The 144,179-nt window shown below is 42.3% G+C and overlaps 2 protein-coding genes across 3 annotated transcripts; one reads left to right on the top strand and one right to left on the bottom strand.

Annotated features, from left to right (window-relative positions):
• Nucleotides 1–36,795: 36,795 nt before the first annotated feature.
• LOC128699137 (serine/threonine-protein kinase stk11-like) lies at nucleotides 36,796–77,358 on the top strand. Of its 2 annotated transcripts, XM_070096561.1 has the most exons (9): nucleotides 36,796–37,134; nucleotides 49,806–50,045; nucleotides 53,265–53,356; nucleotides 58,467–58,599; nucleotides 62,727–62,863; nucleotides 68,034–68,219; nucleotides 71,196–71,347; nucleotides 72,664–72,852; nucleotides 74,305–77,358. In XM_070096561.1, exons 1-9 carry the CDS (start codon nucleotides 37,015–37,017, stop codon nucleotides 74,445–74,447), a joined length of 1,392 nt encoding a protein of 463 aa, XP_069952662.1. In that variant the 5' UTR covers nucleotides 36,796–37,014; the 3' UTR covers nucleotides 74,448–77,358. The 2 variants fall into 2 exon arrangements, with proteins under 2 accessions (XP_069952662.1, XP_053647654.1); XM_053791679.2 differs by lacking the exon at nucleotides 72,664–72,852 and having other exon boundaries at nucleotides 36,804–37,134.
• Nucleotides 77,359–99,586: 22,228 nt separating this feature from the next.
• On the bottom strand, nucleotides 99,587–131,132 carry LOC128699136 (uncharacterized). The gene is made up of 2 exons (XM_053791678.2): nucleotides 129,601–131,132; nucleotides 99,587–103,070 (listed from the first exon to the last, which is right to left on the bottom strand). Exons 1-2 carry the CDS (start codon nucleotides 130,593–130,595, stop codon nucleotides 102,824–102,826), a joined length of 1,242 nt encoding a protein of 413 aa, XP_053647653.2. The 5' UTR covers nucleotides 130,596–131,132; the 3' UTR covers nucleotides 99,587–102,823.
• Between the last annotated feature and the right edge of the window lie 13,047 nt (nucleotides 131,133–144,179).

Here is a 144,179-nt window from a genome sequence, read left to right as displayed (position 1 = left end):
CATTCATCTCCCGACTTTACCATCAAGTTCTTCCCACTCTCCACTCCCCACTCTCCACTCCCCACTCCCCACTCTCCACTCTCCACTCCCTACACACAACCACCCCAAAAAAGAAAGAACCCAGCCCCTTGACGTCATAGCAACGGCGGCTTGTGATTGGCTGGCGAGTGTCACCTCAGGGGGGCGTGTCCTGGCACGTAGTAGTGAATAACAGAGGAGAATAAGGAATAAGGGATGACGTGGGGGAATGAGGGAGGGGTAAGGGAAGAGGAATGGGGGGGGTGGAGGAATTAATGAGCCGTAGGGGCCAGCAAGTGACGCCAAGAATTGTTATTTGTATTCAACCAAGCTGGGTAAATCCGCACTTTGCGTCCCCCTCCCCCCTTCCCCCCTTCAACTTTACCTGGTCGTTACGTTATGGAAAACAAAAACTCCCCCCCTCCCCCCCGAAGAGATAAAGGGGGAGGAGGAAATGAAAGAGTAGGAGGGGGGAACAAGGGAAAGAATAGAGAAAGAGAGAGAGACAGATGTCACTCTATTGCCCGTCCCTTACTTCCTGGAAGGACCGCTGGGAAGAGGGACGGGGGGGATGAGAGGCAAACAGGTACAAGGTTAATTACAAGCATCACCTGATGCAAGCATGCACAGAGTGCCCCGTTACGCAAGATTACAGAAAATGAGAAGGGAGGGGGGGGGGTGAATTATGCAGATAGTGAGGGGTGTGGGTGGGGTTGAGGAGGTGGAGTGACAGTAAGAGGAAGAGAATGCGTCAGTGAAGGGAAGAGTGGAAATGATAATGAATGAGAGAACATAAGAACTCGAGAAAGAAAGAGCACTGCAGTAGGCCTGCTGGTCCATCCCAGCATACATAAGGAGGGTTACCAATAGACTCCTGGTTGTCCTCAAGAAGGCGCTGGATAGACACCTAAAGTCAGTACCTGACTAGCCTGGCTGTGGTTCTTACGTTGGTTTACGTGCGGCCAGCAGTAACAGACTGGCTGATCAGACCCTGATCCACCACGAGGCCTGGTCTCAGATTGGGAGGCGGGGGCGTTGACCCCCGAAACCCTCTCCATGTAAACTCCAGGGAGGGAAGGTATAGTGAAGGCAGGAAACCTGGCTCCTGGTCTAGGAGAAGCAAATATTGCGACCCCTGAACGGGTCACAATGTATATAATGTATATTACCTGTTCATACAATTTTATATTGCTTATATTTGCGATAATAGCTAAATCGTAAATATATTGCTTTATATTATTATTTGACTTAGTTATGTTGTTAGGTAGGATGTAACATATATATATCATTCAGTGCTCATAGTTCAAGTATTAAGTAGCTGACAGCATTGTCTAACTAATGTGTTTTCTCTCTGCTCGTTACGCTGCCGGCTTCTCGGTGTTGCTGGGCAGCAGCAGTCCACGGAGAGTCACGTGATCAGGGGGGGTGATTACACCTCGCCTGGAGTAATCTGCCTGACCTGCGCTGTTTATTGTCTGTGTGACGTTCTTCCAACAAGACGTGCCTCTAGCTCTCCCTTGCTGGCCCTTGTTAGAAGATCGTCTCTGTCGCTTTCTTGTTGTTGGTTCTGTGTAACTCTGTTCACAGAACATTGTCTAGACTTAGTGACTTTCTACGTTGTACTGAGGTTGTGTGCCGTTTAGACACTCTGAGAAACTCAGGTCCTGAGCTGTAGCTTCTGACCTATTTTGTACTGGAATCTGTGCACTGTCACAGACGGGGATTTTCTAATGCTGAACTTAAATTCAGTAGTATGGGAGTTTTGTGGAGGATCTGCAGATGGTCCCTACTTAGTGTCGTTATATTATATCCTTGATCCTGATTCTATGTCGCTGTTGCTTGTTATATTGCTGTTCGGCTTATCAGTCGCTTTATTGTTCAAGCAAGCTGTTCTGATTCCCAGGTTGGTCAAGAAGTTAGTTTATGTGAGGACTTTTAGTCAGTCACTGGGTAAGTCTAGTCGAGTCTTGAGACATAGTGAACTACTTAGAGCACTTATACACAAGAACACAAACTTACTTGTATATATATGTATTATGTTATTAAATGTTAACAATGTGCCAGACGATACTTAAAAGCCATGAAGATGTGATATGTGCCTTCAGCACAATACTACTGTACACGAGAGAAGTGTACCAACTTGTATCCTATATTATATTTAATTAATTTAATTTAATTTGACAATATACGCCTAGACAATTGTGTTATTAATAAACTTATTAAATTTTAATTTCTTTAGTTAGTAGCCTACCAGTTGTAATCCTGAAGCACTATTGAATCTTACTAAATTCTAATGGATAATTGGACAAGGATACTGACAACTTGTTACGAAAACCCAAAAACAGGCTGGATGCTAGAAGGACAGTCCTTTCTAGTATTACCTGGAGATCTCTATGCTTATTAGATATCACGTTTTTTGTAGCAGCAAATGGAACATCTTCCTGTAGAGGGACTACTGGAGGAGTGTTCTACTGGAGGAGTGTTCTACTAGAGTGTTCTACTGGAGGAGTGTACTACTGGAGGAGTGTTCTACTGGAGGAGTGTACTACTGGAGGAGTGTTCTACTGGAGGAGTGTTCTACTGGAGGAGTGTACTACTGGAGGAGTGTACTACTGGAGGAGTGTACCACTACAGGAGTGTACTGCTGGAGGAGTGTACTACTGGAGGAGTGTACTACTGGAGGAGTGTACTACTGGAGGAGTGTACTACTGGAGGAGTGTACTACTGGAGGAGTGTTCTACTGGAGGAGTGTACTACTGGAGGAGTGTTCTACTGGAGGAGTGTACCACTGCAGGAGTGTACTACTGGAGGAGTGTACTACTGGAGGAGTGTACCACTACAGGAGTGTACTGCTGGAGGAGTGTACTACTGGAGGAGTGTACTACTGGAGGAGTGTACTACTGGAGGAGTGTACTACTGGAGGAGTGTACCACTGCAGGAGTGTACTACTGGAGGAGTGTACTACTGGAGGAGTGTACCACTACAGGAGTGTACTGCTGGAGGAGTGTACTACTGGAGGAGTGTACTACTGGAGGAGTGTTCTACTGGAGGAGTGTACCACTGCAGGAGTGTACTACTGGAGGAGTGTACTACTGGAGGAGCGCTCTACTGGAGGAGTGTACCACTGCAGGAGTGTACTACTGGAGGAGTGTACTACTGGAGGAGTGTTCTACTGGAGGAGTGTACCACTGCAGGAGTGTACTACTGGAGGAGTGTACTACTGGAGGAGCGTTCTACTGGAGGAGTGTACCACTGCAGGAGTGTACTACTGGAGGAGTGTACTACTGGAGGAGTGTTCTACTGGAGGAGTGTACCACTGCAGGAGTGTACTACTGGAGGAGTGTACTACTGGAGGAGCGTTCTACTGGAGGAGTGTACCACTGCAGGAGTGTACTACTGGAGGAGTGTACTACTGGAGGAGTGTTCTACTGGAGGAGTGTACCACTGCAGGAGTGCACGACTGGAGGAGTGCACTACTGGAGGAGTGTTCTACTGGAGGAGTGTACTACTGGAGGAGTGTACTACTGGAGGAGTGTACTACTGGAGGAGTGTTCTACTGGAGGAGTGTACCACTGCAGGAGTGTACTACTGGAGGAGTGTACTACTGGAGGAGTGTATCACTACAGGAGTGTACTGCTGGAGGAGTGTACTACTGGAGGAGTGTACTACTGGAGGAGTTTACTACTGGAGGAGTGTACTACTGGAGGAGTGTACCACTGCAGGAGTGTACTACTGGAGGAGTGTACTACTGGAGGAGTGTTCTACTGGAGGAGTGTACCACTGCAGGAGTGTACTACTGGAGGAGTGTGCTACTGGAGGAGTGTTCTACTGGAGGAGTGTACCACTGCAGGAGTGTACTACTGGAGGAGTGTACTACTGGAGGAGTGTTCTACTGGAGGAGTGTACTACTGGAGGAGTGTACTACTGGAGGAGTGTTCTACTGGAGGAGTGTACTACTGGAGGAGTGTTCTACTGGAGGAGTGTACCACTGCAGGAGTGTACTACTGGAGGAGTGTACTACTGGAGGAGTGTACCACTACAGGAGTGTACTGCTGGAGGAGTGTACTACTGGAGGAGTGTACTACTGGAGGAGTGTACTACTGGAGGAGTGTACTACTGGAGGAGTGTACCACTGCAGGAGTGTACTACTGGAGGAGTGTACTACTGGAGGAGTGTACCACTACAGGAGTGTACTGCTGGAGGAGTGTACTACTGGAGGAGTGTACTACTGGAGGAGTGTTCTACTGGAGGAGTGTACCACTGCAGGAGTGTACTACTGGAGGAGTGTACTACTGGAGGAGCGCTCTACTGGAGGAGTGTACCACTGCAGGAGTGTACTACTGGAGGAGTGTACTACTGGAGGAGTGTTCTACTGGAGGAGTGTACCACTGCAGGAGTGTACTACTGGAGGAGTGTACTACTGGAGGAGCGTTCTACTGGAGGAGTGTACCACTGCAGGAGTGTACTACTGGAGGAGTGTACTACTGGAGGAGTGTTCTACTGGAGGAGTGTACCACTGCAGGAGTGTACTACTGGAGGAGTGTACTACTGGAGGAGCGTTCTACTGGAGGAGTGTACCACTGCAGGAGTGTACTACTGGAGGAGTGTACTACTGGAGGAGTGTTCTACTGGAGGAGTGTACCACTGCAGGAGTGCACGACTGGAGGAGTGCACTACTGGAGGAGTGTTCTACTGGAGGAGTGTACTACTGGAGGAGTGTACTACTGGAGGAGTGTACTACTGGAGGAGTGTTCTACTGGAGGAGTGTACCACTGCAGGAGTGTACTACTGGAGGAGTGTACTACTGGAGGAGTGTATCACTACAGGAGTGTACTGCTGGAGGAGTGTACTACTGGAGGAGTGTACTACTGGAGGAGTTTACTACTGGAGGAGTGTACTACTGGAGGAGTGTACCACTGCAGGAGTGTACTACTGGAGGAGTGTACTACTGGAGGAGTGTTCTACTGGAGGAGTGTACCACTGCAGGAGTGTACTACTGGAGGAGTGTGCTACTGGAGGAGTGTTCTACTGGAGGAGTGTACCACTGCAGGAGTGTACTACTGGAGGAGTGTACTACTGGAGGAGCGTTCTACTGGAGGAGTGTACCACTGCAGGAGTGTACTACTGGAGGAGTGTACTACTGGAGGAGTGTTCTACTGGAGAAGTGTACCACTGCAGGAGTGTACTACTGGAGGAGTGTACTACTGGAGGAGTGTACTACTGGAGGAGTGTACTACTGGAGGAGTGTACTACTGGAAAAGTGTACCACTGCAGGAGTGTACTACTGGAGAAGTGTACCAATGCAGGAGTGTACTACTGGAAAAGTGTACCACTGCAGGAGTGTACTACTGCAGGAGTGTACTACTGGAGGAGCGTACTACTGGAGGAGTGTACTACTGCAGGAGTGTACTACTGGAGGAGTGTACTACTGCAGGAGTGTACTACTGGAGGAGTGTACTACTGGAGAAGTGTACCACTGCAGGAGTGTACTACTGGAGGAGTGTACCACTGCAGGAGTGTACTACTGGAGAAGTGTACCACTGCAGGAGTGTACTACTTCAGGAGTGTACTACTGGAGGAGTGTACCACTGCAGGAGTGTACTACTGGAAAAGTGTACCACTGCAGGAGTGTACTACTGCAGGAGTGTACTACTGGAGGAGCGTACTACTGGAGGAGTGTACTACTGGAGGAGTGTACTACTGGAGGAGTGTACTACTGCAGGAGTATACTACTGCAGGAGTATACTACTGCAGGAGTGCACTACTGCAGGAGTGTACTACTGGAGGATAGTACCACTGCAGGAGTGTACTACTGGAGGAGTGTACTACTGGAGGAGTGAACTACTGGAGGAGTGTACCACTGCAGGAGTATACTACTGCAGGAGTATACTACTGCAGGAGTATACTACTGCAGGAGTGCACTACTGCAGGAGTATACTACTGCAGGAGTGCACTACTGCAGGAGTATACTACTGCAGGAGTGTACTACTGCAGGAGTGTACTACTGCAGGAGTGTACTACTGCAGGAGTGTACTACTGCAGGAGTATACTACTGCAGGAGTGCACTACTGCAGGAGTATACTACTGCAGGAGTATACTACTGCAGGAGTATACTACTGCAGGAGTATACTACTGCAGAAGAGTGCAGGAGTATACTACTGCAGGAGTGCACTACTGCAGGAGTGCACTACTGCAGGAGTGCACTACTGCAGGAGTATACTACTGCAGGAGTGCACTACTGCAGGAGTGTACTACTGCAGGAGTATACTACTGCAGGAGTGTACTACTGCAGGAGTATACTACTGCAGGAGTGCACTACTGCAGGAGTGTACTACTGCAGGAGTGCACTACTGCAGGAGTATACTACTGCAGGAGTGCACTACTGCAGGAGTGTACTACTGCAGGAGTATACTACTGCAGGAGTGCACTACTGCAGGAGCGCACTACTGCAGGAGTATACTACTGCAGGAGTGCACTACTGCAGGATTATACTACTGCAGGAGTGCATTACTGCAGGAGTATACTACTGCAGGAGTGCACTACTGCAGGAGCGCACTACTGCAGGAGTATACTACTGCAGGAGTGCACTACTGCAGGAGTATACTACTGCAGGAGTGCACTACTGCAGGATTGTACTACTGCAGGAGTATACTACTGCAGGAGTGCACTACTGCAGGAGTGTACTGCTGCAGGAATATACTACTGCAGGAGTATACTACTGCAGGAGTGCACTACTGCAGGAGTGTACTACTGCAGGAGTATACTACTGCAGAATTATACTACTGCAGGAGTGCACTACTGCACTACTGCAGGAGTATACTACTGCAGGAGTGCACTACTGCAGGATTATACTACTTCAGGAGTGTACTACTGCAGGAGTATACTACTGCAGGAGTGCACTACTGCAGGAGTATACTACTGCAGGAGTGTACTACTGCAGGAGTATACTACTGCAGGAGTATACTACTGCAGGAGTATACTACTGCAGGAGTGTACTACTGCAGGAGTGCACTACTGCAGGAGTGCACTACTGCAGGAGTGCACTACTGCAGGAGTATACTACTGCAGGAGTATACTACTGCAGGAGTGTACTACTGCAGGAGTGCACTACTGCAGGAGTATACTACTGCAGGAGTGTACTACTGCAGGAGTGTACTACTGCAGGAGTGCACTACTGCAGGAGTATACTACTGCAGGAGTGCACTACTGCAGGAGTATACTACTGCAGGAGTGTACTACTGCAGGAGTATACTACTGCAGGAGTATACTACTGCAGGAGTATACTACTGCAGGAGTGTACTACTGCAGGAGTGCACTACTGCAGGAGTGCACTACTGCAGGAGTATACTACTGCAGGAGTGCACTACTGCAGGAGTATACTACTGCAGGAGTATACTACTGCAGGAGTGTACTACTGCAGGAGTGCACTACTGCAGGAGTATACTACTGCAGGAGTGTACTACTGCAGGAGTGCACTACTGCAGGAGTGCACTACTGCAGGAGTATACTACTGCAGGAGTGCACTACTGCAGGAGTATACTACTGCAGGAGTGTACTACTGCAGGAGTGCACTACTGCAGGAGTATACTACTGCAGGAGTATACTACTGCAGGAGTGTACTACTGCAGGAGTGCACTACTGCAGGAGTGTACTACTGCAGGAGTGTACTACTGCAGGAGTGCACTACTGCAGGAGTGCACTACTGCAGGAGTATACTACTGCAGGAGTGCACTACTGCAGGAGTATACTACTGCAGGAGTATACTACTGCAGGAGTATACTACTGCAGGAGTATACTACTGCAGATTTAGATTTTGCCACCGAAGTGGCTAGTTTATTGTGCACCCCATATCCATCCTGTGGACGGTAGCGCGAGAGCATATGGATACACAAAAGGCCTAGGAACTAGGCCCCAAAGGGTTAACAGGAATACATATGGATTTATATCTACATATCTATAGTTCACTTATCTGTTACAAGCAAATTTAGGAAATTTGCTTAGTATATCTGGTATCTTATTTTCATTAATAAGATATCTTGACATGTCACATAGGTTATTATACTGTCTGTCTCTGTATTCCTCAATAAGTGGACAATTAAGCACATAGTGTTCAAGAGAGTGACCATATGCCTGATTACATAATTTACATTTAGTTTGATCATCATCTGTGTGTCTCCCAAACTGCCAGAAGTACTTGTAACCAAGCCTAAGCCTGGCCACTACAACATCAGTCAGTCTGTTCACATTGCAAGTTGCTCAATAAACATACTTATCTACGTTCATGTTATCATAGTGGGTTATAGATCTACTCAGGCTTCTAACTGCATTCCTATAACAATCATCTTCATTATTTACTTCTCTCCTAATATTATTCCTAATGCTAGACACAGTTATACCAAAATTATATTCTACGTTTTCCTTCTGGATACTCTTCTTGGCTAACATATCAACTTTATCATGAAGGAGTAATCCAATGTGTGATGGGATCCATAGCAATTGTACATTAATTCCTTTGTCCCTAATTTTTGAGTATCTATACCTGGCTTCCCCAATGAGCATGTTGTTGGAGTCATTATATGAGCCAAGAGCCTTCAATGATGACATAGAATCAGTAATGATGATAGAGTCAAGCTCAGTGTCATAGGTTAGCTTTAGCGCCATTAGGATTGCAAACAATTCAGTTTGCAGTGTAGACGCCCAGTTGTTAATTCTTATGCCTAACTCAACAAATTTATTATCGAGTTAGGCATAAGAATTAACAACTGGGCGTCTACACTGCAAACTGAATTGTTTGCAATCCTAATGGCGACTACTGCAGGATTGAACTACTGCAGGAGTATACTACTGCAGGAGTATACTACTGCAGAAGTATACTACTGCAAGAGTATACTACTGCAGAAGTATACTACTGCAGGAGTGTACTACTGGAGAAGTGTACTAATGGAGAAGGAAATGAGAGTAAGGAAGAGGGTATTGAAGGGGAGAAGTGGGTGATAGAAATTTGATACCTAACAGAGAGGGTTTATAAGGAAGCGGAAAACTTAAGTGAAGGATGTATTGAAGATGAGAGAGAGAGAGAGAGAGAGAGAGAGAGAGAGAGAGAGAGAGAGAGAGAGAGAGAGAGAGAGAGAGAGAGAGAGAGAGAGAGAGAGAGAGAGAGAGTGAGAGAGAGAGTAATTTTGAGATTTGAAAAGCATTTTGACTTGAGTAATCATGCAGCGATCTTGGCAATAAATAATAAAATAACACACATAAACAGTAAAAAACATATTGATATGAATGAGACACAACAAAAATAAATGGTGTCATAGGAAGCTAAAAATAACAGGCAAGAGTAATAAATATTCCATTACTTTGATAAAGTCTAAAGACGATCCTGAAAGATCCCCGAGGTCCATACAGGCACCCCAGTAATAACTAGATGTATATGAACCTGAAAGATCCTCGGGGACCATACAGGCACCCCAGTAATAACTAGATGTATATGAACCTGAAAGATCCCCGGGGACCATACAGGCACCCCAGTAATAACTAGATGTATATGAACCTGAAAGATCCCCGAGGTCCATACAGACACCCCAGTAATAACTAGATGTATATGAACCTGAAAGATCCTCGGGGACCATACAGGCACCCCAGTAATAACTAGATGTATATGAACCTGAAAGATCCCCGGGGACCATACAGGCACCCCAGTAATAACTAGATGTATATGAACCTGAAAGATCCTCGGGGACCATACAGGCACCCCAGTAATAACTAGATGTATATGAACCTGAAAGATCCCCGGGGACCATACAGGCACCCCAGTAATAACTAGATGTATATGAACCTGAAAGATCCTCGGGGACCATACAGGCACCCCAGTAATAACTAGATGTATATGAACCTGAAAGATCCCCGGGGACCATACAGGCACCCCAGTAATAACTAGATGTATATGAACCTGAAAGATCCCCGAGGTCCATACAGACACCCCAGTAATAACTAGATGTATATGAACCTGAAAGATCCCCGAGGTCCATACAGGCACCCCAGTAATAACTAGATGTATATGAACCTGAAAGATCCCCGAGGTCCATACAGACACCCCAGTAATAACTAGATGTATATGAACCTGAAAGATCCCCGAGGTCCATACAGGCACCCCAGTAATAACTAGATGTATATGAACCTGAAAGATCCCCGAGGTCCATACAGACACCCCAGTAATAACTAGATGTATATGAACCTGAAAGATCCCCGAGGTCCATACAGGCACCCCAGTAATAACTAGATGTATATGAACCTGAAAGATCCCCGAGGTCCATACAGGCACCCCAGTAATAACTAGATGTATATGAACCTGAAAGATCCTCGGGGACCATACAGGCACCCCAGTAATAACTAGATGTATATGAACCTGAAAGATCCTCGGGGACCATACAGGCACCCCAGTAATAACTAGATGTATATGAACCTGAAAGATCCTCGGGGTCCATACAGGCACCCCAGTAATAACTAGATGTATATGAACCTGAAAGATCCTCGGGGACCATACAGGCACCCCTGTAATAACTAGATGTATATGAACCTGAAAGATCCTCGGGGACCATACAGGCACCCCAGTAATAACTAGATGTATATGAACCTGAAAGATCCCCGGGGACCATACAGGCACCCCAGTAATAACTAGATGTATATGAACCTGAAAGATCCTCGGGGACCATACAGGCACCCCAGTAATAACTAGATGTATATGAACCTGAAAGATCCCCGAGGTCCATACAGGCACCCCAGTAATAACTAGATGTATATGAACCTGAAAGATCCCCGGGGACCATACAGGCACCCCAGTAATAACTAGATGTATATGAACCTGAAAGATCCCCGGGGACCATACAGGCACCCCAGTAATAACTAGATGTATATGAACCTGAAAGATCCCCGGGGACCATACAGGCACCCCAGTAATAACTAGATGTATATGAACCTGAAAGATCACCGGGGACCATACAGGCACCCCAGTAATAACTAGATGTATATTAACCTGAAAGATCCCCGGGGACCATACAGGCACCCCAGTAATAACTAGATGTATATGAACCTGAAAGATCCCCGGGGACCATACAGGCACCCCAGTAATAACTAGATGTATATGAACCTGAAAGATCATCGAGGTCTATACAGGCACCCCAGTAATAACTAGATGTATATGAACCTAAAAGATCCCCGAGGACCATACCCCACCTGAAAGATCCCCGAGGTCCATACAGGCACCCCAGTAATAACTAGATGTATATGAACCTGAAAGATCCCCGAGGTCCATACAGGCACCCCAGTAATAACTAGATGTATATGAACCTAAAAGATCCCCGAGGACCATACAGGCACCCCAGTAATAACTAGGTGTATATGAACCTGAAAGATCCCCGAGGACCATACCCCACCTGAAAGATCCCCGAGGTCCATACAGGCACCCCAGTAATAACTAGATGTATATGAACCTAAAAGATCCCCGAGGACCATACAGGCACCCCAGTAATAACTAGGAGTATATGAACCTGAAAGATCCCCGAGGACCATACCCCACCTGAAAGATCCCCGAGGTCCATACAGGCACCCCAGTAATAACTAGATGTATATGAACCTAAAAGATCCCCGAGGACCATACAGACACCCCAGTAATAACTAGATGTATATGAACCTGAAAGATCCCCGAGGTCCATACAGGCACCCCAGTAATAACTAGATGTATATCGATTTCTGCGTGATACCAGGAACCACCGATACTCGATGACTGAGGTGAGTGCGCTACCAACCGAGCAACGGGACACCCTTACTCCTCCTGTACTTCCGATTCACCAAGACTGAGGTTCTGAACACCTGCTCCTTGGATGAGGGACTGATTACCTCATATTAATTCTCTTCAGTCTACTGTGTTTGTCCTTTGTACTGGTAAAAATCATTCGTTGGTGAAACGTGTCGGCAAAAAAATACTAATTTGTTGCACATGCGTCCAATGCTTTATTATTATTATTATTATTATTATTATTATTATTATTATTATTATTATTATTATTATTATTATTATTATTATTATTATTATTATTATTATTATTATGATCATCATAGGACAGCTCCAAATCTTCGGGTTCGTTGTTTCTTTGTACACACTTGGCAGAGTGCCAGATATCTAAACCTGAAAGGGGCCAAACATTTACATTTGAGAAGGGCTGCTCATTTACACCTGACAGGACCATACATTTACACCTGTCAAGAGCCAGTCATTTACGCTTGGCAGAGACCAGCCATTTACACCCGACAAGAACCAATCAATCCTTTATACCTGAGAGACCAGCCATTTACACCAGACATTTGGATCAAGAGCCCTCCATCAGAATCAAGGAAAATCCTTGATGGCAGGATAACCACGAAATGATATTGATATATCAGGCTTCGTGATGAGACTTATAAATATTACTTATAAGATCATGTATTGATCGGTCACTTTTATAAGTAATTATGTATAAGTACATTCAATTTATAAGGAAGATTGTTGAACTATTCTCGAATTAAATCAATAAATCACAGTTACTTAAAATTCATTTAAAGTATGATATAAATATAAATATTAATATTTTTTTATTGACTGTGTTCCTGGATTTTGAAATTTTAATTATTAAATCGGAAGATATTGTTTTTTTTTTTTTGGGGGGGGGGGGGGCGGAATATGTGAAATTTAATTAGGATTATTGGAAAACCCAGCAATTGGTATGTAAATCTATCACCACCCATGGTTACTGCACACCCATCACCACCCATGCTTACTGCACACCCATCACCACCCATGGTTACTGCACACCCATCACCACCCATGGTTACTGCACACCCATCACCACCCATGGTTACTGCACACCCATCACCACCCATGGTTACTGCACACCCATCACCACCCATGGTTACTGCACACCCATCACCACCCATGGTTACTGCACACCCATCACCACCCATGGTTACTGCACACCCATCACCACCCATGGTTACTGCACACCCATCACCACCCATGGTTACTGCACACCCATCACCACCCATGGTTACTGCACACCCATCACCACCCATGGTTACTGCACACCCATCACCACCCATGCTTACTGCACACCCATCACCACCCATGCTTACTGCACACCCATCACCACCCATGCTTACTGCACACCCATCACCACCCATGCTTACTGCACACCCATCACCACCCATACTTACTGCACACCCATCACCACCCATGCTTACTGCACGCCCATCACCACCCATGCTTACTGCACATCCATCACCACCCATACTTACTGCACACCCATCACCACCCATGCTTACTGCACACCCATCACCACCCATGCTTACTGCACACCCATCACCACCCATGCTTACTGCACACCCATCACCACCCATGCTTACTGCACATCCATCACCACCCATGCTTACTGCACACCCATCACCACCCATGCTTACTGCACACCCATCACCACCCATGCTTACTGCACACCCATCACCACCCATGCTTACTGCACACCCATCACCACCCATGCTTACTGCACACCCATCACCACCCATGCTTACTGCACACCCATCACCACCCATGCTTACTGCACATCCATCACCACCCATGGTTACTGCACACCCATCACCACCCATGCTTACTGCACACCCATCACCACCCATGCTTACTGCACACCCATCACCACCCATGCTTACTGCACACCCATCACCACCCATGCTTACTGCACACCCATCACCACCCATGCTTACTGCACACCCATCACCACCCATGCTTACTGCACACCCATCACCACCCATGCTTACTGCACACCCATCACCACCCATGCTTACTGCACACCCATCACCACCCATGCTTACTGCACACCCATCACCACCCATGCTTACTGCACACCCATCACCACCCATGCTTACTGCACACCCATCACCACCCATGCTTACTGCACACCCATCACCACCCATGCTTACTGCACACCCATCACCACCCATGCTTACTGCACACCCATCACCACCCATGCTTACTGCACACCCATCACCACCCATGCTTACTGCACACCCATCACCACCCATGCTTACTGCACACCCATCACCACCCATGCTTACTGCACACCCATCACCACCCATGCTTACTGCACACCCATCACCACCCATGCTTACTGCACACCCATCACCACCCATGCTTACTGCACATGCTTACTACACACCCATCACCACCCATGCTTACTGCACCCATCACCACCCATGCTTACTGCACACCCATCAGCACTCATGCTTACTGCACACCCATCACCACCCATGCTTACTGCACACCCATCACCACCCATGCTTACTGCACACCCATCACCACCCATACTTACTGCACACCCATCACCACCCATGCTTATTGCACACCCATCACCACCCATGCTTACTGCACACCCATCACCACCCATGCTTACTGCACACCCATCGCCACCCATGCTTACTGCACCCATCACCACCCATGCCACCCATCACCACCCATGCTTACTGCACACCCATCACCACCCATGCTTACTGCACACCCATCACCACCCATGCTTACTGCACACCCATCACCACCCATGCTTACTGCACACCCATCACCACCCATGCTTACTGCACACCCATCACCACCCATGCTTACTGCAAATCCATCACTACCCATGCTTACTGCACACCCATCACCACCCATGCTTACTGCACACCCATCACCACCCATGCTTACTGCACACCCATCACCACCCATGCTTACTGCACACCCATCACCACCCATGCTTACTGCATGCTTACTGCACACCCATCACCACCCATGCTTACTGCACACCCATCACCACCCATGCTTACTGCACACCCATCACCACCCATGCTTACTGCACACCCATCACCACCCATGCTTACTGCACACCCATCAGCACTCATGCTTATTGCACACCCATACCCATGCTTACTGCACACCCATCACCACCCATGCTTACTGCACACCCATCAGCACCCATGCTTACTACACACCCATCACCACCCATGCTCACTGCACATCCATCACCACCCATGCTTACTGCACACCCATCACCACCCATGCTTACTGCACATCCATCACCACCCATGCTTACTGCACACCCATCACCACCCATGCTTACTGCACACCCATCACCACCCATGCTTACTGCACACCCATCACCACCCATGCTTACTGCACCCATGCTTACTGCAAATCCATCACACCCATGCTTACTGCACACCCATCACCACCCCACTGCACATCCATCACCACTCATACTTACTGCACACCCATCACCACCCATGCTTACTGCACACCCATCACCACCCACTTACTGCACCCATCACCACCCATGCTTACTGCACATCCATCACCACCCATACTTACTGCACACCCATCACCACCCATGCTTACTGCACACCCATCACCACCAATGCTTAATGCAAACCCATCACCACCCATGCTTACTGCACATCACCACCCCTTATCACATCACCCATGGTTACTGCACACCCATCACCACCCATACTTACTGCACACCCATCACCACCCATGCTTACTGCACACCCATCACCACCCATGCTTACTGCACATCCATCACCACCCATGCTTACTGAATACCCATCACCACCCATGCTTACTGCACACCCATTACCACCCATGCTTACTGCACACCCATCACCACCCATGCTTACTGCACACCCATCACCACCCATGCTTACTGCACACCCATCACCACCCATGCTTACTGAATACCCATCACCACCCATGCTTTCTGCACACCCATCACCACCCATGCTTACTGCACACCCATCACCACCCATGCTCACTGCACATCCATCACCACCCATGCTTACTGCACACCCATCACCACCCATGCTTACTGCACATCCATCACCACCCATATTTGCTGCACACCCATCACCACCCATGCTCACTGCACATCCATCACCACCCATGTTTGCTGCACACCCATCACCACCCATGCTTATGGACCACCCATCACCACCCATGCTTATGGCCCACCCATCACCACTCATGCTTGTGGCCCACCCATCACCACCCATGCTGGTGGCCCACCCATCACCACCCATGCTGGTGGCCCACCCATCACCACCCATGCTGGTGGCCCACCCATCACCACCCATGCTGGTGGCCCACCCATCACCACCCATGCTGGTGGCCCACCCATCACCACCCATGCTGGTGGCCCACCCATCACCACCCATGCTGGTGGCCCACCCATCACCACCCATGCTGGTGGCCCACCCATCACCACCCATGCTGGTGGCCCACCCATCACCACCCATGCTGGTGGCCCACCCATCACCACCCATGCTGGTGGCCCACCCATCACCACCCATGCTGGTGGCCCACCCATCACCACCCATGCTGGTGGCCCACCCATCACCACCCATGCTGGTGGCCCACCCATCACCACCCATGCTGGTGGCCCACCCATCACCACCCATGCTGGTGGCCCACCCATCACCACCCATGCTGGTGGCCCACCCATCACCACCCATGCTGGTGGCCCACCCATCACCACCCATGCTGGTGGCCCACCCATCACCACCCATGCTGGTGGCCCACCCATCACCACCCATGCTGGTGGCCCACCCATGCTGGTGGCCCACCCATCACCACCCATGGCCGCGTCGCTCTTGGCTCGCATAATCCAAGCTGAATTATTTATAATATTGTATCACCATTGTTGTCAGTATGTTATGTGAGTCAGCAACTTAAATGGTAGTCGTTCACACCCCTCACCTGCTACCTTCAGTGGTAGTCGTTCACACCCCTCACCTGCTACCTTCAGTGGTAGTCGTTCACACTCCTCACCTGCTACCTTCAGTGGTAGTCGTTCACACCCCTCACCTGCTACCTTCAGTGGTAGTCGTTCACACCCCTCACCTGCTACCTTCAGTGGTAGTCGTTCACACCCCTCACCTTCTACCTTCAGTGGTAGTCGTTCACACCCCTCACCTTCTACCTTCAGTGGTAGTCGTTCACACCCCTCACCTTCTACCTTCAGTGGTAGTCGTTCACACCACTCACCTGCTACCTTCAGTGGTAGTCGTTCACACTCCTCACCTGCTACCTTCAGTGGTAGTCGTTCACACCCCTCACCTGCTACCTTCAGTGGTAGTCGTTCACACCCCTCACCTGCTACCTTCAGTGGTAGTCGTTCACACCCCTCACCTTCTACCTTCAGTGGTAGTCGTTCACACCCCTCACCTTCTACCTTCAGTGGTAGTCGTTCACACCCCTCACCTGCTACCTTCAGTGGTAGTCGTTCACACCCCTCACCTGCTACCTTCAGTGGTAGTCGTTCACACCCCTCACGTGCTACCTTCAGTGGTAGTCGTTCACACCCCTCTCCTGCTACCTTCAGTGGTAGTCGTTCACACCCCTCACCTGCTACCTTCAGTGGTAGTCGTTCACACCCCTCACCTGCTACCTTCAGTGGTAGTCGTTCACACCCCTCACCTGCTACCTTCAGTGGTAGTCGTTCACACCCCTCACCTGCTACCTTCAGTGGTAGTCGTTCACACCCCTCACCTGCTACCTTCAGTGGTAGTCGTTCACACCCCTCACCTTCTACCTTCAGTGGTAGTCGTTCACACCCCTCACCTTCTACCTTCAGTGGTAGTCGTTCACACCCCTCACCTTCTACCTTCAGTGGTAGTCGTTCACACCACTCACCTGCTACCTTCAGTGGTAGTCGTTCACACCCCTCACCTTCTATCTTCAGTGGTAGTCGTTCACACCCCTCACCTGCTACCTTCAGTGGTAGTCGTTCACACCCCTCACCTTCTATCTTCACTGGTAGTCGTTCACACCCCTCACCTGCTACCTTCAGTGGTAGTCGTTCACACCCCTCACCTTCTACCTTCAGTGGTAGTCGTTCACACCCCTCACCTTCTACCTTCAGTGGTAGTCGTTCACACCCCTCACCTTCTACCTTCAGTGGTAGTCGTTCACACCCCTCACCTTCTACCTTCAGTGGTAGTCGTTCACACCCCTCACCTGCTACCTTCAGTGGTAGTCGTTCACACCCCTCACCTTCTATCTTCAGTGGTAGTCGTTCACACCCCTCACCTTCTATCTTCAGTGGTAGTCGTTCACACCCCACACCTGCTACCTTCAGTGGTAGTCGTTCACACCCCTCACCTTCTACCTTCAGTGGTAGTCGTTCACACCCCTCACCTGCTACCTTCAGTGGTAGTCGTTCACACCCCTCACCTGCTACCTTCAGTGGTAGTCGTTCACACCCCTCACCTTCTATCTTCAGTGGTAGTCGTTCACACCCCTCACCTTCTACCTTCAGTGGTAGTCGTTCACACCCCTCACCTTCTACCTTCGGTGGTAGTCGTCCACACCCCTCACCTTCTATCTTCAGTGGTAGTCGTTCACACCCCACACCTGCTACCTTCAGTGGTAGTCGTTCACACCCCTCACCTTCTACCTTCAGTGGTAGTCGTTCACACCCCTCACCTGCTACCTTCAGTGGTAGTCGTTCACACCCCTCACCTGCTACCTTCAGTGGTAGTCGTTCACACCCCTCACCTTCTATCTTCAGTGGTAGTCGTTCACACCCCTCACCTTCTACCTTCAGTGGTAGTCGTTCACACCCCTCACCTTCTACCTTCGGTGGTAGTCGTCCACACCCCTCACCTTCTACCTTCAATGGTAGTCGTTCACACCCCTCACCTGCTACCTTCAGTGGTAGTCGTTCACACCCCTCACCTTCTATCTTCAGTGGTAGTCGTTCATACCCCTCACCTGCTACCTTCAGTGGTAGTCGTTCACACCCCTCACCTTCTATCTTCAGTGGTAGTCGTTCACACCCCTCACCTGCTACCTTCGATGGTAGTCGTTCACACTCCTCACCTTCTATCTTCAGTGGTAGTCGTTCACACCCCTCACCTGCTACCTTCAGTGGTAGTTGTTCACATCTCTCACCTTCTACCTTCAGTGGTAATCATTCACACCCCTCACCTGCTACCTTCAGTGGTAGTCGTTCACACCCCTCACCTGCTACCTTCAGTAGTAGTCGTTCACACCCCTCACCTGCTACCTTCAGTGGTAATCGTTCACACCCCTCACCTGCTACCTTCAGTGGTAGTCGTTCACACCCCTCTCCTGCTACCTTCAGTGGTAGTCGTTCACACCCCTCGCCTGCTACCTTCAGTGATAGTCGTTCACACCCCTCACCTGCTACCTTCAGTGGTAGTCGTTCACACCCCTCACCTGCTACCTTCAGTGGTAGTCGTTCACACCCCTCACCTGCTACCTTCAGTGGTAATCGTTCACACCCCTCACCTGCTACCTTCAGTGGTAGTCGTTCACACCCCTCACCTGCTACCTTCAGTGGTAGTCGTTCACACCCCTCACCTGCTACCTTCAGTGGTAGTCGTTCACACCCCTCACCTGCTACCTTCAGTGGTAGTCGTTCACACCCCTCACCTGCTACCTTCAGTGGTAGTCGTTCACACCCCTCACCTACTACCTTCAGTGGTAGTCGTTTACACCCCTCACCTGCTACCTTCAGTGGTAGTCGTTCACACCCCTCACCTGCTACCTTCAGTGGTAGTCGTTCACACCCCTCACCTTCTACCTTCAGTGGTAGTCGTTCACACCCCTCACCTGCTACCTTCAGTGGTAGTCGTTCACACCCCTCAGCTTCTACCTTCAGTGGTAGTCGTTCACACTCCTCACCTTCTACCTTCAGTGGTAGTCGTTCACACCCCTCACCTTCTACCTTCAGTGGTAGTCGTTCACACCCCTCACCTTCTACCTTCAGTGGTAGTCGTTCACACCCCTCACCTTCTACCTTCAGTGGTAGTCGTTCACACCCCTCACCTTCTACCTTCAGTGGTAGTCGTTCACACCCCTCACCTTCTTCCTTCAGTGGTAGTCGTTCACACCCCTCACCTTCTACCTTCAGTTGTAGTCGTTCACACCCCTCATCTTCTACCTTCAGTGGTAGTCGTTCACACCCCTCACCTGCTATTTTTTTCCCTTTTAGTCGTGATGGAGATTTGCATTTTTAAAATCACTGTAGGAACGGCTGTCCTCCCCGTAGCTTCTTTTGTCTGCAATGCAGCAGTTTTTTTCAATGAGTGTGACACTGACATGACCGTCTTAAAGGAACTTAACGGTTCTCTGGTCACCCAGTCTCGTATACATCTTCCATTGGGTCATTGAACCCTCAGGGGCCTTTATCACATAAAGTTCAATATTCGAAGCATTGTTCTGAGGTGTTTATTCAGGTGATAATTACCGCACCGAATACAACATTTTCTGGTACTATCGTCTGCGGGATGGTTCAGTGCCCCTTGACGTGCAGCCCTGTGATGTGCAGCCCTGTGACGTACAGCCCTGTGACGTACAGCCCTGTGACGTGCAGCCCTGTGACGTGCAGTCCTATAACGTGCAGCCCTGTGACGTGCTGCCCTGTGAACCACTTGTGCATAAGATTTATGCTCCAGTGCTGTCAAGACGTCCCATGGACCCATCCTCTACTGTGCAGAATAGTACACTATTTTCTCTTCCACACAGCATGTGGGAAAGTTCTTCGAGGCCTGCTAGAATTGTTTATATTTATATAGGGGTAAGCCAAAGCCAGTTCCGCGGGTGAATTTAATTTTTCGTTTCTTGCACACTTGTGTTGTCAGGTCGAGATGACCTGAGGTGCGTGGCCGAGCATAATGTAGACAGTAGGTCTATCCAATTTTTTCATATACTCCCCGCCAGAGAGAGTTACTGGCCTAGGCCTAGCTTCTAAAGTTCCCACCAGATGTCAGGCATGGAGGTAGACCTACGCTGCCTTTCATCTCTCTCAAGCTGCACCTGCCTAACCTCCCGTCGACACCTAACCCCTGGACTGGCTTTTAATATGCTTGTGTACTCAATAAACGTTGCTAGTCTTTAGCCGTTTGTCTTCATCTTCCAGTCTATCCAACTACGTTACCAGACTCCAGAACACCATATTAAAACACTAGTTCACTTATTTCATAATGTAAATACATTCGCATAGACTTATAAACAATGAGAATTTTTTTGAGAATGATAAGCATTAATAAAAGCTTATATGTAAATGATACTTCAGTTGTAATGCCGTTCATCTCTATGGTGTGATGTATCATGGCATCATTCATTCCTGTATGTGACGTACTATGGCATCGTTCACCCAGCCAGCTCCTGTACGTAGTGTACCATGGCACTGTTCACCCAGCCAGCTCTTAGTTAGTTTAATATGTTTATTATGCACCCCATACCCATCCTGTGGGCGGTAGTCAAAAGATTACAGAGGTACATAATTGGTCCAGGGACTGGACTCCAAAGTTTTGATAGCTGAGCAAGTTACAGAGGTAATGAACTCACAATTTACAAAGGTAATGAACTCACAATTTACAAAGGTAATGAACTCACAATTTACAAAGGTAATGAACTCCAGGTAAGTCTGGTCACAATCATGACAAGTTACAAAGGTATTTACAGATTACAGAGGTACGTAATGGGTCCAGGGACTGGGCCCCCAAAGTTTTGATAGCTGAACTAGGTACAAAGGTAATGAGCTCACAAGTTACAAAGCTCTTCAACACTGAATGCCGTCCGCGCTCTTGTTGGCACTTCGTAGCCTCTCCTGTGAATGTTGAAGATATTGTCATTCAACTCTGAACTTGGAATCTTCTCTGCCAGGGTCGTACACAACAACTGAGGCATTGCGTACCCGTAGCTCTATCGCTAGCACAATCAACTCACACACTGATGTCCGTGGTTCGATCCTCGGTATGGGTGGATCATTAGGAAATTTTCCTTAAGATACCTGCTGTTCATGTTCACCTAGCAGTAAAATAGGTACCTGGGTGTTAGTCGACTGGCGTGGGTCGCATCCTGGGGATAAAACTGACCTAATTTGCCCGAAATGCTCTGCATAACTAGGAGCTTTCTATATTGCAGTGTCACTGATGTCAGCTATGTCTGTATACCTTGTACATATGTATTATCACATGTAGATCTAAAATTGACGCCGCCTGCTTATATCTAACAAATTCTTGTTCGGTCAGATGCCCTGTGTGATTAGTGACCATAATGCGACTTCGTGACATGTTTGCCCCTCACTTTATAGCTTTTGATAACAGTCGCTATTGAATGAAAATGGATTATTTGACTGACAAAATGGCAGACACATCTGCTAGCAAGACTGACAAAATGGCAGACACATCTGCTAGCAAGACTGACAAAATGGCAGACACATCTGCTAGCAAGAACAAAACAAACAAAACAAAGTTTTATTTCTTTGTGTAGTATACAAAATGTGGTTTGTATGTAATAATATAATGTTAAGCACAAGAAGTTTATTTAGGTATAGGAACACATAAATACAGCTACACAAATTATTATGCACAAGTAACATATGTATAAATTACCTGGGATAATCCCCCCCAAAAAGTCAGACGAAGTGACTTATTTCCAATGGGGTTACGTGTAAGTAAGTAAATTTATTCAACCATAGGTACGCATAAATAGTTACATAAATTATCGTACATAGCAGCATATGTGTAGATTACCTAGGATAACCCAAGAAAGTCAGCCAAAATGCCTTATTTCCACTGGGACGTGAATGCAAACTCTTCACGTAAGCTCATCCTGGCGGAGGACACAAGTTCTGTAAATCATAAGAAGCTCTCGTCATGATACTGACCTTATACATTCGGCACAGTACTCTGGTATGTTTTAGGTACGATTCACAAGTAAATAAGTAAGTTTATTCAGGTATACACAATACAGTTACATAGATTATCATCATACATGTGTAGAGAACCTAGGATAACCCAGAAAAGTCAGACAAAGTGACTTATTTCCATTTGGGCCTTTCGCTCCAAAGGAAATTTAATAAACTGAATTCAATAATCATGTGATAATATGAAATACAGAACAATAAACACTGGCACTTGATTCTTTTAAGGAGGTTCGCGTCGCAGCAACAGGGTCAAGAGAGTCTAAAACAAACATCACAGTGGAAGATCCTGAAGGAGAGCATGGATACCATTCCCCCTTCCCTCTCCTCTCCCATCTATCTCCCCACTTCCTGTCCCTCTGCCGATCCCCACTCCCCTCCCCATTCACAATATCTCCCGCTCCAGCCCTTCCCTCGCCCCCTACCCTGGTTCTTGGACTCTCTGACCTACTTGCTGTTTATCAGGAAAGAGAAGAAGAGGCGAGGAGATAGGTTGGATTATTCAACCTTCCTTATCCCTTGAGCACAACCCTTGTCTAAAGCCGTGAGCTTCGGATAAGATTTAACTAAAAGTTCCTTTGACGTTTCCAGCACTAGTCGTCGCTACTCTTCAGGACACGACTATGTCCTGTCAACAACTTTCTGATAGCTTCTCTTGTCAATTCCAGATTAGTGACTAACCAATAAATTTTGATATTTTACAAGTATACACACATACTACACACTGGGGCAATAGAAACAATGGGAAAACCAGAGTGAGCCCATGGTTTATCCAGAGGTGGAGAGAGACCAGAGCCAAGTGTGCTAGAGCATGGACTCACGAAAAGCTGAGCCAAAGAGCCAGAAACGAATATGCATGGATAAGGAGAGAGGTTCAGCGGCATTTCGAGAATGACATAGCATCGAAAGCAATCTGATCCAAAGTTTACATCATACATAAGGGGGATTACCAATAGACCCCTGGCTGTCTTCAAGCAGGCACTGGACAAGCACCTAAAGTCGGTACCTGACCAGCCGGGCTGTGGCTCGTACGTTGGATTGCGTGCAGCCAGCAGTAACAGCCTGGTTGATCAGGCTCTGATCCACCAGGAGGCCTGATCACAGACCGGGCCGCGGGGACGTTGACCCCCGGAACTCTCTTCAGGCAAACTCCAGGTAAACATTATGAGGAAAACAGTCAAGGACCAGGTAATCAGCTGAGGAAGGAAGGAGGGGAGCTTATAAGGAGCGACCAGGAAGTATGTGAAGAGCTCAACACGAGATTTAGGGAGGTATTCTCAGAGGGGACAGAAAAACTGATAGGACACAGAAACGGAAGAATACAACAGCAAGTGCTGAACATACTACACACAACCAGAGAGGAGGTGAAGAAACGGCTATATTAGTTAGATACCTCGAAGGTCGTGGCAGTAGGTAATATATCTTCATGGGTCCTGAGTGTGTGTGCTAACAAAAATTGTGTGCTAACAAAAATTTTCAATAAATCTTTCGAAATAAGGCAACTGCCGAGGTGTGGAAGACAGCAAATGTATTCCCAGTTTTTAAGAAAAGAGACAGACAGGAAACATTAAACCACAGACTAGTGTCACTGACATGTATAGTATGTAAAGATTATCAGAAGAAAAGTGATGGAGCCCCTAGAAAGGAATGGGCTCATACATGACAACTAGCATGGTTGCAGGAATAGGAAATCCTGTGTCACAAACCTACTGGAGTTCCACGACAAGTTAACAGAAGTAGACGGAAGAGGGATGGGTAGATTGCATTTTCTTGGACTCTAGGGCGACTTTTGACACAGTACCTCACAAGAGACCGGCATAAAAGCTCGAGGAGCGGGAAGAATAACAGGAAAATCACTGTAATACTTAATTACAAGTCAAAAGGTGACATCAAAGAGTGCCCTTCAGCCTGCGGCTTATATACTAAGAGAGTACAAACTGAATGCTCCTTTCATTGCATTATTGATCAACTGATTTTGCCGGGGAAGCGGCTAGTTTATTGTGCACTCCGTATCCATCCTGTGGACGGCAGTGCAAGAACATATGGATACGCAAAAGGCCTAGAAAGTAGGCCCCCAAAAGGGTACATCTGCATTTATATCTGCAGTTGACTTATCTGTTGAAAGCAAATTTAGGAAGTTTGTTTAATACATCTGGTATCTTATATTCATTAATAAGATATAACATATCACAGAGGTTATTATACTGTCTATCTCTATATCAGAGATTGCTAAAACTCCTTGTTTTCCTTCAGAAACCCTCGTGTTGCAATACATTTAACTCCGTTCAGGGGGATTGGATGCCTTGACGCAGGTGAAGATCTCTTGAAGGGAATTTGAACACCTATCCACTTCCAACTAATCCTGATCACTTGCTATTTCATACGTGCTTAGCGCTCCACCCCCCCCCCTCCCCCATCAATACACCGGATTGCCAAGCAGAATGCTCCTCTAGGCTCGTGAAACACGTTACTGGACTTCTTTCAGCACACTGAGTATGTCAGCAGAGTCCAGCGTAAAGGAAAAGTTGATAGGTATATTAAAAAAAAATTACATCAGCAAAAACGGCTCCACTGAGGATAACTAAAACCGTGAGAGGTATGGACGCCGATAGTTCTCAACCCCCGGTATAGAAAATACACATGGGGTATAGCAGTGTTTAAGAGTCTACAACACGGTTGTGTAGTCTAAACTATGCACTACACAGCAGTGGTACCCTGCAATGGCACCTCTTTGCTGACTCAAGAAATCGTAATGACACGATTGCAAACAAACCACGGTACGAGTGGGGAATGAACCAGCGGTGAGTATGGTTCACTCCTAGAGAATTGAAAAGGGGTAGGTGAACAACTGGTAAAGAATTTAGAGTGATACTGATGCTGCAGGTTGAGAAGTGGATATGTAATGTAGCTAAGGCAGTTTCCAGTATAATGATGTGGTAATATAGTTAAACATGGGTATCAGTATAGGATCAATTATATGAAACCTATAGGTAAGTACGTTAATTCAGGTATACACACATACAGTTACATAGATTATCATACATAGCAGCATATGTGTAGAGAACCTAGGATAACCCAAAAAAAAGTCAGCTTGGATGTACCATTCCTCCAACAGAAGCTGGAATATGTTTAAAGGAACGAGGCGGACAAGTTTAATTGAATTTTTCCACGAACCCCCAGAGAAGAAAGAAGAAGATGAGGCGGGGCATGCACAGGATCCTTGAATATATTCTAAGGAATTTTGGTCCAAGACTTGACACGCCTGGAGATAGAAACTGACAGAGACGCAGTTTCCCAGAAACTGACATTTAATGGTACACCACTCAAACTGTGTCTGTTGTTTCAAGAGGATCTCTTACCTGACTCAAACGAAAACCGACTCAAGAAATCCATTGTCCAGCAAAAAAGTTCTCCCGGAAATGTCAAACCCGAGGCCGGAATACATGAATGTGTTACTAAACCCAGGATTCCAAAGCTGAATACCAGATTTACTTGTCCTCTTACATCAGGATCCTGGCCACTTGCAGTAGTTATATTCTTAGTCAGCCACCAGTGCTACAGCAGTGACTACTAGTAACAGAATAGCAATAACTAGTGCTGGAGCAGCAATGACTAGTGCAGGAGCAGCAATGACTAGTGCAGGAGCAGCAACGACTAGTGCAGGAGCAGCAACGGCTAGTGCTGCGGAAGTAACGACTATCACCGAAGCGAATAGTTCTGGAGCAGCAACGAATAGTTTTGGAGAAGCAACAATTAATACTGGAAGAGCGATTACCGGTGCTACAGCAACCACGGAAGAGTAAAAATGACAACCAACTTACAGCTTCGCGGAATTACAGATTTCAATATGCTGTTTGTTTCAACCAGTGATAATAGAGAAAAGATATAAATAATTGAAAGGAGGGATGCTGGGTTGAGAGGAAAAGGCTGAAGATGAGAAGTGGAACACTGACAAAAACTCAAATCCTTATGCAAAATTTGTACTCAAAGCAGGGGTGCCACTAGCACGTTAAGAGATAACACAATAAATGTCAGGGGCCCAAGACTGTTCAACTGTCTCCCAGCATACATAATGGGGATTACCAATAGACCCCTGGTTGTCTTCAAGCAGGCACTGAACAAGCACCTAAAGTCGGTACCTGACCAGCCGGGCTGTGGTTCGTACGTTGGCTTGTGTGCAGCCAGCAGTAACAGCCTGGTTGATCAGGCCCTGATCCACCATGAGGCCTGGTCACATACCTGGCCGCGGGGGCGTTGACCCCCAGAACTCTCTCCAGGTAAACTCCAGGTAAAGGTTAAAGAGAGTTTGAGTAATCCCCTCTAACTAAATGGTTATAACTATGTTCATAATTTTTAAAAGGGTGAACCGGTAAGCCAGCGGAAGGCCTCGGTTAGATGACCAAAAGCTCCAACGGCGGGTCATCACATGACTAAGACCCGCGTCTTAGGTATATGACAAACCTGACAAACCTTATCTAACCTAACCTAACTCTCCGGCAAAATTTAGTGTTGCCTCACAGTCCAATATTTTTTGATACATTCTTATTTTATGTTACCCAACACCTGCACTAACATTTTCTGTTATTCGGCATTACTCCCATTTTCTGTTATTCAGAACTATAATGCCATTTTCTGTTACTAAGCATTACACTCCCATTTTCTGTTACTCAGCACCTACACTTCTATTTTCTGTTACTTAGCACATAAAGTTCCAACAGGTTTGCCAACAGTGATGAAAAGTCTTGATGACCAACTGCTCTATTTGGCCCTTGCCTCTTTCTCTCTCTCTCTTTCCCCCTCACAACACTCCCTTGCCCCTCACTACCTCACTTGTTTCTCTACTACCTTCCTTGCCCCTCATATCCATATCTTGCCTCTCACTTTCTCCCTTACCCCTGACTATCTTCCTTTCTTCTCATAATCCTTCCTTGCCCCTCACATCTTCCCATGTCCCTCACAGCACTCCCTTGTTCCTCATCGCCCTCTTTTGCCCCCACACTATCCTCCCTTGTCCCTCACCTCCGTCCCTTGCCCCTCACCTCTATACTCTGCCCCCTCACAAACCCTCCATGTTTCTCACTACCTCTCTTGAACTTCACTTTCTTGCCCTTCTCTGTATTCCCTTGCCCCTCACTAACTCTGGTTTCTCTACTACCCTTGCCCCTTCCTCCCTTGCCCTTCCCTACTTTCCTTTACCCTCATAATTCTAAATGGCTCCTCACTTCCCTTGGCCTTCACGATCTTCCTTGCCCTTTCACAACCCTCTCATTCCACCTCATCATCCTCCCTTTCCCCTCACCACCTCTCCTGCCCGTCTCCAACTTCTCTTGCCCCCTCACCACAATCCCTTGCCCCTTACACCCGCCGACTTTCTTCTCCTCATCCCGACTCTCTTGCCCCTGGCAATAGCTCTCTCCTTCCTCAACTCACATTGCCCTTATATTAAATTTAAGATAACTTATCACTGGCAGAACAGACGAGGTGCTGGAGAGTGGCAGGAGGTAGGACGCGGAAGAAGAGACGAGGGAAGGAGGAGGTAAGAAGAGGAGGAGGAGCAAGGGAGAGATAATGGAAGGGATAGGTAGGAAAAAAAGGGTATAAAGAGGATGCAGAAGGAGAAGCAAGGGAGAGAGTATGGAAAGAGGAGGTAGAAGGAAGGAAGAAGGGATCGGCAGATGGTTGTAACAGCATCTCTGATGTGGAAACAATGAAGCACTTGATGGTAGGAGCAAGGAAGTGTGGATTAAGTTCCCCCGTCTTCTAATAACATGTTTATTTTTTCCACTATACACTACAGCGTTGTTGTTTGACATATATAGGTTAGAAAGAGTTGAGAAATAGTCTGATTGCAAGAAAAAGACATGGTGCTCTGAGCTCTGTAATTATCTAATGAACTCTGGTACACTAGAGGATATCCTCATCCTCCACCCACTAAGCAGGTGTTGCTTCAGGAGGAGAGAGTGTCGGATAGCTTTACTACGCATCCGTATCCACCCTGTGAGCGGTAGACAAAAGATTACAAGAGATGTGTAATGGGTTCAAGGACATGGCCCCATCCAGAATGAGGGTGGTGTAAACTTAGACTGGTGCCACTAGGTCTAGCATTTGTTGCTGTGCTATGCACCTGCTCCTGTGCAGCACAGTGCAGCTGCTGTGATGACGCCTCGTTCGTTTCAACTGGCAAGACACGTGCAACAGTTAGGTAACTTTATTCCGAAACAGAAGCAGTAGAGATATAAAGACAATGTAATTAGTCCTTGAAGACGTAGTTTCGAGCTGGTCAGTCCCTCAGAGAGATGCACACTTCTCTATGTATTCCAATAGCATACTGCCGACAATAGTAAAAAACAAAGATACAATGCAGATCAATATTTTATTGGGACAGTTTTTCGCTCTGTTAAAGTTCCCTGACTTGATAAAGCTCTACACAGCGAAGCATTGTCCCAGTAACAACTTGTTCAACAACGCGCCTTGTCTTCACCCTTCGGTGTATATACACTTTGTCACATGATAGGTATATGTAGTGCATAATAAAATTATACGATTTTTTTTTGTAAATACATTGTGGAAAATTGCATTTATCTGTATGTAACTCATAATGTACATACCAGTAAATAACAAAGATAATTATTATTTATCAGAGTTACATAGACAGGTAGGAATTTGGGACACCTAGGTCACAAAAATGTCCCCCTTCGATACCTACCACTGTCATAACCACAAGTTGCTCTGGACCTATTAATTATAAATGAAATATACATCACCAGGAATGCTGGTAAATATATAAATTTGTGGACTGTATATTAAATTAATAAAGAATTATATATATACATTTATATAGCAGAAGGAGAATATGTCTTAATCATAACACTCACCAATTTGACTGGAGATTAATGTGTATCATACTCAGAAAACCTCACTGTCTATCTATGAAAATAACACTGGCCAGGTTACTACATAAGACTTATCTGAGGTTCCTGGACCTGTCTTGTCTAGTCGCCTGATATCTCAAGTTATGCAGGAATGCACATCCAACAATTTTGCCTCCTATTTGAGAGGTGTCAACCCAATTTTAACCTCTAGAGCACGAAAATTCTTCCTATTATACACTACCGTTAGTGTCCAATTCAAACAAAATGGCGAGTGTTGTCTGCGCAGGCGCAGGTCCAGTTTCTCATTTTCCATAATATAATTCTTTTAAGTACAGTATGGCCATCTATTTACATATAACTACTGTATTTCTGGAAAATATATACAGTATTTTCCACATACATGCTAAGGCGGTGTTGATCATTCAGCGCAAGGAACTGTTGAAGCTCTAACATCCGTTTGCTATTAGTAAAACAAGACTCACTACCATGCAGTACACTCTTATCTCTGCATGATTAATTTCTTATAGCTGTTCTTTGGTCTTTGACCTGATGAGGGAACAGGAGAGACCCACAGCTGTAGAGCTACTGTTGTAGAACTCTTGCACAACTGCAGTGAAGCTGCTGCACAGCTGTTGTAGAGCTGCTGGAATTACATAGCTAGATGCAAGTATTACCACGTCAGCAAAAGATGTACATTCGCCAGGATGACTTCCCAATGCCACGAATGCTAAGTGATCTACCAGGAGACATGGCGGACCAGATAACATCTGAACCAGTCTACGTACAAAATAGACGAATCCATCACTACGGTGACACCCACGGACACCCAAAGACATCAACGCCATGAAAACTATCGTATGCCCACCACCGAGCCAGCTGAACACACCGTGCTCAGCAAGTGTCAGGCAGTGACCAGCATGTGGGCCACCTTGTGGTGGCCTTCCACCACACGGAACTTTACAAAAAAAAAAAAAAGTATATATCCACACCTACCTGACGAGTATGCACGTCTGGTAGGTGTGCACAATAGTTAATTATAAAATAATGTGGACTGTATATGATTAGGCTTGCTGGGTACACAAAAGAAATTCGTATTACCATTTACCATTTAATTACTGTAGACGGATCACACCGCAACACCTGCCTGACCCCTAGACCCAACACTGGTCAGTTAGAGATCTAAATGAAAGGACTAATGGCACACCTCCCTGTGAGTGATGGTCGTATCCATTATCTTCTGCCATTGTTGCAACCCCTGAATGGGTTACAATGATTATTATGTATATATATAATGTATATTACCTTTTCATATAATTTTATATTGCTTATATTTGCGATAATAGCTAAATCGTAAATGTATTGCTTTATATTGTTATTTGATGTAGCTTATGTTGTGAGGTAGGATGTTACATATTATGTGCTCAGTTCAAGTCTTGATTGTCTAACTACTGTAATTATCGCTCTTTGCTTGTTATTCTGCCGGCCTCTGTTGCTGGGTAGTACTGTCCACGGAGCTATCACATGATCGAGGGGGGGTGTCCTCACCTTACCTGAAGTATTTAGTCTGCTCTAGACTCGCTTGGTGGTTGGACAGATTGTCTGTCTCATTATTCTTGTTAGTTCTGTAGAACTCTGTTCACAGAACATTGTATAGACTTAGTGATTTTCGACGTTGTACTGAGGTTGTGTGTCTCATAGACACTCTGAGCATCTCAGGTCCTGAACTATAGCTTATGACCTAATTTGTACTGGTATCTGTGTATTATCACAGTCAGGGATTTTCTTATGCTGAACTTAGATTCAGTAGTATGGGAGTTTTGTGACTTGTGGAGGATCTGCTGATGGTCCCTACTTAGTGTCGTTATATTATCTCCTTGTTCCTGATTCTGTGTCGCAGTTGCTTGTTATATTGCTATTGGGCTTAACATTCTTTTTATTGTTCAAGCAGACTGTTCTGGTTGCCAGTCGGTTAAGAAGTTAGTTTATCTGAGGACTTTGTCAGTCACTTGTTTAAGTCTAGTAGATTCTTGAGACATAGTGAACTACTTAGAGCACTTACACACATACACATAAACTTGTACATATTTGTAATATCTTATTAAATGTTAATGTACCAGACGGTACTTGAGAATTATAAATGTGATATGTGCTTTCAGCACAATAATACTGTACTCGAGAGAGATTGATATTATTTTGATTACTGTGATTAATTTAATTTAATTTAATTTGATAATATACCTCTAGACTTAATAAATTTATTAAATTTTAATTTCTCTAGTTAGTAGCCTACCAGTTGTAATCCTAAAGAACTATTGAATTATACTGAATTCTAATGGATAATTGGACAAGGATACTGACTACTTGTTACGAAAACCCAGTAACAGGCTGGATGCTAGAAGGGCAGTTCTTTCTAGTATTCACTGGAGATCTCTAAGCTTTTAGAATCGCGTTTTTTGTAACAGCCATCCACATGTAATTCTTGAGGTCCCGCAAATATCCTGTCCCATTTCTTCAGCAGGAACGTGTCAGCAGTTTCTAAATTACAGATTGAGGCCGAAATATACCAATTGACCTTTGAGAATGCCTGATTACAGTGCACAATTCGGTTCAGTGTTCACACATTAAATTCAATATGGCATCTTCCTTCCGGCATCACTCAGCAGCTGTTCTATACCCTCCTTCACTCGAAATTTCTCGAAAGAATCAAATCAGCATCATATTTTATTACACAATTATTGTATTATTAAAATTTACACATGCTGAATTTAGAAAAAATCAAAATTTTCCACAGCTGTCATATTTTGCGAACATTTACCTAACATTTCATGGCAACTTTTTTGCTCTCTCGGACCCTCTACTGTATTTACCCTTGATATAATCAATCAAGCGGTATCTCCTTCGACTGAATTAGACAATAATATACAATATCTTTATTTACTACAAGTACATGGTATACAGGCCTAGCTGACATAAATGACATAACCACTTAACCATACCCCCGGCCGGGATTGAACCCGCGGTCATAGAGACTCTATGACCGCGGGTTCAATCCCGGCCGGGGGTATGGTTTGTTTGCAATCGTGTCATTACGACGACATAACCACTTGTTATGCTGAGCATTTTGGGCAAATTAGGTAAGTTTTCTCCCAGGATGCGACCCACACCAGTCGACTAACACCCAGGTACCCATCTTAAACTGATGGGTTAAAAGGGACAGGGACAGCAGATGTCTTGTGGAAACACGTCTCTAATGTTTTCCAGCCGTACCAGAGGAGATTCGAAACCCTGCCCTTAATGTGCGAGCTGACTGTGTTAGCGATCGAGCTACGGGACACCATGCCTGTATAAGAGAGATTCACCTCATTCATTGCATACATATCATGTTTGCCATATGTTATCCCACCATTGTGTATAAGTTTTCCCAGTTGTCAATGAATGGATGGAATCCCAAGTTCCTTGTACTGGTAGCGCTTGTCTAACCAGTAATTTACCCAAATTGCCCTAGACATCCATTCACTGCCTGTTCCCCTTCTAGGCATAATGCTACATGATCAGGATCTCTTAAGGATTGAAGTATTCTTGTCTGGTGGTGGGAAGGTTCAAGTTCGTGAAGTCTTAATGACACTCGTGCAGTCGATAAGCTTTAGACTTCATTAACCTAACTGACAAGAGCGTGTTAGAGAAGCATTGGAAGCTGGTGAAGTTCAGTGTTGGCCAGGTGGGTATACCTGGAGGCCTGGAGTATACTTGGAGAGGGTTTCGGGGGTCAGTGCCCCCGCGGCTCGGTCTGACACCAGGCCTCGTGGTGGATCAGGGTCTGATCAACCAGGCTGTTACTGCTGGCCACACGCAAACTGACGTACGAACCACAGCCCAGCTGGTCAGGTACTCACTTTAGGTGTCTGTCCAGTGTTTTCTTGAAGACAGCCAAGAGTCTATTGGAAATTCCCCCTTATGTATGCTGGGAGGCAGTTGAACAGTCTTGGACCTTTGACAGTTACTGTGTTGTCTCTCAGTGTACTTGTGGCTCCCCTGCTTTTCAGCGGGGGAATGTTGCATCTCCTGTCGAGTCTTTTGCTTTCATAGGGAGTGATTTTCATGTGCAAGTTTAGTACTAATCCCCCTAGGATTTTCCAAGTGTATATTGTCATGTATCTCTATCGCCTGCATTCCAGGGATTACAAATCAAAGGACTTTAACATTTTCCAGTAATTTAGGTGCCTAATTGTACTTACTACGTGTGCCGTGAAAGAACACTCTCCAGGTCAGCGATTTCACCTGCCTTGAAGGGGCAGTTTACAGCAGTATTCCAGCCTAGAGAGAACAAGCGATTTGAAGAGAATCATGGGCATGGCATCCCTGTTTTGAAGGTTCTCATTATCCATCCTATCATTTTCTTAGCACATACTGTAGATACATTGTTGTGATCTTTGAAGACGAGACCCTCTGACATTATCACTCAAAGGTCCGTCACATTACTTTTTTGCTCTATTGTGTGGTTAGAAGCTGGTGAGAAGACCAGCTGTTTAGTGGCTTCATTTTCTGTGGTAATGATGATGGCCACCACGACAGTCACTGGAGGCAATATCCACTGTGGTAATGATGATGGCTACCACGACAGTCACTGGAGGCAATATCCACTGTGGTAATGATGATGGCCACTACGACCATCACTGGAAGCACCATTCTCTCTGGTGATGATGGCCACCACGACCGTCACTGGAGGCAACATTCTCTGTGGTGATGATGATGGCCACCACGACCGTCACTGGAGTCACCATTCTCTCTGGTGATGATGGCCATCATGACCGTCACTGGAGGTACCATTCTCTGTGGTGATGACGGCCACCACGACCGTGACTGGAGGCACCATTCTCTGTGGTGATGATGATGGTCAGCACGACCGTTACTGGAGGCACCATTGTCTGTGGTGATGATGGCCACTACGGCTGTCACTAGAGGCACCATTCTCTGTGGTGATGATGGCCACCACGACCATCACTGGAGGCACCATTCTCTGTGGTGATGATGGCCACTACAACTATCACTAAAGGCACCATTCTCTGTGGTGATGGTCACCACGACCATTACTGGAAGCACCATTCTCTGTGGTGATGATGGCCACCACGACCGTCACTGGAAGCACCATTCTCTGTGGTGATGATGGCCACCATGACCGTCACTGGAGGCACCATTCTCTGTGGTGATGATGGCCACCACGACCGTCACTTAAGGCACAATTCTCTGTGGTGATGATGATCTCCACCACGACCATCGCTGGAGGCACCATTCTTTGTGGTGATGATGGCCACCACGACCGTCACTGAGGCACCATTCTCTGTGGTGATGACGGCCACCATGACCGTCACTGAAGGCACCATTCTCTGTGGTAATGATGATGGCCACCATGACCGTCACTGGAGGCACCATTGTCTGTGGTGATGATGACCACCACGACCGTCACTTGGAGGCACCATTCTCTGTGGTGATGATGGCCACCACAACCGTCACTGGAGGCACTATTCTCTGTGGTATTTATAGCCACCATGACTCACTGGAGGCCCCATTCATTCAGGTGATGATGGCCACCACAACCGTGACTGGGGGCACCATTCTCTGTGGTAATGATGGCCACTATATCACTGGAGGCACCATTCTCTGTGGTGATGATGACCACCACGACAGTCACTGGAGGCACCATTCTCTGTGGTGATGATGGCCACCACAACCGTCACTGGAGGCACCATTCTCTGTAGTGATGATGGCCACCATGACCGTCACTGGAGGCACCATTCTCTGTGGTGATGATGGCTGCCACGACCGTCTCTTGGAGGCACCATTCTCTGTGGGGATGATGGCCACCACGACCGTCTCTTGGAGGCACCATTCTCTGTGGTGATGATGGCCACCACGACCGTCACTGGAGGCACCAATCTCTGTGGCGATGATGGCCACCACGACCGTCACTGGAGGCACAATTCTCTGTGGTGATGATGGCCACCACGACCATCACTGGAGGCACCATTCTCTGTAGTGATGATGGCCACCACGACCGTCACTGGAGGCACCATTCTCTGTGATGATGGCCACCACGACCGTCACTGGAGGCACCATTCTCTGTGGTGATGATGGCCACCACGACCGTCACTGGAGGCACCATTCTCTGTGGTGATGATGGCCACCACGACCGTCACTAGAGGCACCATTCTCTGTGGTGATGATGGCCACCACGACCGTCACTGGAGGCACCATTCTCTGCGGTGATGATGATGGCCACCACGACCGTCACTGGAGGCACCATTCTCTGTGGTGATGATGATGGCCACCACGACCATCACTGGAGGCACCATTCTCTGTGGTGATGATGGCCACCACGACCGTCACTGGAGGCACCATTCTCTGTGGTGATGATGATGGCCACCATGACCGTCACTGGAGGCACCATTCTCTGTGGTGATGATGATGGCTACCACGACCGTCACTGGAGGCACCATTCTCTGTGGTGATGATGATGGCCACCACGACCGTCACTGGAGGCACCATTCTCTGTGGTGATGATGGCCACCACGACCGTCACTGGAGGCACCATTCTCTGTGGTGATGATGGCCACCACGACCGTCACTGGAGGCACCATTCTCTGTGGTGATGATGATGGCCACCACGACCGTCACTGGAGGCACCATTCTCTGTGGTGATGATGGCCACCACGACCGTCACTGGAGGCACCATTCTCTGTGGTGATGATGATGGCCACCACGACCGTCACTGGAGGCACCATTCTCTGTGGTGATGATGATGGCTACCACGACCGTCACTGGAGGCACCATTCTCTGTGGTGATGATGATGGCCACCACGACCGTCACTGGAGGCACCATTCTCTGTGGTGATGATGGCCACCACAACCATCACTGGAGGCACCATTCTCTGTGGTGATGATGGCCACCACGACCGTCACTGGAGGCACCATTCTCTGTGGTGATGATGGCCACTACGACCATCACTGGAGGCACCATTCTCTGTGGTGATGATGGCCACCACGACCGTCACTGGAGGCACCATTCTCTGTGGTGATGATGGCCACCACGACCGTCACTGGAGGCACCATTCTCTGTGGTGATGATGGCCACCACGACCGTCACTGGAGGCACCATTCTCTGTGGTGATGATGGCCACCACGACCGTCACTTGTTTACATCAAGAAGATGAGTGGTGTAGGGGCGGTTGTTGTGGCTCTCTTGTTGACACTAGTGGCTGGGTGTTGTGGCTCTCCTGTTGACACTAGTGCCTCTCAAAGTTGTTGGCCAGGGCCACTAGTGATGGTGGTGCAGCAGGTGTGACCAAGCCATGGAGCGCCACCTGGCCACTGACAGGTTTATGGAGTTTGATGGTGACGATGATGCCTTACTCATCCAGAGGATCGACTCCAATGAGATCATCTACTGTCCTCCAAAACGAAAGTACAAGGTAAACTAGAGGAAGTAACGTAATTATCAACGATAGATTAGTGTAATTAAGCTATTACAAAACACCAACGGGACAGGTCGATGCATCTACGGAATCTTGGATACGTGATTTTTTTCCTTCAACTGGAATTTGCATGCATTACTGTGGCCCAGAGATAAGCAAGGTTAATACAGACCCTATCACTGCTTATCTATGTTAAGTTTTAATATATTTATCTTAGTTTTCACTTCTAGAGAGTGGCCTCAGGAGTCATGTCATGCCTGTAGAAATTTGCAGTTTTATTGAGATATTAATATATGTGGAAGACTGTATATAAATGAATAAAGATGCTTATACAGTGCCATGGAATTTCTGCAGTGCAGAAAATTATTTTGGATTGTGGTACTGTTGTCCGGGTAACAGGGACACATCAAGGACCTCAGTGCATTAAGTCACTTTTGGCTCTATGGGTTATTCTAGGTAATTTACATGTATGTTATTAGGTATGATAAATGCTCTTATGTGTACCTGTACCAGAATAAACTTACTTATATAATCTTTCTTACATCCACACCTCGCCAAAGTTTATTAAGCATTAAAATAAATTAAGCTACCCTAAGTTAATTCTAAAGTGTGTGTTGCCAGGTCCAAAATAAACTTACATCTACACTTCACTAAAGTTTATCAGCTATTACACTAGATTAAGTTCTAAACTGTGTGTTGCATGATGGTATATACAGTTGCTGGCACTGTGCAGTGCAAGTAGTCTAGACATAACAAATTTTATTTAAGATAATGAGAATTAAGGACCCCAGTGGAAATAAGTCATTTTGTCTGACCTTTTTTTTTTTTGGGGTTATCCTATGTAATTTATGCATATGTTACTGTGTATGATAATTGTACTTATGTGTACCTATACCTAAATAAACTTGCTAGGTTATGACTTAGGTAGCTTCTTGGTACTACCCTTGCTTACTGTTCCTTTTAACTTATGAAAATAGACAACTAAATGAGTATAAATAGGTACATCTGTTTCACACTCAGGAACTGGAGGATCAAGCCTCCACCATGTTTTGCACTGAATGACCCACATGGGTTTAGCACATAACATGAATTATTATTATTAACTTTTGATAATTTATTAGTCCAAGGCTCTGTATTGTATAGTCAAACTTCCCAGATTTATGGTTATTTTTCTCGAGGTTCCACTGCTTTAGAATTAGGAAATAATGCAAAATTATGCCTTCTTAATAAATTTTGTTTCAGATTGGAGCTCATTTTGTGTTTCAGAGGACCTGCCTCTTTAAGTATTCCACTCATAAGTTAATATTGACATTCATAAGAAAGAATATCTAGAAGGAAAAAAGTTTTGGGCATGAGAAATAAATTAAGAACATTTTGAACAAAATTCTATGGGTAGTTTTAAGGGGTTGTGCTTCAAATCATAAAAAAATAGCACTACTAAAAAAAAAAAATATTTCTGTTTGTGGGAGGCCCATAAGTAAAATGCTATGAAAGCAGTGGCTAGTCTCAAAAATAAAATACTATACATTACTCCATAAAACCTTTATGTGTACTTGGTTAGCATTACATGCAGCTGCAGTACTATTCTATAATAAAGTACATATTAGTATTAACAGCATAATACAGTTATGTCTTTGGGAAGGCATAACGTTTTGTCATATATTTTAGATCAAATTTGTTCCTTGAACCACGATCTTCCTTTCAGGTTGCCTCTTTTAACCCTCACACTGTCCAAACATAGATCTATGTTCACACGCATAGCACTCCAACCTTAATTTTCTCCATTTGAAAGCATGTAAAAAGAAATGTAGATCTACATTTGGAGCACTATGCATGTGAACATAGATCTACGTTTGGACAGTTTAAGGGTTAAAGTGGTATGTTTTAAGAAAATGTACATGTGATGTTAAACAAGGCTTGCTTACAACATTGCTCAAGGTTGTATAAAGTCACTTTCTGGTAAAACGCTGTAAATTTAGTGACCTGAAATGGCATAGTGGGCTTTCATATTGTACTCCTGATGAGTATACTTCAAGATTTGAAGTTTATTAAAAGTGAGTCGGGTGATAAAGTTGAAGCTTTCAACTAACCATAACCTAATATATGACAAAAGATATTCCATTAAAACGTATGTTAAGAAAGAAAGATAATTTCTTGGGCGAGCAATGTCATTGTTCATTGGAGTATCTTGTTCACTCATGTAAAGTCACTTGCCATATAATAAAGGAACTTTTCTGATAGACAATTTAAAGTTTAGGGCAGCTTCGATGGGAAAAGAACATACATTGTATATAATTTAATGAAGCAAAATTCCCAATAGAATTGCCAGTTATTGGCACTTCAGCAGTGACCTCTGGCTTACTGGTGCTAGACTTGAATGTTGTTACTGTATTCACCAAGTGATGAAACTTCTGTTTGTCTTTTTTATTAATGCCTGTAGTGTTCCTAAAGTCCATATTATTCCATACACTTTTTCTTTTTTAATGGCCTTAGCTGTATTTCTTCCAGCATACTCACACATTTTAGTTGATAAAGATACGAGCAGTGTTTAGCTTGCACGGCAGACTTATTCAAGTCTTGTTCAGACGCAACGTTGGCTTAAATAAAGTTTCTAATTACTGCTTTTGTCTTTATCATCTACAACTCGTCAGTATTCCCAATACAGTGGATCCCCGCCTTACGATCAGCTCCCAACTTGAACAATTATGTAAGTTTATTTTTTGTAAGTGCTTTTGTACGTGTATTTTTGGGGGTCTGAAACAGACTAATCTAATTTACAATATTCCTTATGGGAACAAATTCGTTTGGTAACAGCACCCGAACAGACTTCTGGAATGAATTAATATCTTAAGTTGGGGTCCACTGTACTTTCTTCCATTACATACACACAAGGGCTGAGGACTCAGTTCAGTGCACTTCTTTCACAAAATTTTCCTTTTCTGTGGACACTGAACCCTCATTTCTACTCAAAGCTTTGATATTGGTTACAGCCTTTAGTGGGAGAGAAGCAGTCATGTTAAGTTCCATTCTAGTTTGACTCAAAATCCAGTTTTTTCATTTATCACTTAAGAAAACAGCAGAATATTCTTTACTTTTTGGCAAGCTTTACTAGCCTTTATTATTTTAACCCTTAAACTGTCCAAACGTAGATTTACGTTCACATGCGTAGCACTCCGACCTTGATTTTCCCCATTTGAAAGCATGTAAAAAAAAAACGTAGATCTACGTTTGGAGCCCCCTTCACGTGGACGTAGATCTACATTTGGACAGTTTAAGGGTTAAAGCACTCTTTGAGTATTCATGGAGAATCCACAGTTTTAAATTAGCTAAATCATCATTCACAAAGCTTTGATGCACATTAAGTCAATAACCTAAATCTCAAGAGACAGTTTTCACATTTTCAATATTATTTCCAAATTAACCTCAGTTTTTGCCCTATATTGATGCTTGAGAGAATAGAGTCTATGTTATCTTATTAATAAGCTCTGTAACTGTAGCTTCTCTCAATTTTTTTCACGATTCATCATCTCGAGAAACAGCAGGAGTTGTTGCTCTCTTCTTTTGAGGTTTCATTATACCTTTTTTACCTGCTGCTCATAATTACAGTATAGTACTCTCTTTCTCTCGAGTAAATTTTGGAACTGAGCGTTTCAACATTTTATATATCAGCTAAACTGATAAGCTGTGGAATTCTTTGTTATATGCTGCTATCAGACTTTTTCAAGAAATGACCCAAAGTTTTTTGTCCTACAAACAAAATGAGATTGCTCAAGGAGGCACAGGTTTTGAAGTTATTGTGAGTGTTAACATTTATTTTACTGATTTTTTAATTGTGTTTAGATGTACTTATGTACTGGTGTTTTTAATGATGCAGAATATATTTTGGGCCCAAGGATCTGTATAGTCCACAAGTCGCTCCTAAAAGATGAATACGTATAAGTGTTTCTCTTCTAACCTGATGTTTGAGCTGTGACTGTTTTCATTTTCTTACAAAACCTTTCTATTCTCCACCTTGCTACTCTGCATTCATTTGTACTTTTATCCTTCACAGTACGTGCATTCTAATTTCATATTGTTACAATCCTTATTAAATGAATGATGCATTTTATTTGCTCATCCATAAGCTTCTGGTCCTAAACAATTCTTGTGTGCTTCATAATTTTCACTTAAAATTTTCTTTTTCAGAGTCGATAAAATGAAACAAATTTACTTGTATGTGGTAAGGTGCGAGAATAAATGCACTATATCAGGATTAGCGTGTGATTTATGCATTTATAAGTTTTTCTTTACTCAGTTTCATGCCACCCTGAATTAGAGTAGGTAGGAAGGATTTATTTATCTGATCTTATTTTAAGCACTATAAAGCATGACAGTTATATATAAATACAAAATACCTGAGCCTCCTTACAGTGTGCAAAGCTATCAAACCTTAAGTGTCATTCAACCTTATTGGTGAACAACTAACAAATTTAAATATTTTTTAATATTAGACCTTAGACTGTGGCAGTTGTCAGTTGTGCTTTGCTTGGTAAATGTTCTGAAGATAATTTTGGCAAGGCTGCAGCCTTCTTAAGCCTTAGAAATCAATTACAGAGTATAAGTGTTGTGCATGGCTGGCCATTTTTTTTTTTAATTCATTAAGGTATATAAGACTCATTTTAGAATGTATTGTAATGTATTTGTTTGTTACATTTTTAGTTAGCCATCTCTTTATATATTGTGCATTAAAACTTATGCAGTTTGCTTGTTTGTGCCTTGCTTAAATATTCAACTCAGAAATTTTATTATTTTCAGGTCTGCTGCATACAGAATGTTCTGTCAAGCTTATTCAAAATATATATGGTAATTTCTGTTTAAACAAATTTTACATTTATTTTTAATTTCCCATGCAGCTAGTTCGATGTTGATGATGCTGTATACAGAATACATGCTCTAATGACAGTTGATTATTTTATGTAACTGACTACATTTTAACTTTGAAGGTACCAAAGACTAGGCAATGCTCAGTTGTTATATTTATGATGATTTTAATCTGTAGCCGTAGGAAAATCCTGATCTGGCAACTATTGGCATGCTTTTTTTTATTCATATATTTACCTATTCATGTATTTACTTATTCATATATTTACCTGTGTGCCCCCAGTGGTGATTGGGTTCATGGATGTAAATCAGAGTGGATTCCATTTTAGAATAAACCCTTAATTTTATGGACTAACGGGGGAAGCAGGTGCCTGGTATTTGTTGTGATTGTGGTGGATAGGGATGAGACTGTTTTGCCATGATTACAATAACAATGGGCAGTTCTGTAACCAGTCCCACTTTGTTCCTTGTTTCTGAATTGATTGACTCTGCAAATTTTGCCCTGTATTTCAGAAGTGCATTCAAAATCCATTAATAGAGGGTTTTCTGTAATGATCAGATAGTGGAGGTGATAACATGGTGTGGGTTATTCCTTGGTAATAGCTTCTGTTCACTTTAAATAAATAGTATATCTTAGTGGTTTCTCATCTAGCCCTTCTTGATTGTATGTTGCAAAATGTCATAGTACTATACAGACTGCATACAGCCTCTCCTCACTTAGCGATGTACTTGTTTACTGACCGCTCGGAGTTACGACCAGCTCTCTGGCCAATATGGAGACCTTAGTAGTAACATATATTAGAGCTGAGTCCTCTATTTTATTTATTACAGTATACAGTACAATACTGTATAAACATTTAAAAATATAATTAAAATGTTATAAATGGTGCAAATGTGACATAAAAAAATATCTAAAGATGGTTGACACAAACCCACTACCAGAATGGTTTGCTCCTTGCTTAATGACCAGTTTGCTTACCAACCTACTCTTAGGAACAGAGCTCAGTCGTTAAGTTAGGAGGGACTGTATATTTTTTAAATTTGCTATTTAAAATGTTTCCAGCCAAACTATTAGAGCAGAATTATTCTCCATTTGCAATAATTCATTCAAATAATAGTGTGTCATTTACAGATCAGACTACCATATTTTTTAATTTGCCATTACAGTATAAAAATACAACTATAAACTCATTTCTGGTATTAAAAAAATGTATACAAGCAAACCCTGCTTTACAGTGCTTCAGCTTACAGTGTTTCGCTAATGCAGCTGTTTTCAATTGTACTCGTTATTCATTTATTCAGAGTTCTTACAATAAATATATTCACCACCCCAGTGGTGGAGGGCCCTGTTGTTTTTGGCAGTTAAGTTCCTGACCCCCTGATAAACAGAAATTGCTGAGAGTGGAAAATAGCATTCTTTCCACTATCGAACACATATAAAACACTTGCTAAAATGTTTACACTATCATATGTTAAGTGCTTCATGCGTCTAGGCCTAGAAAAACGATATGTAAGTAAATGAATATGCAGAACATACAATGCCCTTCCCTGACGGAGCTGTTGCATGTGTCAGGCCCTAAAAGGCGGAAAGGCAGAAAAAAGCACCAAACATAAACAATGGCTTAATTGATAACTGCTGAAATATCAGGACACTGACAAGAGGGATGCCAAAGTTCAGAGGCTTTCCTGTAAACAGTATGCAGTTTTTACATGTAATAAAAACTTTGTGGAAAATCCCCTGGTTACGCAGAGCTTTTCAGGCAGACTGAAACGATGACTTAAAACTACGTATTTGATGTTGTATGTATGTGCAGTGGAGTTAAAAGATAAAGAATCACACATGAAGTGGGAGTTGTCACAGTTGCTCTTTGCTGATGGCACTGTGTTCTTGGGAGATTCTGAAGAGAAGTTGCAGAGATTGGTGGATGAATTTGGTAGGGTGTGCAAAAGAAGAAAATTAAAAGTGAATAGAGGAAAGAGTAAGGTTATGAGGATAACAAAAAAGATTAGGTGATGAAAGATTGGATATCAGATTGGAGGGAGAGAGTGTGGAGGAGGTGAATGTATTCAGATATTTGGGAGTGGACATGTCAGCGGATGGGTCTATGAAAGATGAGGTGAATCATAGAATTGATGAGGGGAAAAGGGTGAGTGGTGCACTTAGGAGTCTGTGGAGACAAAGAACTTTGTCCTTGGAGGCAAAGAGGGGAATGTATGAAAGTATAGTTTTACCAACACTCTTATATGGGTGTGAAGCATGGGTGATGAATGTTGCAGCGAGGAGAAGGCTGGAGGCAGTGGAGATGTCATGTCTGAGGGCAATGTGTGGTGTGAATATAATGCAGAAAATTCGTAGTTTGGAAGTTAGGATGAGGTGCGGGATTACCAAAACTGTTGTCCAGAGGGCTGAGGAAGGGTTGTTGAGGTGGTTTGGACATGTAGAGAGAATGGAGCGAAACAGAGTGACTTCAAGAGTGTATCAGTCTGTAGTGGAAGGAAGGCGGGGTAGGGGTCGGCCTAGGAAAGGTTGGAGGGAGGGGGTAAAGGAGGTTTTGTGTTCGAGGGGCTTGGACTTCCAGCATGCATGCATGAGCGTGTTTGATAGGAGTGAATGGAGACAAATGGTTTTTAATACTTGACGTGCTGTTGGAGTGTGAGCAAAGTAACATTTATGAAGGGGTTCAGGGAAACCGGCAGGCCGGACTTGAGTCCTGGAGATGGGAAGTACAGTGCCTGCCCTCTGAAGGAGGGGTGTTAATGTTGCAGTTTAAAAACTGTAGTGTAAAGCACCCTTCTGGCAAGACAGTGATGGAGTGAATGATGGTGAAAGTTTTTCTTTTTCGGGCCACCCTGCCTTGGTGGGAATCGGCCAGTGTGATAAAAAAAAAAAAAATGTATATGCAGTAGCTGAAGGTTTGATTATTTGCTTGCTGGGTTTAATATACTGTAATATGTTGATGAGCAGAGATTGATACATAGATTGTTTGACAATTTTGGTTATAATCCTTGAAGAGGAAGGGTTTGAGTTAAAGTGGTGACAGTAATTGCATAAAGATACATGACAGCTATTTTGGGCTGGATAAGCAGGTTCCAATAGATGATAGATATACTATGCAGTCTGCTTTAAAATTTACATTAGATGCAGGAAGTGTATTTTAACAATATTTTGACAGCTAGGGAATGCTTTGCGTCTTCTTGTTGAGAGTTTCATATTTATGGAACTCTCCATTACTACACATACACCATGTTTTCTCCCTATCCAACACACTATAATACAACAAATAATTCAGTTTGTTATTTCCCTATCCCTCACAAACACCATCAGGGACACACTCCATTGCTAACACACTCCACTGCTCACATTCCATCACTCATTCTCCTTCGCTTGGACTCTTGGTTGCTTGCATTCTTTGTCATTTGCACCCTTGATCCCTTGGACTTTCAGTCGTTCATGCTCTGCATTGCTCTTGCTCTCTATCGCTCACACTTGCATAAACTAATGCTGCCTCACTTCAGGTTACTTGAGGTTTGCTGTTTAATACGAGACGGGTGAGCCAGTAGAATTGGTCCAATTGTAATGAGATCCTAGAATAAACGACTCTGGGTATGCATGTTCAACTGCAGTTTGCATTTACTGGGGGAGTCCCCTGACTCATCCTTTGCAAAGAAATAAAATCCTTAATCTTTAATCATTTTAATGATTTTCTAAGGATGCTGAACACTTATAGGAATTACATACAGTGAGCAACAGTTACCCAAGTTCAGCACCTTAAAGACCTGCAAAACACTTTGATGCTGTTGACACACTGCCACTCATAATCACTATGGACTCAGAGGGCACTGTTGCACATATTTCCAGTAATACTTAAATGAATGGCATGCAACCATTAATGATACCTCGTGTAGCACCTTACCATTGAACTTAGGTATCCCCTAAGATAGCATTCTGGGCCCTCTTCTTTGCCTCGTCTGTATCAATGACCTATCAAATGCCACCCAACATCTGAAATCATACACTTTGCTGATGACACTACCTTTAAGATGTGTAACTCAGACTCCTTGCAAACAAGCTCTGTAGCAAATGACAAACTAAAAAAATCAATGGATGGATGATTACCAACAAACTCACCCATGGTGCTGAAAAAAATTCTGTTTATCTTTGGGGGATAAACCATGTCCACAGTTGGACATTAGGATCAATGAGATTAAAAAAGAAGAGAAATTCAAAGGTCTAATACTAGTCAACAAACTGGAATTTAATGTTCATATCATTTAACCTTTTCAGGGTCCGTGCCGTAGATCTACGGCTTTACGTTCAGGGTCCAAACCGTAGATCTATGCCATGAGCTCAGCTCACTCTGATAAGCTGTGAGTGGTAAATTTGGGCCTAGCTATGAGAGAATGCATCTATGTGGTATGTGTGCACCACACAAAACAAATCCTGCAGCACACAGTGTATAATGAGAGAAAAAAAACTGAGACCGTGATTTTCGATTAAAACAGCGACTTTGCAGTATTTTTTTGTATGTTTTTTATAGTTGTATTTGCGATTTCTTGGTCTCATTTGATAGAATGGAAGATATATTACAGAAATAGAGATGATTTTGATTGGTTTTAGAACTGGAAATGGCTTGAAACTGAGCTCAAAGTAGCGGAAATGTTAAATTTTTGTCGATGTTCAAGAGTAAACAAACGACCTCACACGTCTAATACACGCCAGTTGGTGGGTCTATTATACGTTCACAAATGTGGTGATGATATTTATACAATTATTACAATATTGCATAACAGTAAATCTTCAATTTTTTTGGTTTGAATAAAAATTCATTATGTGAATAAAAAATCAAAATGGTATTCATTTGTAAAGCCTGAAAACATAACTAATGAACAGAGGAAATGTTAGTTTAGTGCCAGGAATGCCTGCATTGTTTATTCTGGACCCTATTTTGAAACTGGAATATTTTGAACTTTGCGTTAAATTGGCCAAGTTACCAATTTCCGATCACTTTATTTTGTAGTTGAAACAGTTGACTGGGCGATTAATTGTGTTCAATCGATAGAATAGAAGTAATACTAGTGAAATAGGTAAGAATTTGGTCGACTGGAATAATGTAATTGGCATAAAATGGGAGTCAAAGTTGGCAAAATCACCGATTCGTAAATATCGCTGACACATCAAAATTCGCAAGAGCATAATTTCGTCAATTTTCCATCAAATTTCATACTTTTTGTTTTATTACCTTCAGAAAAAGATTCTCTACCATTTAAAAAGAAAAAATAGCAAAATTTTTTTTTTTTAAATTCTTGGACCCTGATGCACTCTTTAAAATTTGGCCTCTGGACCCTGACAGGGTTAATGTTCATGTCATATAGAGAGAGGGAGTATGGAAGAAGTGAATGTTTTCAGATATTTGGGAGTTGCCGTGTCAGCGGATGGGTTTATGAAGGATGCGGTTAACCATAGAATTGATGCAGGAAAAAAGGTGAGTGGTGCATTGAGGTATATGTGGAGATAAAAAACGTTATCTATGGAGGCAAAGAAGGGAATGTATGAAAGTATAGTGGTACCAACTCTCTTATATGGGTGTGGAGCTTGGGTTGTAAATGCTGCAGTGAGGAGGCAGTTGGAGGCAGTGGAGATGTCCTGTCTAAGGGCAATGCACGGTGTAAATATTATGCAGAAAATTTGGAGTGTGGAAATTAGGAGAAGGTGTGGAGTTAATAAAAGTATTAGTCAGAGGGCTGAAGAGGGGTTGTTGAGGTGGTTTGGTCATTTAGAGAGAATGGATCAAAGTAGAAAGATATGGAGAGTGTATAAATCTGTAGGGGAAGGAAGGTGGGGTAGGGGTCGTCCTCGAATAAGTTGGAGGGAGGGGGTAAAGGAGGTTTTGTGAGTGAGGGGCTTGGACTCCCAGCAAGCGTGCGTGAGATTGTTAGATAGGAGTGAATGGAGACGAATGGTTTTTGGGACCTGACAATCTGTTGGAGTGTGAGCAGGGTAATATTTAGTGAAGGGATTCAGGGAAACTGGTTATTTTTATATAGCCAGACTTGAGTACTGGAAATGGGAAGTACAGTGCCTGCACTTTAAAGGAGGGGTTTTGGATATTGACAGTTTGGAGGGATATGTTATATATCTTTATACATATATGCTTCTAAACTGTTGTATCTGGGCGCCTCTGCAAAAACAGCGATTATGTATGAGGTGAAAGTGTTGAATGATGATGAAAGTATTTTCTTTTTGGGGATTTTCTTTCTTTTTGGGTCACCCTGCCTCTGTGGGATACAGCCGACTTGTTGAAAAAAAAAAAAATAAAATCCAATGCATATCAACAAAAATCTCTAAGACTAGAGATCTCTCCAAATTTTGCTATTATGTTCCACAGCCCTCATTACTCTACTTTTCACTCATTTACCCATGCCTTAAATATAGGATCTGTGCCTGGGGATTCACTTCAGCAACTTAACTCTAACCAATTACAGTGGACTCCCGGTTAACGATATTTTTTCATTCCAGAAGTATGTTCAGGTGCCAGTACTGACCGAATTTGTTCCCATAAGGAATATTGTGAAGTAGATTAGTCCATTTCAGACCCCCAAACATACATGTACAAACGCACTTACATAAATACACTTACATAATTGGTCGCATTGGGAGGTGATCGTTAAGCGGGGGTCCACTGTATATCCCAACAGAAGGCAGTTTTTGGAACAATCAGAAACTGTAATTATAGGCAACTCGCTATGTCCCCATTAAAATACATAAAACTACTAAATATAAATGTCATTTATGCATACTACTGTTTGCTTCACATGTTCTTAATGCTTCACTGTACTAATTGTGTTGCTGATTGAAGATAAGTCCTGGAAAATTGTAGCAGAACACACACACATCACACCAGAAATAAATGCCTTTCTGATATCCTTGTGTTCAGTTGAACATGTATAGAAATGTGATACAAATTAAAGGCCCAGAAATGTGGAATACTTTAATAGACAAACTAAAAAAATTGCAACACACTTTCTAAATTCAAAGTTAGGCCAAAACAAATACTGTGTATAATGTGTGCCTAATGCTGTTTTAATCTATCTTGCAGTAAATTTATTGAACATTATCTAATTGTAACTAACCTTTTTGCTATTTCATAAAGCACTATTCAATGTGCTAATTGCAGTTATATGTTAACTATTATAGATTTTTAACTTCCAGTCAATATTAGACTCATAATCATAACTTTACAATCATGTGGATCTTTAGTGTTAGTAATCTTAATCCTGGTCTAAATTTACAAAAAATGTCATGCTTACCATTGTTCTTTAGTTTATTGCATACATCTTTGTTGTAAGATTGAAATAAACTATTATTTTTATTATAGTTACAATGATTGACACTTAAAATATATCAAAATTAAATATTGAGAAAATTATTATGTAACTCAATTATGTAAATGTAGATCAGCAGTTATAAACATTTGAGTGGTACATAATTATCCTCTGTACCATTATTTTTTTTTTTATAGACCATTAGGTTCAGGGTTACATAGTACTCGTTTGTAAGTTGAAACATTGAGAATGCAACTCATTTGAAAGTTGGGAATTTCCTGTACTATTAGACGAGGGCTGGATACATAATAAGTTAAATGTATTTTCTCTATTGTTGCTCAAATATTTTTGTTTGTTAAAAGATCTCGCACTTAACTTCAGTTTTAGTTTTTAGGGAATTGTGTTGGTTTACTTTGTTAAAGAACCATTAAATTGTCATGTATAGAGTACAGTACTGTATATTTTCCTTCTTTTTCTCCCATCAGTTGGTTGGCAAGTATGTTATGGGTGACAAGTTGGGAGAGGGAAGCTACGGCAAGGTCAAAGAATGCCTGGATTCAGACACCCTCCAGCGAAGAGCAGTCAAGATTATGAAACGCAAAACTCTGAGGAGGATTCCGAATGGAGATCAGAATGTTCAGCGCGAGATAAGATTGCTACGAAGACTGAAACACCGCAATGTTATTAGTTTATTTCATGTATACCACAATGACGAAAAGGGCAAAGTAAGAAGTATGGAGTGATTCAGTGTACTGTATTTGCTTCAACTTTAACATTTATATTGTTGATATAGATCAAATGCCAGTTTGTGTCGGAGCTGAATGAGTGGAGAGATATTATGTAGTCTACTATCTCTCATTTCCTATTAACAAGAAGTACAAAGCATGGTACTGTATATGTCTTCATTTGGAATTAAAATTATTGTGTAAGTATGCAACTATTTATCAAACGTTGCCAAATTCACTACAATATCTCTGTTGTTCCTCCACCTTAGTTCAGGTTGCTTAACAATTACTTCTTTTTAAAATGTGGAGGTTTAACAGTTATTTTGCATACTGTGTTTGACACATCCATTGTGAGTTTCATATACATGTAGATAAAATATTTTCTGGTACTGTAACATGAAAGTTGTTTGTTACTGGGAAGTTGCATATTAATGTCCATGAAAATTTTTCAACATTTAAATTGCAATCCATCATGGAAACATGACCGTTGACTGCCTGTATGCGTGTACCTTCACAGACAATCAACATTTCAGAAAAATTAGATTGGGATGGGCTAGTTCTAATAGACTCTTGATTGTTTGTCAAGTTATACTTGTTTCATATAAAAAAGATCAAATCTAAATACTGCTGAGAAGTACTAGATGGGTTATATAAGTGTTGTGCTTAATTTTTTTTTTATGAGTTTTTTCAAAATTGTTAAAAATAGCTCAGATGACAGACTTTCTGATCAGGGATGAAGAAAATATCATAGATGGATTAATGAAAATGTCTATATTAACGCAAAACAAGACGTTTAATGTGCCTGAGAGAGATTATTATTATATACGCAGTGCATGTTACTATGGCGTCATAAGTAGAGAGACTCTTAGTGATTTTAATGTGTACCTGCATGCCAGCACAGTGTGTAAGTATATTTAGGTACAGGTACACATAAGCATAATTATCAGAGTACATATCTTTCTTTCTTTCAACACACCGGCCGTATCCCACTGAGGTGGGGTGGCCCAAAAGGAAAAACAAAAGTTTCTCCTTTCAAATTTAGTAATATATACAGGAGAAAGGGTTACCAGCCCCTTGCTCCCGGCATTTCAGTCGCCTCTTACGACACGCATGGCTTATGGAGGAAGAATTCTGTTCCACTTCCCCATGGAGATAAGAGGAAATAAACAAGAACTAGAAAGAAAATAGCAGAAAACCCAGAGGGGTGTGTATATATATATGCTTGTATATTATGTGTAGTGTGACCTAAGTGTAAGTAGAAGTAGCAAAATGTACCTAAAATCTTGCATGTTTATGAGACAGACAAAAGACACCAGCAATCCTACCATCATGTAAAACAATTACAGGCTTTCGTTTCACACTCACTTGGCAGAACGGTAGTACCTCCCTGGGCGGTTGCTGTCTACCAACCTACTACCTAGCAGAGTACATATAAAATACACAATAACTTTAAAACACTTGAAATTTGGAAAGTTTCCAGACATAACAGATGTGCTCACGGTGAATGTAAACAAACCGGGTGGGGTGCGCCATATTTGAAAGACTGTTTGCCATATAGCAAATTTTGGTCATAATTTGAAATTGCAGTATTAGCGGAACGCCGTTAGGCGGGGCCCTACTGTATAGGTGTCCCTATCTTAATGCAGTAGATATGTTCCAGGGTCATGGCAGCTATTGTAATCTCACTTGGGTAATCCTTGCCTACTTCTTCATTTTAGGAATTTTTTGAATCCCACTTTAAGCATAGGATAAATTTATATAGCACATAGGGAAATACTAGTATAATTTATTATTGTATGAAAATGAATTTATGTTCAGTGAACTCACATAAAGCAAGGGATTACTATGTATTTTATATATACATATCATAATTGTTGCCATTGTCACTGTTGTCTACAATAATATTGATATGTAGACAGTGCATCTCTGTCCCCTGACTGTCAAAATGAATCTAAATACAGTACATCTTTTTGCATCAGTGGAACTAAGTTTTTATTTTCTGGGTGGAAATAAATTTGCCAGATCTAGAGTAATATGTTCTGATGACATAAATTGAGTCATGTGGGGTCTAATTTGAACCTGAGTGTTGTGTAAATTTGTCATGCCCAATTCAGCGCTTGGGTGTAAGTTTGTGTAGGTACCGGTTTAAGAGTGTAATAACAGAGATGTCCATGAGCAACACTGGATGGCTGGTGTAGCTCAGCCAAGGTAAGTAGATAAGGGATTTATCTTTTTATTAAATGTATTTATTTGTTTGTTTTGGATGTGGTAGTTGGGTGTATGTGTGGTCTCTTGTTTTTTTCCTTTAAAAAATGAGTGAATATTTTTTTAGAAAGTTGATACTTATGAGATAACATCTTTCCCTTCTTTTTTTTTTTTACAAAATGTGTTTGTATTTCTGTACCTGTACAATACATGAAACATTGTGCATGTGTTGGGGTTTTATACTTACATGATAAAAATATGTAATGAATTGTGGATTTTTCATTTTACAAGTTGATGATTAAGATGGATTCAGTATTAAAAAATTTCTCAGTTTTTATAAAACAGATAAAATAAGCATAACAGGATTGTTAGTGACAAAATGTGAACAGGTATGTGTTCTCTTTATCTTGCTAATAAAATCAACTCTAATTTTATATTTGTTCTTCTCCCGTTCCTCCTTCCAAGTTTTTGGTTCTACTTTTATACCCTTTTACTCTTCAGGTTGAATAATCAGGATAGTAATTATTCTCATTGCTGTTAAATTTTACACCCCAACACATGAAGTGTATTCAGAAGCAAAATCAGTTTAGTAGCACTTTACCAAAGAATTTTGTTGTACAGGAGTGGTTCAAAATCATTGTTTCATTGTCTTTGAACAGTTGTATTGACTGTACCATATTAATTTCCCGAGTACAGTACATTTATTGTACAATGTAATGACCTAACATTATTAAAGTTCAGTCTGGTATTGGTATCTAGGTTGAACTTAAACTGTCTTTATTGGATTCAGGTTGATCCTAGATTGATGAATAAACAGCCTAAGTTTATTGTACTGCATATAATTAAGCCATAACAATAAATGCTGAAGTAATAAAAATTAAAGAACCTGAATCTGACTGTCTATGTGGTAGACAGTGAAAGGGTTAAAATAATTTTGCTGAAGCTAGCTTGTTTTATGATTAATATTTCTTTGAAATGCCGTTTGTTAAAGCTAACTCGGGTTTCTGCTTTCAGATATATATGGTCATGGAATTCTGTGTTACTGGGCTCCAAGAAATGCTGGATAGAGCCAAGGATAAAAAATTTCCAATCTGGCAAGCTCACATGTGAGTGTGGTAGGAAATGCATTTTACAACAATCACTTGAATATTCTTTTGTCTACATTGTTATACAACAATCACTTGAATATTCTTTTATCTACATTGTTACTTATTTTAACCTCTTGTATTGTCTTTTTATGTGATATTTTTTTTACTTAACAGTAAAACATTGTTTTCCATTGGTGTGAGTTCAGTTTAGTACTGATTGTTGGGTGTAGTTCTGTTGATTTGTGTATAGTTTGTTTTAATATGTAACAAACTAAACCTTTTTTGTTTAGTATTTTCTAAGTTGTGTGTGTTAGCAGTTTAGTGGGTTGATTCTGATTTATGGATCAAATACATTGTCCATTCATATACATCTTCTGTCTCAGTAGTTAGACTCTTTCTCAGTCAGTGTGCCTAGACTTCCTCAAGAGCTAGTGACTAGACTTTTTCTCAGAGCCAGAGTGACTAGACTCTTCCTCACCAGTATGGTTCATCGTGATTATCATCATGCACTCCACTCACCGAAGCTGAGTTAATGTGATGCCGGTCACCATTCACTCTCACCACCTCTCAAGATGTTGACACTGCATTATACAAATAACCCGCACATAGGAGTCTGAAACTGTGATGTTTTGGCCCAACTTGGACCATTTACTAGTCACACCTGTTTGCGGGTTATTTGTGTATTGTTCCAGTCATGGTATTGTGCCTTGTTATTCTTTGTTGTCACTTCCCTTTCTTGGATTAGGTTTGATTGTCTCCCATTTCCCAAGTGCTGTATGACAGCTATGATTTATTGCTTGCCCCATAAGTAAAGTGATTATTTTACTGCATGTGTTATACAGGCATTTTCTTACTGATATGTTCTGTAAATATAGTATTCCTTGTGGAAGAAATTACAGTGAAATGCGTGATTCCAAACATGTAAAAATACCACAGTGAAAATAGGGAATAAAACCTGAGCACTGTCATGTGCTTGCACACCTCCATCTTCAGAGCAATCATTCCTCTGAAGATCTGTGTGTACTTGCCTAATTGTGGTTGCAGGGGTCGAGACTCAGTTCCTGGCCCCGCCTCTTCACTGACCGCTACTGGGTTCTCCCTCTCCCTGCTCCATGAGCTTTATCATACCTTGTCCTAAAACTATGTATGGTTCCTGTCTCCACTACATCACTTGTCAGACTATTCCACTTCCTAACAACTCTGTGGCTGAAGAAATACTTCCTAACATCCCTTTGATGCATCTGAGTCTTCAGCTTCCAATTGTGACCCCTTGTTTCTGTGTCCCATCTCTGGAACATCCTGTCTCTGTCCACCTTGTCTATTCCACACAGTAATTTGTATGTCATTATCATGTCTCCCTGACTCTCCTGTCCTCCAGTATCATCAGGACGATTTTCATTAACCTCTCTTCGTAGGACATTTCCCTTAGCTCTGGTGTGTAAGCACATGAAAGCATTCTGGTTTTATATCCTATTTTCACCGTATTATTTTTTATGTAGCATTCTTTTTTGTTCATCACCTGTTTTGCCATCCATGCCTCTTTTCCTTGATGTGATCTGTGTCATTTCCGTATGCTTTGTATATCTTGATTACATATATTTTTGAACACACTGTTTAATGTCATACAGGGTGTTTCACTCGTGGGAGATCCCGAGTTGGTACTACTGTAGTTGCAATCATCTTATTTGTATACTATGTCTGTAGTAAACAATAACTTGGGGCCTCCTGCGAGTAGGAGTCCCCAAGTTATTGTTTATTACAGACATGTTATACAAACAAAACTGTTGCAACTATGGGAGTACCAACTTGGATGGAGCCCTCCTGTGAGTGAAACACCCTATATATATCACAAGGTCAAATATCTAAGCATACTGATCCATTTTACCACAACTGCCATTTCTCACCTAAGTAGATTGACCCCAAAAAAGGAAATGCTCGCCATCATTCATTCAACAGCAGTTATACCAGATGTATGCAGACGTCAGAACTCAAATACCCCTATAAACTGCAACATCCCCAACCCACTTGCAGAGTACAGGCACTGTACTTCCCACCACCAAGACTCAAGTCTAGCTAACTGATTTTCCTGAATGCCTTGTTCAGTCCTAAAAACCACTTACATTTCACTGACTCCAATTATATTTAATGTATGGTTATACAGTGGAACCTCGGTATGCGACCTTAATTCATTCCAGGAGACTGTTCGAGTGCCACTCCGTTTGAATATCGAACAAGTTCTTCCCAACCAATTTTCTGTTTGGTTGGCTGTTATCATTAATCTTTGTAGGCCCCATGGTGACTTATTTATACAATTAATATCAAAAAATGTGAAGAAACATGAAATGGTTTACTGCGAAGTTCTGGCAGGTTGTATTTGTTTGGCCGAGTGCCGAGATTTTTTCGAGTAGGGAGCTGGTCGTATACCAAGGTTCCACTGTACCTTGTAGTTTTTTCCTGATCAGTACCAAAAGATATTAGGTTCTCAACACTATATATGATAATTAGGATAAATATTTGATGAGGCAAACTCTTTGTAGGCTTTTTTTTTCTTGCCAATGCCCGCTCAATTTTGCTAACCCCACACTGCATTTTCTGTTTGCTGCCTCTCCACAACTCTGTTTCTTCCCCTTTCTCTTCAGCCACCACCACCTCATCTCCTCTTCTTCCTTCTTCTGTCTCCTCTACCTATACCTAATCATCATCCTCTACCTATATCAAATCCACCTCCACCTCATTCACCATCTCCACTTCCACCTCCACCTCCACCTCATCCACCATCTCCACCTCTGCCATCTTCACCTCCACCTCCACCATCTCCACCTCCATCTCATCACCTCTTCCTCCTCCTCCTCCATCACTTCCACCAAACTTAGATCACATAAGATCTACTAAAGAGAATCTTTGGGTCCAGACTCTACAGGCCAATCTCTGTTTTTAAATTTCCATCCATAGGGGATTTACCTCTTCATTGATCAGTGTTTATACCACACTGTCTACCTAGTAGGGTTATTGAAGCTAAAACCTTGGGTAGTTTCAAATTTAGGTTTTAGAAAACATGGGTGAGAGGGGTTGGATTTGAGTGGGACTTGCACATGAGTAAAAAGAATTATCAAAGCTTATTTCTTATGCAGCACTGAAAATTGGGTTGGGCAAATATTTTGTTAGTGGGATGGATTGTGAAGGACCTGCCTTGTATGGGCCAACAGGCCTGCTGCAGTGTTCCTCCTTTCTTATGTTCTTATGTTCAAAGCTTTTTTTTTTTTTAACAAGTCGGCCGTCTCCCACTGAGGCAGGGTGACCCAAAAAAGAAAGAAAATCCCCAAAAAGAAAATACTTTCATCATCATTCAACACTTTCACCTCACTCACACATAATCACTGTTTTTGCAGAGGTGCTCAGGACACAACAGTTTAGAAGCATTTTTTTTTTTTTTTTTTTTTTTTTCAACAAGTCGGCCGTCTCCCACCGAGGCAGGGTGACCCAAAAAAGAAAGAAAATCCCCAAAAAGAAAATACTTTCATCATCATTCAACACTTTCACCACACTCGCACATTATCACTGTTTTTGCAGAGGTGCTCAGAATAAAACAGTCTAGAAGCATATACGTATAAAAATACACAACATATCCCTCCAAACTGCTAATATCCCAAACCCCTCCTTTAGAGTGCAGGCACTGTACTTCCCATTTCCAGGACTCAAGTCCGGCTATATAAAAATAACCAGTTTCCCTGAATCCCTTCACTAAATATTACCCTGCTCACACTCCAACAGATCGTCAGGTCCCAAATACCATTCGTTTCCATTCACTCCTATCGAACACGCTCATGCATGCCTCCTGGAAGTCCAAGCCCCTCACCCACAAAACCTCCCTTACCCCTTCCTTCCAACCTTTTCGAGGACGACCCCTACCCCGCCTTCCTTCCCCTGCAGATTTATACGCTCTCCATGTCATTCTACTTTGATCCATTCTCTCTAAATGACCAAACCACCTCAACAACCCCTCTTCAGCCCTCTGACTAATACTTTTATTAACTCCACACCTTCTCCTAATTTCCACACTCCGAATTTTCTGCATAATATTTACACCACACATTGCCCTTAGACAGGACATCTCCACTGCCTCCAACCACCTCCTCGGCTGCATTCACAACCCAAGCTTCACACCCATATAAGAGTGTTGGTACTACTATACTTTCATACATTCCCTTCTTTGCCTCCATAGATAACGTTTTTTGACTCCACATATACCTCAACGCACCACTCACCTTTTTTCCCTCATCAATTCTATGATTAACCTCATCCTTCATAAATCCATCCGCTGACACGTCAACTCCCAAGTATCTGAAAACATTCACTACTTCCATACTCCTCCTCCCCAATTTGATATCCAATTTTTCTTTATCTAAATCATTTGATACCCTCATCACCTTACTGTTTTCTATGTTCACTTTCAACTTTCTACCTTTACACACACTCCCAAACTCATCCACTAACCTTTGCAATTTTTCTTTAGAATCTCCCATGAGCACAGTATCATCAGCAAAAAGCAACTGTGCCAATTCCCATTTTGTATTTGATTCCCCATAATTTAATCCCACCCCTCTCCCGAACACCCTAGCATTTACTTCTTTTACGACCCCATCTATAAATATATTAAACAACCATGGTGACATTACACATCCCTGTCTAAGACCTACTTTTACTGGGAAGTAGTCTCCCTCTTTTCTACACACCCTAACCTGAGCCTCACTATCCTCATAAAAACTCTTTACAGCATTTAGTAACTTACCACCTATTCCATATACTTGTTACATCTGCAACATTGCTCCCCTATCCACTCTATCATATGCCTTTTCTAAATCCATAAATGCAATAAAAACTTCCCTACCTTTAAATACTGTACACATATATGCTTCAATGTAAACACTTGCTCTACACATCCCCTACCCACTCTGAAACCTCCTTGCTCATCTGCAATCCTACATTCTGTCTTACCTCTAATTCTTTCAATTATAACCCTACCATGCACTTTTCCTGGTATACTCAGTAAACTTATTCCTCTATAATTTTTACAATCTATAGTCTATATATTTTGTGGAACTTAAGTAGAATGTGTGTTTTCTGGCAGGTACTTTGTGCAGCTTGTTGAGGGGCTGGAGTACCTACATAGTAGAGGTGTTGTACATAAAGACATCAAGCCTGGTAACCTTCTCCTCAGCACTGACAGCAGTCTCAAGATTTCAGATTTTGGTGTGGCTGAGGTGAGTGAGCCATAGCTTCAGCTTGCTTCAGTTATTTTTTTTAACCCACAGGCTCTTCCCCACCAATGTAGGGTGACCCAGAAAACAAGACACACTTTCACCACCACTTACTCCATCATTGTCTTGCCCATGGTGAGCCAACATTACAGCTCAGATGCTCCTCCAAATTGCAATATCCCCACCCCATTTTTTCTTTAAAAAGAGGTACAGGAGGGTCCCATTTGTATGGCTTCGAGGTTCTCGGCCGTGTACAGTAAGCAAAAATTGCTGGTGGTGGAAAAAGAGTGTTTTTTCATTAGAGTTGCATCTGAAATGCCTGATAACATGTTTACACTATCATTTATTAAGTGCTCATTACATAAACAAGTAAAATATACAGTACATGCAATACGTACCTTAAACAACTGTTGTACACAGGTGTTATACATAAATGGCAGAAAAGTGGTAAGAGCACTGGACATAATGAAGTGCCTCAGTCGAAAACCAACAAAAACATGGAACACCAACAAAGAGGGAGCTGTATATGCGGGGCCCTCCTTTACTTCCTTTACATGGGAAGTGTACTTACAATGATAGCAGGATATAAGAAAGATAGGCAGTAAGATGACACACTGACATTAAGCCTTTATTTAAAATGCTGTTTTGGTTAGCAAGAGCTTTATTACATTGCCATTGATAATAATATAGATGTAGCTCTCATTGAGAAAGGCTTACTCTGTCTATGTGTCTTTGATTTAAGATGTATGAAGTAAATTTATGGGCATGTGCTGAAGGGTTCCCACATATAGACAAAACAACAGCAGTTGTAGCCTTGCCCTGCTTTTAGTGTTTGCTACTTCACCCCACCATCACCACCACCTGAGGCTCTCAACAGCAGTATACTGTTGATGGGAGCTGAAATATTTAATTTCTTTTCAAATGGTATTTTCCTGTCTACATGTGGGATATTCTTCAACATCAGTAAGTGTTCATGACATTTTTTTCATTTTATGGGTATGTCTGGAGAGGCTTGCACAATTGCAAGAAACATTACAAAATGTGAACTTTTTTAAAAAATTTGATAAGTTGTTGCCAGTGTTAAGAAAGTGGAAAAGGAAATATTACAATTAATGTTGGCATCTTTGCCATTTTGTAATTTTTGGTATGAAATATTTTGTATGTGTGTACAAAGAGCATTAAAATGAGCAGCTTTATAGGTGATGGGTGATAATGCTATGCCTTTAGGCTAGTGCATATTATAATTATCAATAATATTGACAAAGTATCCATCTGGAAGAATTAATGGAAGAATCAGGTAAATGCTACTTAGTTTGTGTGAGTGTTTTAAACTATGTTTGGTGGCTTCTGTACTTCCATTGTATTCAGCTCCTAAGCTGACTACACTAGCCAGCCATATTTAACTTTTTACCCATTTCTGAAACCAGATTGTTGATTCCCTGTTCACAAATCTGAGTTTGTTTAGTTCCTTATATGGTATTATTGAAATCTCATGATCAATATTTTGGCTATTTAAGGTTGAAGAACCACATAATATATGTTACCTAACAATTATAGGCATTATGTTATGCATAGATATTAAGTGTGGTGCATACAGTAACAAAAACTAATCATTCTTAACATAAATTCACTGTATGTATTTGCAAAACAATATGTACTAACAAATTTCCATACAGTTGTACAAGCATACATTTTTTATTTCAACGAACCAGTAGTATCCCACTGAGGCAGGGTGACCTCAAAAGAAAAACAAAAGCTTTCCTTTTTAAATTTAGTAAATTTACACAGGAGAAGAGGTTACTAGCCCCTTACTCCTGGCATTTTAGTCGCCTCTTGCGACATGCACAGATATATTTACATTACATTTTTCAGGCATAGCCTTTCTCTCATGATCATAATAATGCAGTAATAATAATGAGAAGTTTTTACAAAGTAGAAGTAATGCAAGGAGGGAAGAGTATATGGAGAAAAAGAGAGAGGTTAAGAGAGTGGTGAAGCAATGTAAAAAGAGAGCAAATGAGAGAGTGGGTGAGATGTTATCAACAAATTTTGTTGAAAATAAGAAAAAGTTTTGGAGTGAGATTAACAAGTTAAGGAAGCATAGAGAACAAATGGATTTGTCAGTTAAAAATAGGAGAGAAGAGTTATTAAATGGAGAGTTATTGGAGAGGTATTGGGAAGATGGAGGGAATATTTTGAGGAATTGTTAAATGTTGATGAAGATAGGGAAGCTGTGATTTCGTGTATAGGGCAAGGAGGAATAACATCTTGTAGGAGTGAGGAAGAGCCAGTTGTGAGTGTGGGGGAAGTTTGTGAGGCAGTAGGTAAAATGAAAGGGGGTAAGGCAGCCGGGATTGATGGGATAAAGATAGAAATATTAAAAGCAGGTGGGGATATAGTTTTGGAGTGGTTGGTGCAATTATTTAATAAATGTATGGAAGAGGGTAAGGTACCTAGGGATTGGCAGAGAGCATGCATAGTTCCTTTGTATAAAGGCAAAGGGGACAAAAGAGAGTGCAAAAATTATAGGGGGATAAGTCTGTTGAGTATACCTGGTAAAGTGTATGGTAGAGTTATTATTGAAAGAATTAAGAGTAAGACGGAGAATAGGATAGCAGATGAACAAGGAGGCTTTAGGAAAGGTAGGGGGTGTGTGGACCAGGTGTTTACAGTGAAACATAAGTGAACAGTATTTAGATAAGGCTAAAGAGGTCTTTGTGGCATTTATGGATTTGGAAAAGGCGTATGACAGGGTGGATAGGGGGGCAATGTGGCAGATGTTGCAGGTGTATGGTGTAGGAGGTAGGTTACTGAAAGCAGTGAAGAGTTTTTACGAGGATAGTGAGGCTCAAGTTAGAGTATGTAGGAAAGAGGGAAATTATTTCCCAGTAAAAGTAGGCCTTAGACAAGGATGTGTGATGTCACCGTGGTTGTTTAATATATTTATAGATGGGGTTGTAAGAGAAGTAAATGCGAGGGTCTTGGCAAGAGGCGTGGAGTTAAAAGATAAAGAACCACACATAAAGTGGGAGTTGTCACAGTTGCTCTTTGCTGATGACACTGTGCTCTTGGGAGATTCTGAAGAGAAGTTGCAGAGATTGGTGGATGAATTTAGTAGGGTGTGCAAAAGAAGAAAATTAAAAGTGAATACAGGAAAGAGTAAGGTTATGAGGATAACAAAAAAGATTAGGTGATGAAAGATTGGATATCAGATTGGAGGGAGAGAGTATGGAGGAGGTGAATGTATTCAGATATTTGGGAGTGGACGTGTCAGCGGATGGGTCTGTGAAGGATGAGGTGAATCATAGAATTGATGAGGGGAAAAGGGTGAGTGGTGCACTTAGGAGTCTGTGGAGACAAAGAACTTTGTCCTTGGAGGCAAAGAGGGGAATGTATGAGAGTATAGTTTTACCAACGCTCTTATATGGGTGTGAAGCATGGGTGATGAATGTTGCAGTGAGGAGAAGGCTGGAGGCAGTGGAGATGTCGTGTCTGAGGGCAATGTGTGGTGTGAATATAATGCAGAGAATAGTTTGGAAGTTAGGAGGAGGTGCGGGATTACCAAAACTGTTGTCCAGAGGGCTGAGGAAGGGTTGTTGAGGTGGTTCGGACATGTAGAGAGAATGGAGCGAAACAGAGTGACTTCAAGAGTGTATCAGTCTGTAGTGGAAGGAAGGCGGGGTAGGGGTCGGCCTAGGAAAGGTTGGAGGGAGGGGGTAAAGGAGGTTTTGTGTGCGAGGGGCTTGGACTTCCAGCAGGCATGCGTGAGCGTGTTTGATAGGAGTGAATGGAGACAAATGGTTTTTAATACTTGACGTGCTGTTGGAGTGTGAGCAAAGTAACATTTATGAAGGAGTTCAGGGAAACCGGCAGGCTGGACTTGAGTCCTGGAGATGGGAAGTACAGTGCCTGCACTCTGAAGGAGGGGTGTTAATGTTGCAGTTTAAAAACTGTAGTGTAAAGCACCCTTCTGGCAAGACAGTGGTGGAGTGAATGATGGTGAAAGTTTTTCTTTTTCGGGCCACCCTGCCTTGGTGGGAATCGGCCAGTGTGATAATAAAAAATAAATAATAATGATAATAATAATAACAATAATAATAATCTAGAGAACCTTTCATTTTCCTTTGCAGCAACTGGATATAACAACAGGAAGTGATGAGATAACCACTAGTCAAGGTTCACCCCTTTTCCAGCCTCCAGAAGTAGCTGGTGGAACAAGAGTGTTTCCTGGGTTTAAGGTCGATGTCTGGAGTGCTGGCTGTACCCTGTAAGTCTTCAGTGAAGCATTTTTAGTTTTACTCTAGCTTTTATGTAAAGTGATGTACAGCCTCACCTCACTTAATGATGGAGTTCCGTTCCTAAGACCACATCGGCAAACGAATTCGTCACTAAGCAAGGAGCATACTATAAGGGTAGAAGATTTGTGTCATCCATCTTTGATATTGTTTTAATGTCACCTTTGCACCATTTGTAACATTTTTAGTATACTTTTAAATGTTTATACAGTAGTGTACTGTTTTTTTATTATTAGCACACTGGCCGATTCCCACCAAGGCAGGGTGGCCCGAAAAAGAAAAACTTCACCATCATTCACTCCATCACTGTCTTGCCAGAAGGGTGCTTTACACTACAGTTTTTAAATTGCAACATTAACACCCATCCTTCAGTGTACTGTATATTGTAATAAACAGAATAGAGGAAGTCAGTTGTAATATATATTACGTGTATTTAGGTATGCATACTGGTCAGAAAGCCCATTGCAAGCCCGAGTCGTTGGTAAATGAGTACACGGCTAAGTGAGGAGAGGCTGTATATAACTATTTTGAATGCAGTATGATCTAGGTACTCAATTGTGCTCCTAGTTTGCCTCCACTCACCAGGTGCTATTCATTTGTTGTGCTGCTGTTCAGTTCAACAGTAACTCAGGTGTACTGAGCATGTACACCTGACCAGGTCTAGTTATCAGTGAGAACATCACAGCTGGGGGAGGTGGAAATCCAGAGGCCCCTATTCTCTCTGACTCAGAAGCAAGTATCTTAGTATTCAAAACTCAGTTTTCATCTGTTGGACTCTAATGAAACCACAGTATGTAAAGGACCCCAAGAAATATATGAGGGCAATTTCAACAGACACCTGAAAAGTCACTGTTAACTCACAAATTTTTTTCCAGCAGTAATATTTACCTACTCATGAAAAGGGTTATGAAAGAATTAGTGTGAAAAGGAAATCTCTATATTTAGCCATGGGCAAAGCTTGCACCAGGATGCAGTAAGCCAATGCAGTGGCTTCCTCTTAGGCCAAGAATCCCTGCCGTTGCAAACTTACGCAAGTACCAGAAAAGAGCTGCCGAAAGAGCTTTTAAAAAAAATTTCTTTGCAGAGTGATAGATCACTGGATTGAGCTGCAAGAAGAATTGGCAAATGCTACAACCACAGGAATATTTAAACTTTACAATATACTATACTTCTTTACTTAACCCTTTGACTGTTTCGGTCATATATATACATCTTACGAGCCAGTGTGTTTGACCTGTATACAGTGGACCCTCTACTAACGCTATTAATCTGTTCCTGAGAGCTCATCGTTAGTCAAAATAATCGTTAGTCAAGTTAATTTTCCCCATAAGAAATAATGGAAATCAAATTAATCCGTGCAAGACACCCAAAAGTATTGAAATTTTTTTTTTTAACACATGAAATATTAATTTTAATACACACAAACTGAAGAAGACATGCACAGTTACATGACACTTACCTTTATTGAAGATCTGGTGATGATTGATGGGATGGGAAGAGGGGAGTGTGTTGATGGTCTTAGTGTTTAGAAGGGGAATCCCCTTCCATTAGGACTTGAGGTGGCAAGTCCTTTTTTGGGGTTACTTCCCTTCTTCTTTTAATGCCACTAGGACCAGCTTGAGAGTCACTGGACCTCTGTCGCACAACATATCTGCCCTTAGAGGCCTGTACCTCCCGTTCCTTTATGACATTCCTAAAGTGTTTCACAACATTGTCAGTGTCACCATTAAACACTTGTTCAGGTTTCAGTCCTTCACTGTCTATGTACTCCTTGAATTCCTGCACATATTTTTCAGCTGCTTTTTGGTCCAAACTGGCAGCCTCACCATGCCTTATCACACTATGTATGCCACTACGATTCTTAAATCTCTCAAACCAACCTTTGCTGGCCTTAAATTCACTCACATCACCACTAGTTGCTGGCATTTTTCTAATTAAATCGTCATGCAACTTCCTAGCCTTTTCACATATGATCGCTTGAGAGATGCTATCTCCTGCTATCTGTTTTTTGTTTATCCATACCAATAACAGTCTCTCAACATCTTCTATCACTTGCGATCTCAGTTTCGAAAACATAGTTGCACCTTTGGCAAGAACAGCTTCCTTGATTGCCGTTTTCTTGGCCACAATAGTAGCGATGGTTGATTGGGGTTTTGTGTACAGCCTGGCCAGCTTGGAGACATGCACTCCACTTTCATACTTAGCAATGATCTCTTTCTTCATATCCATAGTAATTCTCACCCTTTTTGCTGTAGGGTTGGCACTAGAAGCTTTCTTGGGGCCCATGGTGACTTATTTTGCAGGTGAAATCACTAAAAAGGCTGTGATGATATGAAATGTTCCGATTGTATGCTTGGAAGCGACCGCGGTGGCTGGCTGGCTTGTAAACACTGGCCAGAAGTGGACGCATCTCAGACGGAACGAATAGTGTTGGTCGAGTTTTCAGCGCTAAGTGAGGCAAAATTTTTGCGATAAAATGTATCGCTAGTCAGATTTATCGTTAATCGATGCCATCGCTGGTCGAGGGTCCACTGTATACTCAAAAATTCTAGCGGCTTCAAATCAAGCAGAAGAAAGCTGGTAGGCCCACATATGAGAGAATGGGTCTGTGTGGTCAGTGTGCACCATATAAAAAAATCCTGCAGCATGCAGTGTATAATGAGAAAAAAAAAAACTCCGACCGTGTTTTTGGATTAAAACACCGACTTTGAGGTGTATTTTTGTGTAGTTTTTATAGTTATATTCTCGTTTTCGTAGTCACATTTGATAGAATGAAAAACAATTTATAGAAATAGAGGTGATTTTGATTGGTTTTACTATGAAAAGGACCTTCAAATGGAGCTCAAAGTAGGGGAAATGTTTGATTTTTGCCAATGTTCAAGATTAAACAAATGATGTCATTGTCCAATAAATGTCCAACTAGCCATTTTAATATGCAGTCATGAATGGGTTGATGTTATTTATACAATTATTACAATATTGCAGTAGTCTGCATAACAGTAAATCTTCTATTTTTTGTTTAAATAAAAATTCAAAATAGAAAGCAAGAGTAATATCAGAGGGGCCTGGAGACGTGACTGATGAACAAAGAAAATGTTATTTTTGAGCCAGGAATGTCTGCATTGTTCATTCTGGACCCTATTTTGAAAATGCCTTAATTTTTAATTTGCGTGAAATTAGTCAAATTGCAAGTTGCTGACCACTTTATTGGGTAGTTGAAATTGGTTAATGGGCAGTTTCTTGTACTCAATTGATAGAACAGATGGAATTCTAAAGAAATAGTTGTGAGTTTGGTCGACTGGAACAATGGAATTAGCTGAAAATAGGGCTCAAAGTGGATGAAAGCGCCGATTCGTAAATATCGCCAAGGTTGCTAACTTCGCGAGAGCGTAATTCCGTAAGTTTTCCATCAAATTTCATACTTTTGGTGTCATTACCATAGGGAAAAGATTCTATCACTTCATAAGAAAAAAAATTATTTTTTTTTTTTTTTTCAAATATTTTGCGACACCAGGAGACACTTCAGGATTTGGGGTTGCGACAGTCAAAGGGTTAAAAACCATTACAGGCAGCAAAAAGCAGGGACTGATATATAATATCTTCATAAAAATTGAAAAATTGTGGAAATTAAGATACAAATGCAGCAATTAGGATTTTATTAGTAGTTCTATCCGCTGGGGCCTTATCATTCAAATCATTTGCTTGACAAAGCCCCCCAGTAGGCAAAAATATCTCCTAGTAAAATGAAGTAAATGTTGCAAACATATCTTTATTCTCACAGTAGGACCTACCAGTGACAGAGCTCAGTAATCGAGCTGACTTTTACAGGCATCCCTTGTCCATCCACACTGCAAGGCACTCTGAATGTATCAGAAGTAGGAGGCTAGCCTATTATGAAGCACAAAATAAATATGTAAATGAACCTTATATTGCCATGAAGTATAAAAAGGGGGTTCAGTAGAGCATCCCATCATTGGCAGAATAGATAGGAGTGAGTGGAGGCAAGTGGTTTTTATGATTTGACGTGCTGTCAGAGTGTGAACAGGGTATAACTTATGAAAGGATTTGGGAAAACCATTTAGCCAGATTACAGTGCTTGCTCTCTGAAAGAGGGTTGGGAATATTGTGATTGGAAGGGTCACCTGAACTGTGATGTCTGTATGCTTCTGGCAGGACATTGATTGAATGATGGTGAAAGTGTTTTCCTTCTTGTCAGATCTCTAATCTTTGTGGGAGATGGGCAGTGTATTAAAAAAATAATTTTTGAACTTGTGGATGACTTTGTGGAATGACCTACTTGAGTTAAGTAGACCTATACATTCTGTTTTAGTCCTATATGATTTATCTTGGATTCCCCTGCAGCTTTGGTTTCCTGTTCTCATTTTGCTTTACTTATATTTTTGACCTATTAATTTAAACATTTCTGTCTGTAAAGTGACCTTGTCTCTATGATGCCCATATAAATGATTGTTTTTTCTCTCCCTTCTGTTAGAGATCTAGTCTTCATTTTAATCATTTAGTATCAATTTGTCTGGTCTGATTTCTGTGTAGGAATATACAGTGTTGTTTGGGAAGCTTGTACAGTGGACCCCTGCATAACGATCACCTCCGAATGCGACCAATTATGTAAGTGTATTTATGTAAGTGCGTTTGTACGTGTATGTTTGGGGGTCTGAAATGGACTAATCTACTTCACAATATTCCTTATGGGAACAAATTCGGTCAGTACTGGCACCTGAACATACTTCTGGAGTGGAAAAATATCGTTAACGGGGGGTCCACTGTATTTTATTTTGGATTTTGTTTTTTAACACACTAGCCGTCTTCCATCGAGGCAGGGTGACCCGAAAGGCAAACTATTCCAGCATCATTCACACTATCACTGTCTTGCCAGAGGTGTGCAGATATGACAGTTTAGATGTCACTCTAAACAGCAAATATTCCAACCCCCTTCTTGAGAGTGCAGGCACTGTACTTCCCACCTCCAGGATTCAAGTCCGGATAACTGGTTTCCCTGAATCCCTTTACAAAATATTACCCTACTCACACTCCAATTGCTTGTCAAGTCCCAAAAACCATTTTGGAAAATATTGTAGGGTAACCGTATTTGTTACTTTGTAATACTGTTTTTTTTTCTTTCAGATTTAACTTAACCAGCGGAAAATATCCATTTGAAGGGGAAAACATGTTCCGTCTCTTTGAAAATATATGTGAGAAGCCTTTAGTTTTACCCGAAGAACTGGATCCTGTGCTTATTTCCTTGCTAGAAGGGATGCTTTTGAAGGATCCTTATCAGCGCATGTCATTGGATCAAGTCAAAGTTCATGAGTGAGTTCCATTGAATTACATTTACCTATTGTAGCTAGCTTCTGCTTTAGCTGCAAGAACCAAATATTGAATGCTGTGATGTGTATCATTTTCAGGGCTTGCTTATACCATAAATTATTGTATTAGAACATAAGAATAGAGAATAATTGCAGTAGGCCTACTAGCCCATGTTTGACAGATCTTACTCTTACTCAACTGCTTGCACTCATTTACCTGTCCAACCTATTTTTAAAGCTACCCAAAGTAGGAGTACTCACTTCAGTTACTCCGCTTTACAGTTTGTTCCACTCTACATACTTATTGCCAAGCCAATATGTTTCTGTATCCTTCCTAAATTTTAACCTGTCCAGGTTGAAGCTATTGTTTTGAGTCCTGTCTTTGTTAGGTATTTTCAGCACTTTATTTATATCCTCATTATTTATTCATGTTTTCTATATTTATTCCCATTTTCCATATTCTCTTTATTTAATCCTGTTTTCCATATCCTATTATTTATTCCTATTTTCCATATCCTATTATTTATTCCTGTTTTCTGTATTCTCTTTATTTATTCCTATTTTCCATATCCTCTTTTTTATCCCTGTTTTCCATATCCATTTTATTTATTGCCAAGCTTCTTGTGTTCATAAATAGTAATTTTGGTGTGCAGGTTTGGGACCAATCCCTCCAGTATCTTTCAAATGGAGTATGATGTGTCTTTTTCACTGACATCTTGATGAGTACAGTTCTAGGGACTTTAAGTTCTCCTGGTAATTTAGGTGCTTGACTGAGTTTATATAAGCTGTGAAGGTTCTCTGTACATTTTCCAGCTCAGCAATTTTGCCTGCCTTGAAGGGGGCCATTAGTACACAGCAATGTTCCAGCCTAGAGAGAGAGAACGAGTGACCTCAAGGGTATCATCATTTGCTTGGGTTTTGCATTGGTTAAGACCTCTAGGATATCATGTGATTCTAACCTGCATCTCCAAACAACACTGAAAAATCATTTAATAATACTACAGATCTTTATAAGTTATATAAGAAGGGTGGAGTATATGGAGAGTAAAAGAGATGTGAAGAGAATGGTGAAGGAATGCAAAAGGAGAGCAAATGACAGAGTGGATGAGGCATTGTCAACAAATTTTGCTGAGAATAAGAAAAAAAATTGGGGTGAGATAAATAGGTTAAGAAAGCCTAGGAAACAAATAGATTTGACAGTTAAAAGCAGAATAGGAGAGTTAGTAGACAGGGAGATGAAGTTTTTGGGAAGATGGTGGGAATACGTTTTTTAAGGAACTGTAAAATGTTGATGAAGAGAGGGAGGCAGTAATTTCATGCATTGGCCAGGTTTAACATCTTTTAGGAGTGAGAAAGAGCCAGATGTGAGTTTGGGGGAGGTACCTGAGGCTGTAGGTAGAATGAGAGAGGATGAAGCTGGGATTGATGGGATCAAGACAGAAATGTTAAAAGCAGGAGGGGATGTAGTTTTAGAATGGTTGGTGCTTTTATTTAATAAATGTATGAAAAAAGGGAGGTACATAGGAATTAGGAGAGAGCATCCATAGTTCCTTTGTATAAAGGCAGAGGGGACAAAAGAGAGAAAGTAAGAGTTGAGTATACCTGGTAAGCTGTGTGGTAGTTATTATTGAAAGAATTGAGAGTATAATGGGGAGAAGGATCGCACATGAACAAGGATGCTTTAGCAAGGGTAGGGGATGTGTAAACCAAGTGTTTACATTGGAGCATATAAATGAACAGTATTTAGATTTTTATGGATTTGGAAAATGCATTTGATAGGGTGGGTAGGGGAGTAATGCAGCAGATGTTGCAGGTGTATAGAATGGGTGGTAGGTTTTTACAGGGGTAGTGAGACTCAGGTTAGGGTATGTAGGAGAGAGGGAGATTATTTTCCAGTAAAAATAGTTCTTAGACAGGGATGTGTGATGTCACTATAGTTGTTCAATATATTTATAGATGGGGTTGTAGGAGAAATGTATGCTCAGGTACTGGCAAGAGGTGTGGGATTAAAAGGTAAGGAATTGAACACAAAGTGGAAGTTTTCACAGTTTCCCTTTTCTGATGGCACTGTGCTTTTGGGAGATTCTGAAGGGAAGTTCCGGAGGTTAGTGGATGAATTTGGGAGGGTATGTAAAAGAAGGAAATAAAAAGTGAATGTAGGAAAGAGCAAGGTGATGAGGATAACAAAAAATTTAGGAAACAAAAAATTGGAGATCAGATTAGAGGGAGGGAGTATGGAAGAAGTGAATGTGTTCAGATATTTGGGAGTTGATTTGTTAGGTTGTGAATATTGCAACAAGGAGAAGGCTGGAGGCAGTAGAGATGTCATGTCAAAAGGCAATGTGTAGTGTGAATATTATGCAGAGAATCCATAGCATGGAGATTAGAAGGTAAGGGGGGTTCTAAAAGTATTATCCAGAGGGCTGAATTGGGGTTGTTGAGGGGGTTTGGACATTTAGAGAGGATGGGACAAAATAGATCGAATTGGAGAGTATATAAATCTGCAGTGGTGGGAAGGCAGGGTAGGGGTCTTCCTAGGAAAGGTTGAAGGGAGGGGGTAAAGGAGGTTTTGTGTGTGAGGGGCTTAGACTTCCAGCCAGTATGTGTGAGTTTGTTAGACAGGAGTGAGTGTAGGCAAATGGTTTTTATGATTTGATGTGCTGTTGAACTGTGAGCAAGGTAACATTTACAAAGGGATTCAGGGAAACTGGTTAGCAGTACTCGAGTCATAGAGGTGGGAAGTAAAGTGCATGCACTCTGAAGGAGGGGTGAAAATATGCTGCAGTTTTTGAGCTGTAGTATTGGCATGCTTCTGGCAAGACAGTGATGGAGTGAGTGATGATGAAAGTGTTTCTTCATTTTTGGGTCACCCTGCCTTGGTGGGAAATGGTTGTTGTGTTAAAAAATAAAAAAGTTAATACTGTACATTAATTGTTCAGCACTTATCAGCATTTATTTACTTGTATGTTTCCTTCAACAGCTGGTGTTGCAAGAAGCATCCCCGCACAGAAGAAGAAGTGTCAGTGGGTGGTGATGATAGTCGTCACAGCATCACTATAGTCCCGTACTTGCGCTACCATTATTATGATTCAGAATCTGAGGATGAATTAATCACCGAGCATGAACTGAATGGTTTGTCTTTTTTTTTTATAATTTTTTTTTTTTTTTTTTAAATTTCAACTTCTTGGCTTTTTTTTTTAATTGAACCATGTATACTGTAATTACATTCAATATGAATGTCTCATTTACTCTCATTTCTTATAATTAATTCCTTCTCTATATTTTCTTTATTTTTCTGGTTTCTGCTTGTATATGGATTTTTGTGTGTGTTCAAAGTTGTATATTTTACACCTACAACCCTATTGCATTATATTCTGTGACCCTTCAAAGGAGAAGGTAGGTGCCTTGATGCCACTGAAAAGCTGTTGATCCTAGGAATTGATGCTACACTCTTCTTAGAATCAAATCTGATTGTCTCCCATTCTCCAGTCATTGTATACTCTCTATTGGTCTAGCTCTATCCTTTGAAAGTAATACTTACAAATATGTTCTATGATTGGATAAAAAGATATGGGAGAAAGTTTGGAATAAATCCAGTAAAGAGCAGAGAGGCCTTGAGTACAGAGAGCAATGTTTCAGCATTTGTATTCCAAGAGTCTTCATGTTACTACCAGTAGATATCAGAAATATTGCCAGAACAAAGATAGAAGGTTCCTGTAGAAGCCGGACAGCTTCCTTCCCTAAGTGCTGGACCAGCCAGGTTGTGATGTCTATGCTGCCCTGCAGGCTGCTAGCATAAACAGCCTGGTTGACCAGGCGGTCAACAGGGGAGCCGAACCTTGTGCTGAGTTGCAGGGGGTAGAAGAGCCCTCAAAACCAGTCACAGGTAGAATCTCAGGAAGCATACCCCATTGACTCTAGGTCTCCAGGAGAAGAAATGGGTACCAGTATATTCTACCCACACTCATAGCCTGGTTGATAAAGGAGACATTTTAGTTTTTGTCACCATCCATCACAGGTGCCTCTGTACTTGTCTAAGTTGTGTTTATTCTTGTGAACTAGCAGGTGTATCTGACTTCCTTTTACCTCCCTTGGATTGGGTTCTTAATTAGGCACTTTATTTTTTTATATGCTCTGCTAGCTTCCCAGCTCATTCTTCCTGGCAGTCTTATTGCCTATTCACCTTTATGGGATAGTGTTTGCTCTGTACCTCTTCATGAATAATGAGCTCCAGACATTTTAATGTTTCTTAGCCACTCCATGGGAGCAGATTGACAGTGCTCTGCCTGTATGCAACTGTCACTCCCCTTTCCATGCTGCATTTGCCTGGAGATTGTTTTTGCATTTGAATATTTCAAGCATCCCCTGTTGACAGTCTCTGTAGACACTGGTGAACTCTTGCTGGATCTCCATCATGAAAAGCTGAGTTTGCGCTACCTGTTTTTCAGGTACAGCACAGGGCTGGCACTCTGGCTTATGTTATGGTCTGTTCAACGAAGGTGGGGGGTTCCAGTCGAAAGAGAGACTTCTTGCCCTTCCATGTTTGGATGTGGGCTGCTCTCCTGGAGTGTGGCCTGGATGTGTGTGCTGTTGGGGAGGCCGGGTTCTTCCAATGCCCTCTGTGGAGAGTACTGGAGGTGAGTTTCACCTGACAGTGGATGGCTTCATGTTTGGATGCAGTGTTGTTGACCGAATGCATTGCAATCAGAGAAGGTGGTTTTCCCATGCCTTCCTCGTATAATACTGGAGTCTCAGTGATGTTCTTGGCTGTGTCCCTTGACCATGATTCTATTCATAGTGGGTGATTCAAGGTCTCCACTGACAGGTTGAAGAGTGAGGGTGAGGTGAACACTGTTGTGATCATTGGTGAGGACCCAGGTTATGTCCAGACACCAAGCAGTTGTTGGTATTTCTTGCAGAGCTTCCTACCACCCTTGCTGTTTTTGTACTCTTGGATGTTAAGGGTCCCAGTTCACACTGTACACTGACTCGTAGTATGCTTTTTTTTTTTTTTTTTTTCCCTGGCAGACCCTTCATCAACCTTGATTCAGGTGAAGAGCTCTTTATCCAAGGAATTTGAGCATCCCATCCTAACAATATGAATATTAGAATATTTAACATGTACAAGTTATTTAAACGTTTTTTGCCATCTTATTGTTTGGCTTTGCTTAATATTGACATTGATGAGAGAGAATGAGCATATTTTGAATGAAATCTTATAATTATTTTTAGTTTAGTTGTGTGGCAAATAAAATAAAAATGGACATTAAGAATAACTGAGTAATTGAAACTATATGCTGAGTATTCTTCAGTAAAAATGTATAATCAAACCATGTAAATTATGAAACAGACCTTTTGTGGTTCAACTGTAATGGCCATATAAGACTTGGACGTAGTAATGACACGTCTCTGCAACAGCTGTCAAGTCTTGTTGACAGTTCATCATTTTTTAATTGATTGTCCTGTTTAGCAACAAGTTTGTATAATTTGTTTCTGACCTTTTATTTTTTTTTTATATAATTTTTTCATGCCCTTGGCTGCCCTTCTCTGTAAACACACTATGATTTCTTTACCAAGACTGAATTATTTGGCCCATGAGTGAGATCATCCTTCACACTTATTTTTCCTTTACTTCATTATTCCCTTGACTGCAATATTCCTCTGCCTTGCAATTTTGTACCATTATTACAGGTTTAGTAAATTTTATATAAAAGTAATAATACTTCAGTTGCTAGTCAGCCTCTTTGAACTGAAAATATTTTGAGTTCAGGTTACTAATTGAATATCAGTCTATCTATTTGCTATAAAATTGATTAATGCTATAGTTTGATTTTTCAAAGCTTTGTCCATAATTTAATAAAATTACCTAATAACAATGCAAACTTTGCTTTCTGTGAATATACCAGAGGTTAAATCTTGAAGTCAGTTAGAAGAACCATTCTTCACTTATTGCATGGATTCGCACAATTAAAGGTTTTAGAAAGAAAATTTAATACACTGGTAAATTTGAAGTCTTTCCAATGAAATTAATGTAATTAGGACATAAAACCTCAGGAATTAAAAGTTGTTACTATTTTTATCTATAACAGAGTCAAGAATCCAGGCAGAAAATCGCCCCGATATGTCTCCCGCAGATCTCCAGGAGACTCGTGGTGCTCACAACAAAAGGAGAAGACGCAAACCAATCTCCTGCATTAGTGTCAAATCGATTGCTTCATGTAAGCAGTCTTGACACTACACATGCATACTATACTGATGTTGTTATCCGGCAAGTGTTCACCATGGACCCAGGGTAAAGGGGTAAGGAGGAGTGTTTGGAGACGGGTGTGGGCTGGGAGCAACTCTAGCTTTGTACAGTTTATTTTGTGCATAAATATTTCTGGTGCTTCATGAAATTCATTACAATTCATCGTCATGTATTGTCAACCTTCTCAGTGATTTTAGTTAAATAGTGAAGGTATATATTGGCATTTTGTTTACAATATATGAGGATGACAAGTATATGGCTTGAAAGAAAAAGCACATGCAAGTAAACTTTTAATTACACTTTCAGTGGTTTTTATGTATCTCCTTGAAGTTAACCTTTCTTCTGTGATGACTCAGGTGCCCTAAGCAATGACACATTTGGAAATGTGTGTGAGCTTTAGTAATGAAAATACTACAAAGCTACAGAGACAAACCCGAGTCAGTGAAGCTGAATAGTGATGGTTATTATGGCTGCGAACTCTGGTATGGTGATGGAGATATAAACACTTGCATGTTGGAAATTTGACACTGGTCTCGTATACCTCGTATACCTACTTACACACCACAGGAGGATGCCCAACTTACAAATGCCTAAAGTTACACACATCCACACTTACAAATGGGTCACTTAGGAACAAAATAAAATATTGCATCTGTTGAGTCACAGTATGAACATGTGTGAAACAGCCATTCTTTGTACTAGCATTTTCTATACAAATACATGTGTAAGTTGAAAAACTGGAGTGCAACTCGTTTGTAAGTTTGGAAACCCCTCTGTATTTCTTAATAAGAGCAAAATGAGGACTGAAGTATTTTACCTCATTATTTTGGCCATTGTGCGCATCACTCAGTTCAGTGTCGGAGATGCAGAAACTGTGCTCAAAACACATACCAAAGTATTTTGTATGAATGTTTAGCAGTTACATTCTGCTTTCACCATATGATATTTTAACTAGAATAGTATTTTTATATTGGTTGCACCTTGGACAGAGAGATCTATATTATAATTTAATTGTGGATATATTTGAAGTTTCATGGGCTATCATCAATAAAAGAGGATAAAACTTTATATTTCTGTGAAAAACATATTAGTGTTGCAATTAGAGCTTGAGCTATGATCTAAGAGTAGATGTTTATGCAGGTGATCTGGCAGTGTGCCATTGTGTACGTTGTAATCAAATAATCTGCCTGACATCTTTATTTGTATCTGAAAAGAGGGTATTATGATCAAAGGAAACTACAGGATTTATACATTTACTCACCTTTTAGTGTGATGGCAAAATCATTAAAGTATTGAATAAAAGTGAAATGACTGTTAATACTTTTGGCATATTATTCTGAAACTGTTCAGCTTAGAGCCATGCTTATCATGGTTTGTAATATATGCCTTAGCGCATATAATTGCAATATTCCATTCACGACTTGAGGACCAAATTTAACTGCATCTTAAATGATACATTAAGCAAAACCTTGAGCCAAATTTGAGGACTATTGAGACTTCTCTTTTATTTATTAGATGTGTGGCAAAAATATGTAGAGAGTCTCTACAAGGAAGTTATAGTCAAAGTAAATGCTCATCCAAGTCATTATGCCCTCTGAGCCTACTTAATAAAAATGTTTTATTCTTTTGTTATAGGCTTCTTTGGCTTTGTGACAAACTCATTCCGCCAGTATGCGAGGCATTTGGGATAATTCCTTGGACATATATTGCATTTTTTGGTGAATAGAATGCCTGTTTCTGAATATCCGGTAGGAAACAATCATGTTTTATGATGCTCCACATTTACTTTTTAAGGACTCAGGTCGACTATAGTCAAGTCGTGTCTCCATGGTGGCACTAGGACTTGTGATGTAACCACATTTGGTTCTACTGTATAAAACAGGAGGTGTACTCCGATTAGCTAACGTGACCTGTCACTCTCCTCCCGTCTCCCTGCCCTTGGCAGCTACACGATATGGACCTCACAGGTCTCTGTGCCAGATAACCTCTATTATGATGCATTTATGTCTGTGAATGATGTTATATGTTAATGGTAAGAACTTTGTTTACTGGTGAACTACACAATAACTGAGTAAGCCTGATGGCATACACATGTTTGCAATAATTGACATGTATGACATGTATCATAATGTCTATGACTAATATATACAGTGCATAGCAAGTTTTATGCTTGCTTTATTCCAAGATAGGATTTTACAGTTATGCCATGCAGATATAATTGTTGTATTATTTGTAATCAAGGATGAAGGTACCAGTACCTCATGTGTTTGTGTATATGTGTATATATAATCATAATAATAATTATAATAATAATAAATAAGTAAATTATATTTCACGTGACAGAATGTTTTATAAAGCAGAATAGCCGGTTAAGAAGCATTATTAAGTAATTGGTTAATGTAATTGTGCATAGTTAATCTGAATTATAAATATTAAGTCTTCTTGAATGTTCAGTTGTTGAATTCCTTAGTACATATATTTTACAAAATTCATCAGTACGTCAAGTTTTGCTTTTCAGCTTTTACAGAACAAAACTGAATTGCTTAGAGGAAGGCATCTGGTGTCCATTGATAATTACAATGGTTAAGTGTTTACATATACTCACTTGGCCAAGGTAATTGGCAACTGAGCTAGTTGGGGAGGAGTGAACTAGTGAGGTAGTACACATGTGAGTGATAATCAGTGTACATATCTGCTAAGGAACAGAGTAAACATCTTCTAAACTGCATTTATCTCTCTTGTTGGCATAATGGACATTGAAGACAAATGTGATGATTAAGGACAAACGAACTAATTGTAATTTGTACATGATCACACTGCCCCACTTAATGTAACTGTATCATCACCAGTGCCATATTACTCGTATGCTTTATTAATAAATATTGTATACAATTTAGTCTTAGACTGTATCATCCTATTTTTTTCCAAAGATAAAATGAATCAGGAATAATGGACACAAGTCATACCTAATTCCTTCAATATTTGTGATGCTTAACTCCTTTTTCTTTGATAATGGGTGTATCTCGTGAATCAGACCCCATTACCTCCCATTCACCAAGTACTACATGATACCTGTGGGCTTAGTGCAGCCCTGTGAATATAATATCTAACATACAAACTGTTAATGTCCAGGCTCCCTAGCACTCAAAACTACCTTTAGTCCCTCCCCTTTACCTTTTCTAGGATGACCCCTACCCTTTTATTCCTCCACCCCAGATTCTTAGTCATCCTGTTTTGCTCCATCCTCTCTAAATGTCCAGACTACCTCAGCAACCCATCCTGTCTTCAGAATAATACTTTTGGTTACCCCCCACTTTTTTATTTCCAAGCCCTGAATTCTCTGCATAATGTTTATGCTACACATTGCCCTCCAACACATCTCCACTACCTTCAACCTCCTCTTCGCTGCAACATTCAAAGTTCTTGATTTCACACCCATATAACAAAGTTAGTACCGTTATACTCTTTACATTCCCTTTTTTGGCTTCCATAGATAAAGTTTTTTGTCCCTACAGATGCCTCAATGCGCCACCCACCTTTTCCACCTCGTTAATTCTGTGGTTCACCTCATCTTTCATAAATCCATCTGCCAGCAGGTTCACTCCCAAATATTTGAATATGTTTACTTCCTCCGTACTCCTTCTCTTCCTTCAATCTGACATCCAGTTTTTCACTGCCTAGATTTTTTGTCATCACCTTGCTCTTTCTTATGTTCACTTTTAATTTTCTCTTATTTACTCTCCCAAATTTCTCCATCCTCTTTTGTTACTTTTCTTCAGAATTTCCCAAAAGATACATGTCGTTGGCAAAAAGCAACTGTGACAACTTCCACTGTGTATCAAATTTATTACCTTTCAACACAATCCCTCTCTCCAACACTTCTTTTACAAGCCCATCTATAAATATGTTGAATAAAACAATTGTTAATTCATATGAACAGGTAGTTATTTATAAGGACACCATTAACTTGGTTTCCCATATAAATTAGAATGCTTTAAATATTAAATACAGTGGAACCTCAGTGTTTGTACATATCAGACTCTGGACAACCCAGAGTCCAAACAATTTTGTTCAGAAAAAAATGACCCGGTCTTTGAACATTTTTCTGGAGTTCGAAAGTGCTCCAGTTGTAAAAAACTTTAAAGGAAAGCCCTGTTTTAAGAGAGCTTTGAAGTGACCTCTGACACTGACTTAACTATGATCTTTTGGAAGAATCGGTTCAACATCCTCCAGTGTGTGAGGCTGATAATTAAAGCCTGGGAAATACTGTTTCGGACTTTGAACTTTTTGCAGTTTGAACACCACCTAGGAACCAATTAAGTTCAAACACCAGGGTTCCACTGTATACACTATGTCTTGATTTGGTCAGTAATTAAGACAGTGACTGTCTTCCATGAAGGTAGGGTGACTTAAAAAAAAAGTAAGTGCTGTCACAGTTATTCATTCAAATCACTGTTTTGCCAGAAACATGCTGACATCACAGTTTAGATGACCCTCTCAGCTGCAACATCCCCACCCATAATTAATTTTTTTAAGTGTAAGTATATTTTCATTTGGTTTTCTTATCAGTTCAGTAGCATAATTTATTAGTTCCTTTTGGGCACAAAATTTCACTAAAGTGTTCCTCTTCTCTTCATGCTTCAGCTTTACTTTTTAAGATACTACTGTTATACTGATTATTATACTGATATATTTTTTTGTGTCTGATAACTTAAATTTGTCTTCATTCAATTTTAACCTCCCTTCAAGGAAGAGGTCATTTGACTTCTTGTCCCCATCCTCAGACTGAATCTAAATACTCACCCAGTTTTCCCACCTCTTTCCATTGGCCTCATTATTGGAAAAATTTCCCTCTTGTGAAATATAGCTCCTTGGCTGAAGGAAAAGGGATCATTGTCATGCCTTTTGTAAGGCACCCTTCTGTTTTAGTGCTTTTGTGAAATTGGAATTTTATTATTTTGGAATGTGCTGGCTGACCCCTCTGATGGCCAAAGGATTACTGGAAGTTTCCTATGGAAGCACGAGTGGCAGCTGGAGTTGTACGACTCCTTGCATTTCTGGTCATCCTCTCTCTTATTGATTGAATGTCAACTGCACATAAGTGTTCTAGTCTAATCAGGTACTTTTTGCTTGTCTAACTCAGCCAATTCTGGAGGTGCCATTCTGGCACATTAGATAGGGTACTAGGTGGTTTCCATGGAGTCTCAGCATTGCCTGCTATACTGAGGGTTATCATGGCTCAGGTGGGTATGTGGTTTCTTATCCTCAGTGCTGTTCCTGTTACTTTTTATTTAAATTATGAGCAGTTAGATTCATAGTGCTGTAGTCAAGTAACTACAGCACTCTTAATCAACCTGGCATGCCCATAGTCCCTCAGAATTGAGAATCACTTTCAGGCACTCTTTTGGTGTCTGACCCTAAAGCCAACCTTACTGACACTCTGTATTTCCATCCAGTGTACAAACCACTGCCACACTACAAACAAATACCTTAAGACTATTATTCCTCAACCTTTTCTACTTCAGTGACCATCCCAGCTCAAAATAAAGACAACACTTGCCATTGTTTCCTCTAACAGGTAAAAAAAAAACTATTTCTTGTTGCCAGTAAGGAGTTCTTCATCCATGGATGAGTTTAGCACTTAGTTATGATTACAATAATGCATAATAATCTTCATCATTGGAAAAAGAGCAATTTCCATTTCCATGAATCAAATCATACCTCTAATCTCCAAGAGATGTTTGACCCCTATGGATTTAGCTGTAATAATAATAATAATAATAATCCAAATTGCTCATTCGACATTACAGTTTTTTTTGGGGGGGGCTTTAATTCTCTCAAGCTCTACCATCTAATTTACCATTAGTGCATAAAGAGCTCTATGACCCATACAGTCCTAGAGCTTCAAAATTAATATTGTTAACAGTATATATTCATCATACTTTTATCCATAATATAATTAAAAAAAATGTGTGCCTTATATTGTGGGTTTAGCACCTAGTTTTGATTATAATAATGCATGCCTTATTATAGTAAATGCAAAATATCAATTAAACATAAACACATTTCATTAAAACAATATTCTGTCCATAACACTCAACTTAGGCTGATGTAGTTTTGCCAATCAGCTCAGTATATTTACTGTTGTTCCTGCAATCATATGGTCCTTGTCTGCGTTGAGGTTTGCCATGGTAACCACCATCGCAATTGTAGGGCTGTTGCTGGTAGTAATTATGATCGTAGGGCCATTTCTGGTAATAATTATTATGATCATAGGGCTTTTGCTGGTAGTAATTGTTACAGTTGTAGGACCATTGCCATTCATTGTAGGGTCATCGACATTGGTTGGAATTGCGCTTGTAGTGCTGTTGGTTAACATCACGATTGTAAAACCTTTGCCTCCTATAGAAATTATTGTGATCGCAAGATTTGGATTCAGATTTCTTATGAGTAATTAATGGTGCCTTGTCAACAGAAGTTAATGGTATTTTAACCATGGACACCGATGGTGATTGGTCCTGGGACATGAATGGTGCTCAGTCCACAGGTTCCTGATCCAACCTTACATCCTTGTTCATGATGGAGTCACTAATATCATGACTGCGAATCCTTTTAGTGCCAGTCTGTACTTGGTTCGTGGATTCCAAAGGTGTTTGGCTGATGGACTCAGATAATAGTGGGTTCACAGCTTCCTTATCCAACCTTGCACGCTTGTTCAAGACAGTCACTAACATCATGAGTGGAAACCCTCTTAGTGCCAGACCACTGCTACTGATCCCTGCTGCCATCTTTTTTTTTCTTAATCAAAGCTTAGCCTCTCATCCTCTTCTGGTCCATGGCTGTATTACCCTTGTGGGTTTAGTGCTTACTTATGATTATAACAATCATCCTTTTTTGTATTTTTTGTTACACAGCACTGGAGCTTCCTTAAGTGCATGTCTTAAAGTTGAATCTTAAGGCAGTCCATAGGTCTCATATTGAATTTTCGGCCAAAATCAATGTGAAATTGTTGAGGACAGATAGGTGGTCAATACCCATAGAAGTAGGGTTCATATTTGCCTGTTTGTGGGTTCAAAACCTCCTCTCCACAGAATGCAATACCACATTTGGGTATGTGACGCAGGCTATCGATATATTTTTTCAAGTTTTAGGAGCTTTGCGTAATATTTTCACCTCTCAACTAAGCTGAAAATTGTCCAGTTTATTGCAAATGAACTGAGCCTTAGCATTGAAAGGAACAGACACTGTTACTCCAGATCCCTTTAATGACAGATCTGATATGAATTCCACAAATGTTTCCAGCTCAATTATTTCCAGGGAGACCAAGTCCAAGTCTTTTGCAAGCCTGAATCCAAACATCTTGAACAATTTAACTTTTAGTTATAGATTAAAATTTGAGGATAATACTGATATAGCTTTTACTTAAGTATGCTATTTACTGAAAATTTAATAATAAAAGAAAGTGTGTGCAGTAGTGATAGTCTTGTGTTGGGTGTTGTGGTGATAGTGTATATTGTGTGCTCTGGTGATAGTTAAGTGTTGTAGTGATAATTTTGTGGTGTGTTATTGTGGTATGTTTGTGTTGTATATAGTGATGATAATTTTGTGATGTGTACAGTGGTGAAAGTTTTGTGTGTCATGTTATGGTGATAGTTTTGTGTTGTGTTTTGGTGATGGTTTTGTGTGTTGTGATAATTTTGTGTTGTGGTGTAGTGATAGTTGTGTGTTGTATATTGTGGTAATGAAACACATACATACTCCTCACTTAGCAATGTACTTGTTTACTGATGACTCGGACTTGCAATGGGCTCTCTGACCAGTATGCATACCTAAATAATGTATATTAGAGCTGATTTCCTCTATTCCTCTATTGGATATCAGATTGGAGGGAGAGAGTATGGAGGAGGTGAATGTATTCAGATATTTGGGAGTGGACGTGTCAGCGGATGGGTCTATGAAAGATGAGGTGAATCATAGAATTGATGAGGGGAAAAGGGTGAGCGGTGCACTTAGGAGTCTGTGGAGACAAAGAACTTTGTCCTTGGAGGCAAAGAGGGGAATGTATGAGAGTATAGTTTTACCGACGCTCTTATATGGGTGTGAAGCATGGGTGATGAATGTTGCAGCGAGGAGAAGGCTGGAGGCAGTGGAGATGTCATGTCTGAGGGCAATGTGTGGTGTGAATATAATGCAGAGAATTTGTAGTTTGGAAGTTAGGAGGAGGTGCGGGATTACCAAAACTGTTGTCTAGAGGGCTGAAGAAGGGTTGTTGAGGTGGTTCGGACATGTAGAGAGAATGGAGCGAAACAGAGTGACTTCAAGAGTGTATCAGTCTGTAGTGGAAGGAAGGCGGGGTAGGGGTCGGCCTAGGAAAGGTTGGAGGGAGGGGGTAAAGGAGGTTTTGTGTGCGAGGGGCTTGGACTTCCAGCAGGCATGCGTGAGCGTGTTTGATAGGAGTGAATGGAGACAAATGGTTTTTAATACTTGACGTGCTGTTGGAGTGTGAGCAAAGTAACATTTATGAAGGGGTTCAGGGAAACCGGCAGGCCGGACTTGAGTCCTGGAGATGGGAAGTACAGTGCCTGCACTCTGAAGGAGGGGTGTTAATGTTGCAGTTTAAAAACTGTAGTGTAAAGCACCCTTCTGGCAAGACAGTGATGGAGTGAATGATGGTGAAAGTTTTTCTTTTTCGGGCCACCCTGCCTTGGTGGGAATCGGCCAGTGTGATAAAAAAAAATACAATGCACTACTGTATAAGCATTTAAAAATACAGTAGACCCTTACACTGTAGTTACATTCCTGAAAATGCCATGTTAGATAAATCCATGTTATATAAACTGAAGAACTTGTGAGAAAAATAGGGTTATGTTCCTGGGACCCTTTAAAAAGCCAAACAACTTATTTTAGACATCCACATCTTACAAAAATAAAAATGATAATGTTGTTTTTGTTGCTTAAGACTACAAATGCAACAGAAATATTATTTACCTTAAATTGTGGTTGCTAGTGTATGTCAGTAATTGTGAGGAGAGTGGAGATGCATGGTGTGGCCCTACTGGGCTGAGGTGGATAGTTGTTGGTTGTCAGCAGAAGTGGATAGTTGAGGTTCTGTTACTGAAGTCGATGGTTGTATTGGAGTGTGCATAAATTCTGTAATGGATCTCTGGCTTCTTTAACCCTGCAGTATATTATACAGCTGATGGTAAGGCATCATCAGCTGCTCTAGACCTTGTTTCAAAGCATTGCTTCTAGATTTGTCAGGGTCCTCTTCAGTGAAAAAGTCTGCTAGTTTAGCAGCAACATGAAACTGCTCACGTAACTGCTGCAATGTTAACTGTTTTTCTTTAGGTTCTTCATCTTCTGTTATGTGGCTCCCTTGTATCTGTGCATCGTACTCTGCCAACATTTCCTTTGGTCTCCTGTCTTCATCATCATCTTCTAAGAGCTCATTCACATCTTCCTTCATATCTTCAAAGCCATCACCTGGTTATCTCCTTGCCAGCAGAACAATTTCCTAAATCTGACTCAAGCAAGGGAAAAAAACCAATGAAAGAATTAACTACAGAAGGCCATAACTATCCCCAGCCTTCATTTAATGTTGATTGGGGCACTTCATTCCATGCATCTCTAGCATAGCTAATGGCATCTGCAATGTTAAATTTATTCCAGTACTGCTAGGTTGGAGTCAGAGTCCATCTGAATTACTCCCACTCCTGCAAACTGAACTGTGTTAAGTTAATTTTACGAAGTATTGTATAAAAGTTTGCTTCAATTTTTCATTAATATAATAACCAAAATGTGCCAAATAAATCCGTGTAATATGAGGGTCTCCTGTATACTAAAAATGTTATAAATGGTGCAAAGGTGACATTAAAGTAATATCAAAGATGATTGACACAAACTCACTACCATTATGGTATGCTCCTCGTTTAGCAACGAATTCGATTACTGATGTGGTCTTAGGAACAGAACTCTGTCGTTAAGTGAGGAGAGGCTATATATATGTTGTGCTGAATAGGTAAAACTGATATATTTTCTTCATTTATGTTAATGTAAAAAGTAATAATTTTGTATCAAAAGAACCTTAGAAAACTTACTTAACTTTATTATAACAAGCACAATTTAATTTAGCCTAATCCAGCTAAATATATTTTAGATAAGTTTACAATAATTTAATAATAAACAAACAATGAAATACTGTATATTTTTTTCTTTAGGTTCAGAATGATTTTTGTGTAATTATTGCATACACAAATTCTCACTTGCCTTATTTGGCAAGAAGAGCATTGCTATTTAAGCCAAAATTGCAAGTTTTACCTATTCAGCATGACATATACAGTAGGGCCCCACTTTACAATGTTTCGCCTTACGGCATTCCACTAATACGGCGATGTCAAATTATGACCAAAACTTGCTATACGGCAAGCGGTCTTTCAAATATGGTGTGCCCCACCCGGTTTGTTTACATTCTCCATGACCACATCCATTATGTCTGGGAACTTTCCAAAATTTCAAGTGTTTTAAAGTTATTGCATATTTTATATGTACTCTGATAACTATACTTATTATACCTGTACCTAAATATGCTTACACACTGTGCTGGTGTGCAGGTACACATTAAAATCGCTAAATCTCTCTACTCACGACGCCAATACTACGTAATAATAATTGCTTTTGGGCACATTAAATGTCTTATTTTACATTAATATAGACATTTTCATTAATCCATCTATGATATTTTCCACAAAATTATATAAGAAACACTTTACATAGCATATAAACATGATACACTCGTAGAATAAAAATTGACGTAAATATGAGATTTGTTTACAAAGCAGCTGTATAGGTAGTGTTGGAAGAATTATGTTTTCTCTAGTCAAACGCTGGGGGATAACTGTAGAAAAATATTCCTTTCATATGCCTTCACTCTATATATAGCAATTCATGACCCTTGTGGGTTTAGCGCTTTTTTATTATGATAATAATAATATCATCTTCATTCACTCTGAAAATGGTGTGTTGCATGAGAATGGGAGTGTTGCTGTTTGTTTATTCTGTACTAACTTCTACACAATGTAAGAGTATTTGTATTGTGAGGTAATTATTATTATAATAAAAAAAATATTGTTAGGTAAAAGTTTTACAAACATATTAATACACATTAATTTTGCTTGACCAAGTGGTCGCCCACTATCTGTTCAGTTTGTGTTTTTACTTTGTCTGAACTCTGTATCTCGTTCTCTCTCTCGTTTACTCTTTCGTTGACTAATTGGTTCTCATTGACTATGGCGTCTAAGCTTAGCTGTGATTTTAGCTGTGATAAAAAGAGGAGTCATAAACTTCTTGGTTTAAGTGCCAAGTTAGAGGATGATGGTGTGCCATTCTGATTTTATTCAATAAACACCCTGCCACTCACCTCTCACACATAAATATTAATATTTTAAGGTAAATAATAAGTGTACTCTGTGTGCATCTTACCTTTTATTGTGTTTTTAATGCCTATTTCTATTGCTAACTTAATATAAGTTAGTGTAAACTTGTTGTCTGGCATTTATTGCATATTTTATGTGTGCTCTAATAATAATACTTTTAGACCTGTGTGGTAGCTGGGCAGAGGGACAACATTACATTTTCAGACGTGTATGAATCTGCATTTGGCCCAGCCACTCCACCACTCCGCTTTTGTTTACAATTTTCGGCATGAATTATTTGTTACTTCTCCCTTCATTTATGATGGCATCTAAAGATAGTTGTTAGAAATGATTAAATTCAGTGGACAAGGTATGCCGATGCTAATAATATGGCTCTGGGCCACAGTGTAGGTAGCCAGTAGGTGTAGCCCAGGCGGGCTACACCTACTGGCTACCTACACTGACTTCCTACAAATAAATACTACTCGCTTCTCTTCTTACATTAAGACTACACATATTTTAAGGTAAATAATGAGTGTACTGTATGTATATTTTAACTCTCTGGGCTGTTATAAATATCGTATATTAAGTATGAGACGGGGAGCCAGGGCTACCTACACCTGACTTCCGACAAATAAGTACTACTCACCTCTCGCCCTACATTGAGATTACAAATACTTTAAGATAAGTAATGAATATACTGTGTATGCATTTAACTTTTTGTGGTTTTTAATGCCAAGTTCTATTACTAACTTAGTATAATTTAGTGTAAATTTTTTTTTTTTTTTTTTTTCAAACAAGTCGGTCGTCTCCTACCGAGGCAGGGTGACCCAAAAAAGAAAGAAAATCCCCAAAAAGAAAATACTTTCATCATCATTCAACACTTTCACCACACTCACACATTATCACTGCTTTTGCAGAGGTGCCCAGAATACAACAGTTTAGAAGCATATACATATAAAGATACACAACATATCCCTCCAAACTGCCAATATCCCAAACCACTCCTTTAAAGTGCAGGCATTGTACTTCCCATTTCCAGGACTCAAGTCCGACTATATGAAAATAACCGGTTTCCCTGAATCCCTTCACTAAATATTACCCTGCTCACACTCCAACAGTCTGGTATTTATATGCATTTATAAATGGAAAAAATGGCATTCTGCTTTCTGGCGAGAGCCTGATATCTAACCCTCCATATAAGTGAGCGAGTGTGAGTGTACTCACCTATTTGTACTCACCTATTTGTGGTTGCAGGGGTCGAGTCACAGCTCCTGGCCCTGCCTCTTCGCTGATTGTGTGTGCGTGTGTGTGTGTGTGTGTGTGTGTGTGTGTGTGTGTGGTATATTTTTATTTTTTTTTTTTTTCAACAAGTCGGCCGTCTCCCACCGAGGCAGGGTGACCCAAAAAAGAAGGAAAATCCCCAAAAAGAAAATACTTTCATCATCATTCAACACTTTTATCATCATTCAAACATAATCACTGTTTTTGCAGAGGTGCTCAGAACACAACAGTTTAGAAGCATATACGTATAAAGATACACAACATATCCCTCCAAACTGCTAATATCCCGAAACCCCTCCTTTAGAGTGCAGGCACTGTACTTCCCATTTCCAGGACTCAAGTCCGGCTATATAAAAATAACCAGTTTCCCTGAATCCCTTCACTAAATATTACCCTGCTCACACTCCAACAGATTATCAGGTCCCAACTACCATTCGTCTCCATTCATTCCTATTGAACACGCTCATGCACGCCTGCTGGAAGTCCAAGCCCCTCGCTTATATATATATATATATATATATATATATATATATATATATATATATATATATATATATATATATATATTTTCATATAATCGGACTTGAGTCCTGGAAATGGGAAGTACAATGCCTGCACTTTAAAGGAGGGGTTTGGGATATTGGCAGTTTGGAGGGATATGTTGTGTATCTTTATACGTATATGCTTCTAAACTGTTGTATTCTGAGCACCTCTGCAAAAACAGTGATTATGTGTGAGTGTGGTGAAAGTGTTGAATGATGATGAAAGCATTTTCTTTTTGGGGATTTTCTTTCTTTTCTGAGTCACCCTGCCTCGGTGGGAGACGACCAACTTGTTGAGAGAGAGAAAAAATATATATATATATATATATATATATATATATATATATATATATATATATATATATATATATATATATATATATATATATATATATATTGTCCATGGGGAAGTGGAAAAGAATCTTTCCTCCGTAAGCCATGCGTGTCGTATGAGGCGACTAAAATGCCGGGAGCAATGGGCTAGTAACCCCTTCTCCTGTATACAATTACTAAAAAAGAGAAGAAGAAAAACTTTATAGAAAGTTTTTCTTTTTCGGGCCACCCTGCCTTGGTGGGAGTCGGCCGGTGTGATAATAAAAAAAATAAAAAAATATATATATATATATATATATATATATATATATATATATATATATATATTATATATATATTATATATATATATATATATATATTATATATATATATATATTGTAGTAGGTTGGTAGACAGCAACCGCCCAGGGAGGTACTACCGTCCTGCCAAGTGAGTGTAAAACGAAAGCCTGTAATTGTTTTACATGATGGTAGGATTGCTGGTGTCTTTTGTCTGTCTCATAAATATGCAAGATTACAGGTAAGTCTAGCTACTTCTGCTTACACTTAGGTCACACTACACATACATGTACAAGCATATATATACACACCCCTCTGGGTTTTCTTCTATTTTCTTTCTAATTCTTCTTCTTGTTTATTTCCTCTTATCTCCATGGGGAAGTGGAACAGAATTCTTCCTCTGTAAGCCATGCGTGTCGTAAGAGGCGACTAAAATGCCGGGAGCAAGGGGCTAGTAACCCCTTCTCCTGTATATATTACTAAATTTAAAAGGAGAAACTTCAGTTTTTTCTTTTGGGCCACCCCACCTCAGTGGGATATGGCTGGTACGTTGAAAGAAGAAAGATATAGTGTATATATATATATATATATATATATATATATATATATATATATATATATATATAAATATATATATACATATATATATAATATATATATACATACATACATTTTCATATAGTCGGACTTGAGTCCTGGAAATGGGAAGTACAATGCCTGCACTTTAAAGGAGGGGTTTGGGATATTGGCAGTTTGGAGGGATATGTTGTGTATCTTTATACGTATATGCTTCTAAACTGTTGTATTCTGAGCACCTCTGCAAAAACAGTGATTATGTGCGAGTGTGGTGAAAGTGTTGAATGATGATGAAAGTATTTTCTTTTTGGGGATTTTCTTTCTTTTCTGAGTCACCCTGCCTCGGTGGGAGACGACCAACTTGTTGAGAGAGAGAAAAATATATATATATATATATATATATATATATATATATATATATATATAATATATATATATATTATATATTGTAGTAGGTTGGTAGACAGCAACCACCCAGGGAGGTACTACCATCCTGCCAAGTGAGTGTAAAACGAAAACCTGTAATTGTTTTACATGATGGTAGGATTGCTGGTGTCGTTTGTCTGTCTCATAAATATGCAAGATTACAGGCATGTCTTGCTACTTCTACTTACACTTAGGTCACACTACACATACATGTACACGTTTATTTATACACACTCATCTGAGTTTTCTTTGATTTTATCTTAATAGTTCTTGGTCTTATTACTTTTCCTTTTATATCCATGGGGAAGTGGAATAAGAATCTTTCCTCCGTAAGCCATGCGTGTTGTAAAAGTCAACTAAAATGCCGGGAACAATGGGCTAGTAACCCCTTTTCCTGTAAAGATTACTAAAAAGAATAAGAAGAAGAAAATTGTCAAAGTGGGAAGACTGAATGTGCGTGGATGTTGTGCAAGTGTTCGCATCGCTATTGGGCCGTGCGGACGTGCTGCGCAGTAGCTCCTGATTGAGTTGGCATTTGCGCAGTGTTGACGTGTACTTGGCTCTGTGAAGACCTGTTTGCGCGCTCTCTAGAATTGAAGCAAGATGCCCTCCATCGAGCAACTTTACCAACAGCTTAAGGAAGAATTGAGGTTGGCGAATTTGGAAATTCGGCGATTGACCGAGGAGAACAAGAAGATTCGTAGTAGTCCTCCTGTTTTGAGTCCTCAGGTCAAGAAGGGAAACTGGTCAGTGGCTGGACAGCAGGGAAAGAAGTTGACGATCAAGAAGACGAATGGAAAGGTAGAAACGATGAAGAAGAAAGAGACTGCCGTGGAAACTGTTGTGGAAACATCCAATACATTCTCAGTGCTACAAGACGAATGTGAGTTGACTACTGGGAACGACACGACGAAAGACATTAAGGAAGGTAAGAATATTGTTGTTGTTGGGGATAGCCAAGTTAGGTATATGGATAGGGCGTTCTGCTTGAAGGACAGGAGTAGGAGACAGAGAGTTTGCTTTCCTGGGGCTGGGATGGAGGATATTGTTAGCCGTCTGGATGACATCATGAGAGGTAATGGGAGCAATCCTATTATCTGTCTCAGTGCTGGAGGCAACGATGTTGGCAGACGTAGGAGTGAGGACCTGATTAGCAGGTATAGGTCAGCAATAGAAATAATTAGAAGTAAGGGTGGGAACCCTCTCATATGTGGTATTTTGCCAAGGAGGGGAGTTGGAAGTGAATGGTTGTCCAGGGCAATTGGCGTCAATTGCTGGCTGGACAAATACTGTAAGGAAAATGCGGTAACATTCATTGACAACTGGGACCTCTTCTATGGCAGAAATGACATGTATGCTAGGGATGGGGTTCACTTATCTAGGTGTGGGGTGGGAGCACTGGCAACTGCAGTGGAGGGAGCAGTTAGGACTTTAAACTAGGAATAGTTAGTGGTATGGGTTTTGGCAGGAAAACAGTGAAGTCCCAGTGTAGTAATATTACGAGTTCTAGGGGAACTAGTAATAATAAGAACGAGATAGATATTGAAAAGCCAGGGACCTTGGGTGATAAAGACGGTAATAGGTTTAGTAGAAAAATAGAAATGAGCAGGAAGGGTAAAGAGAAAGGAGAGTCTTTCAATGTTTATTATGCTAATTGCCGTAGTGCTAGGAATAAGATGGACGAGTTGAGATTAGTTGCTAGTGTAGGTAACATTGATGTATTTGCCTTAACTGAGACGTGGTTTAATTCAAAAAGTCGGGACATGCCTGCGGAATGTCATATTCAGGGTTTTAAATTGTTCCAAGAAGATAGAAGTATTGGGAGGGGGGGTGGGGTGGCATTGTACGTCCGAGATCGCTTGAACTGTTGCATAAAAACGGGTATTAAGTCTGAAGTAACACATACAGAGTCTGTTTGGATAGAATTTTCAGAGGGGCATGAAAAACTGATTTTAGGAGTGATATACCGTCCCCCTAACTTAGATAGGGACCAAGGGAAACTACTATGGGAGGAAATTGTTAAGGCCACAAGGCACGATAATGTAGTAATTCTAGGAGACTTTAACTTTAGTCATGTTGATTGGAATTTCTTGACTGGGAATTTAGAATCGTACGACTTCTTAGAAGTATTTCAGGATTGTTTTTTGAAGCAGTTTGTGACAGAACCTACAAGGGGAAATAACCTGCTTGACTTAGTTATGGCAAACAATGAATCCCTTGTTAATAATTTAGAAATTTCAGAGGAACTGGGTGCTAGCGACCACAAATCAATTACATTTAGCATTGAATGGAAGTACGATAGTAGCGATAACTCAGTAACAGTCCCAGATTTTCGCTTAGCAGATTACGATGGGCTTAAAGAACACTTATCATCTGTTGACTGGGGTAACGAAGAGAGCTATCAATATGACAGTTTTCTGAACACTATACATGCTGCTCAAAGAGCGTTTATCCCATATAAAGAAATTAGATCAAATAGAAATGACCCAAAATGGATGAATAATAGGCTCAAATATCTACTAGGGCATAAGAAAGGAATTTATAGGCGTATCAAAAGAGGTGAGGGTCATCTTATGAATCAGTATATTGACATTAAGAGGGACATTAAAAAGGGGATAAGAAAAGCTAAAAGGGACTATGAAATTAAAGTTGCTAGGGATTCTAAAACTAACCCAAAAAGTTTTTTCCAGGTCTATAGAACAAAAGTTAGAGATAAGATAGGTCCCCTTAAAAATAACTATGGGCACCTTACTGACAATGAGAATGAAATGTGCTTGATTTTAAATAATTATTTTCTCTCAGTTTTTACACAGGAAGACACTAACAATATTCCAGTAATTAATTTTTACAGTGGGCTAGAAGAAGATAAATTATGTAACATCACAGTCACTAGTGAGATGGTTGTGAGGCAGATAGACAGACTGAAGCAAAATAAGTCGCCGGGTCCTGATGAGGTTTTTTCAAGGGTTCTTAAGGAATGCAAAATGGAACTCTGTGAACCATTAACTAATATTTTTAATTTATCTCTTCAAACAGGTGTAGTGTCTGATATGTGGAAGATGGCTAATGTAACTCCTATTTTTAAAACAGGGGACAAGTCGTTACCGTCAAATTACCGCCCAATAAGCCTGACCTCAATTGTAGGCAAATTACTAGAGTCAATTATAGCTGAGATTATAAGAAGCCATCTCGATAAGCATAGCTTGATTAATGATACTCAGCATGGATTCACAAGAGGCCGGTCTTGTCTAACTAATTTATTAACTTTCTTCAGTAAAGCTTTTGAGGCTGTTGACCACAATAAAGAATTTGATATTATTTACTTAGATTTTAGTAAGGCTTTTGATAGAGTTCCGCACCATAGACTGTTAAAGAAAGTGGCAGCCCATGGCATTGGGGGAAAAGTGCTCTCGTGGATCGAGTCATGGCTCACTGACAGGAAGCAGAGAGTGTCCATAAATGGGGTTAAATCCGAGTGGGGATCTGTAACAAGTGGCGTTCCACAGGGATCAGTCTTGGGCCCGTTGTTGTTTATAATATATATCAATGATCTTGATGAGGGAATTACTAGTGATATGAGCAAATTCGCCGATGACACAAAGATAGGTAGGATAATTGATTCAAACGTAGATGTTAGGGAACTTCAGGAGGACTTAAACAAACTCTATTCTTGGTCAGAAAAGTGGCAGATGCAGTTCAATGTAGATAAGTGCAAGGTTCTGAAGCTTGGGAGTGCCCATAACCCTAGTACTTATAAATTAAATGATGTAGAACTTAGCCATACAGATTGCGAAAAGGACTTGGGGGTTATGGTGAGCAGCAACCTTAAACCAAGACAGCAATGCCTAAGCGTACGTAATAAGGCAAATAGATTACTGGGATTTATATCAAGAAGTGTAAGCAACAGAAGTCCAGAGGTCATACTGCAGCTTTATACATCATTAGTAAGGCCTCACCTTGATTATGCAGCTCAGTTCTGGTCTCCGTATTACAAAATGGACATAAATTCGTTAGAAAACATTCAGCGTAGGATGACTAAATTAATACATAGCATCAGAAATCTTCCTTATGAAGAAAGATTGAAGACTCTTAAGTTACATTCACTTGTTAGACGAAGAATGAGGGGAGACCTGATCGAAGTGTATAAGTGGAAGATAGGTATTAATAAAGGGGATATTAATAAGGTCTTGAGGATGTCTCTCCAAGAGAGAACCCGCAGTAATGGATTTAAATTAGATAAGTTTAGATTTAGAAAGGACATAGGAAAGTATTGGTTTGGAAATAGGGTAGTTGATGAGTGGAACAGTCTACCTAGTTGGGTTATTGAGGCTAGGACTTTGGGTAGTTTCAAATCTAGGTTGGATAAGTACATGAGTGGGAAGGGTTGGATTTGAGTGGGACTTTCACATCAGAGCTTATTTCTTGGGTAGCATTGAAAATTGGGTTGGGTAAATGTTTTGTTAGTGGGATGAATTGTAAAGGACCTGCCTAGTATGGGCCAGCAGGCCTCCTGCAGTGTTCCTCCTTTCTTATGTTCTTATGTTCAAATGATAAGAAAGAGATGATTGTGGATGTTATGAATGAGAAGAAACTGGACGTTCTGTCTTTAAGTGAAACAAAGCTGAAGGGGGTGGGAGAGTTTCAATGGAGAGGAATAAATGGGATTAGGTCAGGGGTTTCAAATAGAGTTAGAGCTAAAGGAGTAGCAATAATGTTGAAGGATAAGCTATGGCAGGAAAAGAGGGACTACAAATGTATAAATTCAAGGATTATGTGGAGTAAAATAAAGATTGGATGTGAAAAGTGGGTTATAGTAAGCGTGTATGCACCTGGAGAAGAGAGAAGTGTAGAGGAGAGAGAGAGAGATTCTGGGAAATGTTGAGTGAATGCGTGGGGAGTTTTGAATCAAGTGTGAGAGTAATGGTGGTTGGGGATTTCAATGCTAAAGTGGGTAAAAATGTTATAGAGGGAGTAGTAGGTAAATTTGGGATGCCAGGGGTAAATGTAAATGGGGAGCCTTTAATTGAGCTATGTGTAGAAAGAAATTTGGTAATAAGTAATACATATTTTATAAAAAAGAGGATAAATAAATATACAAGGTATGATGTAGCACGTAATGAAAGTATTTTGTTAGATTATGTATTGGTGGATAAAAGGTTGATTGGTAGGCTCCAGGATGTACATGTTTATAGAGGGGCAACTGATATATCGGATCATTATTTAGTTGTAGCTACAGTTAGAGTAAGAGGTAGATGGGAAAAGAGAAAGGTGGCAACAACAAGTAAGAGGGAGGTGAAAGTGTATAAACTAAGGGAGGAGGAAGTTCGGGCGAGATATAAGCGACTGTTGGCAGAAAGGTGGGCTAGTGCAAAGATGAGTAGTGGGGGGGTTGAAGAGGGTTGGAATAGTTTTAAAAATGCAGTATTAGAATGTGGGGCAGAAGTTTGTGGTTATAGGAGGGTGGGGGCAGGAGGAAAGAGGAGTGATTGGTGGAATGATGAAGTAAAGGGTGTGATAAAAGAGAAAAAGTTAGCTTATGAGAGGTTTTTACAAAGCAGAAGTGTTATAATAAAAGCAGAATATATGGAGAGTAAAAGAAAGGTGAAGAGAGTGGTGAGAGAGTGCAAAAGGAGAGCAGATGATAGAGTGGGAGAGGCACTGTCAAGAAATTTTAATGAAAATAAGAAAAAAAATTTGGAGTGAGTTAAACAAGCTAAGAAAGCCTAGGGAAAGTATGGATTTGTCAGTTAAAAACAGAGTAGGGGAGTTAGTAGATGGGGAGAGGGAGGTATTAGGTAGATGGCGAGAATATTTTGAGGAACTTTTAAATGTTGAGGAAGAAAGGGAGGTGGTAATTTCATGCACTGGCCAGGGAGGTATACCATCTTTTAGGAGTGAAGAAGAGCAGAATGTAAGTGTGGTGGAGATATGTGAGGCATTACGTAGAATGAAAGGGGGTAAAGCAGCTGGAACTGATGGGATCATGACAGAAATGTTAAAAGCAGGGGGGGATATAGTGTTGGAGTGGTTGGTACTTTTGTTTAATAAATGTATGAAAGAGGGGAAGGTACCTAGGGATTGGCGGAGAGCATGTATAGTCCCTTTATATAAAGGGAAAGGGGACAAAAGAGATTGTAAAAATTATAGAGGAATAAGTTTACTGAGTATACCAGGAAAAGTATATGGTAGGGTTATAATTGAAAGAATTAGAGGTAAGACAGAATGTAGGATTGCGGATGAGCAGGGAGGCTTCAGAGTGGGTAGGAGATGTGTAGATCAAGTGTTTACATTGAAGCATATATGTGAACAGTATTTAGATAAAGGTAGGGAAGTTTTTATTGCATTTATGGATTTAGAAAAGGCATATGATAGAGTGGATAGAGGAGCAATGTGGCAGATGTTGCAAGTATATGGAATAGGTGGTAAGTTACTAAATGCTGTAAAGAGCTTTTATGAGGATAGTGAGGCTCAGGTTAGGGTGTGTAGAAGAGAGGGAGAATACTTCCCGGTAAAAGTAGGTCTTAGACAGGGATGTGTAATGTCACCATGGTTGTTTAATATATTTATAGATGGGGTTGTAAAAGAAGTAAATGCTAGGGTGTTCGGGAGAGGGGTGGGATTAAATTATGGGGAATCAAATTCAAAATGGGAATTGACACAGTTACTTTTTGCTGATGATACTGTGCTTATGGGAGATTCTAAAGAAAAATTGCAAAGGTTAGTGGATGAGTTTGAGAATGTGTGTAAAGGTAGAAAGTTGAAAGTGAACATAGAAAAGAGTAAGGTGATGAGGGTATCAAATGTTTTAGATAAAGAAAAATTGGATATCAAATTGGGGAGGAGGAGTATGTTAGAAGTGAATGTTTTCAGATACTTGGGAGTTGACGTGTCGGCGGATGGATTTATGAAGGATGAGGTTAATCATAGAACTGATGAGGGAAAAAAGGCGAGTGGTGCGTTGAGGTATATGTGGAGTCAAAAAACGTTATCTATGGAGGCAAAGAAGGGAATGTATGAAAGTATAGTAGTACCAACACTCTTATATGGATGTGAAGCTTGGGTGGTAAATGCAGCAGCGAGGAGACGGTTGGAGGCAGTGGAGATGTCCTGTCTAAGGGCAATGTGTGGTGTAAATATTATGCAGAAAATTCTGAGTGTGGAAATTAGGAGAAGGTGTGGAGTTAATAAAAGCATTAGTCAGAGGGCAGAAGAGGGGTTGTTGAGGTGGTTTGGTCATTTAGAGAGAATGGATCAAAGTAGAATGACATGGAAAGCATATAAATCTATTGGGGAAGGAAGGAGGGGTAGGGGTCGTCCTCGAAAGGGTTGGAAAGAGGGGGTAAAGGAGGTTTTGTGGGCTAGGGGCTTGGACTTCCAGCAAGCGTGCATGAGCGTGTTAGGAGTGAATGGAGGCGAATGATACTTGGGACCTGACGATCTGTTGGAGTGTGAGCAGGGTAATATTTAGTGAAGGGATTCAGGGAAACCGGTTATGTTCATATAGTCGGCCTTGAGTCCTGGAAATGGGAAGTACAATGCCTGCACTTTAAAGGAGGGGTTTGGGATATTGGCAGTTTGGAGGGATATGTTGTGTATCTTTATACGTATATGCTTCTAAGCTGTTGTATTCTGAGCACTTCTGCAAAAGCAGTGATAATGTGTGAGTGTGGCGAAAGTGTTGAATGATGAGGAAAGTATTTTCTTTTTGGGGATTTTCTTTCTTTTTTGGGTCACCCTGCCTCGGTGGGAGACGGCCGACTTTTTTAAAAAAAAAAAAAAAAAATATATATATATTTTTTTCAACAAGTCGGCCGTCTCCCACCGAGGCAGGGTGACCCCAAAAAATAAAGAAAATCCCCAAAAAGAAAATACTTTCATCATCATTCAACACTTTCACCACACTCGCACATTATCACTGTTTTTGCAGAGGTGCTCAGAATACAACAGTCTAGAAGCATACACATATAAAGATACACAACATATCCCTCCAAACTGCCAATATCCCAAACCCCTCCTTTAAAGTGCAGGCATTGTACTTCCCATTTCCAGGACTCAAGTCCGACTATATGAAAATAACCGGTTTCCCTGAATCCCTTCACTAAATATTACCCTGCTCACACTCCAACAGATCGTCAGGTCCCAAGCACCATTCGTCTCCATTCACTCCTATCTAACACGCTCACGCACGCGATAAAGTTTATTACAGTCAAACTGGTAAAAATCTCGAACTAAGATTAAAACAACATAAATATAGCATTAGAACTGGACAAGATTCCAATGCTCTATTTATTCATGTAAGAGATTTTAACCATCCAATTGATTTTCAAAAAGTTGAGAAAGTAGTATCAAGCAAGTCCATGGTCGACAGGAATATAATTGAATCTTGTTTCATAAAAAGCAGTTTTGACAATAATATGAATATTTCCTTTGGTTTATATAAATTAGATCCATTTATAATTAATAGAATTTGGGAAGAATTTAATAATACACTGGACAAATAAATAGCTTGGGGGTGAGTTGTGCAAAGGACTTATCTAAGTTGGCTCGCCGCGCGTCACGTGTTTAACCGTTGTGGGATCTGATAGTGAGGTGCTGGCCGGACCCCTTATATAGCTTCCTTGGATGCTTCACTTTCATAGTTCCTTGATAATGTGAGTAGTCACGAAAGCGCTTGGAATTTCTCTATTCTTTCAGAGTGGTTGTTTTGCATATATATATATATATATATATATATATATATATATATATATATATATATATATATATATATATATAAATATATATTTTTTCCAACAAGTTGGCCGTCTCCCACCGAGGCAGGGTGACCCAAAAAAGAAAGAAAATCCCCAAAAAGAAAATACTTTCATCATCATTCAACACTTTCGCCACACTCACACATTATCACTGCTTTTGCAGAGGTGCTCAGAATACAACAGTTTAGAAGCATATACGTATAAAGATACACAACATATCCCTCCAAACTGCCAATATCCCAAACCCCTCCTTTAAAGTGCAGGCATTGTACTTCCCATTTCCAGGACTCAAGTCCGACTATATGAAAGTAACCGGTTTCCCTGAATCCCTTCACTAAATATTACCCTGCTCACACTCCAACAGATCGTTAGGTCCCAAGTATCATTCGTCTCCATTCACTCCTATCTAACACGCCACCGAGGCGGGGTGGCCCAAAAGGAAAAACGAAAGTTTCTCCTTTTACATTTAGTAATATATACAGGAGACGGGGTTACTAGCCCCTTGCTCCTGGCATTTTAGTTGCCTCTTACAACACGCATGGCTTACGGAGGAAGAATTCTGATCCACTTCCCCATGAAGGTAAGAGGAAATAAACAAGAACAAGAACTAGTAAGAAAACCCAGAGGGGTGTGTATATATATGCTTGTACATGTATGTGTAGTGTGACCTAAGTGTAAGTAGAAGTAGCAAGATGTACCTAAAACCTTGCATGTTCATGAGACAGAATAATGGACACCAGCAATCCTACCATCATGTAAAACAATTACAGACTTTTGTTTTACACTCGCTTGGCAGGACGGTAGTACCTCCCTGGGCGGTTGCTGTCTACCAACCTACTACCTAGAATATATATACATATATATATACATATATATATACATATATATATACATATATATATACATACATATATATATACACCTACCATCCGACTTACGACCTGCTCGACGTATGACCATTCGACTTACGACCTGCTCGACGTATGACCATTCGACTTACGACCGTGTTTTGTATGCCAAATTTCTGGGAAATAAACAACTGTTTGTGTTGTACACAGTGTTTACCCCAAACCTTACTGTATAAAATACAGTACTAACAGCATAAAAAGTAAAGTAAAAAATGAAATACCAAAAAAAAGACAGTAAAATAAAGTCATTACAAAAATGCGGTGTTGATATTCAGTAGTAAGGTTCGACTTATGTCCATTTCGACTTACGACCGGTTGGTCAAAACCAAACTCGGTCGTAAGTCGGATGGTACCTGTAATATATATATTTATTCTTTCAACAAACCGGCCATATCCCACCAAGGTAGGGTGACCCAAAAAGAAAAAAAAAGTTTCTCTTTCTAACTTTAGTAATGTATACAGGAGAAGGGGTTACAAGTCCCTTGCTCCCATCATTTTAGTCGCCTCTTATGACATGCATGGCTTACGGAGGAAGAATTCTGTTCCACTTTCCCATGGTGTGCAATATAATCACAGTAAACAGGTGATATCACCACTGAAAAACAGTGAAATTCCAAGCACTTTTGTGATTGCTCACATTATCAAGTTGATAATGTGAGAAACCAATCAATCAAGTTTATTCTCTGTCAGATTACAAAGCGCAGTTTACATATTATAGGATATTGGTTACAATGTGTGGTTTACATATTATAAAATACTTATTACAGAGGGGGCCACTATCACGTCTAACATGACTAGGCATTTCAGGCACACTAAGATTAATTCAAACTCTATATTGGTACAGATTATGGAGCATGTTGATATTAAGGCTAGGTAACTGCATTACATTTTGTAAATTTAGCAATGTGAATGGTTTTGTCTTGATACGATACATAGTTTCTATTGGAGTATCTCGGGCAAACTTATGACTAGTTTAAGATTCATTCGGTAATAGTTTTATTACATATTTCTATGTTTACAGTCAATTGGGTGAGTGTAAGTGTAAATTGTGGGGAATCACAGATATCAAAAGTTGGTCTAGGTTGATTTTCCTGTGTGTATGATACAAGAGAATAGGTGGTTATGTAGTTAGTTGATGGTGGGGTGTATCAGGGAGATCAGATTAGAGTTTTCAGGTAGGGTGTTCCAGATTTTAGGTCCTTTTATGTACATTGAATTTTTGTATAGGTTTAGCTGGACATGGGGAATGTCATAGAGATTTTTTGTGCCTGGTGTTGTGCCTGTGGGTCCTGTCAACTATAAAGAAAATGTTTTAGTTCTGGGTTAATATTGGAATTTAAGGTTCTGTAAATGTAGGTCGCACAGTAGTAAGTGTGGCTGTTCTGTACAGTAAGTTTAGATCTTTGAAGAGTGGAGGGATGGGGTGTTGCCTGGGATTGGATTGTGTGATTATTCTTACTGCGGCTTTTTGTTGGGTTATTGGCTTTAGGTGTGTTGCTGCTGTTGATCCCCAGGCACAAATAGCATAGGTGAGGTAGGGATAGACGAGTGAATAGTATAGTGTGAGTAGGGCTGATTGTGACATGTAGTAATGTATCTTGGAGAGGATCCCAACTGTTTTGGATACTTATTTTGTTATGTGTTGGGTATGGGTGCTGAAATTCAGGTTGCTGTCGAGGTGTAGGCCTAGGAATTTGCCCTCATTATGTTTGGCAATAAGAGTGTTGTCAATCTTAAGTTGTGCAACACCTGCTCTGTTACCAAACATAATATAAAAGATTTTGTCAGTGTTAAGTGTAAGTTTGTTGGCTGTCATCCAAGTAGATATTTTAAGTAGCTCCTCATTAACAATGGCATTGAGTGTGGCAAGATTTGGGTGGGAGATGACAAATCATGTCATCAGCAAAGAGAATGGGTTTCAGGTGTTGTGAGACATTGGGAAGATCATTGATGTATAAGAGGAAGAGCAGGGGACCAAGGACACTTCCCTGTGGCACGTGGCACTCCAGTATCAAGTGGCCATGTTGATGAGGTTGTGTCTTTAATGGTGACATACTGATACCTATTAGTAAGGTAGGATTTGAAATATGCAAGTGCATGGCCTCTTATACCATAATGGTCAGGTTTGTGGAGCAGGATGCCATGGTCTACTGTCAAAAGCTTTTCTTAGGTCAATAAAAAAGCACTTGGAATTCCACTATTTTTTCACAGTGGTTGTTCTGCATGTGAATATGCACACATGCATGCACACATACACACACACACACATATATATATATATACATGTATATATAATCACCTGAAATGCCTAACTTTCTTGAGGAGGGTTCTCTTGACATTAACCTTCCTTCAGTGACTAGTGTACCTTTTATGTGCCTAGGATTTGAAATAAGCTGAGGAAGGGTAATACTGTACCTCCTAGACTGTGGAAAGAGAGAGAGAGATTAACGCTAGAATTGGCTTGTGTTCCTGCTCGCTTGTAAGGCGAGCCACATCATAAAAACTGTGCATTTTAACTGGTTAATATATAATATTTAGATGGTTCTGCAGTGGGTCATGTGCTTATTGGTCGCCCCACTTATACTAAATAATATATGCATTAGTGACTTTTTATCGTCAAATATATATACTGTACAATTCTTTAGAATAGGTGAAAATAATTTTTAATTACAGCAATGTGCTTTATTATGCTAGTTTTCCCCTCAAGGAAGGTTCCTTGATGTTGGTGAGGGGCTCTTGATTTAGGGAATTGGATCTGTGCTCCAGTTCCCCGAATTAAGCCTGAATGCCTTCCACATCCCCTCCCCCAGGCGCTGTATAATCCTCCGGGTTTAGCGCTTCCCCCTTGATTATAATAATAATATGCTAGTTTTACAGACTTAAAATTGGTAAGAGAGACTATCCACATGAGTCAAATGAATCTGAAGTTTTTCCTAATGTCAAAATTTATTAAGATTGTTTTAAGTGTTTCTTTTCAGGAAGGGTCAGAATTGTATCTTGAGAAAAGCTCACGTGAAAACCTCATGTTTACTGCCAGGCTATGGCCAATATACACCTTGTAATATTAGCATACTAACCTACTGTAATTCCATTATATTCTGTGAAATCTAGACAAAAACATTAATATGACATACAATAATATATTACGTAATGAGTCGCTCCACCTTTAAAAAATAAGCTGTTAGCAATACCGTGGTTGGTACAATACTGTGCTTGGTACAGTACTGTGACTGCAAGAATATCTACACTTTGGAGAAGAAACTTCAGGCAACACTTGTTTCATCCTGGAGCATTATTAAGTTAAAACTGACTTGATAATGGTGTAGAAAGAGCTGGGGGTTAAAGTTTCGCCTCCAGAGCTATGGAAATTTCTTTACCTGTTAGGTAAAGTATGTCCGTTTTGCTGCAAAATTAACCCTTCAGCTGTCCAAACATAGATCTACATTTTTGCGCATAGCGGTCCGACCTTGATTTTCTCCATTTGAAAGCATGTAAAAAAAAAAAAAAAAAACGTACCTCTATGTTCGGACAGTTTAAGGGTTAATACCTAGCACATGTAAAAACATTTTATAACGTGAGTAAATATTTTCCTTGGAAGGAGAGCGAATCTTTACATAATCCAAATAACTTATCATCCCTAGGTAAGTTGATATTCCATTGACAATAAGAGCAGTAAGCCCTTATCAGTGGGTTACTAGAGGTTGAGGCTATACATTGTAGTAGGTTCGCTGGTCTTGTCTCGGCCCGGGTCTTTTCCAGGTGGTGACCCGGCGTACCTATAAGATTGAGCCCTGCATTATGGTAGGTCAAGGCTATAAGAATGAGCACCATGTTATGGTAAGTCGAAACTACACAAATACAGGAGTCATGATGGGAGTCGAAAAAGCGACTTCGCGCATCATGCTATTGTCAGTATTCCTGAAGTCCTGAGGCCTCCAGCACAGGAGGCTCTCCAGAAACCAGATGATTGGCGTAAAGACGAAGAGTGCTAAGAAGATGACAAGGATGGCAAGGAAGGCGACTGGTTGGTTATGACCCACCAAGGACATGGAGCTTACATATGCCAGCAAGAAGGAGTACACCACGATGTATATACTGCAAAGAGGAGGACTGAGATTAACACACTATTTGTGGTTCACGTGATTTGCTATTTATGTGTACAGTGGACCCTTGGCTATCGGCAGTAATTCATTCCAGAAGGCCGGCCTAAATCTGAAATGGCCGATGACCAAAATAATTATTCCTATAAGAATTGATGTAAATACAATTAATCTGTTCCAGACACCCAAAAATATTCACAAAAAATGCATTTTTTAGAGATTATAGTTTTACATACACAAAGCAATGAGAACTAAGAGAAATAAATACATGAACAATTAAATCAGTATTACATACCTTTATTGATGACTGTTGTTGGCTTATGGAAGATAGAGAGGAGAGTTTATTAAGGACTTCAGGTATCAAAGCCCTATCTGGGGTTACTTCCCTTCTTTGTATTTTAATTATTATAATCAGAAAGAAGTGCTAAACCACAAGGGTTATACAGCACTGCAGGGCAGGGAAGGGAAGGATGTGAGGGTATCAGGTAGCAAGAGGGAGAGGGATGATTAATAGGTTATGGAGTACAGTGGGGATAGTGCAGGGGTAGAGGGTAGCAAGAGACTGAGGTAGAAAGGACTGAGGGGAGTGCTAAAAGTATCATCATCAGAGTTTGTGGAGTAAATCAGTTGCTGTCAAAAAGTCAGTGAGAGAGTCCAGATTAAAGGAGGGTCCTTCAGCAAGAAGGGAAGGTAAAGAAAGAGCAGCAGAGGGGAGACGACGACGTGGGTAAATTCTGCGTGCTCGTTGATAGTGGGCAGTCCAACAGAATCTGGCTAACAGATACTGGAACCACCTGACAATTATCTCAGAGAGGAACAAGGCACCTTTCCATGAGATACCCGTGAGTAAGACAAATGTGGCTGATGCTAAGACGGGAGAGAGTAGTCTCCCAACATTGATGCTGATGACAAGAAGATGGCCAGTAACCTATACTCGGTTTAATAGGATGAAGTTTGTTATAGAGCAGATCACACCAGTGTTGTTGCCAATGGGTGCGAAGGTGGGTAGCAATTACAGCAAAATAGTCCGTGAATGGAACACCTCTATATGATACTGGGAAGTCATGTACTGCTGACTGCGCAGCAGTGTCTGCCTGTTCATTGCCCTGTATATCAACATGACCAGGGACCTAACAAAAAATGATATCTTTGTGCTTGGTAGAGATACGGCGTAACCAAAGTTGGATACGGAGAACTAGAGGGCGAGGTGTATAAAATTTTCGTATAGCCTGTAAAGCACTAAGGGAGTCTGAAACCACCACAAATGGTGATACAGGCATAGATGCAATATGGATAAGTGCTGCAAGAATGGCATACAATTCAACAGTAAAAATGCTAGCCGAGGATAGTAAATGCCCTTGCACGATACTGTCCCGAAACACTGCTGCGAATCCGACACCGTCAGAAGACTTAGAACCATCTGTATACACTGCAGTGGCATGAACATGAGAGTGGAAGTGGTCAAGAAAAACAGAGTGGGAAACTACCATAGGCAGTTGGGCTTTCACACATGGCAGTAAGAAAGAAGAGACATGAACAGCTGGAACTTCCCAAGGGGGTAGGGAAAAGTGAGATGCTACATGAACATAGAAAGGTGGTAACTGAAGGGAAGACAAGAGTGAATGTAGGCAAAGAGAAAAGAGATGGCGTAAACAGGGGCTACGAACAAATAATGTCTACTAACATCAGTGACTATTCTATATATGGAAGGAGTGCGGAGATCACAAGAGTGAACATAATAGCGAAGGCAATGAGCATCACGGCGATTGGACAAGGATGGAGTATTCGCTTCTGCATAGAGACACTCAACAGGTGAAGAGCGAAAAGCGTGAAGAGCGAAAAGCACCAAGGCATAAATGAAATCCCTGGTGATGGATGAGATTAAGGTTAGAGAGAGTAGCAGGAGAGGCCACCAAATAGATCTGATCACCATAGAGTTTTGATAAAATTAGGGCTGAATGTAGGCGAAGGAGAGTTCTATGATCAGCTCCCCATGAAAGATGAGCAAGGGTTTTAAGAAGGTTCAGCCGGCTGTGACAAGTTGCCTTCAGAGAGGTAATGTGAGGTTTCTAGGTTAACCTACAGTCAAACAGATGGCCTAGAAACAATGGATGATCAGAGATGACAAAGTCTATTGAAAGTAATTTGGCGAGTTTTAGTACTGGAAAATTCAAACTCATGCGTGGTGGCCCAGTTGGAAACACAGTTGACCACATGCTGGAGAGAAACTGTAATGAGGTGACAGTCAGTGGCTGCACAAGCTATAGCGAAGTCATCAACATAGAGATGACCAAATATTGGATGGAAGAAGAAAGGCCAAATCATTTATAGCAAGGATAAAACGTGTTGTGCTCAGAACACATCCCTGAGGGACACCTTCAGCTTGGACAAAGTCCGGGGAGAACATATTAACCCGAACACAGAAATGTCTGTCAGGAAGCTCTTAAAGAAGGATGGTAGATTGCCTCGGAGGCCTAGGGAGTGGGCTTGGGCCAAATATTATACCTCCAAGTGGTGTCATATGCCTTCTCAAGGTAAAAAAATATGGCAATAACCGAGTGGTTATTCGCAAAGGCAATACAAACATACATATCCAAGCATAGTAAGGGGTCAATTGTAGAACGGCCCATACGAAAGCCATATTGACTATTGGAGAGACTGTTGTGTGTCTTTAAATACCACATTAAATGTCGATTTACTAGACATTCCATCACCTTGCAAACTGCACTGGTAAGAGCAATGGGATGATAGTGGGAGGCATCGTGTCCCGTAGTACCCAGTTTGCGGAAAGGGGGAACTATGGCAGATTTCCACAGCTGGGGAAGAACTTGTGACCAAATAAAATTAGTCGTAAGAGGACTGCAAGGGACGACTAATGTAAATGTTGTAACATCTGAATATGAATGCCGTCAGGCCCAGCAGCTGATGATGGGCAAGCTGTGTGTGTTGCCTCCAGTTCCAAAAGTGTAAAAGGTACATTATAAGATTCCTTCTTTGAGAGAAGAAAAGTCTAAGGGCGCTAGCTCTCTGGCAGACTTTGAGGGAAAAAACGAGGGGCATAGATGGAGCACTAGAGAAATACAGACCAGATGATTACCAATTTCAATGGCAATGTCAAGAGGGTTTTCTATATCAACATTGGCAACCCACAGAACAGGAGCCAGGTCGGGAGAGTACTACAAAGTTTATGTACTTGTTTCCAGACTGCACTCAGAGGAAGCAGAGGTGATGGTGGAAACAATCTCGCCAGCAAGTGCATTTAGCATCACGGATGACATGGCAAGTGACCACTCACCTCTGCTTAAAGTCAAGAAGTCTCTCTGTGGTTCTAATGTACCGGTACCTGCCCCATGCAGCGTATTTCAAACGTACTGCCCGGGCACAAGCAGGAGACCACCAAGGCACACACTTCTGAGAATGCCTGCCTGAGGTTTGGAATGTAGAATGAGAAGCTGCGGTTAAAACTGAGGTCGAGAATAGGTGTAAAAGCTCATTAATGGGACGAAGAAGGAACCTCACTAAAAGTAGTTAACTGCGAGTAAAGGTCCTAATTTGCTCGATCAGATTGCCAGCGTGGGCTATGAAGAGGTGGTGAATATGAAGGAGAAGTAAGAATGATTGGAAAATGATTGCTGTCATGCAAGTCCGAGAGGATAGACCAGGTGAAGTCTAGTGCAGAGGAGGAAGAGCAGACTGAGAGATCGATGCAAGAGAAAGAGTAAGAGTATGAGGATCAAAATGGGTGGAAGTACCCTTATTTAAAACATGGAGGGGGCAAGAAGAGAGAAAAGCCTAACTGAATGCCACAGGAGTCACAGTGAGACCCCCCAGAGGAAATGGTGGGCATTAAAATTGCCAAGTAACAGAAGTGGTAGCAGTAAGGACGAAACAAGAAAGGTAACATCTAGGATAGATAATGCCTGAGAAGGAGAGAGATACGAAGAACAGATTGTATACCACTTATTCAAGTGGATATGGGCTGCAGTGTAATGGAGTGAAGTATGAACAAATAACTGACAGTATGGAATATCAGTGCATATAAGAAGGGCACTTTCATTAAAAGTTCCATCAGAAAAAGGATCCGAAGAATACAATAAATCATAGCCCGAGATGAGATGGATAACAGCGGAGTGTAATTTTGGTTCTTGTAAGCAAACACCAGCAGGGATAAACCAGGAGAGCAACATCTGAAGCTCACCCTGATTACCTCTGAGGCCGCGAATATTCCACTGTAAATAGGCCATGATTGGTAATGAGAAAGATACAAGAAATCTGCAGGTAAAGGTATCTACGGACTAGAGGGGTTAGAAAAGTCCACATGTGGCGGCAGCAGGAAATGTGGAGGTAGAAGGGAAGGAGGGGTTAAAGGAGATTTGAGCAATGGGAATTTTTTGGACTTCCGAGAAGTAGAGGAGCGATGGGGAGGTGTTGTATGAGGTCTTGTCGTTACCGGGACTTGTGAGGGAGAATATGAAGAGAGAACAGACCGAGGTGTTGAAGTAGGGGCTTCTGAGTGGAGGACAGCTAAAGAATTAGACAGGAGTGACTGTGGAAGGGGAGGCTGCAGAAGATGGGACCCCGGAGATGGAGGGACATTTAGAAACACGAGAATAATAAATACGGGGTAGTCTCCCTTGGGGGCGTAGATGAGAAACTGCCATAGCATAGGGGAAACCTTCTGCCTCGTTGAAGCAATGGATTTCTCGCTCATTTAAGTAAACTTAGCAATGGTGACAGTAAGATGGATGAGCCTCATGACAATTAAGGCAAGAGGGAGATAGACTACAAGATGTATTGGAATGGTCATCGGCACCACAGACTGGGCATTCGGCTATAGACCTGCAGTATTTCGCTGGATGACCAAAACGCCAGCAATTTCTACACTGTTGCAGTGTAGGGATCACCTTTCTAACTTGTAAATGATCTGCTATATAAACAGAGGAGGGAGCTCACAGCAGTCGAAAGTTAAGCGAGCTGCATTGCAAGGGTATTGTCTCTGCCCGTGGGCAGGGAGGATATAAGTGTCTGCTTTGAGGATTGGGAGGTCTTGGAGTTCCAGCTGTTCTAGAATGTCATCGCCACATGTCTGGAAACTGTTGGACAATGGTATGGGGCAGAATAACAGTACCACTTCAAAACTGCTTTTTATGAAACAAGATTTAATTATATTCCTGTCGACCATGGACTTGCTTAATACAACTTTCTCAACTTTTTGCAAATGAATTGGATAGTTAAAATCTCTCACATGAATAGAGTATTGGAATCTTGTCCAGTTCTAATGTTATATTTATGTTGTTTTAATCTTAGTTCGAGACTTACCAGTTTGACCGTAATAAACTTCATCGCAAATTTTACAAGGAATCTTATAGACACATCCGTCAGCAATTTGGGGGGAGTTCTTCATTAAGTTTTTTTTTACTGTATCAAGATTTTTAAATACAACTTTGATATTAAAAGTCTTAAGAAGAAAGTGCATATCAAGCAAGTTTTCATGGTAAGGGAGAACCAAAATATTTTTAGTTGAATAAGGTTGGTTGTCCCTTTTTGGATTGTAAAAAGTATTTCTAGCAATTTTAAAAGATTTATCAATTACGTTTCTTGGGTATTTCAGATCAGCTATTTTATAAATTTTGGATATTTCTTCATCTATGAACTCGGGACTACAAATACGCAAAGCTCTCATAAACGTTGATGAGAAAACATACAGTTTAACTATCTTGATGTGAAGAATAATAGTGTACATAGGAACAGTTATTTGTAGGTTTTCTGTAAATTTTTAATTTTAATTCATTATTAATTATCCTTAACAATTAAAACATCTAGAAAAGGCAATGAGTTATTTTCCTCAAACAACAGTAAAGATTATAGAATGGGCTATTTAATTTAACAAGGAAATGGTGTATATCTACATTCTTGGGCATAAGGCACAAATATCATCATGTCTGAACCATTTAGTTCTATTAGGGAGGATTGTGTTAAGCAGCCTTGTTCAAAAAAATCCATGTATAGGTTACTAAGAACAGGTGAAAGAGGATTTCCCATTGCCATACCAAACTTCTGAGTGTACAACTTATCATTAAATACAAATTTTGCATGAACAATGCAAAGTTTAATAAGTTTAATGTAGTAGGAACTGGCAATTGTAAATCATAATTAACTTAATAAACCATTAACAGGAACTTTCGTAAACAAGGAAGTAACATCAAAACTAACCATGTTAAAATCATTTAAGTCAGTCAAGGAGCTTATCAACTAAATCTATGTTGTTTTTAACATTAAAGTTAGAAATTTTGCCAACAATAGGGCTCAAAATGCCAAAAGCCATTTGGATAATTTATATGAAACTGACCCTATGGAGCTAATAATTGGTCTGACTGGATTCCCTGGTTTGTGTGTTTATTAGTCCATACATGTAAGGTAAAGATGGATTAGTGGAAGTAAATTGTTTGATTAATTAATCTTTGCCTTTCAGTAGAAGTTTTATTGTTTTATTGAAATTGCTGTTAACAGTTTCTAAGGGATTCTTTCTAACTTTAGAATAGGTTTCAGTATCATCCAAGAAATTAATTTTTTCTTGTTAATCATATATATATATATAATGACAACATTCTTATAAATCAAACTCTTCTCTATGAAATCGAACACATGAAAATGATCACAGATTAATGAAATGATAAGCAGAAAATTAAATAATCCCGTCAGGAATATTTTTGTGATTCCAGCTAAAGAAAGAAAAGGTTAACTGGCGAATATGAAGAAAATGGCAAAATGTTTCCCATTTTTTCCCAATATTGACAGGCAACACCCGTTAACAAGTGTAAGTGACAGGCAACACACGTTAACAAGTGTAGGTGACAGGCAACCCTCGTTAACAAGTGTAGGTGACAGGCAACACTAACAAGATGACAGGCAACACTAACAAGATGACAGGCAACACTAACAAGTGGTGGTGACAAGCAACACTAACAAGTGGTGGTGACAAGCAACACTAACAAGTGGTGGTGACAGGCAACATTAACAAGTGTAGGTAACACTTATTAGTGTGACACTGAAGGCAGGTGTTGAAATATTGTACTCGGTAATTAATAAAAGGCTCAAAAAACTATTATGGCAATATTTGTTAAATAATTAACAATTTAGCCTCAGATTACTAAAATTCTATAAATTTATCAACACGTGTTGAGATGATACAAGTTATAGTTAAACGTGTTGAACCTTAGACTTGTATTGATGTGTGTTTAAGTGTTGTGTTATACATGAAACGGGATGGGCAGGAGCATTTAACAGCCTACCAGAACTTTTTATAGCGTCCAGAAGTAGTAACGAGTTTGGAAATTACAAAAAAAAAAAAAAAAAAAAAAATGGATTAAAACTGTTTAAAATGAATGAAAGATTTTTTTGGTAAAAGTTATTAACAGGGTCAGTCACAGAGCTGTCAGGAAGTGGAACAATCTGGTGAGTGATGTAGTGTAGGCAGGAGTCATACATAGCTTTTAGAAGAGATACGATGAAACTCATGGAGCAGGGAGAGTGGACCTAGTAGCGACCAGCGAAGAGGCGGGGCTAGGAGCTGTGGCTCGATCCCTGCAACCACAAATAGGGGAGTACAATATAATACAGTACTACTCGATAATGAAGGAGAGCTCACGAGAAACTAAAGTCAGTGAGGTCTTGAACAAACATCTGGAAACAGTGACAACACTAGTGAGTAGTCATAAAAGGAGACACCAGCAGGCATTTGGACTCTTGCACCACAAAAGAAGAGGTAAAAAAAAAAAAAAAAAAAAAAATTATGGAGCTGAGACATCAAAGGCAATGGGGCTTGACAAACTGTCACCATTGATTCTGCGAGTGGGAGCAGCAGCACTGAATGAACCACTAGCTAAGATCTACATCATGTCAATGTATATGGGGTAGTTTCCAGAAATCTGGAAGGCACCAAATGTAGTCCAGTATCTAAGAGATTAGACAAGGAACTCTGAACAACGGACTAGTACCATTTATATGCACACTATGCAAGGTAATGGAGAAGATAATTAGGAGGCTGGTATTATTATTATTATAATCAAAAAGAAGCGCTAAGCCACAAGGGCTATACAGCGCTGCAGGGTAGGGAAGGAAGCAAGGGAATTGGATGGCAGAAGGGAGGGGGGATGATCAGCAGGTTACAGAAAACAGCGGGGCAGGGGATAGTACGGGGGTAGAGGGTAGCAAGAGATACAAGTAGAAAGGGCTGAAAGTATCAAAATTTGTGGAGTAAGTTAGTCGTTGTCAAAAAGTCAATGAGAGAGTCCGGATGAAAGGTGGGTCCATCAGCGAGAAGGGAAGGTAAAGAGAGAACAGCGGGGCGAAGACGACGACAGAGGTAAATTCTGCGTGCTCGTTGATAAAGTGGGCAGTCCAACAGAATGTGGCTGACTGATAATGGAGCTTGGCAATTCTCACAGAGAGGAGCAAGACGCCTCTCCATGAGATATCCATGAGTAAGACGAGTATGGCCAATGCGAAGACGGGAGAGAGTAGTCTCCCAACCTCGACACTGGTGATAAGAAGACGGCCAGTAACCTATACTCGGTTTAATAGACTGAAGTTTGTTGCCGAGCATAGTAGACCAACGTTGTTGCCAACGGGTGTGAAGGTGGGAAGATATTACAGCAAAATAGTCCGTACATGGAATACCTCTATAAGAAACTGGTAGGTCATGTACTGCTGACCGTGCAGCAGTGTCTGCCTGTTCATTGCCCTGTACGTCAACATGACCAGGGACCCAACAAAAAACAATATCTTTATGCTTAGTAAAGATGCGGCGTAGCCAAAGTTGGATACGGAGGACTAAGGGGTGAGGTGTATCAAATTTTTGTATAGCCTGTAAAGCACTAAGGGAGTCTGAGACAACCACAAATGATGACACAGGCATAGATGCAATACGGATAAGTGCTGTAAGGATGGCATATAATTCAGCAGTAAAAATACTAGCTGAAGATAGTAAATGCCCTTGTACGACGCTGTCCGGAAACACTGCTGCGAATCCTACGCCGTCAGAAGACTTAGAGCCATCTGTGTACACAGCAATGGCATGAGAATGAGAGTGAAAGTGGTCAAGAAAAAGAGAGCGGGAAGCGACCGTAGACAGTTGGGCTTTCGAGCAAGGGAGGGAGAAAGAACAGACTCGAACAGCTGGAACTTCCCAGGGGGGTAGGGAAAAGTGAGATGCTACATGTACATAGAAAGGTGGTAGTTGAAGAGAAGACAAGAGCGAATGAAGGCGAAGAGAGAAGGGACGGAGTAAGCAGGGGCGGCGAACAAATAAAGAATGTCTACTAATATCAGTGACCATTCTATAAATGGAAGGATTGCGGAGATCATGAGAGCGTACATAGTAGCGCAGGCAATGGGCATCACGGCGATCGGATAAGGATGGAACGTTCGCTTCTGCATAGAGGCTTTCGACAGGGGAAGAGCGAAAAGCACCAAGGCATAAACGTAATCCTTGGTGATGAATGGGGTTAAGGCTAGAGAGAGTAGCAGGAGATGCCGCTGAATAGATCTGGTCACCATAATCAAGTTTCGATAAAATAAGGGTGGAATGTAGGTGAAGGAGGGTTCGACGATCAGCTCCCCACGAAAGATGAGCAAGGGTTTTAAGAAGGTTCAGCCGGCTGTGACAAGTTGCCTTCAGAGAGGTAATGTGAGGTTTCCAGGATAACCTACGATCAAAGAGGAGGCCCAGAAACTTGACTGTATCACGTTCAGGGATACGTGAGCCATAGAGGTACAAAGGATGATCAGAGATGACAGAGCGTCTAGTGAAAGTGATTTGGTGGGTTTTAGTGCTGGAAAATTTAAACCCATGTGTGGTGGCCCAATTGGAAACACGGTCGACTGCATGCTGGAGAGAAACTGTAAGGAGGTGACAGTCAGCGCCTGCACAGGCAATAGCGAAGTCATCAACATAGAGTGATGACCAAATATTTGATGGAAGACTAGAGGCCAAATCATTAATAGCAAGGAGAAAAAGTGTTGTGCTCAGAACACATCCCTGGGGGACACCTTCAGCTTGGACAAAGTCCGGGGAGAGCACATTATTAACCCGAACACGGAAATGCCTGTCAGTTAAAAAGTTCTTAAGGAAGGATGGTAGATTGCTTCGAAGGCCTAAGGAGTGGACTTGGGCTAAAATATTATACCTCCAAGTTGTGTCATATGCCTTCTCAAGGTCAAAAAATATGGCAATAACTGAGTGGTTATTCGCAAAGGCATTACGAACATACGTATCCAAGCGCAGTAAGGGGTCTATGGTAGAACGTCCCTTACGAAAGCCATATTGACGAGTGGAGAGACTGTTGTGTGTCTCTAAATACCACACTAAACGTCTATTTACTAGACGTTCCATTACTTTGCAAACTGCACTGGTAAGAGCAATGGGACGATAGTGGGAGGTTTCATGTCCCGTAGTGCCTGGTTTGCGGAAAGGGAGAACAATGGCGGATTTCCACAGCTGTGGAAGAACTCCTTGTGACCAAATAAGATTGTAAAGGCGTAATAGGACTGCAAGGGCTGACTGATGTAAATGTTGTAGCATACGAATATGAATGTCGTCGGGCCCAGCTGCCGATGATCGACAAGCTGAGAGTGTTGCCTCCAGTTCTTGAAGTGTAAAAGGCACATTATACTGTTCTTCTCTGAGAGAAGAAAAGTCCAAGGGTGCTAACTCTCTGGCAGACTTTGAGGAAAGAAATGAGGGGCATAGATGGAGTCCCTGAGAAATACGGACCAGATGATTGCCAATTTCATTGGCAACATCTAGTGGGTTTGCTATATCAACACCGGCAACTCGCAGAACAGGAGCCGGGTCAGGAGAATATTTACCACTCAGTTTTCGTACTTTTTTCCAGACTGCACTCATAGAGGAAGCAGAGGTGATGGTGGAGACATAATCTCGCCAGCAAGTGCGTTTAGCGTCACGGATGACACGGCGAGCGATCGCACGCTTCTGTTTAAAATCAAGGAGTCGCTCTGTGGTTCTATTGTACCGGTACCTGCCCCATGCAGCGCGTTTCAAACGTACTGCACGAGCACAAGCAGGAGACCACCAAGGCACGCATTTCTGAGAATGCCTGCCCGAAGTTTGGGGTATAGAATGAGAAGCTGCGGTGAAAACGGAGGACGAGAAGAGGTGTAAAAGCTCATCGATGGAGGACGAAGAAGGAACCTCTTTAAAAACAGTCAGGTGTGAGTAAAGGTTCCAATTTGCCCGATTAAATTGCCAGCGTGGGGTGCGAAGAGGTGGCGAATATGAAGGGGAAGAAAGAATGATTGGGAAATGATCACTGTCATGTAAGTCCGGGAGAACAGACCAAGTAAAGTCTAATGCGGCGGAGGAAGAGCAAACTGAGAGATCGATGCAAGAGAGAGTATGAGTCCGAGGATCAAAATGGGTGTTAGTACCTGTATTTAAAACATGGAGGGGGTGGGTGGCAAGAAAAGCCTCTAACTGAATTCCACGGGAATCACAGTGAGACCCTCCCCAGAGGAAATGGTGGGCATTAAAATCACCAAGTAACAGAATCGGTGGCGGTAATGACGAAACAAGGAAGGCAAAATCCGGAATAGATAATGCCCGAGAAGGAGAGAGATATAAAGAACAGAGCGTATACCACCTATGTAAGTGGATACGGGCTGCTGTGTAATGCAGCGAAGTATGAATAAATAGTTGATGGTACGGAATATCAGTGCGGAGAAGAAGGGCACTTTCATTAAAGGTCCCATCAGGAAAAGGATCTGAAGAATACAACAAATTATAGCCTGAGATGTGAGAAATAACAGCAGAGTGTAATTTTGGTTCCTGTAAGCAAACACCAACAGGGGCAAACTGGGAGAGTAACATCTGAAGCTCACCCCGATTACCCCTGAGGCCGCGTATATTCCACTGTAAAAAGGCCATGATTGGCAATGATAAAGATACTTGAAATCCGCAGGTAAGGGTTCCTACGGACTAGAAGGGTTAGAAAAGTCCACATGCGGAGGTAGTGGAAAATGTTCAAGCAGCGAAGGAACGGTGCGCTGTGAAGAAAGGAGTTGCGCAGATGGAGCAGAGGAGAGAGAAAGAGCGGAAGGTGGATCAGTGTCCATTGATGGTTTGGTCTCTGCAATATATTCAGAGATTGCTTCAAGTGTTTCGGAATTCAGAGATGTCGTATGGGAGACAATATTGGGAATGGTAGGGGGAGGATGAGTAAAGATTGGAACTGTATTGGACTGTACCAAGGTAGGGGGGGGCGAAAGGGTGGAGGGAACTGGAGAAGCGTGGCAGGGGACAGAAGAGACAGGAACCTGGGAGGTGGCAGAAGAGGAAGAAACTTGGGAGGGAACAGGGGAGGAAGGTACATTACGAGGAGGAGGGTGAACCTCTGCACTTGTAACCGAGCCAGTGAGAGGGGAAGAACTAGGGACAGAGACAGGGAGGGTAAAATGAGGAGGTGGAAGATGGGTAGGAGGTGTTACCGGACCTTTTTTTGACTTTTGAGAAGTAGAGGGACGATTGGGAAGAGGTGTCGTACGAGGTCTCGTCGATACTGAGGCTTGTAAGAGAGAACTCGAAGAAGCGAGATTAGACTGAGGCGTTGAAGTAGGGACGTCTGAGCCGAGGACAGCAAAAGGATTAGATACAGGAGTGATTATGGGAGAGGTAACCACAGAGGTGGGTGTAGAAGATGGGATACCAGAAGTGGGGGGACGTTTTGAAACACGGGAATAAGAAACACGTGGGAGTCTCCCTTGGAGGCGGAGATGAGAAACTGCCATGGCATAAGGGAGACCTTCTGTCTCTTTGAGGTAACGGATTTCCCGCTCGTTTAAATAGACCTGACAACGGCGAGAGTACGAAGGGTGAGCCTCATGACAGTTAAGGCAAGAGGGAGATCGATTGCAAGACGTATTAGAATGGTCATCGGCACCACAGACTGGGCATTCGGCGATAGATCTGCAATATTTCGCTGGATGGCCAAATCGCCAGCAATTTCTACACTGTTGTGGTGTAGGGATCACCTTTCGAACTTGTAACCGATGTCCTGCTATATAAACGGAGGATGGGAGTTCTCGGCTGTCAAAAGTTAAACGAGCCACATTGCTAGGGTATCGTCTCCGCCCACGGGCAGGAAGAACGTAAGTGTCTACCTTGAGGATTGGGAGATCTTGGAGTTCCAGCTGTTCGAGAATGTCGGTGCCACATGTCTGGAAATTTTGTTGAACTATGGTATGGGGCAGAATAACGGTACCACTACAAGAATTGAGGGAATGATGTTTTTCAAGGGTGACAGGAACAGTATCTATATGGGAAAGACGAGAGAGCTCACGAGCCTGGGTAGCATTCTGTACGGTAATGATGCGCGTACCGCTCTTAAGAGCATGAAAAGAAATATCTTTACCAACATGGCGTAGGAGTGCCTTGCCAATACTATGGTCAGAAAGATAGGCAGTAGAGGAAGTTGGTCGTAAAGTGAAGAATTTAGTCCACTGTTCAGTCTGAAACTGAGCGTGGAAAGGTAGTGAAGGACGTGTCAATCGTTTCTGAGAAGAACGAGAAGGTGAAGGTGGAGAAGTATCATCAGCAGGTAATTGTCGTTGACGTTTAGGCGTGGGACCAGAGTTGGTCCGACGTGGAACGGGTCGGCGATTTGAAAATTGCCGCACCGTAGAGGGAGAGGCCGGAAGCATAGTCAGAGGAGAGCGAAGGTCTGATAAATCGAAGGAGTCAGTCGAGGCCTCAGTACCTGAAGCGGGTGAGGAAACAGCACCGGCAATAGGTACATTATTATTATTATTATTATAATCAAGGGGGAAGCGCTAAACCCGGAGGATTATACAGCGCCTGGGGGGGGATGTGGAAGGCATTCAGGCTTAATTCGGGGAACTGGAGCACAGATCCAATTCCCTAAATCAAGAGCCCCTCACCAACATCAAGGAACCTTCCTTGAGGGGGGCAATAGGTACAGAGGCATGAGGAATGTCTGAAGAGTGGTCCAAAGACGAGGCGGGGTCAGAACGGGGTGCGGTATCAAGAAGGGGCCCGGGGGTACTAGGTTCATGGACTAGGGCTGCCATGGTTAGGTTACTTCTTTCTTTTTGTTTTTAAGAAAAAAAAAGAAAGAAGAAAAGAAAATAAAAACAAAAAAAAGAAAAAAAAAGGGGGGACTGGGGAGGGATAGTTCCTAGGAGGAATGAAAGGGCCAGAAATCTCCCTCCGCGCCCAAGAGGACTCGACACCGCTAGTAGCGCAGATGCAGCATGGAACCCGTGCCATACCCTACCCTTCATGCCAGTAAACCAGCAATCTGGGATAGCAACCTCACATCTGCCGAGCTACCTCGGTGGACAATTATTATTATTATAATCAAAAAGAAGCGCTAAGCCACAAGGGCTATACAGCGCTGCAGGGTAGGGAAGGAAGCAAGGGAATTGGATGGCAGAAGGGAGGGGGGATGATCAGCAGGTTACAGAAAACAGCGGGGCAGGGGATAGTACGGGGGTAGAGGGTAGCAAGAGATACAAGTAGAAAGGGCTGAAAGTATCAGAATTTGTGAAGTAAGTCAGTCGTTGTCAAAAAGTCAATGAGAGAGTCCGGATGAAAGGTGGGTCCATCAGCGAGAAGGGAAGGTAAAGAGAGAGCAGCGGGGCGAAGACGACGACAGAGGTAAATTCTGCGTGCTCGTTGATAAAGTGGGCAGTCCAACAGAATGTGGCTGACTGATAATGGAGCTTGGCAATTCTCACAGAGAGGAGCAAGACGCCTCTCCATGAGATATCCATGAGTAAGACGAGTATGGCCAATGCGAAGACGGGAGAGAGTAGTCTCCCAACCTCGACACTGGTGATAAGAAGACGGCCAGTAACCTATACTCGGTTTAATAGACTGAAGTTTGTTGCCGAGCATAGTAGACCAACGTTGTTGCCAACGGGTGTGAAGGTGGGAAGATATTACAGCAAAATAGTCCGTACATGGAATACCTCTATAGGAAACTGGTAGGTCATGTACTGCTGACCGCGCAGCAGTGTCTGCCTGTTCATTGCCCTGTACGTCAACATGACCAGGGACCCAACAAAAAACAATATCTTTATGCTTAGTAAAGATGCGGCGTAGCCAAAGTTGGATACGGAGGACTAAGGGGTGAGGTGTATCAAATTTTTGTATAGCCTGTAAAGCACTAAGGGAGTCTGAGACAACCACAAATGATGACACAGGCATAGATGCAATACGGATAAGTGCTGTAAGGATGGCATATAATTCAGCAGTAAAAATACTAGCTGAAGATAGTAAATGCCCTTGTACGACGCTGTCCGGAAACACTGCTGCGAATCCTACGCCGTCAGAAGACTTAGAGCCATCTGTGTACACAGCAATGGCATGAGAATGAGAGTGAAAGTGGTCAAGAAAAAGAGAGCGGGAAGCGACCGTAGACAGTTGGGCTTTCGAGCAAGGGAGGGAGAAAGAACAGACTCGAACAGCTGGAACTTCCCAGGGGGGTAGGGAAAAGTGAGATGCTACATGTACATAGAAAGGTGGTAGTTGAAGAGAAGACAAGAGCGAATGAAGGCGAAGAGAGAAGGGACGGAGTAAGCAGGGGCGGCGAACAAATAAAGAATGTCTACTAATATCAGTGACCATTCTATAAATGGAAGGATTGCGGAGATCATGAGAGCGTACATAGTAGCGCAGGCAATGGGCATCACGGCGATCGGATAAGGATGGAACGTTCGCTTCTGCATAGAGGCTTTCGACAGGGGAAGAGCGAAAAGCACCAAGGCATAAACGTAATCCTTGGTGATGAATGGGGTTGAGGCTAGAGAGAGTAGCAGGAGATGCCGCTGAATAGATCTGGTCACCATAATCAAGTTTCGATAAAATAAGGGTGGAATGTAGGTGAAGGAGGGTTCGACGATCAGCTCCCCACGAAAGATGAGCAAGGGTTTTAAGAAGGTTCAGCCGGCTGTGACAAGTTGCCTTCAGAGAGGTAATGTGAGGTTTCCAGGATAACCTACGATCAAAGAGGAGGCCCAGAAACTTGACTGTATCACGTTCAGGGATACGTGAGCCATAGAGGTACAAAGGATGATCAGAGATGACAGAGCGTCTAGTGAAAGTGATTTGGTGGGTTTTAGTGCTGGAAAATTTAAACCCATGTGTGGTGGCCCAATTGGAAACACGGTCGACTGCATGCTGGAGAGAAACTGTAAGGAGGTGACAGTCAGCGCCTGCACAGGCAATAGCGAAGTCATCAACATAGAGTGATGACCAAATATTTGATGGAAGACTAGAGGCCAAATCATTAATAGCAAGGAGAAAAAGTGTTGTGCTCAGAACACATCCCTGGGGGACACCTTCAGCTTGGACAAAGTCCGGGGAGAGCACATTATTAACCCGAACACGGAAATGCCTGTCAGTTAAAAAGTTCTTAAGGAAGGATGGTAGATTGCCTCGAAGGCCTAAGGAGTGGGCTTGGGCTAAAATATTATACCTCCAAGTTGTGTCATATGCCTTCTCAAGGTCAAAAAATATGGCAATAACTGAGTGGTTATTCGCAAAGGCATTACGAACATACGTATCCAAGCGCAGTAAGGGGTCTATGGTAGAACGTCCCTTACGAAAGCCATATTGACGAGTGGAGAGACTGTTGTGTGTCTCTAAATACCACACTAAACGTCTATTTACTAGACGTTCCATTACTTTGCAAACTGCACTGGTAAGAGCAATGGGACGATAGTGGGAGGTTTCATGTCCCGTATTATTATTATTATAATCAAAAAGAAGCGCTAAGCCACAAGGGCTATACAGCGCTGCAGGGTAGGGAAGGAAGCAAGGGAATTGGATGGCAGAAGGGAGGGGGGATGATCAGCAGGTTACAGAAAACAGCGGGGCAGGGGATAGTACGGGGGTAGAGGGTAGCAAGAGATACAAGTAGAAAGGGCTGAACGTATCAAAATTTGTGGAGTAAGTCAGTCGTTGTCAAAAAGTCAATGAGAGAGTCCGGATGAAAGGTGGGTCCATCAGCGAGAAGGGAAGGTAAAGAGAGAGCAGCGGGGCGAAGACGACGACAGAGGTAAATTCTGCGTGCTCGTTGATAAAGTGGGCAGTCCAACAGAATGTGGCTGACTGATAATGGAGCTTGGCAATTCTCACAGAGAGGAGCAAGACGCCTCTCCATGAGATATCCATGAGTAAGACGAGTATGGCCAATGCGAAGACGGGAGAGAGTAGTCTCCCAACCTCGACACTGGTGATAAGAAGACGGCCAGTAACCTATACTCGGTTTAATAGACTGAAGTTTGTTGCCGAGCATAGTAGACCAACGTTGTTGCCAACGGGTGTGAAGGTGGGAAGATATTACAGCAAAATAGTCCGTACATGGAATACCTCTATAAGAAACTGGTAGGTCATGTACTGCTGACCGCGCAGCAGTGTCTGCCTGTTCATTGCCCTGTACGTCAACATGACCAGGGACCCAACAAAAAACAATATCTTTATGCTTAGTAAAGATGCGGCGTAGCCAAAGTTGGATACGGAGGACTAAGGGGTGAGGTGTATCAAATTTTTGTATAGCCTGTAAAGCACTAAGGGAGTCTGAGACAACCACAAATGATGACACAGGCATAGATGCAATACGGATAAGTGCTGTAAGGATGGCATATAATTCAGCAGTAAAAATACTAGCTGAAGATAGTAAATGCCCTTGTACGACGCTGTCCGGAAACACTGCTGCGAATCCTACGCCGTCAGAAGACTTAGAGCCATCTGTGTACACAGCAATGGCATGAGAATGAGAGTGAAAGTGGTCAAGAAAAAGAGAGCGGGAAGCGACCGTAGACAGTTGGGCTTTCGAGCAAGGGAGGGAGAAAGAACAGACTCGAACAGCTGGAACTTCCCAGGGGGGTAGGGAAAAGTGTGATGCTACATGTACATAGAAAGGTGGTAGTTGAAGAGAAGACAAGAGCGAATGAAGGCGAAGAGAGAAGGGACGGAGTAAGCAGGGGCGGCGAACAAATAAAGAATGTCTACTAATATCAGTGACCATTCTATAAATGGAAGGATTGCGGAGATCATGAGAGCGTACATAGTAGCGCAGGCAATGGGCATCACGGCGATCGGATAAGGATGGAACGTTCGCTTCTGCATAGAGGCTTTCGACAGGGGAAGAGCGAAAAGCACCAAGGCATAAACGTAATCCTTGGTGATGAATGGGGTTAAGGCTAGAGAGAGTAGCAGGAGATGCCGCTGAATAGATCTGGTCACCATAATCAAGTTTCGATAAAATAAGGGTGGAATGTAGGTGAAGGAGGGTTCGACGATCAGCTCCCCACGAAAGATGAGCAAGGGTTTTAAGAAGGTTCAGCCGGCTGTGACAAGTTGCCTTCAGAGAGGTAATGTGAGGTTTCCAGGATAACCTACGATCAAAGAGGAGGCCCAGAAACTTGACTGTATCACGTTCAGGGATACGTGAGCCATAGAGGTACAAAGGATGATCAGAGATGACAGAGCGTCTAGTGAAAGTGATTTGGTGGGTTTTAGTGCTGGAAAATTTAAACCCATGTGTGGTGGCCCAATTGGAAACACGGTCGACTGCATGCTGGAGAGAAACTGTAAGGAGGTGACAGTCAGCGCCTGCACAGGCAATAGCGAAGTCATCAACATAGAGTGATGACCAAATATTTGATGGAAGACTAGAGGCCAAATCATTAATAGCAAGGAGAAAAAGTGTTGTGCTCAGAACACATCCCTGGGGGACACCTTCAGCTTGGATAAAGTCCGGGGAGAGCACATTATTAACCCGAACACGGAAATGCCTGTCAGTTAAAAAGTTCTTAAGGAAGGATGGTAGATTGCCTCGAAGGCCTAAGGAGTGGGCTTGGGCTAAAATATTATACCTCCAAGTTGTGTCATATGCCTTCTCAAGATCAAAAAATATGGCAATAACTGAGTGGTTATTCGCAAAGGCATTACGAACATACGTATCCAAGCGCAGTAAGGGGTCTATGGTAGAACGTCCCTTACGAAAGCCATATTGACGAGTGGAGAGACTGTTGTGTGTCTCTAAATACCACACTAAACGTCTATTTACTAGACGTTCCATTACTTTGCAAACTGCACTGGTAAGAGCAATGGGACGATAGTGGGAGGTTTCATGTCCCGTAGTGCCTGGTTTGCGGAAAGGGAGAACAATGGCGGATTTCCACAGCTGTGGAAGAACTCCTTGTGACCAAATAAGATTGTAAAGGCGTAATAGGACTGCAAGGGCTGACTGATGTAAATGTTGTAGCATACGAATATGAATGTCGTCGGGCCCAGCTGCCGATGATCGACAAGCTGAGAGTGTTGCCTCCAGTTCTTGAAGTGTAAAAGGCACATTATACTGTTCTTCTCTGAGAGAAGAAAAGTCCAAGGGTGCTAACTCTCTGGCAGACTTTGAGGAAAGAAATGAGGGGCATAGATGGAGTCCCTGAGAAATACGGACCAGATGATTGCCAATTTCATTGGCAACATCTAGTGGGTTTGCTATATCAACACCGGCAACCCGCAGAACAGGAGCCGGGTCAGGAGAATATTTACCACTCAGTTTTCGTACTTTTTTCCAGACTGCACTCATAGAGGAAGCAGAGGTGATGGTGGAGACATAATCTCGCCAGCAAGTGCGTTTAGCGTCACGGATGACACGGCGAGCGATCGCACGCTTCTGTTTAAAATCAAGGAGTCGCTCTGTGGTTCTATTGTACCGGTACCTGCCCCATGCAGCGCGTTTCAAACGTACTGCACGAGCACAAGCAGGAGACCACCAAGGCACGCATTTCTGAGAATGCCTGCTCGAAGTTTGGGGTATAGAATGAGAAGCTGCGGTGAAAACGGAGGATGAGAAGAGGTGTAAAAGCTCATCGATGGAGGACGAAGAAGGAACCTCTTTAAAAACAGTCAGGTGTGAGTAAAGGTTCCAATTTGCCCGATTAAATTGCCAGCGTGGGGTGCGAAGAGGTGGCGAATATGAAGGGGAAGTAAGAATGATTGGGAAATGATCACTGTCATGTAAGTCCGGGAGAACAGACCAAGTAAAGTCTAATGCGGCGGAGGAAGAGCAAACTGAGAGATCGATGCAAGAGAGAGTATGAGTCCGAGGATCAAAATGGGTGTGAGTACCTGTATTTAAAACATGGAGGGGGTGGGTGGCAAGAAAAGCCTCTAACTGAATTCCACGGGAATCACAGTGAGACCCTCCCCAGAGGAAATGGTGGGCATTAAAATCACCAAGTAACAGAATTGGTGGCGGTAATGACGAAACAAGGAAGGCAAAATCCGGAATAGATAATGCCCGAGAAGGAGAGAGATATAAAGAACAGAGCGTATACCACCTATGTAAGTGGATACGGGCTGCTGTGTAATGCAGCGAAGTATGAACAAATAGCTGATGGTACGGAATATCAGTGCGGAGAAGAAGGGCACTTTCATTAAAGGTCCCATCAGGAAAAGGATCTGAAGAATACAATAAATTATAGCCTGAGATGTGAGAAATAACAGCAGAGTGTAATTTTGGTTCCTGTAAGCAAACACCAACAGGGGCAAACTGGGAGAGTAACATCTGAAGCTCACCCCGATTACCCCTGAGGCCACGTATATTCCACTGTAAAAAGGCCATGAATGGCAATGATAAAGATACTTGAAATCCGCAGGTAAGGGTTCCTACGGACTAGGAGGGTTAGAAAAGTCCACATGCGGAGGCAGTGGAAAATGTTCAAGCAGCGAAGGAACGGTGCGCTGTGAAGAAAGGAGTTGCGCAGATGGAGCAGAGGAGAGAGAAAGAGCGGAAGGTGGATCAGTGTCCATTGATGGTTTGGTCTCTGCAATATATTCAGAGATTGCTTCAAGTGTTTCAGAATTCAGAGATGTTGTATGGGAGACAATATTGGGAATGGTAGGGGGAGGATGAGTAAAGATTGGAACTGTATTGGACTGTACCAAGGTAGGGGGGGGCGAAAGGGTGGAGGGAACTGGAGAAGCGTGGCAGGGGACAGAAGAGACAGGAACCTGGGAGGTAGCAGAAGAGGAAGAAACTTGGGAGGGAACAGGGGAGGAAGGTACATTACGAGGAGGAGGGTGAACCTCTGCACTTGTAACTGAGCCAGTGAGAGGGGAAGAACTAGGGACAGAGACAGGGAGGGTAAAATGAGGAGGTGGAAGATGGGTAGGAGGTGTTACCGGACCTTTTTTTGACTTTTGAGAAGTAGAGGGACGATTGGGAAGAGGTGTCGTACGAGGTCTCGTCGATACTGAGGCTTGTAAGAGAGAACTCGAAGAAGCGAGATTAGACTGAGGCGTTGAAGTAGGGACGTCTGAGCCGAGGACAGCAAAAGGATTAGATACAGGAGTGATTATGGGAGAGGTAACCACAGAGGTGGGTGTAGAAGATGGGATACCAGAAGTGGGGGGACGTTTTGAAACACGGGAATAAGAAACACGTGGGAGTCTCCCTTGGAGGCGGAGATGAGAAACTGCCATGGCATAAGGGAGACCTTCTGTCTCTTTGAGGTAACGGATTTCCCGCTCGTTTAAATAGACCTGACAACGGCGAGAGTACGAAGGGTGAGCCTCATGACAGTTAAGGCAAGAGGGAGATCGATTGCAAGACGTATTAGAATGGTCATCGGCACCACAGACTGGGCATTCGGCGATAGATCTGCAATATTTCGCTGGATGGCCAAATCGCCAGCAATTTCTACACTGTTGTGGTGTAGGGATCACCTTTCGAACTTGTAACCGATGTCCTGCTATATAAACTGAGGATGGGAGTTCTCGGCTGTCAAAAGTTAAACGAGCCACATTGCTAGGGTATCGTCTCCGCCCACGGGCAGGAAGAACGTAAGTGTCTACCTTGAGGATTGGGAGATCTTGGAGTTCCAGCTGTTCTAGAATGTCGGTGCCACATGTCTGGAAATTTTGTTGAACTATGGTATGGGGCAGAATAACGGTACCACTACAAGAATTGAGGGAATGATGTTTTTCAAGGGTGACAGGAACAGTATCTATATGGGAAAGACGAGAGAGCTCACGAGCCTGGGTAGCATTCTGTACGGTAATGATGCGCGTACCGCTCTTAAGAGCATGAAAAGAAATATCTTTACCAACATGGCGTAGGAGTGCCTTGCCAATACTATGGTCAGAAAGATAGGCAGTAGAGGAAGTTGGTCGTAAAGTGAAGAATTTAGTCCACTGTTCAGTCTGAAACTGAGCGTGGAAAGGTAGTGAAGGACGTGTCGATCTTTTCTGAGAAGAACGAGAAGGTGAAGGTGGAGAAGTATCATCAGCAGGTAATTGTCGTTGACGTTTAGGCGTGGGACCAGAGTTGGTCCGACGTGGAACGGGTCGGCGATTTGAAAATTGCCGCACCGTAGAGGGAGAGGCCGGAAGCATAGTCAGAGGAGAGCGAAGGTCTGGTAAATCGAAGGAGTCAGTCGAGGCCTCAGTACCTGAAGCAGGTGAGGAAACAGCACCGGCAATAGGTACAGAGGCATGAGGAATGTCTGAAGAGTGGTCCAAAGACGAGGCGGGGTCAGAACGGGGTGCGGTATCAAGAAGGGGCCCGGGGGTACCAGGTTCATGGACTAGGGCTGCCATGGTTAGGTTACTTCTTTCTTTTTGTTTTTAAGAAAAAAAAAGAAAGAAGAAAAGAAAATAAAAATAAAAAAAAGAAAAAAAAAAGGGGGGACCGGGGAGGGATAGTTCCTAGGAGGAATGAAAGGGCCAGAAATCTCCCTCCGCGCCCAAGAGGACTCGACACCGCTAGTAGCGCAGATGCAGCATGGAACCCGTGCCATACCCTACCCTTCATGCCAGTAAACCAGCAATCTGGGATAGCAACCTCACATCTGCCGAGCTACCTCGGTGGACAAAAGAGAGGGCGGCCGGATATCCGCCACAAAGCATACCTCCTTCAGCCACCACCCCCGGAATCCGAAAGGTGGCTTCCAGAGATACACCCGTCGCCCAAAAGACACCCAAAGCTACTCCGGGATACCGGAGAGGGATCGGGACATCCCTAGGCAATCCAGATTCCACGGCAAACTACGCCACCGCCAAGAAACCTCAACGGAATGGGATGGACCCCGGTGTCCTTTCCCCTACCTAGGAACTAGCGCGCCTGTGGGAGAAATCACGAAGGCTAAAAAGAGGAAGGGCAAAAGGGAGGGGTGAGGAGGAGGAGGAGGAAAGGAAAAAGGGGAGGATGGGGAGGATGGGATAGGGGAGGGGAGAATGGGGGGTAATTAGGTTCGGTCTGAGGAAGAAGACCGACAGGGCTAATTCCTCAGACCAAGAGCCTCTTCACCACGCCAAGGAGCCCCCCTTGAAGAGGTCGGTGGACAAAAGAGAGGGCGGCCGGATATCCGCCACAAAGCATACCTCCTTCAGCCACCACCCCCGGAATCCGAAAGGTGGCTTCCAGAGATACACCCGTCGCCCAAAAGACACCCAAAGCTACTCCGGGATACCGGAGAGGGATCGGGACATCCCTAGGCAATCCAGATTCCACGGCAAACTACGCCACCGCCAAGAAACCTCAACGGAATGGGATGGACCCCGGTGTCCTTTCCCCTACCTAGGAACTAGCGCGCCTGTGGGAGAAATCCCAAAGGACAAAAAGAGGAAGGGCAAAAGGGAGGAGTGGGGAGGAGGAGGAGGAAAGGAAAAAGGGGAGGATGGGGAGGATGGGATAGGGGAGGGGAGATTGGGGGGTAATTAGGTTCGGTCTGAGGAAGAAGACCGATAGGTCTAATTCCTCAGACCAAGAGCCTCTTCACCACGCCAAGGAGCCCCCCTTGAAGAGGAGGAGGCTGGTAGAACACTTGCAGGGTGGTGGTTTTCAGCATAAAAACTAGCATAGGTTAAGATATGAAGTTCTGCGACAAAGTAGAAGTGATACAGGATACGGGGAGAGGGACGGGTTGATTGCATATGCTTGGACTGCAAGGAGATATTTGAATTGATACAGTACTAATATTAGAGAATAAAAACTGATGAGGACAAGGAAGAGATGTAAATAAATCTGAACAACATAAAAACGTAAGAATCGATGAACAATGCAGGAAGCCTACTGGCCCATACTAGGAAGGTCTTTCTCAAGCTGCAAGATTGGTTCCCCTCAAGGAAGGTTCCTTGATGTTGGTGAAGCTGTATAGTCCTTGTGGCTTAGCGCTTCTTTTTGATTATAATAATAATGATGTTGGTGAGGGGCATAGGGAATTGGATCTGTGTTCCAGTTCCCCGAATTAAGCCTGAATGCCTTCTACATCCCCCCCCCAGGCGCTGTATAATCCTCCGGGTTTAGCGCTTCCCATTAATAATAATAATAATGCAAGATTGGTTAGATAACCAGTTACTTGAATTCAGTCCGAGTAATGTAAGAGTATGATAATTGGGAAAAGGGTCAGAAGATACGAATCTGAATGTAAACTCTGGGGGGGGGGGGGGACAGGCTACAGACCTTGTACCCCTCAAGGAAGGTTCCTTGATGCTGGTGAGGGGCTCTTGTTCTAGGGAACTGGATCTGTGCTCCAGTTCCCTGAATTAACCCTGAATACCTTCCATCCCTCACAGGCGCTGTATGATCCTACGGGTTTAGCGCTTCCCCTTGATTTTTATAATAAACCTTATAGCTGTATAACCCTTGCGGTTTAGCGCTTTTTTTTTTATTATAATAATAATACAGACCTTATGCAAGAACGAAAACCTTAGGGTGAACATATCGCCGAGCATATTGCCAGATGAGCACATCAACCGAATAACCTCTGTAGTCGATTCCCGCTTTGCATATCTAATAGCCATGAGGAATCCCAACCAAGATTTATTCATGCCCATTTATGTGATATATGTCAGGAAAATCCTGAAGTATACAGGAACATGGTACCCACACCTGATGAGACATTAAACTGTAGGAAGGGAAGAGGTATTCAAGGAGGTATCGAAGAGCTAAGGAAAATGAGCTATAAAAGACTTAATGAACTGAAAATTGACGACTTTAGAGAACCAGGGGAGACATGACAGCAACATACAAAATACTCACGTGATAGTAAAGATACGCACAGCTCAAAACATTTACTAAGGGAACGTTTCACGAGGGGCTTCTTCAGTCCTAATACAGAGATGTTAGAACAAGTATTACAGTGCAAGAGGTTAGGCGAGCATAGGTTAAACGTTTGGATTATTATTATTACAATCAAGGGGGAAGCGCTAAACCCGGAGGATTATACAGCGCCTGGGGGGGGGGGGATGTGGAAGGCATTCAGGCTTAATTTGGGGAACTGGAGCACAGATCCAATTCCCTAAATCAAGAGCCCCTCACCAACATCAAGGAACCTTCCTTGAGGGGTAAACGTTTGGAAATATATTACAGCCAACATATTCGGCAGTCTTTAGAAATAGGTTGGAGAAACAAAGGAGGTATGTAGGCCTCTTGCAGTGCAAGAGGCCTACATACCTCCTGGAGTTTACCTGTTTACAGTGTTACTGACTGGAGGTGTTACAGTGTTACTGACTGGTGTCATCTAATTACGGTGCTAAGGATGGGTGATAATGGGCGAAACAAGGTCTCCGGAAGTGAGAGTAAGTAAACACAAACAAGCGCGTGCAGCCGCGAAAGCCAGACCAATACCTGTCTAACACCAACAGCAAGAAGGACCACCATGAAATAGAGAGAGAGAAAAAAAAAAAGCCAAGTTAATTATTAGTGAAAATAACCAGCACCGTCGAAAGTGTTTAGATGCCACTTGTGTCTTGAACTGTGAGTGTCTCTACAGATGGTGTCCCGTGGCCTGGTGGCAAAGCTCTCACTTCACACTGTGAAGGTCCGGGTTCGATTCCCGGCAAAGGGGTGGAAACATTGGGCGTTTCCTTACACTGGTTGTCTATGTTCTCCCATCAGTAATGGGTACCTGGGTGTTAGTGGACTGGTGTGGGTGGCATTCTAGGACAAAACTGACCTAATTTGCCCGAAATGCTCTGCATAACAAGCGGCTTTCTATATAGTAGTGTGTTATTGATGTCAGCTAGGACTGGATACCTTGTACATGTACTTGTAGAAATAAAGATATTCTTATTTACTGTTAGTATCTCCATACCTGTTCTCCAGCCATTCAGAAGATGGACAGGGTAGTCAGTGGCGTGAAACAGGGCACAGCTGAAAGTTAAAGACACACACGTGCCACAGGGATGTCAGGAAATATTTTTGTAGTCTCAGGGTGATTAGAAAGTGGAATAACCTCAACGAAGTGTTGGAGGTAGGCTCCACACAACAGTCGTAAGAGGAATGGCAGGGGCCACCAAGGTAGGACTGAATGAATCTGGAGAGCGGCAAGTTAAGAAGTGGGGACAAGAGTTGAGACTTCACCCCCTGCAACCACAAAGGAGAAATACATATAAATGCACGCACACTACACTACACTGCGGGACAGGGAAACTAATTCTCTCTGGTTGCAGGTAAACTACACAAACTCACCAGCTTTTTTTACAGCGAAATGACCTAATTATGCTTATATTTTGTACTCGCTGGCGCGGCTGCTGCTGTGGATGCTCCAGGAAGTACCCAGAGGGAAGACATCCTGGAGTAGGTGGTGAGTAGGGTGGAGGTACTTGTTCCGAAGGATTAATTACATCAGTGGTAGGTGAATGGGGGGATACGGTGATCTCCGAGTTGTGTATGTGGTCCGAGTGGCTGCCCAGGGAGGCCGATATTTGGTTATTTTCCTGGTAAGAAGAGTTGGGGTGGCCATGTATCTCAGGGATATCGTCGAGACTAGAAGCTCGCTGCTCCTCCGTTTCAATAGATGACATGCGGAGACCAGGTGACCCAGATATCATATACGGAGTATAAGCTGGTAAGTTGATATTCCTAGCTAATGTCCCGTTACTGAGGGCGCAAGGAAGAGCATATCCTTCGTTATCTCGAGAATCAGTTGATGTTTGAAGACCGCGAGAAAAGTCTAAATTTGCAAAATCCTGCATCAAACTCCTAAATCTTTTCTTGCCTCTTTGCCATTTTGACTCTTCCCTGGTGTACTTGGGAGGCAGGTCCGAGCTAGAACAAAGATAGCAAGGTGGTCCGTTCAGTTTAAGGTACGATCTGTGATAACATACGCGTTTTGATATCTTTCTTCCTTTGGGAAGCAGGGCTAAGGCTTGGGGTGGCACACCACCATAACTAACTACTACTCTGCAGTACCTGCTGCCAATGTTCGAGACGGAGTCGTTGTTGAAATCTCTCCCAGGAGCCACTGTAATCTCTGGACTAGAGGTGTCTTGGGTTGTTGGCACGCTGAGGATTAAACCATTAAACGATGTTCTCTCTTCTACAGAAACGTCTTCCCTTTGTTGAACTGAAGGGTTTGTGTTAAGGCTTTCACATGATCGCTGTGCGGGAACAATGTCCCTCATGGAACATGATGAGGGTCCATCAAGCACATCAGACTCATCGGAAACTTGCGATGAACTCATTGTTGTGTGTGTGTGTGTTTGTTTGCCACCTATGTTCCCACACCACTGTCATGTGCATCACACTTCACCTCGTCCTATGGATGATCATCATGTAGAGCAGTCTTTTGCCTTCCTTGTGTTAAGTCCTTTTGTTAATGCTCCTTAGCACTCACAAATGATGAATTTCGAATGCATTCTTCAGCTTCAGTAAGTTAACTTGAGTGTAGTCGACTAGAATAGGCGTACGTCTTGCTTGGTCTCTATCCTAAGGTAACTGTCCTCTATGGCGATTATCTCAACTTTTTAATGGCTGTTACAGCGTTTCACGAACAGTTGATATTTTCATTACTAGGTTCGCCCAATCACTGTAATGCGTTTTAAGCTATTATTTTACTCTCAGGATGAAGCACTGTTGACGGCACAAGAGTGCTGCCAGGGGACAGAGCCACGGTAAAAACATTCAAATTTTACGAGAAGTTTATCTGTTCTCACACGAGTGTATCGGTAGTGTGAGGACCGACGCAGCATCTGGATGTGATGCCTCCTGTGTTGTTGTGGTGGTGGTGGTGGTGGTCCTGAGTAACACTCATAAGACATGAGACAGCATACTCATTTGGTGAGACTGTTCAAGGTCTGCCTGGCTCTAACGCACTGTTTTTAAATTAGAAAATACCGAGAATAAAAAATTAAAAGATTGATGGGGAGACAGGGTTTTACCTGGAGTTTACCTGGAGAGGGTTTAGGGGTCAACGCCCCCACGACCCGGTCTGAGACCAGGTCTCATGGTGGGTCAGGGTCTGATCAACCAGGCTGTTACTACTGGCCGCACGCAAGCTGACGTACGAACCACAGCCCGGTTGGTCAGGTACTAAGTGTCTGTCCAATGCCTTCTTGAAGACAGCAGGGGTCTATTGGTAATCCCCCATATGTATGCTGGGAGACAATTGAACAGTTTTGGACCCCGGACACCTATTGTGTTGTCTCAGTGTACTCGTGGCACCCCTGCTTTTCATCGGGGGAATGTTGCATCTCCTGCCGAATCTTTTGCTTTCATAGGGAGCGATTTTCGTGTGCACGTTTGGTACCAATCCCTCCAGGACATTCCAAGTGTATATTATCATGCATCTGTCTCGCCTGCGTTCCAGGGAATACAAATCAAGGACCTTCAACCATTCCCAGTAGTTTAGGTGCCTTATCGTACTTGTGTGTGCCGTGAAAGTTATTTGTACGCTCTCCAGGTCTGCAATGTCACCAGCCTTGAAGGGGGCCGTTAGTGTACAGCAGTATTCCAGCCTAGAGAGCACAAGCGACTTGAAGAGAATCGTGGGCTTGGCGTCCCTAGTTTTGAAGGTTCTCATTATCCACCCTATAATTTTCCTAGCGGATGAGGTAGATATGTACATTGTTGTGGTCTTTCAGGGCGAGATCCTCTATCACTCCCAGGTCCTTCACATTACTTTTCCGCTCTATTGTATGGTTAGAATTTGTTGTATACCCCGACACATTTTTAATTTTCTTCAAGTTTTCCCATATCTGAGTAGTTGAAATTTCTCCTCGTTGAACTTCATATTGTTTTGAGTGACCCATTCGAAGATTTGGTTGATGTCCGCTTGGAGTCTCATGGTGTCTTCGATAGAGGTCACTGCCATGGTAATCCGGGTGTCATCCGCAAAGGAAGACACGAAGCTATGGCATACATCTCTGTCAGAAACGAGGATGAGGAATAGAATGGGAGAGAGTACTGTGCCTTGTGGAACGGAGCTTTTTACCGTGGCTGCCTGGGACTTGACTCTTTACTATTACTCTGTGTTCTATTTGTCAGGAAGTTGTAGATCAATCTACCAACTTTTCCCGTTATTCCTTTATCACGCATTTTGTGTGCTATTACACCATGGTCACACTTGTCGAAAGCTTTTGCAAAGTCTGTGTATACTACATCTGTATTTTATCCTCTGTAAATACCTTTGTAACTTGTCATGATTGTGACCAGACTTACCTGGAGTTCATTACCTTTGTAAATTGTGAGTTCATTACCTCTGTAACTTGCTCAGCTATCAAAACTTTGGAGTCCAGTCCCTGGACCAATTATGTACCTCTGATCTTTTGACTACCGCCCACTGCATAATAAACATATTAAACTCGTCAAGACAGCTGCTCTGCATCCAGACCTGCTCTAAATCTGCGTTTCCCTGGGTTGTGTAATTGATGGGTATCATTGAGAGGGTCCTAAGATGCAAGATATTGCTTCTTAGAATAGTATATATAAACTGACTAGCTGGGAATCGAACCCGTGTTATTTTAGCCTGCCTCGTGGGAAACAAGTGAAAATCGACAATGCTCTAACCACTGGGCCATCAATCCTACAAACATCATGTACCTAGTAGCACTGGGCATGTTTCATGATGCAGACACATACATGACTGTGGTAAGCTAAGAACTAATTTCGCTCCTGTTCAAAATATCAGCCTTCACAAGCAATACACAAATTAGGGAAACCTATCATAGGACTAAACCTAGACTAACACATTAAAACAATGTGCTGGTGAGAGGGAATTTCACCTGTCCTGATAAATTTGTACATGGAATATTTTGAAACAAGACTGAACAAAATTCTTCCCAGTTCCTGATCAGCCGGGCTGTGGCTCGTACGTTGGTTTGCGTGCAGCCAGCAGCAACAGCCTGGTTGATCAGGCGCTGATCCACCAGGCGGCCTGGTCACAGACCGGGCCGCGGGGGCGTTGACCCCCGAAACTCTCTCCAGGTAAACTCCAGGTAAACAAGCAGAGCTCAGTAGTACAGATATATTGATTTTTTATGCCTAATGCTTAAGAATAGAGATATAAACCATTTCCTTGTTAAATTAGTCTAGCTCATTGCATAAATTTTACTGTTGAGTTTGAGTAAAATAACTGCCATTTTTTAGATGTATTAAGGGAAAATGATTTTAAATTTAAAATATACAGAAAACTAACAAATAACTCTTCTTAGGCTCGAGGTTCTTCAACCAGAAGTTTGGCAGGTTGAGCCAGGGTACAAACATTGTACGTGTATCCTTACATCGGTTGTCTATGTTCACTCATCAGTAATAATGGGTACCTGGGTGTTAGTGGACTGGTGTGGGTCGCATCCTGGGACAAAACTGACAATTTGCCCGAAGTGCTCTGCATAACAAGGGGCTTTCTATATAGTAGTATGTTATTGATGTCAGCTAGGACTGTATGCCTTGTACATGTACTTATAAAAATTATTATTATTATTATTATTATAGTGATGGAATGTGGGAAAAGGGTGGGAGGGAGGAGGTAACTGTTCTTATTTGCATTATTATTCTACACATCATGATAGTTAAATTTTTTGTATTCTCGTTAGTGTTTTTGAGAACTGCGTATTTGCAGCCCAGAGTTCATAGATGAAGAAATTCTGAAAAATTCTGAAATCAGAAATAATCTAAAAAATACCCAAAATACTAAATTGATAAATCTTTTAAAATTGCTAGAAATACATTTTACAATTCAAAAAAAGGACAAACATTCGACCAAAAATATGTTGGCTTTCCCTTACCATGATTATTATTATAATCAAAAAGAAGCGCTAAGCCACAAGGGCTATACAGCGCTGCAGGGTAGGGAAGGAAGCAAGGGAATTGGATGGCAGAAGGGAGGGGGGATGATCAGCAGGTTACAGAAAACAGCGGGGCAGGGGATAGTACGGGGGTAGAGGGTAGCAAGAGATACAAGTAGAAAGGGCTGAACGTATCAAAATTTGTGGAGTAAGTCAGTCGTTGTCAAAAAGTCAATGAGAGAGTCCGGATGAAAGGTGGGTCCATCAGCGAGAAGGGAAGGTAAAGAGAGAGCAGCGGGGCGAAGACGACGACAGAGGTAAATTCTGCGTGCTCGTTGATAAAGTGGGCAGTCCAACAGAATGTGGCTGACTGATAATGGAGCTTGGCAATTCTCACAGAGAGGAGCAAGACGCCTCTCCATGAGATATCCATGAGTAAGACGAGTATGGCCAATGCGAAGACGGGAGAGAGTAGTCTCCCAACCTCGACACTGGTGATAAGAAGACGGCCAGTAACCTATACTCGGTTTAATAGACTGAAGTTTGTTGCCGAGCATAGTAGACCAACGTTGTTGCCAACGGGTGTGAAGGTGGGAAGATATTACAGCAAAATAGTCCGTACATGGAATACCTCTATAAGAAACTGGTAGGTCATGTACTGCTGACCGCGCAGCAGTGTCTGCCTGTTCATTGCCCTGTACGTCAACATGACCAGGGACCCAACAAAAAACAATATCTTTATGCTTAGTAAAGATGCGGCGTAGCCAAAGTTGGATACGGAGGACTAAGGGGTGAGGTGTATCAAATTTTTGTATAGCCTGTAAAGCACTAAGGGAGTCTGAGACAACCACAAATGATGACACAGGCATAGATGCAATACGGATAAGTGCTGTAAGGATGGCATATAATTCAGCAGTAAAAATACTAGCTGAAGATAGTAAATGCCCTTGTACGACGCTGTCCGGAAACACTGCTGCGAATCCTACGCCGTCAGAAGACTTAGAGCCATCTGTGTACACAGCAATGGCATGAGAATGAGAGTGAAAGTGGTCAAGAAAAAGAGAGCGGGAAGCGACCGTAGACAGTTGGGCTTTCGAGCAAGGGAGGGAGAAAGAACAGACTCGAACAGCTGGAACTTCCCAGGGGGGTAGGGAAAAGTGTGATGCTACATGTACATAGAAAGGTGGTAGTTGAAGAGAAGACAAGAGCGAATGAAGGCGAAGAGAGAAGGGACGGAGTAAGCAGGGGCGGCGAACAAATAAAGAATGTCTACTAATATCAGTGACCATTCTATAAATGGAAGGATTGCGGAGATCATGAGAGCGTACATAGTAGCGCAGGCAATGGGCATCACGGCGATCGGATAAGGATGGAACGTTCGCTTCTGCATAGAGGCTTTCGACAGGGGAAGAGCGAAAAGCACCAAGGCATAAACGTAATCCTTGGTGATGAATGGGGTTAAGGCTAGAGAGAGTAGCAGGAGATGCCGCTGAATAGATCTGGTCACCATAATCAAGTTTCGATAAAATAAGGGTGGAATGTAGGTGAAGGAGGGTTCGACGATCAGCTCCCCACGAAAGATGAGCAAGGGTTTTAAGAAGGTTCAGCCGGCTGTGACAAGTTGCCTTCAGAGAGGTAATGTGAGGTTTCCAGGATAACCTACGATCAAAGAGGAGGCCCAGAAACTTGACTGTATCACGTTCAGGGATACGTGAGCCATAGAGGTACAAAGGATGATCAGAGATGACAGAGCGTCTAGTGAAAGTGATTTGGTGGGTTTTAGTGCTGGAAAATTTAAACCCATGTGTGGTGGCCCAATTGGAAACACGGTCGACTGCATGCTGGAGAGAAACTGTAAGGAGGTGACAGTCAGCGCCTGCACAGGCAATAGCGAAGTCATCAACATAGAGTGATGACCAAATATTTGATGGAAGACTAGAGGCCAAATCATTAATAGCAAGGAGAAAAAGTGTTGTGCTCAGAACACATCCCTGGGGGACACCTTCAGCTTGGATAAAGTCCGGGGAGAGCACATTATTAACCCGAACACGGAAATGCCTGTCAGTTAAAAAGTTCTTAAGGAAGGATGGTAGATTGCCTCGAAGGCCTAAGGAGTGGGCTTGGGCTAAAATATTATACCTCCAAGTTGTGTCATATGCCTTCTCAAGATCAAAAAATATGGCAATAACTGAGTGGTTATTCGCAAAGGCATTACGAACATACGTATCCAAGCGCAGTAAGGGGTCTATGGTAGAACGTCCCTTACGAAAGCCATATTGACGAGTGGAGAGACTGTTGTGTGTCTCTAAATACCACACTAAACGTCTATTTACTAGACGTTCCATTACTTTGCAAACTGCACTGGTAAGAGCAATGGGACGATAGTGGGAGGTTTCATGTCCCGTAGTGCCTGGTTTGCGGAAAGGGAGAACAATGGCGGATTTCCACAGCTGTGGAAGAACTCCTTGTGACCAAATAAGATTGTAAAGGCGTAATAGGACTGCAAGGGCTGACTGATGTAAATGTTGTAGCATACGAATATGAATGTCGTCGGGCCCAGCTGCCGATGATCGACAAGCTGAGAGTGTTGCCTCCAGTTCTTGAAGTGTAAAAGGCACATTATACTGTTCTTCTCTGAGAGAAGAAAAGTCCAAGGGTGCTAACTCTCTGGCAGACTTTGAGGAAAGAAATGAGGGGCATAGATGGAGTCCCTGAGAAATACGGACCAGATGATTGCCAATTTCATTGGCAACATCTAGTGGGTTTGCTATATCAACACCGGCAACCCGCAGAACAGGAGCCGGGTCAGGAGAATATTTACCACTCAGTTTTCGTACTTTTTTCCAGACTGCACTCATAGAGGAAGCAGAGGTGATGGTGGAGACATAATCTCGCCAGCAAGTGCGTTTAGCGTCACGGATGACACGGCGAGCGATCGCACGCTTCTGTTTAAAATCAAGGAGTCGCTCTGTGGTTCTATTGTACCGGTACCTGCCCCATGCAGCGCGTTTCAAACGTACTGCACGAGCACAAGCAGGAGACCACCAAGGCACGCATTTCTGAGAATGCCTGCTCGAAGTTTGGGGTATAGAATGAGAAGCTGCGGTGAAAACGGAGGATGAGAAGAGGTGTAAAAGCTCATCGATGGAGGACGAAGAAGGAACCTCTTTAAAAACAGTCAGGTGTGAGTAAAGGTTCCAATTTGCCCGATTAAATTGCCAGCGTGGGGTGCGAAGAGGTGGCGAATATGAAGGGGAAGTAAGAATGATTGGGAAATGATCACTGTCATGTAAGTCCGGGAGAACAGACCAAGTAAAGTCTAATGCGGCGGAGGAAGAGCAAACTGAGAGATCGATGCAAGAGAGAGTATGAGTCCGAGGATCAAAATGGGTGTGAGTACCTGTATTTAAAACATGGAGGGGGTGGGTGGCAAGAAAAGCCTCTAACTGAATTCCACGGGAATCACAGTGAGACCCTCCCCAGAGGAAATGGTGGGCATTAAAATCACCAAGTAACAGAATTGGTGGCGGTAATGACGAAACAAGGAAGGCAAAATCCGGAATAGATAATGCCCGAGAAGGAGAGAGATATAAAGAACAGAGCGTATACCACCTATGTAAGTGGATACGGGCTGCTGTGTAATGCAGCGAAGTATGAACAAATAGCTGATGGTACGGAATATCAGTGCGGAGAAGAAGGGCACTTTCATTAAAGGTCCCATCAGGAAAAGGATCTGAAGAATACAATAAATTATAGCCTGAGATGTGAGAAATAACAGCAGAGTGTAATTTTGGTTCCTGTAAGCAAACACCAACAGGGGCAAACTGGGAGAGTAACATCTGAAGCTCACCCCGATTACCCCTGAGGCCACGTATATTCCACTGTAAAAAGGCCATGAATGGCAATGATAAAGATACTTGAAATCCGCAGGTAAGGGTTCCTACGGACTAGGAGGGTTAGAAAAGTCCACATGCGGAGGCAGTGGAAAATGTTCAAGCAGCGAAGGAACGGTGCGCTGTGAAGAAAGGAGTTGCGCAGATGGAGCAGAGGAGAGAGAAAGAGCGGAAGGTGGATCAGTGTCCATTGATGGTTTGGTCTCTGCAATATATTCAGAGATGGCTTCAAGTGTTTCAGAATTCAGAGATGTTGTATGGGAGACAATATTGGGAATGGTAGGGGGAGGATGAGTAAAGATTGGAACTGTATTGGACTGTACCAAGGTAGGGGGGGGCGAAAGGGTGGAGGGAACTGGAGAAGCGTGGCAGGGGACAGAAGAGACAGGAACCTGGGAGGTAGCAGAAGAGGAAGAAACTTGGGAGGGAACAGGGGAGGAAGGTACATTACGAGGAGGAGGGTGAACCTCTGCACTTGTAACTGAGCCAGTGAGAGGGGAAGAACTAGGGACAGAGACAGGGAGGGTAAAATGAGGAGGTGGAAGATGGGTAGGAGGTGTTACCGGACCTTTTTTTGACTTTTGAGAAGTAGAGGGACGATTGGGAAGAGGTGTCGTACGAGGTCTCGTCGATACTGAGGCTTGTAAGAGAGAACTCGAAGAAGCGAGATTAGACTGAGGCGTTGAAGTAGGGACGTCTGAGCCGAGGACAGCAAAAGGATTAGATACAGGAGTGATTATGGGAGAGGTAACCACAGAGGTGGGTGTAGAAGATGGGATACCAGAAGTGGGGGGACGTTTTGAAACACGGGAATAAGAAACACGTGGGAGTCTCCCTTGGAGGCGGAGATGAGAAACTGCCATGGCATAAGGGAGACCTTCTGTCTCTTTGAGGTAACGGATTTCCCGCTCGTTTAAATAGACCTGACAACGGCGAGAGTACGAAGGGTGAGCCTCATGACAGTTAAGGCAAGAGGGAGATCGATTGCAAGACGTATTAGAATGGTCATCGGCACCACAGACTGGGCATTCGGCGATAGATCTGCAATATTTCGCTGGATGGCCAAATCGCCAGCAATTTCTACACTGTTGTGGTGTAGGGATCACCTTTCGAACTTGTAACCGATGTCCTGCTATATAAACTGAGGATGGGAGTTCTCGGCTGTCAAAAGTTAAACGAGCCACATTGCTAGGGTATCGTCTCCGCCCACGGGCAGGAAGAACGTAAGTGTCTACCTTGAGGATTGGGAGATCTTGGAGTTCCAGCTGTTCTAGAATGTCGGTGCCACATGTCTGGAAATTTTGTTGAACTATGGTATGGGGCAGAATAACGGTACCACTACAAGAATTGAGGGAATGATGTTTTTCAAGGGTGACAGGAACAGTATCTATATGGGAAAGACGAGAGAGCTCACGAGCCTGGGTAGCATTCTGTACGGTAATGATGCGCGTACCGCTCTTAAGAGCATGAAAAGAAATATCTTTACCAACATGGCGTAGGAGTGCCTTGCCAATACTATGGTCAGAAAGATAGGCAGTAGAGGAAGTTGGTCGTAAAGTGAAGAATTTAGTCCACTGTTCAGTCTGAAACTGAGCGTGGAAAGGTAGTGAAGGACGTGTCGATCTTTTCTGAGAAGAACGAGAAGGTGAAGGTGGAGAAGTATCATCAGCAGGTAATTGTCGTTGACGTTTAGGCGTGGGACCAGAGTTGGTCCGACGTGGAACGGGTCGGCGATTTGAAAATTGCCGCACCGTAGAGGGAGAGGCCGGAAGCATAGTCAGAGGAGAGCGAAGGTCTGGTAAATCGAAGGAGTCAGTCGAGGCCTCAGTACCTGAAGCAGGTGAGGAAACAGCACCGGCAATAGGTACAGAGGCATGAGGAATGTCTGAAGAGTGGTCCAAAGACGAGGCGGGGTCAGAACGGGGTGCGGTATCAAGAAGGGGCCCGGGGGTACCAGGTTCATGGACTAGGGCTGCCATGGTTAGGTTACTTCTTTCTTTTTGTTTTTAAGAAAAAAAAAGAAAGAAGAAAAGAAAATAAAAATAAAAAAAAGAAAAAAAAAGGGGGGACCGGGGAGGGATAGTTCCTAGGAGGAATGAAAGGGCCAGAAATCTCCCTCCGCGCCCAAGAGGACTCGACACCGCTAGTAGCGCAGATGCAGCATGGAACCCGTGCCATACCCTACCCTTCATGCCAGTAAACCAGCAATCTGGGATAGCAACCTCACATCTGCCGAGCTACCTCGGTGGACAAAAGAGAGGGCGGCCGGATATCCGCCACAAAGCATACCTCCTTCAGCCACCACCCCCGGAATCCGAAAGGTGGCTTCCAGAGATACACCCGTCGCCCAAAAGACACCCAAAGCTACTCCGGGATACCGGAGAGGGATCGGGACATCCCTAGGCAATCCAGATTCCACGGCAAACTACGCCACCGCCAAGAAACCTCAACGGAATGGGATCGACCCCGGTGTCCTTTCCTCTACCTAGGAACTAGCGTGCCTGTGGGAGAAATCCCAAAGGACAAAAAGAGGAAGGGCAAAAGGGAGGAGTGGGGAGGAGGAGGAGGAAAGGAAAAAGGGGAGGATGGGGAGGATGGGATAGGGGAGGGGAGATTGGGGGGTAATTAGGTTCGGTCTGAGGAAGAAGACCGATAGGTCTAATTCCTCAGACCAAGAGCCTCTTCACCACGCCAAGGAGCCCCCCTTGAAGAGGTCCCTTACCATGAAAACCTGCTTGATATACCTTCTCTACTTAACAGTTTTAATATCAAAGGTGTATTTAAAAATCTTGATACAGTAAAAAGCAAAAGTGATTAAAAGTTCCCCAAAGAATGCTGATGACTGTCTTCAAGATCCCGTGTTCAAAATGTAATAAACTTTATTACGGTCAAACTGGTTAGTCTTTAACTAAGATTGCAACATAAATATTGCATTACAACTAGACAAGAGTCTAATGTTCTGTTTATTCATGTAATAGATTTGAACTTGATAGATTTGAACTTGATTTTCAAAACGTTAAGAAAGTTGTATCAAGCAGGTTGAGAGAAATCTAATTGAATCAAATTTCATATAAAATAGTATTGATTTTAATGTGAACAATAATTTAGGGTTATACAAATTAGAATAATTTATAATTTAAAAATTGGGAAGAATTTAAGCCGTGGGTGACAGATCTTTGGCACTACTTCCTGCATCATACTGGGACGGGTGTCATGTAGGTGAGGACAAGTATCTTCACCAGGTGCCAGATCAACCAGGCTGTGATGGATATATGGGGCAGCGGGCCTCCAGCAGCAACAGCCTGGTTGACCAGGCAAGCACCAGACGAGCCTGGTCCATGACCGGGCTCAGAGAATAGTGAAACACACGAAACTCTTCAAAAGGTACATCGTATCCTAATTATTCTGTAGAATGGCAGCGGGGGAGTTGACCCCCGGAACTCTCTCCAGGTAAACTTCAGGTAAATGCGAAATCACGACAACAGGTAGCGCCTGTGGAAGGGGCAGAATATCACACGCGCCTGAACATCATGTGGCATGCGACGTCACGTCTGCAGGCATATACGTCCTAGTTTTAATGTTATTGACAGGATGACCTGTCATGGCAGTTGTTGGTAAAAGTTTAAAAGTGCGTTAGAGAATAAGTCGTAGTTAGTAGCAGCTTCCTTCAGTGTTGCTCTAATTTTGTAATTTTAGGTTACAAATTAAACTCTAAGGATATTTCAAGTTACTGGAGCTTATATAATATGAAGATAGAGCATCAACTTCTTGAGTGAGAGGTGACGGTTAACATATTTTGGGTCGTTTTCTTGAGAAAAAAAAAATGTTTAGTTGCCTTGGTGTTAGAAAACTGTTGTAGGTAGCATTCTGCAAAGAAATGTTTAGATACCTTGTGTGTTGGACGATTGTGGGTCGCATCCTAGTATGGGTAGCATTCTGGAAAAAAAATACATGCTAATGTGTGATTTCGCTTTGCAAAATGTGCATTTCATTTAATGTCGTAGGCCTCAACTGATGAGGATAACCGGGAAAAACAATCATCATTTGAATGGAAAGAAATTAGGGTCGATTTAAAAAAAAAGGAAAAATAAATACACTGACAAAATAATCAACTACGTAGTATACAACACCGAACGATACAACAGATAACGCACAACAATACTCTTAAAAAATGCATGTTGACCTCGCATGTTGCTTCAGTAGTAACTAACATTTTATTCAGGGCCAGAGAGGAGGGGGGTTCATTCGGTACATTGGTCCGGGGCCCGGCTGTGAATTTCTGAGGGGGCCCCATTTGTTAATTTCAACTATTTTTTTGTTTATTTAGAAAAAATTATGTAAATTGAATTCAAGACTGGGGGGGGAGGAGGGGGTGGCCTCAGCCTGCCCCCAGGGGCCCGAAAGCAATCTGGTATCGCCTTTTAAAATTTATTTGGGGGGAGTTCTGATTGCATGCTATTAAAACATGTTGAACACTCATGTTGCTTTAGCAACTGTGTTGCCTTGCTATTAGGTCGGCAGCAAAAATACTCATGGAAAACCAGGATTGCCCTGCTACTGGAATTACTTTGCATTTACTGATGGGAAAACTTCCCAGTCCACACGGCCACTCAGAGCCATACCGTTTCTCTGCCTCCAATGAATAAAAATGGACTGTACAAGCTTGGGCTGGTGTTCCAATCCTTTGACTCGCCTGACCCCTTTATGGAAAATTTTATAGGAGTGATTACTTGTACATACCTCAACATTACATGCATACGAGTAATCTCCTTGGGAGACAACAACGATATTGTTTACCGTAGTCACCCGTGTAGACATGTGAGAAAACTAACGACCTCTGGTCACTGCAGGTGGCCCCTCGACCCTCACAATCTTATCCATATCTATCCGAGACCAGTATAAATTGGGTAGCACCCTCAAGTACGGCGCTACTAATTAATTGTGGACTGTATAGATTATATTAGTTTAACTGAATGAAGGGAAGGGGGGGTAGGTTACACATGGATATACCCATCAAGGAAAAAAACACTTGTACATAATCCCACCACTTACCAGATATTCTCTGGTGGTCACTTGATGTGGCTGGATCACCCATACCCTATCCAGTTAAAACATACCTAACTGGCCAGTATCAGTCTGCTATAACTAGAAAGGTTACTTAACTGTGGGTGATTGATGCTCCTTATTTCCTCCATTCACCATCTCTTTTCGAAGTCCTGCTACACCGACACTGTTCTTATTCCAGCAGGACGAGGTATCCGTTGGTTTGTCCCGGTTTAGAAGTCGTGATTCCATAAAACTTCGCTATCCTCGGGACGAGAACCACGCGTTCACTCGGAGCAGGGAGATTTATTTCACTTCCCGCATTCTCTTAACTTAATGTTATTATCACTGATTACATTACCATTCACAAGACGATTTAACGTCTCTGAATTATTACACACATTAGAGGTCACTCCATTAAGATCTGAGACCGATGAGTGAGGATTAACTCACGGGTAATTTCCCCTGGACACATTCCATGACGGCGCACCCGTCACCCACGGTCCTATTATCCACTTATTTTACCACTATCACGGTGGTCACGTAAATCTCGTTCCCTCACTCTTCACCAGGAACAATTATGACACTTCTTAATAGGAAGTGAGGCCTATATTAATCCTTAGGCCGCCGTGAACGCCAATTTCCTGATCCCATGTTTTACAGCTTCCTCACTACATTCAAAACACTCCCGCCACCTCGTGCCCCAGTTCGACCTATACCCCCGCACATCTGCGCAGGCACAGCGGGAATCCAGTTGGTTCCATTCAAAATACAAATACATTTTGACCCAAATCCACACATTAAACACTTATTAGGCACTATAGCTTCGGAAATTAAATAATTTCCACACACTTTTTAACTTGACCCATGACTCATTTCATCCAGGTTAACTTGACCCATGGCTCATCGCTCAGTAGTGGACTATCTCGCTATGGAGAGCTTTATAGGGTCTAGCTCCCGGACCCTAGAATATAGCATCACGCTATGATTAAATCCAGAGTGCAGAATAGGGAGAGCCCCACTAAAAAAAATCCTATCTGTTTTCGTGGATGAAATTTTGGTTTTAGTTTCCCCAAGAGTGTCTTTGCTGCATTTTCTCTTACTAAGT

The sequence above is a fragment of the Cherax quadricarinatus genome, chromosome 54, assembly GCF_038502225.1.
Source record: "Cherax quadricarinatus isolate ZL_2023a chromosome 54, ASM3850222v1, whole genome shotgun sequence".
NCBI classification, from domain to species: Eukaryota; Metazoa; Arthropoda; class Malacostraca; order Decapoda; family Parastacidae; genus Cherax; species Cherax quadricarinatus.
Note: the sequence above shows the minus strand (reverse complement) of the source record. Positions and strands in the feature narration are given on the sequence as shown.

What these genes read in the sequence shown, in the direction of transcription:
- LOC128699137 (XM_070096561.1), top strand. Translation starts at nt 37,015, where the DNA reads ATGGAGCGCCACCTGGCCACTGACAGGTTTATGGAGTTTGATGGTGAC. An exon ending in GATCAAGTCAAAGTTCATGA is followed by an intron (nt 68,220 to 71,195) that starts GTGAGTTCCATT and finishes TTCCTTCAACAG; the next exon opens with CTGGTGTTGCAAGAAGCATC. An exon ending in CACCGAGCATGAACTGAATG is followed by an intron (nt 71,348 to 72,663) that starts GTTTGTCTTTTT and finishes CCTGTTTTTCAG; the next exon opens with GTACAGCACAGGGCTGGCAC.
- LOC128699136 (XM_053791678.2), bottom strand. Translation starts at nt 130,595, where the DNA reads ATGAGTTCATCGCAAGTTTCCGATGAGTCTGATGTGCTTGATGGACCC. An exon ending in TTTCGCTGTAAAAAAAGCTG is followed by an intron (nt 103,071 to 129,600) that starts GTGAGTTTGTGT and finishes TCCTCTTTGCAG; the next exon opens with TATATACATCGTGGTGTACT.